Genomic DNA, 144179 nt, shown 5'->3' with positions numbered 1-144179 from the left:
TAATAGTTAACATTTATAAGCATCATCTCTTTAAGCATTTCACATGTGTTAATGGAATATGAATAAGCAGCCTATGAGGTCACTGGTTTTTCGTATTTGAAAGTTACTTGTCTTTATGGACACCGGTGGAAAATTGAAGCAAAGAGATTTCAGCAACTATCCCAAAAGTTAAACAACTTTGCATTGTTGAAACTAAGCTGAGAGCCTGTTCTCATTACTATCGGTTTCATCTGATGAAATGCATCTCCTACCACCATAGATACTAGTCATGTAGCCACGGGTGACTCATATAATTCATACAGGTTAAACTAGAAGACGGAAAACTAGGGCTCTGCTTGAAAAAAGGATAGGATTATCTGTTTATTTGCATTCAGATCTGCCTCTGTGGTTTTCCAATCCAGAATATAATGCCTGCTCCAAGTTTCCACAATTCAAGTACAATAATGTTTTTAGGCTTTCTTAATGAGCCCTGGTAACACAATATTGCATTGAACATCAGGAAACCTGGGTTCTAGTCTGACTGTATTATCACATAAAAATATTTTCTCCATCTCAGGTTTGAGATTTCTTATATGTGATACAAATGGTGATCTCTAAAATCATTCTAAGTCTATATTCAAAGAGATTGTGTATCTCTCCTGATTCTAATATTTAAAATAATTCTGTCACTATGACAATGTTAGATGCTTAGTAGGCTATCTGAAATATTAACTATATTAAGGAACAAAGCCTTTTGAGCACAAGAAAGAGAATTCCTGTTGTCATGCTAACTGACCAGAAGGCTCCCGAACTGAGCTTGGGTATAGCTTCAGAATTCCTTCAGAAGTTCAGGCAGCTACTGGATACTGATTAGAATTGTTCTGTAAGATAAAAGTACTTTCTGCCCCTTTTGGAAGATATTCTAGATCAACCCTCTTGAATTACTAAACTTAATAGAACGGTTCTGAACAAATGGAATGTTTTTCTGTTCACTTATTTTTTTTTTTAATGGGGAAGTTCTGGGATGAAGATGACTGTGGCTCCCTTGAAGGAACTTAGAGTCAACTGTGAAAGAAGACATGAGTCAAATCATGTGATATAGTGAGTTAAATGCTATAACATGGATATTTATAATTAGCAGAGATGATCAAAAGAAGGGAGACATCAAATGTGCTTAGCAGAAGACTTCAGAGAAGAAAAATTAGATAGGAGAGTTTATTAATTGGCTTAAGAGAGTACTTCAACCACAGAAAATATATCAGAGGAAAACAGCAAGTTGGATAATTTCATATGCCTGGTATGGAGGTGACAAAGCCAGCAAGGAACAAAGATGAGGCCTGGTCCATGGTGAGGACTTGCATGCCATCAATACTATAGGAAATGGCAAATAAGTGGTATTTTTAGAAGCAAAGAATGACATAACCACATTTTGATTTTGTAACACTTATTCTGCCTGGAAACATGATGAAAGATATTTTAAAAAGGATAGAAACAGACCCTGGGATCTAGTTAAGAGATTATTGTGAGGCCAGGTGTGGTGATTCACATCTGTAATCCCAGCACATTGGGAGGCCAAGACAGGAGGATCACTTAAGGCTGGGAGTTCAAGACCACCCTGGGCAAAAAGCATGGCCACATCTCTACAAAAAATAAAAAAACAGCAACAATATTTAGTTGAGTGTGGTGGCACATGCCTTGTAGTCTTAACTACTCGGGAGACTGAGGAGGCAAAATTGCTTGAGCCCAAGAGGTCAAGACTGCAGCAACCTATGATCATGCCACTACACTCCAGTCTGGGTGACAGAGTGGGACCCTGCCTCAAAAAAAAAAAAAAAAAAAAAAAAAAAGGTTATTGTAACCATCTAGGAGAGAGATGCATGAAGTTTGACCTTGGGCAGAAGTAATAGGAATGAAGAGTGCATGGCTTGAGAATCACTTAAGTACCCTAGGTTCCTAGCGGACACTGGGAAAGGAGGGAGAGAGGAATTGCGGATGACAAATTTCTGTCACTAGTAACAGAGTGTTTGGTAGAATTACCAACCAGGAAAGAGCATAAAGCGAAAGGATAAAATCTGAGAAGTTAAGGAGAAACATGACAAACTTGATTTTGGATATGTCCGTATTAAGATATTTAGAACCCACCAAGAAGACATAGCTGACAGAAACATGGATTTGCAGATCTGGGCTCTGATAGGAGTTTCATACTACAGAATTGCTTCACAAAAATAATGGTTTTAAGGTTAAAACTAGGAACTGTATTTTCTAAATTCCAAAGCAAAGCAGTATTTCAAGAAGTAAGGAGTGTTGAGAAATTAATTAATGGGAGAAAATACCCTAACCTACACTTGGGAGTTCACAAAAATTCCCTGGTGATCTTAGCCAGAACTGGTATTTTTTCTGGAGTTTTGGTGAAGAGGTGAAGTTTGGAACGGGCAGGAGATTGAATAAAAGTGAATATTGTGGTCCACTAGAGCTACATTTAAATTGGGTTGGTTTGTGATGAAACCAACAGAAATCCAACTCAAAATAGCTTTTGGATGAGAAGAGTTATGGTGTTACCTAACAGGAATTTAGAGGCAATGTAGGCTCTGGCATTACTTAATTCAGCATTTCAGTGTAACCAGGGCATTTCTCTTTGAGCTTTGCCCTCTTCACCAAGCCTCATCCTAAAACTGATACTCTGACAGCTTGAAGGCAGATTATAGGGACAAGGTTTTATTTACTTACATTTCAGAAAGAGATGGAGAGAAGCTGAGACGGAGAGAAGCTGAGACAGAGAGAGGCTGAGACGGAGAGAAGCTGACACACCAGCATGGACTATACACTGGGTTCTTCCATTTTTTAAAAAACAAACTTTAAAGACATATCTACCCTGGTCCAATAACAATAACTAGAGAAAATTCAAGTGCTGTTAGAGAGAATCCACCTCTGAGGTTGGGTCCAGTGGAGAGCTGAACAAAATTAGAGTTCCATCAGTAAAAAGGAGGGATCACAACATGTTGGGGAGGCAACAAAGAGTGTCCATCTTAAGCGATGAAGGGGAGAAGAAACCGATCCCTAGTGAAAGGGGAAAATACACAAGTCATTGCATATTGTGCTGTCTTTTGTTCTTTTCCCCATGGTTGTTTTGTGAGATTTGAGCATGTTTCTGCATGGAAGAAATGTGTCAAGGAGGGGGAGGTTGAAGGTGGAATAGAGACAGTGTGATCTCTGGAATAAAGCCTCTGGGCTGACAGGGCCTGATGAGGTGCATAGCACAGCAGAGTCACCAATGAGGAGGAGGGACTGATGGGCATGCAGATGTGTTTAAGGTTTGGGGAAAAGTTGCGAATGATGTTGTGAAATTCCTGACCCCTGATGGCCTTTATTTTTCCTGTAAAGCAGAAAGGGGCAATAGCCATTTGGGAAGAGTGATGGGCAAATGGGTACTAAGCAATTTAAAAAAAAAAAAAAAAAAAAAGTTCTCTTTGCTTCCACTTGTAATCTGTCTTCCAGCTCTAAGTCTGAGTGTCAGTGTGACACCCTTCACCTTCCCGCCATGCTCTTTGGCCCACCCTGTCTCACAGTTTTTCTCTTGGGCCACTTTGGTGAGATCAGCTTGAATCCTGTGCCCTTCCCTGCCTGCTTTAGTGCCTTCTGCCTCCTTCTATTTCCTGCTCTTTGTCCCCTTTGATTTCCCTCTGGGCTTTCTGCTCACATCCATATTTCTCCACTGTCTTCTGTCATGACCTTCAACCCCCTTGTCTGAGAGAAAGCTGAAGATTCCATTTGAAGAGGTTGAAAATAATCTTATTTTATCCAAAATAGCTTACTACAAAGAAAAAAAAAAAGGGTGGAGGGAGGCTGGCTTTAAGACAGTTAGCCAAAAATGCCATCAAAATAACTTTTCTCAATGTTTTTGTTATAGTTCTATTATTATTTAGCACTTGAGAAATAATGTCTTTATAGTAAAGAATGGTGAGATATTTACTGGCACAAATTAAAATAGATTAAAATAAAATTTCATGTCAAAATAATGTATTTAGTGATTACAGCACTAGGTAACTATCTAATGCTCTCATTTTCCCCATCAGTTCATAACTTTTGATTTACTCAAAATGAATGGCAATCCATGCTAGCAATTTCCTCATTTGCCTAAAGTATTTACTAGTACTAGAGTAAAATCTTTGACTATTTTCCATAGGTTTTTCATTTGGGCAAATACTACTTTCAATATGACATTATAGAAACAGCTGGATATTTCAGTTCATAAAGTGTTTTTGAAATAGACAAAGGACTAAATTTTGGAGTGGGCCCATTTTGCTCTCTTTTTATAGGAAATGAACACAGACTTATTCTCCTTTCACTGGTAGCATGACCTACATAAATTGTGTGTGGCTGTGACTTTCTCATTTTCCCCAGTGAGAAGGAAAAAGTTCCCCTCCCCCATTGCCCTCCTGCTGCCACAAAAGGGGAAAAAATGATCACAGGAGCTTTGAATACAATTTTTGTTGAGCTTGTTTTTTTCCTCACCTTAGGTGACCAGATCGATAGACCATCCAGCAGCTGAGGAAATATCAGATGACTGGCATACAGCCAGAGGCAGTTTCTGTTGTGCAGCAAGAGTCCATTCTGATATCACAAAATTGGAAATAGGTGGTATATAGGGAGATACTCGTATCTCAATAAATTTTAAAAGGAAATGCAGATGTTAAAATGTGTCATGGTAACACTAATGTCAGAATTCCTTTTCCACAAAAATCCAATAAAATAACACAGAGTTTCCAAGGCCATGAGAGGTTTCCCATATTTAAAAGTTATTTGTCTGTGTGAATGGTTATTAATATACAATACCTGCCATGTGATCAATGCTACTCTATTGGGCTGTGATAAAGATGGCTGCTCCCATGCCTAACCTTTTTACAAGTGGCTTATGTACACTGGGTATCAAAATGGAACATCTACCATAAAAACCAGTGTGTTGCAAAGCAGTTTTTCTTCTTCCCTTCCTGTCTGCATAAGAGATTTAGTTCATGAAACTTAACTAACTCTCAGAAAGGGGAGGGGACTGATACGTCTAACCTTCTCCATTCCAGAAACCTTATTCCCCCATTCCGGTATCCATTTATTTAAGAGCATTTGTTGAGCTTCTACATTAGGTAAGTTACCACAGAAAGAAACAAACAAACAAATGAACAACAACAACAAAAATAATCACAAAATCTCAGGGAGATAGGACTATTAAAGCCAGCTTCTGGGCCCAAAATATGCATCTGTATCTTATTCATTTGACTTTTACTAGTTTGGTTTTGTTTTTTAAAAACTAAGTTGTTACTTTTCTGGAAAGTCTTAGTCAAAACCGTTGCCATTGCCCTTCTAAAAAATTCTGTGAAAAGTGTCTTCCTTACATGTTTTTATGTTCTGATTTTACCATAATTTGTAGGGAAAATAATAACAACAGCAATCAACATGTATTGTTCAATACATCATGTGTAGCAGTAAGTACTCTATTTGAACTATTTAATGCTGGCAACAACCATATCGTTGGTGAGACTCCCACCCAGTTCTCTGTGGACATGGGAGCAATTCATGGGACTCAGAGTCTCCCCTGTGAGGTGAGACTTTCTTAGCTGCCTCAACGCTGCAAACCATTCCAGGACTGGCGGCGTTGTCAAGGAGGCCTCAGCTCATACATTTGGTCACATCAAACCCTGGAGGAAACATCAGTGGCTGAGCCCTTACACTTTCCAATGTGAGCTATCCACCTTCCTGTAAATATAAGAGTCTCTAAGGATTGTGCGATGATACCTTAAGTCCCTGTTTAGCTCAGTTACATTAAAAAGGTTTTCCAAATTTATTCAGCTACTTTGATCACTCTTTAGAATTCATCCTTCTAGCATTTGTGGGCATTAAGGAAGGGATTACTAGTTATTGAATGCCGATTACAGCTATTGTTTTATTTAATATTCATATCTATCCTGTGAAATAATGCTAGTATCCTCATTTTATATAAAAGGAAACTGAGGCACAGTGGGATAAAGCAACCTGTCCAGGATTCACAATAGAAAATGGTTGTGAGCAGAATTCACATCAGCACTATCTGACTCCACAGCCATTGCTGTCTTTACCATTACATACCCCTCAAGCTTTCCCATGCAACAAGGCTGGCAGTGCCTCCAAATGTAATCATAGAATGAATGTAAGTTGCAGGCCCTGTGCCTAGACTCACCATATAAGGAGAAGTTCCTTGAAGGCAGAGAATGTCTGGTGCTTCACTGATCTATGCCTATAGTTCTGCATGCAAAGGGTAGCCTGTACATATCCATGATCCCTGACAAACCAGCAATAGCTTTCCTGTGGTTTACACCAATTCACTTGAATTTAAAATCTCAGGGAAAGAAAATGTGGCCCTTCCCAGAAATCCTTGAAGTATGCTCACTCCAGTAACTTCCATATATCATTAAGAAAGAGTGTGTTTTATGGACTGAAATTTGAAAACAACTGAGCATCTGGTAAAAAAGTGTAGGATACCAAGTTCAAAAATTCTAGAACAAGACCTAACTTCACAAGAACGAGTAATGATATGCCTACATTTCCTAAAATGGCAAATACACTGTTTTTTTGTATGTATCATAAAGATATTGCAAATTAACATTGCATATGTAGACATACCCACTGTACCTGACTTGACTATGTCCTTGAATAGAAAAGGGACTCATTTTCTAATTTTTCTCATATTTAATACTAAAATGTTCTATATTATATATGTGAATAATGTGTATACATATATTAAAATAAATATATATACATATGTGTATATCATAATGATAAACAGGTCTATTCCAAAGGATATACCTATCTGAAATTTACATCTAATGCTTTTTTAATGATCTGAAGTAGATACAGTATTTTTCTGTTATGAAGAATGATTTTAAGAATATCTCCACCATGTGCATTCATCAGACAATTTAAAATGTTGTTAATAAGCAATTAAAGTATCTTTGGTATTCAGACGCTGAATCCATTTGTCAAAGATAAGTTCATCTTAATGTTTTAGAGTGTGCATTATATCTACCTCATTCTTATTCCAGGAACTATGCCAAAATTCTCTCTTCAAAGGAGAAAAATAAGAGGCATAAATATTGCCTTGAAATACGATAGAATGCAAGAACTTTTGCTCTTGCAGTAGAACAGTTTTATAAGAATTAAGGCTAATTTTGTAATCTTTAGCAATGCAGATACGTATCTTTAGTCTCGTGAAGATTGTAATTCCTTGCCAAGGTGAGCACTTCAGGTACATTTTAATTTTTTGACAAAATTAAAAAAAATAAATTTTTGGTTAAGAAAGCCTACAATGGACACACGGATATAAATAAGCAGTACTAGATTTTCATCACATAAATAATTTGAAAAAGAGCACGTTAGTAGAAAATTGTTATATTGAAATATTATTCCCTATTGAATATTCTAAAATTACTCCTTAAGAGGAGCATTTCATAGTGTAACCATTTTCAAGGGGAAAAACCTCCCACAAAATTCATGTTCAACTGACTCAAATAATAGTGTTAAATATTCATTCATTTTAATTCTACCGTGAAAAAAGTTGGTCCCAGTGTAATGAACCACCACTATTTATTTATTTCAAATGCAATTTATTAAAAATGCATTCATCGCCTAAAGGCCTTTGAGAACACACATAAAAACACAAAAATACATGAATTAAATTAAATACATGAACAGCTCAACTCCTCATTAAAAATAACAGGTTGAAACAGTACCACACCAAAGAGAGATATTTTGTATCTTATGTATACACAATTTAATTATAATAGCTTGCTCACTGTCTGTCTCTACTGAAATTGATATAATTATTTTGTTTGGTTTTGATGTTATTGGTTGAAGACGGCTGAGTAAGAACATTATTTAAGTAATGAAGCGACTATCAGCTAAGATCCAACAGAACAGCTATTAGGGAACTTTTCTGGTGCCCAAAAAGTGTTTCGGAGCCTTGTACAGAGCCACATCTAGATCACTTAACTATCTTCTTTGCACACGAGTATAATTCTTTCTCTTCTCTCTGCTCTCTGACTTTAGGTTTATTGTGGATTCTGTTAACAGACTGAAAATATTCAGCAGAGACAGATCTGTTAGCAGACAATGTTTCAGTGGAAGCCTCTTTCCTCTTTGCTTAGGGTTTCATAATACTCTATCTGCCCCAAATATCTCCTCTGCTGGTTTAACCTGGCACTTGAATTTTCAGATGTCATCCTAAATACACGCTCACACACACAACTCACACACACACACACAAGAAAATATTTGAAATAAGTCACTATAGACTGTGTATATCACACAGGAGGGGAGGGGTGATGGTCAGCTGCCTTTTCTGTTGGCAAAATAGTACAGATGAATGTATTTGATTGTCTAGCTTCGTAATAATCAATATCTTGAGGAAACTGAACAGGTGGGTTTGGGTTGCAATGGTGGAAATGTGAAGAAACAGCCTTCAACTCTGTGTTGGGAGACTATAACAGAAAAGGGTGGGAGAAGGGACCTAAAGTAGAAAAAAAAAATGTATCAAAAGGAAAGAAAAGTAATCATTTCCGTACTTCTCAATTTTGCTTAAGGCTAACCCTGTTCTAATACCACATTGGTTTACTCATATATTTTTTACTGCATCAAACTTTAAGCAAGAAAGATCACATTGTTGTTATTTAAACACCCTAATATCAATAGAACTTTTAAAAATTTTGATGGTCACCTGGGAACCTGACAATAAACCATCTAGTTATTAGAGGTCTTTTCCTGCCCCAGATGACTGGGTCTAATAGAGAAAGTTGCTCCCACTTGGAGGCGGTAAAGAAAGTCTAATATCACCTCACATGTACCCAGGAACACAGGGGATAATGAAGCCTCGGCTTGATTTAAGACAATGGAATCAGGATCTCAGAGTTCTAAGAGTGCCTAGAAGGGCCTTAATGTCATTGATTTTAGGAATCTGTACTATGTTCGAATGAATTCTGTAGCATCTGTAACCAAGTTGTCCTTGAGCATACACCTGAATGCCTTGATGGTTGGCGACCTTCAGCATATACCTGAATGCCTTGATAGTTGGCGACCTTCAGCATATACCTGAATGCTTTGATGGTTGGTGAAATCGTAGGTGGTCAAGCAGCTAGCTCATCATGCTGAGATCCCCAGCTCATCTCTATGTTTCTTTTACTGCTTATCCTCCTGGTTTACTGTCCTATGCCAGGCCAACCTTTTTGCTGTTCCTCAAACATAACAAGCCGGAGGGCCTTTGCACTTGCTCAGCCTTCTGCATGTGCCCCCATCTTTCTGTGTGTCTCCCTCTTTTCTTCATGTCTCTGTTCAAATGACAATTTATTAGCAGTGTCCTCCTTGACTGCTGCAGCACTCTCACCCCACTTATCTTCTGTTACTTTCTTCCAGAAGACATACTGTTACTGGGCATGTTACATATTTAATTTTTTATTCCATTAATTTAGGACTTAATGTGTTGTTGGACAGCCACATCCCCAGTGCCTATATGGTTGCTAATTCATAGTCAGTGTTTAGTAAATATTTTTTGAACCAAAGATTGGAAAGTACCACCACCCAATTGTAGAAGCCAGAAACCTGGGTGTATTTATGTTTTGCCCTCTTTTTAAGGGCCTATATCGAATGAATTTTTAAAGCCCTACTGGTTATACCTCTAAGAGAGAAAGATATGTCCCCTTACTTCCACTTCTGTGATCAAAGCCCCATCATCTCCTGTCTAGATTAACACAACAGCTTCTAACTGACAGCAATGGCTTCCAACTCCCCGCTGCAGGTCTATCTCCTGTACATTTGTTTCTATAATGCAGCCAAAGAATGTCTCTAAAATAAGAAAAGCACCATCCCCTTCCTTGCTTAAAATTTTGCAACGCTTCTCATTCTGCTTAGATAAAATCCAAACACTTCAGTGTTTATTTTTAAAAAAATCAGCAGCCTCATCTTTCTCTGAGATTTTCCATTCAAAGTACAGTCATATGCCACATACTGACTTTTCAGGCTATGTATACAATGGTGGCCTCATATGATTATAATACTATATTTTTACTGTTCCTTTTCTGTGTTTAGATATCTTTAAATGCACAAATACCATTGTGTTACAATTTCCCCAATTTTTCGTTAGAGTCACATGCTATGCAGGTTTGTAACCTAGTAGCAACAGGCTCTGCCATAGAGTATAGCTGTGTAATAGCCATACCATCTAGGTTTATAGAAGTACAGTCTATGATGTTCACATTATGATAAAACCACCTAACCATGCATTTCTCAGAACATATCCCAATCTTTAGGCAACATGTGGCTTTCTGATTAGACCCACTTTCTCTCAGCAGTCTTCACCAATCTCCCTGAACTATGTCAGCTAGTGCTACATTGTGTTTTCCTTCTTGTTGAACTTATCATATTACCTCATATTTTACTATGGATTGGATATGGTCTGTTTGGCACCACTGAGACTCATGCTGAAATTTGATCCCCAGTGTTGAGAGTGGAGCCTGGTGGAAGATGTGTCGGTCTTGGTTGGTGCCATTCTCGCTGGAGTGAGTGGGTTCTTTTTTAGTTCTCATGAGAATGGGTTGACAAAAAGAGCCTGGAACCTTCCACTTCTCTAATAGTTGCTACACATGCAGGCTGCCCTTCACTTTCCCACCAGGAGTGAAAGCTTCCTGAGGCCTCACCAGAAGCAGATGCTGGTGCCATGCTTCTTGAGAGCCTGCAGAACCATAAGCCAAATAAACCTCCTTTCTTTATAAATTACCCAGCCTCAGATATTTCTTTATAGCAACGTAAAACCGACTGAGATGTATTTGCTTTGTTAATTATTTCTTTGCTGCTGGTTCAAGACTATACACACTCTACCATCAAAAAGCATGTCTGTCTGTTCATCATTGGACCACCAGAGCCCAGCATACAGTAAATACTCAATTCAATGCAAATGTTTGAAAGAAGAAAGAAATTCAACGCTGAATCTCATAATGTCACCTTAATCTTGGATTGGACATTTTGATGTAGTTACAGAAATAGGATTTATTTGTCTGGGATTTCTTGAGTTTGTCACTAGCAGTCTTGAAATGGTTGATGATGTCTGGGTAATAAAATGGTGTGGTTAAATCGATTGTATAAGCATTTGTTCACTTGGCATCTCTGTATTGAGAACCAACTATACATTGAGCACTTTTCTAAGTGCTAGAAGGGACTTCTAGAGTGAAGTGGTGGGAACCAGACAGATAAGGTTCCGGCTTTCCAAGATTACACGGGGTAGGTAGAAAGACAGACAATGAACAGGTACATATATAAATGGACAAGATCATTTCTGATAGCAACAGCGGCCTTAAAGAAATTAAAACAGGATTTTGTGATGGAGAGTAACTGGGAGGGAATATTTGCAGGTAGAATCGCCAGGGAAAGCTCTTTCTCCCTAACCAAGGAGTAACTTTTTAAAAGAGTTTTAAATTTTTGTGGGTACACAATAGGTGTACAAAAGACTAACTTTAGATCTGGGTGATAATATGGATCCAGACATGCACATTTCTAGGAGGAAGAGTTTTCTTAGAAGAGGCCCTCAGTGGGCATAAGGTTTGTGTATTTCATGGACAGAAAAGGTGGTACAATTGGAATCTGAGAGAAGAGGTGAGGGGCCAGATTATATATGGCTCTGTGGCTACTGTGAGTGAGAGTAATTTTATTTTAAGTTGAATGGGAAACCATTGGTGCATAGCCACCACTTATAAGACCAAAGTTCATCTACACAGAGTCCAATATATCTCAGAACTAATATAGTGATTCATGCAGCACACATACCTAATACTACTTCTGTGTAGTGACTCACAAATCATTATAATTAGGAGGCTAGTGAAAATATTGCACTCTCTCCCTCCCTTTTATTTCTTTCTTTTCTTTTATTTAGTAAGCTCTGAAGTAAGTAGCCCTGGGGGGAGATCAAGTGATGAATAACCTCATTCAGCTCAAAGAAACAACAACAAAAAATCCCCAGTCGAATGGTTCATTGCAAACGGCAAAATAGTCATTGTTTAGTGGATAAGGTTTCCTGTCTTTAGTATCCAGGCAATGACTAATGATTTTCCTCCAAAGCTCCCACTTTTAAGAGAATGAATAAGCCCCAAAGGCCTCAGAGAGATAAGTATTACATTCCTCCTGGTAGCTCAGTTAGTGACTGAGATGGAAAAAGAAACTGGACACTATTTCAAAGCCGAGATCTATAAACGTGATGGTAGATACTGTACTTCTGTACTCCTAAATCATTTGGTACCCAAATGGTTTTTATGCCCTTCTATGTATTTTTCTGCCTTATCCATAAACTCACTCCTCTGAAGGGAGTTTGCTGAATATATGTTTCTGGGCGCCCTCCCATCAGTATAACTGCATTTCCTATGCTTCCCAGAGGAAAACCACTCCTGTGGCCTGATCCACTGCTCAAAAAGTAATACGAAATTGGATGATGGGTGGCCATGTTGCATAAGTCACAACTGGGCCACACAGTTATTTATTTACATTGTTTTGTTTTCAAGACACAACTTTCAATAAATAACAAATTAATACAAAAAGTTACTTTAATTTCTAAAACACAAGAGCACATTGAATGCTAATATAAAGTTCAATGCATTAATTTCATTCTCTAATCTCTATTAGGAAAAATATCATGGGTTAATATATTTGTGCCCTACTGAGAATTAAAGAGGAAACAAAATGGTTAGCATTTGTAATAAGGCCATGCATTATTATAGGAAGGTCATGCCAGATCATGTATAATAGATAGGGCTACATTATTTTACATGGTAGCCAAAGGGGACTCAATTCAATGATGGGCAATGCTTGGAGAAATATTTGTTTTTGATGTGAAAAGGAAATAGAACTAGAGCATTCTGGTTGATGGGAACCATAAATAAGATTTTCCCACAAAGGATTAGAAAGCAAAAATACTCTTCTCACAAGTTCTATCACCTCAAAGTTCAAGGACCGGGTGAAGAGATTGCAATATTTCGTGATGGCAGTGGAATACATTGCACAGATTTCATATGTTGACTTTGGCTTTAGTGCTTGGGAGAAATAATCAGATAAAATGAATTACACATTGGTACTGAAGGTTTCACAGAAAGCTATAGAGAGGCTAAAATGCTAAACGGAGCAAACCTCTGTATATTTTAATTCATCAGCTAAAAACTAAGATGGGCAATTCTTAAAATTAATCTTATTGACAAGTTCAGTGTGTGATGGCTTCCAAATCTATTTTGGGAAAACCAACGTGGTTTGAGATTTTTTAGAGGGGACAATTATAAACAAGCACCTTCAGCACAAAGATAAAAATTGAACATACTGTAATTACAACAACAAATATGTATTATCATTGGAATCTTTAAATAGTGCTTGACATGTTATGAAATCCTTTACCACACATTATATAATAAAAGTCCTAGCAAATAAATGTAGCAAATTAACTAAAGAAAAACAGAAATAATCTAAAAACAGAAATAATCTAAAAAAATTAATTCATAAAATGGCCATTAACTATATAAAACATGTTAAATATCACCAGCGATCAAATAAATGATGCCAAGTCTTTTTAAGAAAATAAACTGATAAAGATTAAGAAGAGGGACTAAATGTAGTACTGAGGTTGATAAGAATATAAACATTTCTTATGGGGATGATAATTCTAAACGCCACTTACAGGCATTCAAATGTTGACTGCCTTTCTGGAGGAAAATTTGCCAATATGTAGCCAGCAATTTAACATCTAATAATTAATCTTAAGGAGTTAATGATAAAGAAATGCAAAGACACAGACACAAAGATCAGAATATTGCTTACAGTAATGAACATCTGTAAACAACTGAAGTGTCCAACAAGAAAGGATTTATTTAGACACTGATGTTATATTCGTAACACAAAATACCACACAGCCATTGAAAATAATGCTGTATTTCGGTGGAAGTGAGTGGAGGTATGTCACCATCAGTTCTTATGTTTCCCTCCAGGTAATTTAATTAGTAGGCACTCCTGGCTTCTCTCCATCTTGTCATATCTCCTTATCACGGAGAAATGACCGGCTTTGATTAGTAATTTTGGAAACAGGAAAAGAGTCTAAGAGCCCTGTCTTTTCCTCTTGGGTGTCAGTTTTCCTACAGATAGCATTAGCTCTCTTTCGCTCCTCCAATATTTGAAAATGTCCAAGTAAGACTCTTGTAGAGCAAAACTTACACCAGGCTAGGACCATCTATTGCCCGGTGGATATGCTGTTTAATTTAGGGTTCAGTATCAATAAGCCCCACTGCCTGCATTGAAAAGACACCTCTTCCAACCTAGTCTTTTTCAGCATTAACATTTCAACCCCAATCTGCCAACACTTTCATCATATATAACAATCGTTTATAACTTGGGTAAGAAAAACAGTTCTTTTCAGCGGCTCCCTTAACACATCAACATAATATAATAGTATTTAAAATGACAGAAGTGCTCACAACGTATTGCTAATTAGAAAGAAATAGATATGAAGATCACGGAGTACAAGGGTTTATGTAAAATATTTTAACAATATTTATATCTGCTTATAGATGGATAAATGCTTCTCATTTAATTTCTTGTATTTTAGTTTGTGTGTGTTTTTAATGTTTCCTGCAATTAGATTTTGTTACTTTTCTAATTAGATTTAGAATGTTACTTTGATAAGTTATTGCAGAATTCTATAATCTTCTTCCTAAGAGATTATTAATACACAGAAGAGAAATTTGCCTGTGTGAGATGATAGCCTTGACTCTACATGAAGACAAGGTAACAAGTTAGCAGGAGTCTCAAGTCTATCCCAGAATTATGATGAGTTGCCATGTATTTGATGAATCCTTGGTGTAAAGGACATCATTACTACCTTGTCAAATTGCTTTCTCTGAGTTTCAGCATAGGAAAACTGAGTATGTATGCAAACTTAACTGCCTGAAATATTCATTACTCAACCAGAGCTGTGAGATGTTGTGGCTTCATACTCAGATTTATCCAAGGCCTCTTGTCTTTGCATATGTGGCTATTGAGAGGTTCAAATGAATGCTTTAGATTTCATAAAGCCATTATTTAGAAATACAATTTGTTCATTAGCTACTTGGAAATCCTTTAAATGTTTGCAGTTTTATTTCATAAATGTATGCATTAAATTTTGTAGTGTGTCCATAACTTCAGACTAAAAAACCCTTAGTAGCACCCCATGAAGACCTTTTCCCAACTCAGTCCGATGTAACCCAGCTCTGTTGGCTAATAAGCTCTCAGAAACATATATTTGTAAATATGCACAGAACAAATTAAAATTTCAACAACTCTGGGTATGCACATGTCAAAAACAAATCATGGGAATATAAAAGCATAATTAGCAAAGTTTTAAAACAGCACATTTAAAAATCTGTAAGCTTCCATACAACTGCCATATTTTATGATACAGTCAATCCAATTTCCCAACTTGAAAAAGGTTTCCAGTTGCCCCTGTATGAGTTCAGAAATTGCATTCATAATCCTAGTCCTGTGCTTTTCCAACATGTTTAGCTATGAAGAACAAAGAGCAATTTAAATGCTTGTTTCCATAATATTCTTGCTCATAGAAATTGGAAATTTTACAATTTAAGAGACATAAACATATTGCATAACATTTGCAACTTTCTTAAAAATATGAAGGGACTCTCCTGAGGCTTCTTATTAGAATAATGGACTTGTGTATCAGTAGCCAATATCTAGTGCCTTTATCTGCTCCAGAAGGAGATATGATGCCTTTTGTTGTTTACATTATATATGAGCTTTACCAATGCACAATTGCTCAAAGACAACTTTCATAAGAAATTTCAGCAAACACAGTGGGTCCCTCTCCCCTTTGACAAAGAAGGTTTCTGGGCTAAAACATACAGCTGTGCAGTTTGTACATAGCACAACCCCAGGGGCGACACTCCTAGATTAGAAGGTGAATGGAATCCCCAGACTTGTTGACTACAGTGCTCCAGGCAGGGCCTTTGTGAGATATAAAAAGCTTGGCAACCCCTCAACTAGTCTTTCATGTCTTTCCCTGGGCCCATCCCTCAGGCTTCTTTTCTGCTTCTAGGGTTCTACGACTTTTCTTTTTATCATTTCCAAGGCCAGGAGATGGAGAGGTATGAAAACATCAAACTACCTGTGTTCAGGTATCCAAATCTCCTTCTAACTTCATACAAGTTTTAAAAAATATAATGTGCTACTAGAAAATTTGAGGTACGGTAAGGCCAACAGATCAGGAAATAGCTGCTATTGAAAAGACAGTTTGTTACCCACAGGTCCCTGGAAGAAGGGGCATGCCACACCATGGTGGGGGGCATGTGAGAAGGTACTGGGGTCCCTCAAGAGGCAGAAGGGAGACAGGAAACTGTAGGCAAGAGCCTTTGTTGTGGTTTCCATGGGAAGGAAGAGGAAGGACAGGGTATACAGGCCCCCTTTTGGTGAGTTTGCTTAATTGCAGCAAGCTCTGGGGCATATGTCCCTAGCTGTCTGGTATTGGCTCTTGGGTGATGAGGGCAGGTGCATGGTGGCCCAGGGTGTGAGAGCCCAGTAAAGAAGGTGGCTGGTGGTGTGGACTCTGAATGCATTTATTTGTATTTGAAATTTGAAAGGCATGCCACAAGGAGGAACTGTTCTTTCAAGGATGGGGAGTGGCCAGGCGTGGTGGCTCACGCTTGTAATCCCAGCACTTTGGGAGGCCGAGGCGGGCGGATCACGTGGTGAAACCTGTCTCTACTAAAAAACAAAAAAATTGGCCGGGGGTGGCACCTGTATCCCATTCGGGAGGCTGAGGCAGGAAATGAAAAAAAAAAAAAAAAAAAAGGATGGGGAGTGATGATCAGGTAAGCAGGTGTTGGACTGTCCAGAACAAGGACAGCATATGCATGGAGGACAAATGTTAAAGCATCAAATTTACTGAAGCTAGAAGCATGGTTAATATAACATCTAGGGAAGACATTCTTGGGGACCAGAATCACTCCTATCTCTTCTATATGTATACCCAGTGCTAGACTTCCATTCAAAAGGGAAGAAAGCTTACAGCGCACAACTAGCGTAGCCCAAGGCCAGAAGAGCTAACCTGGTTGTGAGGGGAACCAGACACACCCAGAAAAGTTCTGAACAATTTAAGAGTGGCTGATATTACCCAGTTAGTAACAGCAATATCAAGCCAGATCTAAACAAGTAGACTTGTATAGTACTTAATGGTTCATACAGTCAGAGGAAGCAAAGACAAGAAGAAAAATGGAAATAGGCGTGAATTGAGTGTTGCTATTTATTGATTGCCTTTTTCAGGGTAGTACATATTGTTCTTACAACTTTATCACATTTTACCAAGAATTTAAATAAACCAGCTTTGTGAATTAAATAATAATGGAGTCAATAAAAGTTATAGAATAACGAAAAGAATAACATGTAAAGAAAAGGAAGGGGCAACACGTGGGGAGAAATGTTCCATAAGTCAACAAGCAGTTGTAAAGTCTTCCTGGCATTAATCTAAGTCCCAGATGGTCAAAGGAAATGTGCTCCCTCATATTTTTATTATGTTAAATTCCAGTGACCCGAAAAAAAATCCAGGCCGGGCGCGGTGGCTCATGCCTGTAATCCCAGCACTTTGGGAGGCCAAGGTGGGCGGATCATGAGGTCAGGAGATTGAGACCATCCTGGCTAACACGGGTGAAACCCCATCTCTACTAAAAATACAAAAAAATTAGCCAGGCATGGTGGCAGGCGCCTGTAGTCCCAGCTACCCGGGAGACTGAGGCAAGAGAATGGGTGAACACGTGGAGTTTGCAGTGAGCTGAGATCACACCACTGCACTCCAGCCTGGGCAACAGAGCAAGACTCTGTCTCAAAAAAAAAAAAAAAAAAAAAAAAAAAAAAAAAAAAAAAAAAAAAAAAAAAATCCAGACCTCCCTAGAATGATTGCCTTCCCACTAATGGGAATATGCCTATTTGTTCAATTTTTCTTTGTTGAAATATTCTTAGATTTTATGTCAATATACAATTAAGAGCAGATAGCAACTCTCATTTTATTTCTGGATTACATTTCAGCATGTGGATTGATGTTTGAGGTGAAAAGAGTAATAAAACACAGGGACTATCATTCATTCTTGCTAAAAACAAGGCTAATCAGGGACCAATGTACGGAAAATGAAAAAGACTGCCTGATTAATTTACATAGTCTCAGTATGTTCTAAAGGACATTAAAATACCCAACACCTTCATAGTATCTCCCATTTTTATATTGAAATCCATTTAGGTAGATTATTCTTAAGAAAATTTAGTTAGCCAAGAAATGGATGGGGCTGGTGTAATTCCCCCTATCTGCACTCTCCCTCGGGTTATTGATGACAAATGCGTTATAGTTATTTATTACAGGTAGATTAAAGGTGTCAGTATGGTTCCATTCATAGTGATCTTATACTTTTAAAATTCATGGGGAATTGGGCTTCTTCCCAATGCTGACAATGCACATGACTGCTTTCTGGGGAACCAGATTCCTCAGGAGTACTTTTCTTTATGTTTATTACTTAAAAAAAAAGAAAGTACCATCTGCTCTTGCCTCATAGTTGTTTAAATTGTTTAGAACCTCAGGTCATAATGAGAATAATGATGGTGCACTTCCCTACAGTTAATTTCATCTGCAAATAATTAGCTACACAGACTTTTCTTTTAGCCCTGCAATGGGTGACAATGAACACAAAATGACCTGTGGAAGCTACTTGTTTCTCAGGACTGATGAACACTTTAGACCCCTCTTAGTGATCTGATGTCGTACCAGAATGTGGTTATTATAATGTACCTCCATGTCATAAATATGCATATGCTACACAAGTAAAATTCTTTATGATTAATTTATGCTACATTATGTTATACTTGCATATATACATATTCTACTTAATCTTTCTTGGGGAACAGTTTAAAACAAGGGACAGACATAAGTCAGATTCATTTTGTAAGAAATAATAGTCTTTAAAATATAATTTCATAGGAGCTATACAGACTATATAACATAGTCCTAAATAGCTAAATAATGCAAATAGTCAATAACAGAAATATGTAAAATGTTACGTCAAACATTAAATGTATTGTAACTGGTTTTTAGTCTGGAATCTATAAATATCCTGAAATTACAAAAATTTGGGGTAGTTATATGTTTGTATATTTCTCTGAGAAGACTCCATCCATAGAATTTATCAAAGTTTTTAAACTGTTACTTAATGTCGAATAAAATAAATACAATAAATTTTAATAAAATATTGTTATTTAATTATTCAACTATGCTAAAGTTTGTTTAAAATAAAGCACTGTTTAAATATAGCAGGTACATGAGAATAGATTCCTAGGACATCTGTCTTTTATAAAAGAATGGTAAACTGCAGGGGAACACAGGGAATTTAATAAAGGAAAATAGTTATAAGTGTTCAAACTGTTAGAAAAATAGACTAAATGAAGCAAAAGCTAAACATTTGTTATGTGAATACCTCTCAGCAAGAAATCTGCATTGAGTTTGTAGCTGTGGTGCAGTTACGTTTGATTCATATATTTCAAATAACAACAGGTTTAAGTATATCATGTTGTTTTTGAAGCGTTTCTGCACAGATATTAGGCTGATAACTCTATCTGGCATCATTGCATATATACAAATGACTGCATATATTAAGAGACTCAACAGAAGCGGCTTATTTCCCCTTATTTAGAACACTTTGTTTCTGTGGCTGTTAAGTTTACTTTGGGCCCATCAGTTAAATGTTTATGTTGCCACATTCATATTCTTAACGTTTTCACATTTGACAGGTTCTTTATATATTAATGAGAAAATTATACTATATCTCAGTACTCCACGTGAAGATATATTTTACAGCATCATAAGTTATTTTTTTAGAGGAACAGATTTAAGCATCTGCAAGCAATAAGCTTACCTGAGGGCTGATTGGGGGACTAGGGTGAGGGGTGGAGTATTGTACAGTTATCATGGCTTCTCCTTTCCTGATAACTATAAAACCAAATACCTTCAAGATAACCATATCAGATGCTTCAGGGAGAAAAATTGTAAATGAGAGAGGGCAGCTTAAGTCCCCATCTTAGTTAACCATGTTCTTGTCCGGCTCTGAGCCATGTATCATTTCCTGCTGTTCACCAATACGAGCACAGAGAGGTCTTTCTTCTTTATTAAAACAGCTAAAGCATTTTATTGTTATTAATATTGTTGTTATTATTATTTATATTTTTTGTCCTCTAATACTCTCATCCAGTAAATGTAATTAAGAGAAGAAATTTGAACCCCTTAACCAGCAGTGGGCCTCTACCTACGGTCTAATGCTACCTGGTGGCATTGAACTTGGACGCAGTAACCTCAGTAAGACTTCTAAGAAAAAGTACAGTTGACACTTGAACAACACAGATTTGAACCGCGCGGATCCATTTAGAGATCCATTTCCTCCCAAGTCAGCAACCCCTCATAAAGCAAGACCAGCCTCTCCTTTTCCTCCTCTTCCTCAGCTTACTCAACGTGAGGACAAAGATGATGAAGACCTTTATGATGATCCACTTTCACTTAATAAATAGTAAATATATTTTCTCTTCCTCAACATTTTCTTAGTAACATTTTCTTTTTTCCAGCTTATTTTAAGAATGCAGTATATAATACATGTAACATACAAAATATGTGCTAATTGCCTGTTTATGTTGTAAGTAAGGCTTCTGGTCAGCAGTGGGCTATTAATGGTCAAGTTTTGGAGGAGTCAAAACTTATTAAGATACCTGGATTTTCAATTGTAGGGGGATCAATCCCCCTAAACCTCCATGTTGTTCAAGGGCCAACTGTAGTTTGAACTTCACATTTGAGAGAGGGTGTTTTCAGATAGAGATTTAAATAGACACTTGAGTCACAAAATATGTTTCAAAATGTTATTTCAAACTACTTATAACTTTTGGCAGCCAACAATTACATTTTGTTGAATCTTAAAGCCTAATGGTTCATTGATTTTTTTTTTTTTTTTTTAGTCCAGAGCATTTTCAAAACATGCTTCATTAAAAAAAATAATAAATGTCCCTAGGGCCGGTAGTAGGTATAAAAAAAAAAAAAAGAAGAAGAAAGTAGGTCACAAGCAGAAAGGATATAGTTCTATCTGTTTTATGTATCTGCATTCCATATAAACTTTCTCTTGATTAAAGGGTTTTGCGACCAACATTTTTAAGAACGCTGTTTCCAATCCCACACGTGAGGCCAAAAAAGGGCAAACAATATGCCCCAAGCCACGCACCTAGGCAGTTATCCTTTTGGCCCTAAGCTGTTTTGTTTAAATTGAAAATTTTTAGTTACTTAAATAAAAAATGTTACACAAGCAGTTAATAGTTTATAATTCTAGTAACTTGGGCCGGACACAGTGGCTCATACCTGTAAAACCCAGCTGCTGGGGAGGCTGAGGCAGGAGGATCACTTGAGGCCAGGAGTTTGAGACCAGCCTAGTCAACACAGTGAGACCCTGTCTTTACAGATATAAAAATAAAAGAAAATTAGCTGGGCATTGTGTTGCAGGCTGAAGTGGGAAGACTGCTTGAGCCCGGGAGGTCAACGCTGCAGTGAGCCATGATAGCACCACTGTACTCCAGCCTGGGTGACAGAGTGACATCTTGTCTCAAAAAAAAAAAAAAAAAAATTCTAATAACTTGTACCTATTACCTTACTGAAGTGCAAACTATTACATGCACAGAGTCCACCAGGAGAAGAATGAAGAGAAAATGAGACTTTCAAACTCAGTGAATTTCACTCAACACAGACTACGGATAGGCAGCTCTGGGTTTAGACTCTCCAGCTTTTTGCTATCTCCCAGAGCTAGCCAGAAGGTCATTCGTATAAGCTAGTCAAATATTTGTTAGGTTCTCACTGAATTTACAGAGCTTGATACTATCAAAATGGAAGTAGCAGTGTGCTATATCTTAAGGAGAAAGAGGATGTTTAGAAAATAGAAAGAATTTAAAATACAGTTTATTGCCTGCTTTTAAATAATTTTATTGTTGTTCAACTCATATTCCTTTTAAGGTCTTTCACTACTTTAAGAATCTCATGAATACTTAAGAACCTGGAGAACATAATGTTAAGTAAAATAAGTCAGTCACAACGAGACAAATATCTCATGATCGCACGCAGGAAATCTGACAAAGTTGAATTCATAGAAGTAGAAACCAAAATGGTGATTATTAGGGGAGCCGTTGGGGAGATGTTGGTGAAAGAATACACAATTTCAATTAGAAAGAAGGAATAAGTTAAGCGATCTGTTGCACAACATGTATTCTTTAGAATTACTAAGAGCAAATTTTAAGTATACTCAGCACAAAAAGTTGATAAATATGTGAGGTAATGCAGGTAAATTAGCTTGATTTAGCCTTTCCACAATGGATGCATTTTTCAAAACAGCATGTTGTACATGATAAATATATAACATTTTTATTTGTCAATTAAAAAATAGGGAACCAACTATTTATGAAAATGTACTCTGCTTCCTGGTTGAGTTCTATGCCTTGCCCTCAGCACGGCACCACTGTAATACAACATAAATAAAAATTTTAAAAAAGAATCTCATAAATTCTGGACCTTCTTTCCAGAAAAATGCCTGACTGCACAGGTGCACAAGTTGTTTCCCTTAGTTGCAGTGGAGGTTCTCAGGTTAAGAACCACTGCAGTGTGGTTTTAATAGTCACCACCTCTGAAGAGACAGAACTCAAATCTTTGCTAGGCAATGACAACAAACAGTAAACATTATCTGAGTGCTATCTAGATGTTAAGTACAATGTTAAATGCTTTGCACACATTCTCGTTTAATATTTACAATAACCTTAAGGAAGTTGTATCATCGTCCCTATTATACAGAGGAGGGAGCTTGGGTTAGAACATTTAAATAACTTGCCCAAGGTCAAAAAGCCAGTGCGTAGCAGAACAAGAACTTGAACCCAGGTCTGGTACCATCTAGTACCAACATGATCTTGAATCTGATGTATTTAAATATAATACAACTACTATTTAAATAATTCTATTTTTGTTAATTCATGAAAACACCCAAAAATCATCATTTGAGGAGGGGTGGAGCAAGATGCTGAAACAGAAGCCTGTACCCTTTGTCCTCCCTGCTGGAACACCAAATTTTAACAACTATCTAGACACAGAAAAGCATTATCATGAACCAAAAATCAGGTGAGCAATTACAGTACCTAGTTTTAACTTCATATCACTAAAAGAGGCATTGAGGAGGGCAGGAGAGACAGTCTTGAATCTCCGACACCACGCCTGCCCCAGCGAATCTGTACACTTTGGGAAGGGAGAGTGCAGTGACTAGGGCACTTTATAATGAACTCAGCGCTGCCCTGTCACAGCCCAATAACAACGCCTTTCTGGGCTCAGCCAGTGCCCACGCATGGAGAGAGCATTTGGACCAACGCTAGCCAGAGGAGAGTTGCCCATCCCAGCAGTTGGAACTTGAGTTTCTCGGCAAGTCTTGTCTGCTTTAGGGTCCTAGGTAAACTTGAAAGGCAGCCTAGGACACAAAAACTTCCATTCCTTGGCAACTGCTAGTGCTGGACTAGGCTTAAAGCCAGTGGACTACGGTGGCACATGACCTAGGGAGACACTAGCTGGTATGGCTAAGGGGGGGCTTGTCCCTTCCCTCTCCCAGGCAGTGCAGCTCGCAGCAACAAAAGTTACTCTTCTGCATGTTTAAGGAGAGGGGAGTGAAGAGTAAAGAGTGCTTGGTCTTGCATCTTGGATACCACCTCGGCCACAGTAGGATTGGGCAGTGGACAGTCAGGAGGACTCAGTTCCAGATCCTTACTCCTGGAAGACATTTCCAGACACACCTTGGGCCAAAAGGGAATGTGCTGCCTTCAAGAGAAGAACCCAGTCCCAGCAAGATGTATCACCTGCTCACTAAAGAGCCCTTAGGCCCTGAATAACCAGAAGTGATACCCAGGTAGTACGCTGTGGTCCTTGGGCTCTGAGACGTGTTGACTTCATGGGTAACCCAGCACATTCCCAGCTGTGGTGGCTATGAGAAAAGATTCCTTCTGTTTGAGGAAAGCAGAGGGAAAAGTAAAGGGGACTTTGTCTTGCACCTCAGGTACTCGCTAGGCCACAGTAGGGTAGAGAAACAAGCAGCCTCTTAGGGTCCCCAGGTCCAGGCCTAGGCTCTTAGACAGCATTTCTAGGCCTGCTGTCATGGTTTGGATCTGTGTCCTCAGAAAATCTCATGTTGAATTGCAATCCCTAGTGTTAGAGGTGGGGACTGATGAGAGGAGATTGGATCACGGGGGTGGAGTTCTCATGAATGAGTTAGCACCATCCCCTTGGTGCTGTTCTCATGATAGTGAGTGAGTTCCTGTAAGATCTGGTTGTTTAAAAGTGTGTGGCACCTCCCCATTCTCTCTCTTCCTCCTGCTCTGGTCATGAAAGATGTGCCTGCTTCCCCTTCACCTTCCGCCATGATTGTAAGTTTCCTGAGGCCTCTCCAGGAGCAGAAGCCACTATGCTTCTTATATGCCTACAGAACCCTGAGCTAATTAAATCTCTTTTCTCTATAAATTACCAAGTCTCTGGTATTTCTTTATAGCCATGTGAGGACAGACTAATACACACCTGTTCTGGGGCAGAGTGAGGGCCACTGCCCTGAAGGGTGAGTCCTAGGCCTGGCAGCATTCACCACAAGCTGACAAAAGAGACCTTGGGTTTAGGTGACCATAATCAGTGGCCTGGCAGAACCCCCATGGATTAGTGGTGGTGGTGGCCACAGAAAGAGGCTCCTCTGCCTATGGAATGGAGAGGAAGGAGTGGGAAAAGCTTTGTATTATGGTGTGAGTACCAGTTTAGCCGCAGTTGAAACGTCAGGTAAACTGCTAAGATTTTTGACTCCAATCGCTTGCTCCCAGACAGCATGTCTGAATATACCCAGAGCCTAGAGGAACTCACTGCCCTGAAGGGAAAACTCCTGGGCAAGACCCAGGGCTGTGCTGGCTTCAGGTCTGACCCACCACAGTCCCAGGGTGGGGCCACAGGGGTACTTGCATCATCACACTCCCAGCTCCAGGTGGCTCAGCACAGAGAGACACAGACTATGTATGTAGGGGAGAAAATAAGGAAAAAGAGTGAGAGTCATCGCCTGGTAATCCAGAGAATTCTCCTGGATCCTATCTAAGACCACCAAGGCAGTACCTCTATGAGTCTGCAAAAACCATAATGTTATGTGGCTTTGGGTGCAGTGCCCTTAGAATACCTGGAAAGCCTTCCCAAGGAGGACAGGCACAAACAAGCCCAGACCATAAAGACCACGTAAATATCTAACTCTTCAATGCCCAGAAACTGATGAACATCTATAAGCATCAACACCATCCAGGAAAATATGACTTCAACACACCAACTAAATAAGGCACCATGGGCCAATCATGGAGAAACAGAGATATATTATTTTTAAGACAGAGAATTCAAAATAGCTGTTTTGAGGAAACTCAAAGAAATTCAACATAACACAGAGAAAGAATTCAGCATTCTATCAGATAAATTTAACAAAGAGATTGAAGCAATTAGAAAGAATCAACCGAAATTACAGAGTTGAAAAATGCAATTGATAGCTGAAGAATGTATCAGAGTCTCTTAATAGCAGAATCGATCAAATAGTAGAATTAGCAAGCTTGAAGACAGGCTATTAAAAAATATACAGTCAGAAGAGACAAAAGAAAGAAGAATAAAAGCAGTGAAACACACCTACAAGATTTAGAAAATCATCTCAAAAGGGCAAATCTAAAAGTTACTGGCATTAAAGAAGAGGTAGCAAGAGAGATAGGGATAGACAGTTTATTCAAAGATATATCAGAGAACTTCCCAAATCTAAAGAAAGATATCAGCATTCAAGCACGATAAGGTTATAGAACACCAACCAGATTTAACCCAAAGAAGACTACCTCAAGGCATTTAATAATCAGACTCCCAAAGGAGAAGGACAAAGAAAGATTTCTAAAATCAGCAAGAGAAAAGAAACAAATAACATAAAATGGAGCTGCAACAAGTCTGGTAGCAGACTTTTCAGTGGGAACCTTACAGACCAACAGAGAGTGATATGACATATTTAAAGTGCTGAAGGGGGAAAAATCCCACAAACTTTTAACTAGAATATATATTCAGTGAAAATATCCTTCAAGCATAGAACAGAAATAAAGATCTTCTCAAACAAACAAAAGCTGAGGGATTCCATTAACACCAGACCTGTCCTACAAAAATGCTAAAGGGAGCTTTTCAATCTGAAAGAAAAGGATGTTGATGAGCAAAAAGACATGATCTGAAGGTATAATGCTCACTGGTGATAGAAAGCACACAGAAAAATACAGAATCATATAACAACGCCATAATGGTGCTGTGTAAACTACTCTTGTCATGAGTAGAAAGTCTAAATGATGAACCAATAAAAAATAATAACCACAACAGCTTTTCAAGATGTAGACAGTACAAAAAGACATAAAGAGGAAAAACAAAAACATAAAAAGCAGGGGGATGAGGTATAGAGTTTTTTTGTGTGTGTGTTCTTTTTGCATGTTTGGTTGTTTGTATATCCAATTAGTGTTAAGTTGTCATCAGTTTAAATAATGGGTTATACGATAGTATTTGAAAGCCTCATGGTAACATCAAATCAAAACAACATACAATGGATACGCAAAAAGTAAAAAGCAAGAAATTAAAGGCATACCACCAGTGAAAATTACTTTCACTAAAAGGGAGACAAGAAGGAAGAGAAGAGTGCAAAAAATCAGGAAACAACAAAATGGCAGGAGTAAGTCCCTATTTATCAAGAATAACGAATAGACTAAACTCTCTAATCAAAAGACACAGAGTGGCTGGGCGAGGGGACTCACGCCTGTAATCCTAGCACTTTGAGAGTCCGAGACGGATGGAATACCTGAGGTCAGCAGTTCAAGACCAGACTAGCCAACATGGTGAAGCTCCATCTCTACTAAAAATACAAAAATTAGCTGGCTACGGTGGCACGTGCCTGTAATCCCAGCTACTCAGGAAGCTGAGACATGAGAATCGCTGGAACCTGGGAGGTGGAGGATGCTAGTGAGCCAAGATCATGCCATTGCACTCCAGCCGGGGCAACAGAGCAAGATGCTCCCTCTCAAAAAAAAAAAAAAAAAAAACACACACACACACACAGAGTAGTTGAATTGATGAAAAACAAGACACAATTATCTGTTGCCTACAAGAAACACACTTCACCTATAAAAGCACACATAGACTGAAAATAAAGGGACGGAAAAAGATATTCCATGCTAATGGAAACCAAAAAAAAAAAAAAAGCAGGAGTAGCTATATTTATATCAGACAACATAGATTTCAAAACAAAAACTGGAAGAAGAGACAAGGTCATAATATAATGATAAAGTGGTCAATACAGTAACAGAATATACCAATTGTAAATATATATGCACCCAACACTGAAGCACCCAGAAAAATAAAGCAAATTTTATTAGAGCTAAGGAGAGAGATACACTCTAATACAATAATAGCTGGAGGCTTCAACATCCCGCTTTCAGCACTGGACAGATCTCCCAGTGAGAAAATAAAGGAAAAAAAAAAAACACCAGACTTAATCTGCAGTATGGAACAAATGGATTTAATTGATAATTACAGAACATTTCATCTAAGCATCCAACTGCTACAGAATATACATTCTTTTCCTCAGCACATAGATCATTCTCAAAAATAGATCAGGTCACAAAATGAGTCTTAAAATATTCAAAAATATTTGATATGATATCAAGGATCTTCTTTAACCACAGTGGAATAAAACTACAAGTCAATAACAAGAGGAATTTTGGAAGATATAGAAACTAAACAATATGCTCCTGAATGACAAGTGGGCCAATGAAGAAATTAAGAAGGAAACCGAAAATTTTCTTGAAACAAATTATAATGAAAATATAACATAACGAAACCTGTGAGATAAAACAAAAGCAGTACTAAGAGAAAAATTTATAGCTGTAAGTGTCAAAATAAAAAAAGATGAAGAACTTTAAATAAACTAATAATGCATCTTAAAGAACTACAAAAGTAAGAGCAAACTGAAACCAAAAGTACACGAAAATAAATACATTTGAAATGAAGAAAACAATACAAAAGGTCAATGAAAAGTTGGTGTTCTGAAACGATAAACAGAATTGACACACTTTTAGCTAGACTAAGAAAAAGGCCGGGCGCGGTGGCTCACGCTTGTAATCCCAGCACTTTGGGAGGCCGAGGTGGGCGGATCACGAGGTCAGGAGATCGAGACCACGGTGAAACCCCGTCTCTACTAAAAAAAAAAATACAAAAAAATTAGCCGGGCGTAGTGGCGGGCGCCTGTAGTCCCAGCTACTCGGAGAGGCTGAGGCAGGAGAATGGCGTGAACCCGGGAGGTGGAGCTTGCAGTGAGCCGAGATCGCGCCACTGCCCTCAAGCCGGGGGGAAGGAAGAGAGACACCCCCTCTAAAAAAAAAAAAAAAAAAAAAAGAAAAAAAGTCAGAAGACCCAAATAAAATCAGGAATAAAACAGGAGACATGACAACTGACATCACAGAGATTCAAAGGACCATAAGTGGCTATTATGGACAGCTATATGCCAATAAATTGGAAAATATAGAAAAAAATGGATAAATTCCTTGACAAATATAACCTACCAAGATTTAACCATGAAGAAATCAAAAACTTAATTGACCAATAACAAGTAACAAGATTGAAGCCATAGTAAAAAATTGTCCCAGTAAAGAAAAGCCTGGGATATAATGGTTTCCATGCTGAATTCTAACAAATATTTAAAGAACTAATACCAATTCTACTCAAACTTTTCTGAAAAATAGACGAGGAGGCAACGTCAGGCCTCTGAGCCCAAGCCAAGCCATCGCATCCCCTGTGACTTGCACGTATACACCCAGATGGCCTGAAGTAACTGAAGAATCACAAAAGAAGTGAAAATGCCCTGCCCCACTTTAACTGATGACATTCCACCACAAAAGAAGTGAAAATGGCCGGTCCTTGCCTTAAATGATGACATCATCTTGTGAAAGTCCTTTTCCTGGCTCATCCTGGCTCAAAAACTCCCCCACTGAGCACCTTGTGACCTCCACTCCTGCCCGCCAGAGAACAACCCCTTTGACTGTAATTTTCCACTACCTACCCAAATCTTATAAAACTGCCCAACCCCTATCTCCCTTCGCTGACTCTCTTTTCCGACTCAGCCTGCCTGCGCCCAGGTGATTAAAAGCTTTATTGCTCACACAAAGCCTGTTTGGTGGTCTCTTCACATGGACACGCAGGAAAGGCAATACTTCCAAACTCATTCTATGAGATTAGTATTACCCTGAGACCAAAAGCAAAGGCACATCAAAAAAACGAAAACTACAGGCCAATATCCCTGATAAATATTGATGCAAAAATCCTCAACAAAATACCAGAATACCAAACTCAACAATACATTAAAAGGATCGTTCATCATGACTAAGTAAAATTTATTCCAGGCATGCAAGAATGATTCAACATATGCGAATCAATCAATGTGATAACATCATATCAACAGACTGAAAACTAAAAACTATATTATTAATCCGATTGCTGTTGAAAAAGCATTTTATGAAGTTCAATATAACTTCATGATTTAAAAAACTCAAAAAACTGGGTATAGAAGGAACATACCTCAACATAATAAAAGCCATATGTCATAGACCCACAGCTAGTACCATACAGAATGTGGAAAAACTGAAAGTGTTTCCTCTGAGATCTGGAACACAGCAAGGATGCCTGCTTTCACCAATGTTATTCAACATAGTACTGAAAGTTCTAGCTAGAACAATCAGACAAAGGAAAAAAAACAAAGTGCATCCAAATCAGAAAAGAATAAGTCTATTTATCCTTTTTTTTCAGATGGTATAAGTTTATATTTCAAAAATTCTGAAGACTTCACAAAAATAATATTAGAACTAATAAACAAATGCAGTAAATTTGCAGGATACAAAATCAACATACAAAAATCAATAGCATTTCCACATGCCAACAGTTAACAATCTAAAAGAGAAACAAAAAAAAATCCCATTTAAACAGCCAAACTTAAATACTGGGGAATTAACTAAAGAAGTGAAAGATCTCTATAATGAAAACTATAAAATGCTGATGAAAGAAATTGAAGATACCAAAAAATGGAAAGATATTCCATGTTAATGATTGGAAGAATCAATACTGTTAAAATGTCCATACTACTCAAAGCAATCTATAGATTCAATGTGATCCCAATCCCTATCAAAATACCAGTGACCTTCTTCACAGAAAAAAAAAAAAATCCTAAAATTTCTATAGAACCACAAAAGACAGAATAGCCAAAGCTTTCCTGAACAAAAAGAACAAAACTGGAGGAATCACATTATCTGACTTCAAAGTGTACTACAGAGCTGTAGTAACCAAAATGGCATGGTACTGGCATAAAAAAGACAGACACATAGGTCAATGGAATAAGATAGAGAACCCACCTACAGCAAACTCATTTTGGACAAAGGTGCTAAGAACATACACTGGGGAAAAGACAGCCTCTTCAATAAATGGTGCTGGGAAAATTGGATATCCGTATCAGGAAGAATAAAACTAGACCCCTTTCTCTTGCCATATATAAAATTCACATCAAAATGGATTAAATTTAAGACCTCAAACTACGAAATTACTACAAGAAAACATTAGGGAACCTCTCCAGGACATTGGTCTGGGCAAAAATTTTTTGAGTAGTAACCTGTTGCGGGACGTCAGGGACCCTGAACAGACAGACCGGCTGAAGCCATGGCAGAAGAACATAAATTGTGAAGATTTCATTGACATTTATTAGTTTTCTAAATTTTATAATTTCTTACTCCTGTCTTTACTGCAATCTCTGAACATAAGTTGTGAAGATTTCATGGACATTTATCACTTCCCCAATCAATACTCTTGTGATTTCCTATGCCTCTCTTTACTTTAATCTCTTAATCCTGTCATCTTCGTAAGCTGAGGATCAATGTCACCTCAGGACCCTGTGATGATTGTGTTAACTGCACAAATTGTTTAAACAATATGAAATCTGGGCACCTTCAAAAAAGAACAGGATAACAGCGATGTTCAGAGAACAAGGGAGATAACCATTAGGTCTGGCTGCCTGAGAGCCAGGCGGAACAGATCTATATTTCTCCTTTCAAAAGCAAATAGGAGAAATATCGCTGAATTATTTTTCTCAGCAAGGAACAGCCCTGAGAAAGAGAATGTGTGCCTAGGGGTAGGTCTCTGAAATGGCTTCTCTGGGGACGTCTGTCTTTTACAGTTATAGATAAGGGATGAAATAAGCCCTGGTCTCCCGTAGCACTCCCAGGCTTATTAGGACGAGGAAATTCCCACCTAATAAGTTTTGGTCAGACCAGTTGTCTGCTTTCAAACCCTGTCTCCTGATAAGATGTTATCATGACAATGTGTACCTGAAACTTCATTAGCAATTTTAATTTCACCCTGGCCCTGTGATCTCGCCCCGCCTCCATTTACCTTGTGATATTTTATTACCTTATGAAGCATGTGATCTCTGTGACCCACAACCTATTCGTACACTCTCTCCCCTTTGGAAAATCACTAAAAAGAACTTGCTGGTTTTGCGGCTTGGGGGGCATCACGGAACCTGATGACATGTGTTGTCTCCCCCAGACACCCAGCTTTAAAAATTTCTCTCTTTGTACTCTTTCCCTTTATTTCTCACACTGACTGACACTTAGGGAAAATAGAAAAGGACTCATATTGAAATATAGGGGGCTGAATTTTCCCCGATAGTAACCCACAAGCACAGGCAACCAAAGCAAACATGGATAAATGGGATCACATCAAGTTAAAAAGCTTCTGCACGGCAAAGGAAACAACCAACAAAGTGAAGAGACAACTCACAGAATGGGGGAAATATTTGCAAACTACCTATCTGACAGAGGATGAATAATCAGAATACAGAAAGAGCTCAAACTACACAGGAAAAATCTTATAATCTGATTTAAAATGGGCAAAATGGGTAAAATATTTGAATAGATGTCTCTCAAAAGATACATACAAATAGCAAACAGTGATATGAAAAGGTGCTCAACATCATTGGTCATCAGAGTAATATGAATCAAGTCTACAATCAGATATCATCTCACCCCAGTAAAAATGGCTTTTATCCAAAAGTCAAGCAATAACAAATGCTGGTGAGGACATGGAGAAAAGAGAACTCTCATATACTGTTGGTGGAAATGTAAATTACTACAGCCACTATGGAGAACAGTTTGGAAGTTCTCAAAAAACTGAAAATACAGCTACCAAATGATCCAGCAATCCCACCACTGGTTATATACCCAAAAGAAAGGAAATCAGTATATCAAAGAGGTATCTGCACCCTGATGTTTGTTGCAGCACTCTTCATAATAGCCAAGATTTGGAAGCAACTTAAGCATCCATCAGCAGACAAATGAATAAAGAAAATAAGATACTTATACACAATGGAGTAGTGTTCGGCCATAAGAAAGAATGGGATTCTGTCATTTGCAACAACATGGATGGAAACAGAGGTCATTTTGTTAAGTGAAATAAGCAAGGCACATAAAGACAAACTTCACATGTTCTCACTTATTTGTGAGATCTAAAAATCAACACAATTTAACTCATGGATGTAGAGAATAGAAGGATGGTTACCAGAGGCTAGGAAGGGTAGTTGGGGGCTTGGGGGAAAGTGGGGATGGTTAATGGGAACAAGAAATAGTTAGAAATAATTAATAAGACCTAGTATTTGATAACTCAACAGAGTGACTATACTCAATAAGAAATTCATTGTACATTTTAAAATAAAGAGTATAACTGGATTGTTTGTAACACAAAGGATAAATGCTTCAGGGAACAGCTACCCAAATTTCCATGATGTAATTATTATGCATTGCATACTTGGACCAAAATATCTCTTGTATTCCATAAATATCTATACCTGCTATGTACCCACAAAAATTTAAAATTAGAAAACTAAATAAAAAAGAACAGCATTTGACACCCTCCCACGCCTTGTGCCCCCATTTCCCAATGTCTTAAGTCATACATGAGACACAACATTGATGTTGAAAATTATCAGGCAAATTTAAATACTTAATGTGCCTTATTCTTCATCCTTGTTCTTTTAACCAATAATTTTTAAGTGCACAATTTAATGATATTAATTGCATTCATAATTGTGCAGCCATCACTATTCTCTATTTCCAAAACTTTTAATTATCCCAAACAAAATTTCTGTTTCCATTAAATGATAACTCCCTACTCTCCCCTCCCTTTAGTCCCTGTAACCTGTATTCTGTTTTCTATCTCTGTGAATTTTCCTATTCCAGGTACCTCATATAAATGGAATATTATATTTGTCCTTTTGTGTCTGTCTTATCTCAGTTAGCATAGTATTTTCTGGTTCACCCATGTTGTAGCATCTATCAGCATCTCATCTATTTTTAAGGCTGAATAATTTACCATTATATGTACACACCACATTTTGTTTATCCAGCTATCTGTTGCTAGTAATTTGGGTTGTTTCCACATTTTCACTATTGTGTACAGAACTGCTATGAACATTGATGTCCAAGCATCTGTTGTGTCTTTAATTTTGGGGGATACATATCTAACAGTGGAACTGCTGGATCATATGGTTATTCAATGTTCAAGTTTTAGAACTTCCTTATTTTTTATTCCTCATTCTTCTCTGGATAATCTACTTACTATCTCTCACCTGCTTCATCCATAAAGCTTCTGCACTCCTTCTTAGAATGTTCTTCAACTTTTTGTAATAAAAATGATTATATCTTTGGGCTGGGTGTGGTGGCTCATGCCTGTAATCCCAGCACTTTGGGAGGCTGAAGTGGGCAAATCACTTTGAGGTCAGGAGTTCAAGACCAGCCAACATAGTGAAATCCCATCTCTACTAAAAATACAAAAAAATAAATAAATAATTGCTTGGCGTGATGACACAAGCCTGTAGTCCCGGCTACTCAGGAGGCTGAGGCAAAAGAATAGCTTGAACCTGGGAGGCCAAGATTGCAGTGAGCTGAGATCGAACCACTGCATTCTAACCTGGGCAACAGAGTGATACTCTGTCTCAAAGAAAAAATGATTATAGGCCAGGCGTGGTGGCTCAAGCCTGTAATCCTAGCACTTTGGGAGGCCGAGGTGGGCGGATCACAAGATCAGGAGTTCGAGACCATCCTGGCCAACATAGTGAAACCTTGTCTCTACTAAAAATACAAAATACGCGTGGTGACGGGCCTGTATCCCACTACCGGAGGCTGAGGCAGGAGAAGGCTGAACCGGAGGCGGACTTGCATGACCGAAAAAGAAAAAATGATTATATCTTTTTAATGCTTGCTTTGTGTCAAGCTCCATGGTGATATTTTTAGTGCTACTACCAAATCCACTAAAGTAATTTGTCATGACATACCTATATAACATATGATTATACAATATTTAGTCCATCTGTGTCTTCTTGTGTTTCCTTCAGAGTACTATTTATCTTGATCATTATTTTGGACTGAAGAAATGAAGAACTAATCCCAACAGCACTAATACACTGGTTCATTGGCTCCCTTACCATCGACACAGACACATTAGAAACTAGTGGATTGAAAGCAGAGAAACATTTCATTCAGCTGATACGCAACAAATATTGTAGTATGCAAACGCTTTTTTCCCCAGACTATATTGATGTTACCATAATTTTATATTTTTAATGCAAGTCACATGGATGATAGGGTACATTCTTCCCAAATGCTATGGTTTGGATGTGTCCCCTCCAAAATTAATTACCAATGTGATAGTATTAAGAGGTTGGAACTTTAGGAGGTAAGGCCATGAGGGCTCTCTCCCCTCATCAATAAGGCCGTCATAAAAAAGGCTTCACACAGCATTCAGCTTGCTTTTCCTTCTGGCTTCTGCCAGGTGAGAACACAGCAATCCAAGACACCAAACCTGTATGTGACTTGATCTTGAACTTCCCACCCCTGAGAACTGTGAGAAGATAACTTTCTGCTCTTATTAATTACACAATCTCAGATATTTGATTATAGCAGCATAAAAGGACTAAGACACTATTTCTATTAACTTCATAAGATCAAAACTACAGCAATAGAATATCGAAGGGAAAGCTATGGTAAGCATTTCTTCAGTTACAGAATGGGAAGGAGGAAAGGAGAAGTGAAATAATGCCTATGGAACACCCACCACCTGTGAGCCATTGGAATAAACGAGCTGATTTACACATATCTTCTCATTGACTCTTACAACCAGTAAGACAGGGACAGTGTCTATACAGCAGATGTGAAAATAGGGCTTGAAGAGGTGAGTGGTTGGCCCCCCTGTTCATGGGATAAACAGCAGAGCTTGCCGCTGATCAAGTACTGCATTTACAAGATGCAGGAAGACAGCATGGTAAGGATAAGACAGGGGCATCCAAATGTTGAGTGGCATCTCTCTCCTTAGTCATCTTTCTATCCACTTATACAATGGTGTCCTTGAAAAAAACTACTGTAAAATACCATACAAAGTGTTTATTTTTCTAAGCACTATGTATTTATTTTTCTTATACATTTTAAGTCAGATATTGGGTTTAAAAGTGTATATTTTAGGAGTTTTATGTGGAATCTCAGGTGACCAGCCAGATGAGGAGGGCTCAGATCTGTAATTACACTTAACTAATTAACTAATTAGAAGTTAATAGGGCAAGAAAGTGCTGGTCTTTTTTTACAAATCATTAACAGTGTGTTGGTAACAGATCAATTAATTATCTTTTAAAACATGTGCATTCAAGTTTACAACAACTTTAATAAAGTTATTTGCATTATAGAAACAATTTGAACCTGGATGATATTTATAGATTACTATTTGGTAATTAATAATGTCTTTAAGATAAAATTATACAATATAAGACTGTGAGAATTTAGTCTTAGATACAATTTAAAGCCCATTCCCTAACCATGTTGTAGATATGGTCTATTCTCAATTACAGGTAAATTACCAAAAATTGTTTTTAATGATTCTGACTGTGGAAACTTGTACTTTACACAATGACAAATCCTATATTCCTGATATTCTGAGTAAAGAGGAAAAGGTTGACTGAGAGCGATTAATTCAGAGTTCACTGTCTAACCATGAACATTTTACCTCAATGGCAACTACAGGTAATTAATTCCACATCTGAGTGGAAAATTATAAAACAAAGAAAACTCTATCAAAGTGAAGATATGATAAATTACAAAGAACAAAAACTGGGGTAATGCTTTGATTTTCATACTTCATTTTGTAAAAGTGTAGAGAAGGAATTTCTTTCATATAATGTTTGTTCTTATTAAATTGAAGCTCTTAAAATGATTAACAATTTAGATTGCATATAATTAATGATATAGATTTATTGTGGCAGTAAACACTTTCGGGAGCACGTCTTTGATAATTTAAGCTGAGAAGTTCATAAAAATGTGTATAAAAGAAATAGTATATACATATATAAACATGTTGGTGCACTCATATATATATATATGTGTGTAGATGTAATGTATGTATACTTCTAAATATATGTAAGTTGTGTCTTATTTCCAAGAGCTTCCTTCTCCTGGTAAGGCTCTTTCTTGATGGACTCCATCAGCCCTCCTTCACCTAAGTCCTCTTTACCCATCCTTCAGATTTCAGTCCAAATAACATTTTTATTAAAAGAGAACTTGCATTTTACAAAACACCTCAAACATTCACTAAATAATTCAATAGACACTTACTCCTGAGCTTTAACAGATTTAGCAAAGCTCAACAATTTGTGATATCTGCTTGTCTTTTTAATATAAATTTTCAAATACAGATATGTTCAAACTATGTCTTCCTTTCTCTTTCCTTCTTCCCCAGAAGCAGACCTACCCAAGCATTGTGCACCATCATTACCAGGCATATTTTTTTTTGTCTTGTCCATGTAGGCTCTATGAAGAATAGGTATTATCTTTGTGGGTTGCTTTTGAAATTTTTACATAAGCATTACCAGGACATATGTATGGTTATACCCTTATACATAACTTATTTCCCTTTAAAGAACTTACAATATTTTGTAATTCTATACTTGTTTGAGTACTTATTTATGTGACCAGACTATGTTTTCTGAAGGCAGTGACCATATTCCTTTTGCTTATCAATTATTAATTGTTGAAAGTATTTTAACTAAAAGAAACGTTATTGGGGAAGAAAGGGGTCCTTACATTAATGACGCATGACCATTTGAAGTCACACTCAAACAGAATAAGCTAAATACTAGTGTTTGGGAATACAATGCTGCTTGTTTAAGTCTTTGGCATTTTTCTTTCAATAGCATTTATTGACATCCTATGCCTTGACATTTTTGTTAATATTGAGGCCAAAGTAAAAGGCATATTTTCTCTCTCAAGTAAACGACATTTTCCAAGAGCAATTAGGTGTTCGTCTTTGAAATCAACATATTTGGTAGACTTTACTTAAAATATAACATCTTCCTTATTACCTATTAAATTGGGTGTAGGCCAGGTCTATGTATAAGCCCACAGTAGGTATTTAAAAAGTGATGCATGATGATAAACTACAAATCTTAATCAGTAATTTCAAAAGCATTCCTATATAGTTGCTCACTTCATTACCTGACTTTGTTTTGAAATATTTGGGTGACTAACCATCAGTGTTACTTTTAGGGATATTTGCCTGTAAGTGACTGAAAGCCTTCCAAATATAATGGTGATCCATAGCCCCTAAAGCAGAAAGTTGGTTCAAGATCATGTCCTGCATAGATGTGCAACTGGATGTATATGCAGAATGGCAAGAAATCAAACAAGAAAATGAGAATGCTTATAATTACATGTATGTGTTTTCCCTATAATAAGCTTTTGAAATGAAAATGTACATCAGATTTGTCCATCTGCTTAATGAAGGGGAAAATTTAATCTAATTACATTGTAGCTAAATATTTACACCTAATGCAATATTCTTTTAGTTTTTCAATATTTTACTTTAAAAGATAGTTTCCATAAACATAATATATTAAACCAGAAAAAAGCAATTCTCTCCAAAAATAATTTAGCATTTTTTATTCCATCATATATTACAATTCACTAAACATAAATGCATTTCAAATCTATGGTTCAATTAGGTAATGCTACAAAAATACACTCTGAACTTCTTATAGATTCTTTTATAGAGATCACTCACAAAAATACTATTTAGAAATAATAATCTTTCTATTTAAAATGAAATAATATACATATTTTAATGTTAAAATTATCATATTAATAAAGTGTATCACCTATTTGAAATTGGTCTTTGTATTCTATAATGATATTACTTAAAGCAATTATTAAAGGGTGACAAGTATTTTTGTTTTGGTATGAATTTATTTAATATATAAATTACATTTTGTTAGAGCCTTCAATGTGAGTAACCTAATAATCTTAACAAATTTTTATTTTCAATTTAAAGTCATTCCTCCTACCTCATTATTAACTTAGTCTTCAAATTCTTTTCCTACCAAGAAAAACATATATGTACATGTTCAAAAAATAGACATTGTATGCATCTAGGACACAGGTATATTTTTCTATAAAGTTTAAATTTGATCAGGAATTTATTTTTAATCCCATATGAAGACAAATCACATACACACAGCTGGGCTGCACATGAATTGTGAGTCATTTCCCTCTCTGCCATATGCTGTCTTTTTAAGGCAATATTGATGTGCTAATACAAAGGAAGGCTATGGAGGACCAGCTCCAGTTCTAATGTACAACTACTGCTCCCACTTTTTGTTTTGTTTTGTTTTTTTGAGACGAAGTCTCATTGTCTTGCCAGGCTGGAGTGCAGTGGTGCAATCTCGGCTCACTGCAACTTCCACCTCCCGGTTCAAGCGATTCTCCTGCCTCAGCCTCTTGAGTAGCTGAGACTACAGGCATGCGCTACCAGTCCTGGCTAATTTTTGTATTTTAGTAGAGATGGGATTTCACCATGTTGGCCAGGATGGTCTCAATCTCCTTACCTCGTGATCCACCTGCCTCTGCCTCCCAAAGTGCTGGGATTACAGGCACGAGTCACTGTGCCCGGCCCTCAATCACTTTTTAAGGATCATTCTTCCTTGACACCTTTAGTTTTGAAAAGAAAATAAATGAGGGTAGTGGGAGGCAGGTAGAAAAAGAAGCAAAACACTTGAGGCTAAGGCTTATGAGGAAACAAGTCACAGGTTTTATGAAAGGCAAGGGGCTCTTTGATATCCTGTGTTCTCTTGGAGAATTATGTTCACAGTCAAATGCTGCATGGACAGGCATGTTCAGTATGAATATACTCAGCCAAGATGATACTGGTTTGTGTTAAGGAATGAATGATTATGCCCCCACCCCCTAAGTTTAGATCTTGAAGCCTTAACCCCCAAAGTGAAGGTATTCAGAGGTGAAGGCTTTGGAAGGTAATTAGGTTTAGAAGACGTCATGAGGGTGGAGCTCCTATGATGGAATTAGTGCCATTATAAGAAAAGGAAGACAGCAGAGCTTCCTCTCTCTTCCATGTGAGAATATAGCAATTAACTGGCTGCTGGAAGCCAGGAAGAAGGTCGTCACTAAGAACAGAATCTGCAGACACCTTGATCTTGGACTTCCCAGCCTCCAGAACTGTAGGAAATGAATATCCCTGTTGTGTAAGCCACCCAGTCTATGATGCCTTGTTACAGCAGCCTGAGATGACTAAGACAGTTTGCTCTTTGTATTTCAAGTGTATCAGAAATAGAAGTTACCACTAGTAGCTAAAGACTTCTTTGTGGAACTTGCTAAGATTCCTTTAAAGGAGACTTTCGAAATCACAGTTGTTATTCTCAGCACTCTCTCTGGGGCTCTGCTTTCCCATCACCTCAACTTCTCCCTGGGTTTGTTTCCAGAAAGATCAAGCAGCAACTTTTGGTATTTTAGTATCTTCTTAAATTTGGCAATCTGTAGCTAAATTGGTCAAGAAACAAAAATAAAAACCATAAACAAGCATAAAATTATATTTTCGGCCAGGCACAGTGGCTCAAGCCTATAATCCCAGCACTTTGGGAGGCGGATCACCTGAGGTCAGGAGTTCAAGACCAGCCTGGACAACACAGTGAAATGCCATCTCTACTAGAAATATAAAAATTAGCCGGGCATGGTGGCCCATGCCTGTAATCTCAGCTACTACTCAGGAGGCGAGGCAGGAGAATTGCTTGAACCCGGGAGGTGGAGGTTGCAGTGAGCCGAGATTGTGCCACTGCACTCCAGAGTATCAATAATTTATACCAGTAATAATAACTACCATTAACACTTACATGGCACTTACTATGAGTCAGGCATTTTATACTAACTCGTTTAATGCTCGAAACAACCCTTTGGGTTAGATAGTATTACTATCCCAACTTTAAAGAAACTGATGAATAAAAAAGATGAGCGTCTTGGCCAATGTCACACAATTAGGACACACATTTAACTTCCTTTTTTTTTTTGGTCAGACAGGGTCTGGCTCTGCTGCCCAAGCTGGGGCACAGTGGTGTGATCATGGCTCACCGCAGCTTTGACCATCTGGGCTCAAGTGATCCTCCAGCCTCAGCCTCTTGAGTAGCTAGGAGCACACGTGTGCACCACCACTCCAGCTAAGTTTTTAAATTTTTGTAGAGACAGGGTCTCCCTCTGTTATCCAGGCTTGTCTGTAACTCCTTAGTTCAAGGGATCCTCCCACCTCAGCCACCCAAAATGCTAGGATTACAGGCGTGGGCCACCATGCCTGGCCACATTTAGTTTTTAAAGGAGTTAAAGGATAGAAATAGTTCACTCAACTTTTCATTGCTACTAGAACCATATATACATACATACACACACACACACGTAACTCTTGGCATGAAACTTCATTTTTATTTTTTTTCATTAGATTTTTAAATTTCTTAAGTACTTAGAGGTTTTTTGTTTGTTTCAGACAAGCTCTCACACTGTCACCCAGGCTGGAGTGCAGTGGCACGATCATAGCTCAATGCAGCCTGAAACTCCTGGGCCCAACCGATCCTCCCACTTTGTCTCTAGAGTAGCTGGACTACAGGCATGTGCCACCATGCCTAGCTAATTTATTTTATTTTTTTAACATTTTTCTTTTGTAGAGACAGCGTCTCACTATGTTGACTAAGTACTTAGATTTTAAGGTACTTTCAAAAGTAGAGAAATTAGAAAATGAAGGATGAAAGAAAAAAATTAAAATTTGCTATACTTCTCTCCTCAGCCTACCATTCCAGTTTATTCTCTAACAGCTATTTGTCTAATAACGGGATGAAAGTTTTCAAAATTTGGGCCAAATATTATTTACTTAAAACATGGCAGGTGATATGATTTTTTCTATGGAAAGCTTCCTGGGAATAAGCCCTGGCCTCATTTCTGTTATTGGAAGAAATTTAAGGTTGTTAACTTCATGCTATAATTCAATATACAAAAATAAAGTCATATATTGAATTACTAACTTCCCTTTTGGTAGTTGTGTGTTTGGTCAGGAGAATTAATGCATGGCCTAGTTATCATAATGTTCTACTTCATTTACATCTATGCTTAGGATTGCCAGATAAAGTACTGGCTGCTCAGTTAAGTTTGAACTAGATATAATTACTAAATTTTTAGTATATGCTCCATGTAGTGTGTGTGTGTGCGTGTGTGTATTTTTTTTCCGATACCTAGCAACCCTATGTATACTGTGTTGTTTTATAATTGTGCATGTGAAGTCTGTTCTTCCTGCCTTTCTGGTTTTGATGCCAGAACTTTTATTCTAAAGAGTTTTCTAATTTTATAAGATGAGCACTGAAAAACAAAGTGCCAAAATGCCAAGGTGCCTAAGAATTGAACTTCAAATTAAGATCCGAATTAAAATCCAGGTAATACCTGTGGGTCTAAAGCCAGAAGCGAAAAGGCAGAGCAAAATGAAACGATCAAAGTCATGGAGATTGATATTTTTTGTATGCGTCCTATAGCCAGTATTAGAAATAAGTTTAATCACATGTGCAAAAAGCACGAAGGTGGGCTAATTACAAGCAGTTCAATTATAACAAGTCTCTGGGAAGCTGCCCTGCATGCTGACCTCCCCATACATACACACACTCCTTGGTTGGTTCCTCACTCTCTACCTGTGGGGATGGCTAAAAAGCCTGCTAAAGCTTTCTTAAAACAGCTCCTTGACTCAGTGAGTGAGTGTTGCAAAAACGCAAGAACTCACATGTAAAAAATTTGTGTTAAAGACCACCAACACAACAATATTTAACTGAAGGTTTCTGCCAGGAGGAATCAGAAAGAGCATTGGAAAAAATATCTTTTTACATAAAATGCTATATTTGTAAAATAATTTTCTATTCACAAGTACTGTATTTCCAGAAACTTGTGAATAGAGAGAGGTTAGCCAATAATTGAGGGTAGAACCATATTGTTCAGTTAGAACATATATAGTAATATTTTCACACTTATTATTTGACACATAAAATTTCACAGAATAGCACTTGCGGATACTACTGATAACCTATTTTACACCTCAAATATCTTCCAGGGATGCCAAATTTAAGAATGATGAAAATTTCTCAAGTCAATTTTGTTTCTAACTTATTTTGTTAGTCCTAGCTTTTTGCACCTTGACCAGAAAAAAGTAGGTGCCAAAAATGGTGGTTAAACAAATGCTAATTTGCTATTTTCCCAAATGCCTCTGCCTCTTATCAGCCTGAAACTGACATGTATGTTGCTCCATGCTCAATGAGGTTTAATCTAAAGTTTAAAATGTTTGCTTAATTTAAAATATTTTATTTATACCTCAAAAGAAGTTGATTATCTTTGAAAGTGATCTGTGGTTTATTCAATTTTTTTAATTGCCAGCAAATGGTAGCATGTCTAGCACACAGTTAACCATTAATACATCCTATGTTCATTTGGGTTTTGCTGCCCCGTGCATAAGTTGGATTTTTTTTTATTAAATAACAAAAGTTAGAGGGCTATTTTCAAAAGAAAATCAAGGATGTCATAGGAAAAAAGAATAACAGAATGCTTCTAAATAACAAGACAATCCTTATATACAGGGTCTTTTCTGTTCTGGCTGTGGGGTCTCAGAAAGGTATGTTTTCTGGGCAATGGAAGTAATAAAAATGCCTACCTCATATTAGACGTTGAAGTATAAACTAAAAACAAGGTTTATTGGAAACCTGTAGCCATGAACACATATAATTGAATGAATCATATGGTTTCTGATTCTGTCTTTCACTCTCATAGAGATGTTTTGTGCTGAACCAATGCATACAACTATTGATAAGAGAGGAATAATAGCCCTGTAAGAAAGGTTAGGCTTGGTATATCTGAAGTTACATTTAACAAGATGCAATCCTCAAATGTTGAGCTTGGGTTATATACAGATATCCAGGCTCATCCATTGTCAATCAAAACTGGACATCTTAATCATTCAACTCCACTCCCACTGCAGACTTCATCTATGTTAATTTATACTCTTTGCCCAAGTTACAGTGAAGCTCACTTTCACCAAGACTGCATTTTGATTCTGGACCACACAAACCTGTGAATATGCAAGACCATTCAAGAATTAACCCTTGGAACCTGCATCATTACTACCTGCACAAGCCACAAAGTCAGATACTCATTCAAATCCAAGATGGTATGTTATAGCATAATAATAAGGAACTGATTATCTAAGTAGGCAAAAGTATAGTGACAGTTCTTTAACAATTTGTTCTTGATATTTAAAAAGGCTATCAAGCTGAGTGACTTTAATGACTATAAATTGCAGTGATCCACAATAGAGCCCATACTCACTTTCTCATTTTTATTGTACTGCCAGTTCCATTTTTGTTCTCAATTAGGCTTCTCTTTGCCTGGGGGAGGGATAGCATCAGGAGAAATACCTAATGTAAATGATGAGTTGATGGGTGCAGCAAACCAATATGGCACATGTATACCTATGTATCAAACCTGCACGTTGTGCACATGTACCCTAGAACTTAAAGTATAATTTAAAAAAAAGAAATATTGACAAGAAATCTGTATATTCCTTGCTTACACTATGAATTGAGGGTAAAATTCCCTAGAGATAAGTTTAAGTCATTGTCTTGTTATTCTGTATTTGAAAATCACAAGTTCTAGTTCTTTTTTTCAAATGTCTTCTGAAAGCTCATCAACTCAAGTAAAAGTATACATGTCTTATAAGTGATTTGGTAACAAAAATCAGATGTCTTATTTGGTGGATTTGTTTTGTGCTTATTAAGATTTTTCCAGCAAGCTGTAGCCCCCCACTTCAGACTTGTTTCAACCCTTCATTTCTATCAGATAATAACACCAGGTAATATTTTCAAATAAGCAAATGCTGCTCCAGGGACAGAAAGCAAAGATGGGCAGCAGTGAGTGAGTCCTGGTACTTGGACTTGAGTAACTGCAAAATGGATTTTGTGGTTTTTTTGTAGTTGAGTTACCTGCCTACCTGATAATACTTGGAAAAGAGAGTTGTTAGTGTAACAGCAGCAAAAGTTATTACTTGTCTCAATTTCTGCCACATTGCTTTGCCATTAGAAACTATGGTGCTGAGAAATCATTAAAGGACATGTGTAGTTCTAAATTTTAAAAGTTCAACGAAGTTCATAGATTCAGAGAAATACAGAGGAACAGATTTTTTCCACTCAAGGGTCAAGAGGTTCTTGACTACCTGAAACTCTTTCTGCCTGAACATTACTTTTCCTTAGATTTCCTCTCCTCAAGCATCATGTAAATCACTAGCAATAGATGCTGATCCTCCTTTCTTATTAGCAGTTTTATATTAGATTCCCCAATATAATCTCTGCTTTGTCTCTTTGATTGCAAATCCCCACCTGGGCACAGAGTGAGAAATGTCTCCAACAGAACACGCATGAACTTGGCCGAACAAGGTGGCTCATGCCCATTATCCCAGCACTTTGGGAGGCTGAGATGGTTAGATCACCTGAGGTCAGGAGTTCAAGACCAGCCTGGCCAACACGGCAAAACCTCGTCTCTGCTAAAAGTACAAAAAATAGCTGGGCATGGTGGCACATGCCTGTAATCCCAGCTAATCTGGAGGCTGAGGCAGGAGAATCTCTTGAACCCAGGAGGTGGAGGTTGCAGTGAGCCAAGATGGCGCCACTGCACTCCAGCCTGGGTGACAGAGTGAAACTCTGTCAAAAAAAAAAAAAAAAAAACCAAATAAACCAACATGAATTTATTTGAACTGAATGAGAACCTGAACTGGTTCTGACCTTCTTTAAGCATGGTAACTTCACAAAACAGATTCTTTTCTCTTTACTTATTCACTCATCTCTGCCTCAGATCTACAGAATACTCGTGTTCTCTTTACTCCTTCAATTCCAAATTGTATGTTAAACTTAATCTCAGGCCAACACTTTCAATATACTATGTGCTTAGGAAATAACTCATTCCCTCTTTTGTATTTTTATGAGTTGTTTCTCCATAGACATATCTTTAAAATGTTTTATTTAATCAAAATCTTCACACAAAATTACAGATACAATGGATTAATTAAAAACTGTAAGATTTGGAACTCTTTCAAAGTATTTTTTAAGAAATAAAATACACTTTATTTTTCACCTCTATCTTATCAATGGCACAGAAAAGAAAATATAAGAAAGAGGGAGCCAGTGTGTAAAAATATTGTTTTCATTTGGGATCAAGTAAGAGTGTGGATAAGCACATTACTGGCATACTGTTACATAAATCTCCTGATCGCAACACTATAAATATATCAAATATCTGCTTGCTTATATATTTATACACTGCCTAGTTAAAAAATGATTAGCAGCATTTATGTGACAATATAATGGTAGTGCTTAAACATAAATGCCTTTTATATTAAAATAGGAAAATATTAAAAATATATTCCTAGTCAGATGCACATTCTGAAACCCCATTTGCATATTTAATATATTATCCATGTGGTACTTTCTCTGTATCTTCAAGACATGACATCACTATGACTTTTATAATTTTTTAATGCATTTTTAATTAATTGTTTTCATGATCATTATTTTACAACAAGCAATATCAGGATTTTGTCTCCTCACCTTTCATGGTCTCCTTCCTAATATTTGGGGGAAGGGCACTGAACCGTCCAATAAAACTCCACATTTCCCTTATCAGGACAGCTTTTACACTTTATAGATTACCAATATCTTGTGGACTTATCAGAGGCACTAATCACCACTTACTGCTGTTCAATATTATTTGGCTTTTCAACTACTGATATGGGGGAAGACTTCCCATTATTTGTTCTTCTTAGTTACTTTTCTATTCAGTTCTCAAAGTAGAGAATTTATAATCCATAATTGTTTTGCCAATTTGCTTTTCATTTCTTCCTTTGTCTACATGACTAATTAGACAGAAACTCTGCAAATTACTGTAAATTCCACTATTAGAGCCCTAGTCAAAATTAGAAACATGTTAGTAGTCAGTCTCTCAATAGTTTGGTAAAAACAATTCAGTGGTTTCTACTAAAGGAAATACAATGAGATCTACCCTGTTACTTTGCAAGCCCTTATTTTTTTAAATATATTTCAATATGTAATGTTTGGTTAACATTCAATATGCTTTCAGGACAATTAATTTCTGAAAAGCATTGCTGGTAATCTCGTTAGCTATTCAAGTCTGTCTCCTGCATTAGCTATCATGCCATAGTGACTAAGGACCATCAAGCTTCAGGGATCTGATTCAGTGACATCCCCTCCGGTGCTCCCTAACTCTCACCATGGAAAGTTTCCTTTGGTAAACTTCCTCATCCTAAATTGCTGTTTGCATTATCACCTGACAAGACACTTGAAGAGAGTCTCTCATTTTGGTGTTTGTACCTGAACAAAACATTTTAAAATGATATGGTGAGTCTATTTGACTCTGCATAGGACTGCCCGTATGTTGGCTGTGGAGAAATCATCATGCTTATGTACTCACGTTGGTGTTAGAGAAGCATAAGGGCTGAAGTAGAGTGTTGGCAAGTAGTGCTAGTCTAACCACACCTTGTGTTCTCTGCTGCTCCTGTGGGGTGTGTGTGGGGGGGTGGGTAGGGGGGAGAGAGTTTGTGAAGTGCCAAAGAAAACGTCAGTTAATGTGTCTGATCTTCTCTCATAAATGGCAGAATCCTCCTAAGTGGAAGAGTAGAAGAGTAGAGATAGCATTTATTTTTTAAGACAATTTTCTCAATTCAAGTAATGCATTACAAAAGAATATACTAAATTTTTCCCTTATCATAATTCTTACTTGAGTGGTAGGTTGTGACAGCATGATTTCAGCACTTGGTAATCAGATTAGATGTAAACATTTAAGTGCAACTCTGTATCTCCCACTTCTGTCAAGGCTGCATTTCTACTCAATTCTTAAATGTTCTTAGTCATAAGAAAGATAATTCATGGTTACTACACATGATAATGCAGCTGCCTGGCCTGGTTTAGCTATAGCCCTGCTCAGCTAGGATGAATACACTACACCACGTTTGAAAATCACATCCATTCTATGAATCGAGAGTTGTCATGATTATCTTTAGTAATTTCCTGCTTCTGATATATGACCAATAAGACATTCAACTCAATGACCTTGTATTTAAACACTCTTTTTCTATGATTTTAATTATGTACACTTGGAGAAGGTACTCCCCCTTCTTTTATAAGTAGAGACAGTAGGCACTTCGATTCTAGGCATTTAAAGCTTTTGCTAACCTCCTGCATAGGCTGGAGATAATAGGGATCTTAGGAGTCCTGTAACTTCACAGCAAGGTGGCCTCTGCAGAGGCCTCTATCTCTCCAGCAACAATCAAGTTGGACCCCCAGAATGCCATCTGCTTTTTGTAAGTCCTGTAACTCTCCTCCCTCAGTATCACTCACAGCCTTGGCATCATAAACTACCTTAGAAGCAAACAAGTAATCGCCTCACACCTCCTACTGCTCATTAGATCTGTCAGCACCCAAAGCCGGGGTCATCTACTGTGATTCTCTTTGGTAGACCTCATCTCCCACCTCTCTGCAACTCTAGAAGCTCCCCCAGTGAGCCCCCTGGAATTCACAGTTACCTGCAAAATACCCTGAACTTCACCCTTTTCTCTGATCCTTCACTTCATTGTCTTGCTCTCCCCTGTGCTATGAGCTCCCCCGGCCCCCATATTCCTTGTATTACTTGGATTCTAAGTGACCCAGGCATGCATCTTCCTTGCTTATTTGATATTTACAAATCATTCTGAAAAAAAGCCAGCTCTGAATCTTAAGTCACTAGAAAATCGCACCTCTACTTTCTTGGTTGGTATTACCCATCTATGTTTGGGTCATTCTACCTTATTCCTTAAGCTTCCAGGATCACCGTAACTCCCTCTGACACCACTCCTTCCATAACTCTTGGTGACTGTAATATCCAAAGAGTCCCTGCACTCTCCGCCTCTGGTCAGCTCCCCACAGCTGTGCTCCTGATCCCATCCCTTTTCTCTTTCTCAGTGACTTGCTCCAGCAATTCTTTCTTCACCATCTCTTCAGTGTCTATAGTTATTTTTTTCTTTTTACCAGATGATTCTCATTACCATATAAACTTATTATTACTCCCATGTATTTTAAAATATTTTTTTCTTGATCCAACTTTGTCTCCCAGCCACTGCCTCATTTCTCCTTTTCCCTTTATGAGAATGCTCCTTAGAAAAGTTGTTTAGTCTGATTGTCTGTTATTTTCCTCCCTCTAACTCTTCTGTTGACTTAGGAGCAAAAGTTCCTTGGGAAAGAGATGTATCTGCAACTTAAGACAATCATGAAATTCCATCAAATTTCATAGAGTACCTATTGAACTCATAGAACTAGTTCCAACAAATACCCTGGAAAAGATTTATTTCATTATAATGTAATGCACCAGATAACTCTGCTGAAATTGCTTCCTATGAGGATTACCAGGGGCCTCCACTCTAACAAAAGCAAAAGTTTGTTTTCAGTCTTCATCTTACTTGACCTATCAACTTTGGATAGTTGATGTCTCTTTCCTCCTTGAAACATTGTTTTGACTGGACATCCAGGAAACCACACTTTGCTAGTTTTCTTCCTGCTTCTCTGGTCCTCATCACTCCATTCCCAAAAGTTAGGGCTCCTCAGGGCTCAGTCTGTGGCTCTCCTCTCTTTTCTAGCCAGACTCAGAAATCTCCTACATTTTCAGGCTATAACTAACATCAGCATCTAGGGCATATGGACAGGGAGAGTGATAGGGCATGTTTTCAAAATATTGTGAAATTATATTGTGGCCACCTTTCTATGCTATCTCATCCTTATCCTCCAGAATTACTGCTCTAAACTTTCCTCTTCCAGATGCCCAGGGTATCACATCATTCATTATCCTCACCAAGAGATGCTACCAGACTTATCCCTCCTTCACACTACCTACATTTTGATGTTTCCATTTCCCTTCTTCTTTAGAATAAATATCCCGGATCACTGGAAGAGATTTGTGACATAGCACTTCTGCCTTCCTTTAAACACTTGGAAAAATAAAATGCATGGAGGTAAAATCTATCAGCCAGCCAGGATGCATTTCCAGGCTCTTCATTTCCTCAATTCAGTTCTCATTCCTCTGTACTATGAGGAGTGAGGCTCAGGCCACTGTACTATGAGGTAATGGACAGCATATCCAATACCTTAATACACATTAGGATGAGCTGAAATGTTTGAGTTTTAATTGATGTGTTTGCACTATTACTGGGGATTAAACAGGATGTACCAACCATAAAAGTGCCTAATTTTGTGATTTTCATTAACTGAAATGTCAGAAGATGAACTATTGTGAAGTAAGCTAGGTTTAAGGTGCCAACACCACATTTATGTGCTATAATTTCCACTATGGTGAGACTTGTGCTTCTACCTATAAAACCCCCCTTTATGTAATTATAGGAAATACTGATCAGCAAAAATGTGCCAAGCACTCTGCTCTTTTCCCAAGAAATGTCCCCTTCATTTGTTTTCTATGGCTGCTGTAACAAATTGCCATAAACTTGGTGACTTAAAATAATGTATATTTATTCTCTTCTGGTTCTGGAGGCCAGAAATCGGAAATTTACTTTTATTGGGGCAATATCTGCATGGTGTCAGGGCCATGCTCCTTCCAGAGGATGTAGAAAGATTCCATTTCTTGCTCCTTCCAGCTTCTGGTGGTTGCTGGCATTCCCTGGCTTATGGCCACATCATTCCGATGTCTGCTTCCATGACCACATTGCCTTCTCCTCTGTATGTTTATTTGCAAAATCTCCATTTTTCTTTTATTAGGATAATATGATTGCACTTAGCGGCCACGTGGGAAATCAAGAACGCTCTCCATATCTCACGTTCTTCAACTGAATCATGTCTGAGAAGTCTTTTTTTTTTTTTTTGGGTCATATAACGTATCAATCAGAGAATCAAGGTATTGAGATGCGTGCAAAATATCTATAAATATTATAACAAATAGAAGGAAAAATTAACTTATTACCTTAACAATTTTTGCCATAGTTTAGTTTCTTTCAAACTTTGGATTTCCTGGTCTCTATGATTTACCTCACATATACTTTATTTTTTTCTATATAATTCAAATTATAAATTCAATGATGAATAAAAAGAAAATGTATAAAAATAGGGAACTTTCAAATACATATTTGTTTTCTATTTTGTACATATGGCATATTTTTCATAAGCATTAGAATGTAATTCAAAAAGTTTAATGAAAATGGACAAATACTATTACTTCATTTCAACTCGACAGTCCTGTATGAAAAATAATTTGCATAGTATTTTCAATTCCTTTATTACAATTTTTGCCACAAGAATGAGGTGTAAGATTTTTATTGTCTAATATATATTGGGAATTAGAATTGCACGCCCTACCACCTTGACCTTTATCCATATTCTGCATTTTGATCGGATAACCTTTCTGCTTCTTCTTCCTATCTACAGCTTTACTACACCAAGAGGAACAGGTGAATGTCCAGCCAGTAAACACACAGAATAGCAGAAGGTCACGCTGATAGAGGAGATGGCTAAATCTAACATAGGATATATGACTTTCCAATGCTAGGAGGACCTCATTCTCATGTACAAATTTAAATACAAATGCAAATAGCATAACTGAATTCATTCTCTAAAACTGAATAAAAGACACCTGGCAAATTTAACCCATTCTACATAAGGTTGCAATTTCCTAGCCTTCCATGGAACTATCCTTGAAAGATTACTCAAGGTCACAAAGTCAGCTTTTATTATCACTAAAGAGATGCATTCATATATTTGTATCTTAAGGCCTGTATAAGGAAAGCTATTTCAGATCTGTGATCTTTTTTTGGTTGACACAAAATCAGATTGATTATTACTTTCTCCAGCTCTTCTCCAACACTGCGTGCTGATGGACTCTTGGCAAAACTACAGTTCATGACTAGTGAAAGACTTTATAATTTTACTCCAAAGCTGTGAATCACTGTCAAACTTTTTTCATGCTTCCTTTTAAACTCAACATTTCTGTTACAAGCACATATTTATCTATGGTAACCCTGATCTGTTACTCTTTGTTACATTATCATTCTTAGTATACTTAGACACTAGTGAAATGCCTAATTTAAAAATAAATTCCAATTTTTCCAATTTTGAAATACAACAACTAAGGTTATCAACTTGATATGTATACGTTGAAATATTATATTCAACAAAGTTGTGCATAAAATGCTGCTTCAAATGCAATTTTTAAAAACGGCATTATACAGCCCAATAACCAAATAATAAACCCAGATTGCTTCTATACTTTAATTCACTAAGCCTGACTCTTTTGTTTGTGAGAAAATAGTTGAGGGTGAATTAATTATAATTTAACTTTTTCAGTGCCTTCCAGAAACATACATCATTGAAGAGAGCTCCTATCATCTTTGAAAAATATGCACATAGTAAAGTATCAAAACATAAATGTATTTTGCCTGATCTAGGAAAACTTATGATTTAAATTTTACCATCTTTGTATAATAGAACTTGCATGTACCAAAGGCAAACTCTTATTTTTACTGGTGAAGAAACAGCCTCAGAGATTAGTCACACAACTAGATACATTTCTTTCATCAATTCAAAAGACAACTAATATATGTAAGCAAAACAAGGTTAAATAGAGAAAAATAACTATTTATAAAAATATTTATGACACTACAGTGCTTCTATTATTTCTATTTCATGTAATTTTATATTTTTTATTACATCATGCTGAATTTTATCAACCTTTAGGGTCAAAACAGAATCTACTCTTTAGCAGAAGAAAGCAACATGAACATAGTTGGAAGTAACTGGAACATGAGTAGTTGAACAAAGATTTATGTTGCTATTCTTTACTGTGTTGAACTGTTTTAAAACTGTTTGTTTTAAAATCTAGTGGGAAGAACCGACTAGAGAAGGATAAGCTGAACATCAAGAGAAAGAGGATAATTAGACTAGCAGTCTCTTGTGAGTATGAAGAGTATTTAATTAACACATATTTGCAGGATCTGGCCATGACCTGAAGGGAATTAAAAAAGCAGGGGGTGTGTGTGTGTGGGTGTGTGTGTGGGTGTATTAGGCTGTTCTTGCATTGCTATAAAGAAATACCTAAGACTGGGTAATTTATAAAGAATAGAGGTTTTATTGGCTCACAGTTCTGCAGGCCATGCAAACATGGCCCCTGCAGCTGCTTGGCTGCTGCTAAGGCCTCGGGGAGCTTTTACTCGTGATGGAACGTGAAGAGGGAGCAGTTGCATTGCATGGCAAGAGCAGGAGCAAGGGAGAAGGGGGAAAGGTGACACACACTTTCAAACAATCAGATCTCACGAGAAGTCATTCACTGTTGCAAAGCCAGCACCAAGGGGATAGTACTAAACCATTCATGAGAAAACCACCCCCATGATCCAGTCACCTCCCACCAGACTCCACCTCCAACACTGGGGATTACATTTCAATATGAGACTTGAAGGGGACAGCCAAACCATATTAGTGTGTGTGCAAGTTTAGGAATTAGGAGTTTCCTTTGAAATCCTGGGAAGTTAAATCTAATTTCTCAAAGAAGGGATATAAGGAAAGGACAGAGCTGATGAAATGGAAGAAAATATTAAGAGAAGAATCCACCAAATGAATGTCTAATGAGGTTAAAAATAAAACAGTAGCAACAAAAACCAGACATACTTAAATGGTTGACAAGTTGAAATTGTTGACAACAAGGAAATCATGATGTAGTCAAGAAGCATGACTGGGGAGCGGGCTATTTTGGGTGATGGGGCAATTTCAGATAATGACAGGATTCTATGTGGGCTGAGAAGTTGGTACCTACTTTGTGGCTAGGCATTGTTCTGCCAGTACAACATCCTGCCTTAGACGTAGTGATTCTTGGGGAATTGGGATCATCACGGTGGATGGGAGGCAGGACTAGATTGTAGCTCTAGACAGAACAGTGTGCAGAGGCTCACATCATGAATTTTAGCTCCAGATCAACTACAAGATCAAACTAGCAATTCTGTGAGGACCCACAGACCCTCTGAAAGAAGGGAACTGCTCCTGCAGGACCTGGGAGATCCCCCAAATGCTGTAAGTGCCCCAACTGTGGAAGTGGGAATCGTAGACCTTCCTTTCCCAAACACAGACCCCCACTGAGGAAACTGACGGTCTGTTTGCGGAAGAAGTTTCCGACTTTACCTGGAGCTGAGTCAACTTGGAGAGCTGAGCGAAATACAGGGGTAGAGAAAGCAGCAGAAAGGCCCTGAGAGCTTGCTTGGTCCCCAAGCAGCCCATTCCTGCCTGGCACCCCAGGGATCCAATGGGAGAGGAGCAAGGGGTAAAACTCCACAGGGAGAAGGAAATCTCCAGCTGAACTTTGTAACAATTTGAATGGGGTGAGAAGCCTCCTGGCCAGAACTCAGGGGAGGGCACAAATCTGGTGTGCAGGCTCCACAGGCCAGGGAAGAACCAAGTTCTTTTCTTCTGCAGCTGGGAGGTGGGTAGTCTGGGGCAGGTTTTCAAGCCCGTTTTGCCTTCTGCCTGGAAACAGACTCAGGGCTGCTGAAGGGGGCACAGTGGGCGTGAGCAGGCCCTTCAGTTTGCATAGGAGCTGGGTGAGGCTTATGACTGCCAGCTTTCCCTCACTTTCCTGACAACCCGCATGACTTAGCAGAGGCAGCCAGGGACCTGGGAATCTCACCCCCATTCCCCACAGCAACCCCAGCAAGACCTGCCCAAGGAGAGTCTGAGCTCAGACATGCTTATCCCTGCTCCAACCTCATGGACCTTCCCTACCCACCCTGGTAGTGGAAGACAAAGGGCATATAATCTTGGAAGTTCTGGGGGCCCCGCCCACTTCCGGTTCCTCCCCACACTACCACAGCTGATGCTTTCTGGAAAGTGCCACCTCCTGACAGAATGCCAACCAGCACAAAAATGGGGCATTAAACCACCAAAGCTAAGAACCCTTGCGGAGCCCATTGCACTCATCTGCCATTTCCACTGAACAGGCCTCCATCCATGGCTGAGAAACCCACAGACGGTTCACATCACAGGACTCTGCAGACAACCCCTAGTACCAGACCATAGACTTACAAAAATGTAAGTCTACTAGGTGGCTAGACAAAGAAGACAGACAACAATCACTGCAGTTTGGCTCACAGGAAGCCACATCCATAGAAAAATGGGGAGATACTACTCCTACATCAAGGGAACACCCATGGGACAAAAGAATCTGAACAACAGCCTTCAGCCCCAGACCTTCCCTCTGACAGAGCCTACCTAAATGAGAAGAAACCAGGAAACCAACCATGGTAATATGACAAAACAAGGCTCTTCGACACCCCTCAAAAAAATCACACTAGTTCATGAGCAATAGACCCAAACCAAGAAGAAATCCCTGATTTACCGGAAAAAGAATTCAGGAGATTAGTTATTAAGCTAATCTGGGAGCAGAAAGCCCAATACAACAAAATCCAAAAAACTTATACAAGAAGTGAAGGGAGAAATATTCAAGGAATTAGATAGTTTAAAGAAAAAAAATAAAAAATTCAGGAAACTTTGGACACACTTTTAGAAATTCAAAATTCTCTGGAAAGTCTCAGCAATAGAATTTAACAAGTAGAAGAAAGAAATTCAGAGCTTGAAGACAAGGTCTTTGAATTAGTCCAATTCAACAAAGACAAAGAAAAAATTAAGGAAACATGAACAAGGCTAGCAAGAAGTCTGGGATTATGTTAAACAACCAAACTTAAGAATAATTGGTGTTCCTGAGGAAGAAGATAATTCTAAAAGCTTGGAAAACATATTTGGGGAAATAATCGAGGAGAACTTCCCTAGCCTTGCTAGAGACCTGGGCATCCAAATACAAGAAGCACAAAGGACACCTGGGTAATTCATCACAAGAATATCTTTGCCTAGGCACACTGTCATCAGGTTATCCAAAGTTAAGATGAAGGAAAGAATATTAAGAATTGTGAGGCAGAAGCACCAGGCAACCTATAAAGAAAACCCTACCAGGTTAACAGCAGATTTCTCAGCAGAAGCCTTGTAATCTAGAAGGGATTGGGACCCTATCTTCAGCCTCCTCAAATAAAACAATTACCAGTCAAGAATTTTGTATCCAGTGAAACTAAGAATGATGTGTGAAGGAAATGCAGTCTTTTACAGATGAACAAATACTGAGAGAATTTGCCATTACCAAGTCACCACTACAAGAACTGCTAAAAGGAGTTCTTGTGTTCTAAATCTTGAAACAAATCCTGGACACACATCAAAACTGAACCTCTTAAAAGCATAAATCACACAGGACCTATAAAACAAAAATGTAAGTTAAAAGGCAAAAACAAAAAAACTAAATACATAGGCAACAAAGAGCATGATGAATGCAATAGTACCTCACATTTCAATACTAACATTGAATGCAAATGGCCCAAATGCTCCACTTAAAAGATACAGAACCGCAGTATGGATAAGAACTCGCTAACCAACTATCTGCTGCCTTAAGGAGACTCACCTAACACATAAGGACTCACACGAACTTAAAGTAAAGGGGTAGAAAAAGGCATTTCATGCAACTAGACACCAAAAGTATGCAGGAATAGCTATTCTTATATCAGACAAAACAAACTTTAAAGCAATAGCAGTTAAAAGAGACAAAGAGGGACATTACATAATTAAAAAAGGCCTTGTCCAACAGGAAACTATCACAATCCTAAACATATATGCACCTAACACTGGCACTCTCAAATTTGTAAAACAATTACTAATAGACTTAAGAAATGAGATAGACAGCAACACAATAATAGTGGGGGACTTCAATACTGCACTGACAGCACTAGACAGGTCAAGACAGAAAGTCAACAAAGAATGCATTTAAACTATATCTTGAAACAAATAGACTTAACAAATATATACAAAACATTTCATCTGACAACTGCAGAATACACATTCTATTCAACAGTGCATGGAACTTTCTCCAAGATAGACCATCTGATAGGCCACAAAATGAGCCTCAATACATTTAAGAAAATTGAAGTTATATCAAGCACTCTCTCAAACCACAGTGGAATAAAACTGGAAATCGACTCCAAAAGGAATCTTCAAAACCATGCAAATACATGGAAATTAAATAACCTGCTTCCAAATGAGCAATGAGTCAAAAACAAAATCAAGAGGGAAACTAAAAAATTCTTCGAACTTTACAATAATGACACAACCTATCAAAACCTCTGGGAAACAGCAAAGGTGGTGCTAAGAGGAGAGTTCATAGCCCTAAAGGCCTACATCAAAAACTGAAAGAGCACAAACTGACACTCTAAGGTCACAATCTCAAGGAAGTAGAGAAACAAGGACAAACCAAACCCAAATCCAGCAGAAGAAAGGCAATAACTAAGATCAGAGCAGAATTAAATGAAAATGAAACAACAGCAAAAGTACAAAAGATAAATTAAACAAAAAGCTGGTTCTCTGCAAAGATACATAAAATTGATAGACCATTACAAGATTAACCAAGAGAGAAAATCCAAATAATCTCATTAAGAAACAAAACAGCAGATATTACAACTGACACCACCGAAATACAAAAGATCATTTAAGGCTACTTTGAACACCTTTATACACATAAACTAGAAACCTAGAAGAGATGGATCCATTCCTGAAAAAATACAACCCTTGTAGCTTAAATAGGGAAGAATTAGATACCCTGAACAGAGCAATAACAAGCAGTGAGATTGAAATGGTAATTTAAAAATTACCAACAAAAAAAAGTCCAAGACCAGACAGATTCACAGCAGAATTCCAGACATTCAAAGAATTGGTACCAATCCTTTTGACACTATTCCACAAAGACAGAGAAGGAAGGAGCCCTCCCTAATTCATTCTATGAAGCCAGCATCACCCTAATACCAAACCCAGGAAAGGACATAACCAAAATAAAACCACAGACTGATATCCTTGGTGAACATAGATGCTAAAATCCTTAACAAAATACTAGCTAACTGAATCCAATAACATATCAAAAAGATAATCCACCATGATTAATTGGGTTTTACACCAGGGATGCAGGGATGGTTTAACATACACAAGTCAATAAATGTGGTACACCACATAAACAGAATTAAAAACAAAAATCACATGATCATCTCAATACATGCAGAAAAAGTATTCAACAAAATCCAGCTTCCCTTTATGAGTAAAACTCTCAGCAAAATTGGCATACAAGGGACATACCTTAATGTAGTAAAAGCCACCTATGACAAACCCACAGCCAACATAATACTGAATGGGGAAAAGTTGAAAGCATTCCCTCTGAAAACTGGAACAACACAAGGATGTCCACTCTCACCACTCCTCTTCAACATAGTACTGGAAGCCCTAGTCAGAGCAATCAGACAAGAGAAAGAAATAAAGGGCATGCAAATCAGTAAAGAGGAAGTCAAACTGTCACTGTTCGCTGATGATATGATTGTTTACCTTGAAAACCCTAAGGACTCCTCCATAAAGCTCCTAGAACTGATAAAAGAATTCAACAAAGTTTCCAGATACAAGATTAACGTACACGAATCAGTAGCTCTTCTATACACCAACAGCAATCCAGCAGAGAATCAAATTAACAACTCCACCCCTTTCACAATGGCTGCAAAAAATAAAATAAAATACTTGGGAATATACCTAACCAAGGAGTCGAAAGACCTCTAGAAGGAAAACTAAAAACCATTGCTGAAAGAAATCATGGATGATACAAACAAATGGAAACCCATCCCATGCTCATGGATGGGTAGAATCAATATTTTGAAAATGACCATACTGCCAAAAGTGGTCTACAAATTCAATGCAATCCCCATCAAAATACCACCATCATTCCTCACAAGTTTAGAAAAAACAATTCTAAAATTCATACAGAATCAAAAAAGAGCCTGCATATCCAAAGCAAGACTAAGCAAAAATGACAAAACTGGAGACATCACACTATTCTGTAAGACCATAATCACCAAAACAGCATGGTACAGGTATAAAAATAGACACATAGGCCAATGGAAAAGAATAGAGAACCCAGAAATAAACCCAAATACTTAAATAGCCAACTGATCTTCAACAATGCAAACAAAAACATAAAGTGGGGAAAGGGCACCCTTTTCAACAAATGGTGCTGGGATAATTGGCTAGCCACATGTAGGGGAATGAAACTGGATCCTCATCTCTCACCTTATACAAAAAAATAAACTCAAGCTGGATCAAGGCCTTAAACCTAAGATCTGAAACTACAAAAGTTCTTCTAGACAATGGCTTAGGCAAGGATTTCATGACCAAGAACCCAAAGGCAAATCCAATAAAAACAAAGATAAATAGCTGGGACCTAATGAAACTAAAGAGCTTTTGCACGGAAAAAGGAAAAGTCAGCAGAGTAAACAGACAACCCACAGAGTGGGAGAAAATCTCCACCATATATACATTTGACAAAGGACTAATATCCAGAATCTACAACGAACTCAAACAAATCAGCAAGAAAGAAAACAACCTCATCAGAAAGTGTGCTAAGGACATGAATAGACAATTCTCAAAAGAAGATAGACAAATGGCTAATAAACATGTGAAAAAATGCTCAATATCACTAACAATCAGGGAAATGTGAATCGAAACCACAGTGCAATACCACCATAATCCTGCAAGAATGGCCATAATAAAAAAATCAAAAAAACAGTAGATGTTGGTGTGGATGCAGCAAACAGGGAACTGTTCTTCACTGCTGGTGGGGATGTAAACTAGCACAGCCACTATGGAAAACAGTGTGGAGATTCTTTAAAGAACTAAAAGTAGAACTACCATTTGATCCATCAATCCCACTACTGGGTATCTACCCAGAGGAAAAGAAGTCATTATTTGAAAAAGATACTTGCACACACATGTCTGTGGAAGCACAATTCATAATTGCAAAATCACGGAACCAACCCTAATTTAGCCCATCAATCAATGAGTGGATAAAAAACTGGTATATGATGGAATACTACACAGCCATAAAAAGGAATGAACTAACAGCATTTGCAGTGACCTGGATGAGACTGGAGACTATTATTCTAAGTGAAGTAACTCAGGAATGGAAAGCCAAACATCGTATGTTCTTACGGACATGTGGGAGCTAAGCTAGGTGGATGCAAAGGCATAAGAATGATACAATGGACTTTGAAGACTTGGGGGGAAGACTGGGAGGAGGGTGAGGGATAAAAGACTACAAATACGGTGCAGTGTATACTGCTCGGGTGATGGGTGCACCAAAATCATCACTAAAGAACTTACTCATGTAACCAAATACCACCTGTATCCCAATAACTTATGGGAAAAAAGTAATTCTTGCCTAAAATCTAATACTTGAAATATGCTTATTTGAATTTTTTTTACATACTGTTACTCAATGTACAATGACTTATGGGTTTTAATGTAAGAGCTAGTGAAAACAGAAAGATAATGCTATAGCTTTTATTTTAAAAACAGCAACAGGAAAGACTGAGACAAGTTCTCTAGTATTCCTTCCCCAAAAAGGAGTCAAATTGTTATTTGCTTACTGGAAAGAAAAGATACTGGTCATAAAAACTTTGATTTTGCGACCTTAAATAAATTAGACTTTCTCAGCAACAATAACAAGATTATTCTTGGCCAAAAGCCTTTATGTGTTTTTCTTTTTAAACTAAATTTATAATTTAAATTATAATATCCCAATAATTTATTTAACGTAAGAATGCCTTGTGCAGAATTCTAACAGGGCAAACAAAATTAATAAAGCAAGACTTTAAAATGATGTTTGGAATTCTTAGGTATTTCATAAATCATACTTAAGTTTTCTAAATATACTGAAAATATATTAAAATTATGAATCCTTAATTTTCATGCAGTATGTTAGGAACATTCTAATGCAAACTAGGAAAACATACTACAATTGCATCAATATTATTGACTTATTCTCATATCTAGAAATATGGTCAATATAAAGTATACACATTTTCTTCTTAGATCTAGAAATTAAAGTTTTACAAAGCTTTAGGTTATTGATGGCTATATTAATATATTACAAAATGATTATTACAATAAGTTGGCATCACTTATCAGCTGACTGGCATAAAATTATATCATTATCATCTGTGCTTATAATACTCCCAGCCAGTACCCTAGCAACTAGAAGGACAGCATTTTCCCTGTTACAGCTTTAATTATGCTTAGACTATATTATTCACAATAGAAATTTCACAGTCAGCTAGGCATTATCAATAAATTCATCATTTACTTTATAAAAGAATACAAAACAGACAAAAGATGTGGAAATTTTAATGAAGAATATGTTTCTTGAATTGAGTGAATAAAATACTTCAGAAGGTTTATACATATCTATTTGCAGATTTTGAATTCTATAGGTTCTTAGCATACAAGGACATATCAAGACAGCTAATCTAAGAATAAATATGAGCCCTCAGTGGACCATTGCATTGAAGAAGGTATTTTATAATCCACATTTCCAACTATGGTTGACCCTTGAATAATTCAGCTGTTAGGGGCTCTGACCTCTTTGCACAGTTGGAAATTTGCATTCAACTTTTGACTCTTAAAAAAACTTACCTACTAATAGCCTACCACTGACTGAAGCCATACATTGACCGCAATGACAGCATGTATGGCCTATGTTTGTGTGCATAAGTTTTGATGAATTTTAGCTTTCTATAATTGATATGTGTATATTTTATGTAGCAAATGATAAAACAGACTAGTGTCTACATATATTTTATGGATTCATAACACACAGATATTTCTTAATTTTTGATATTTTTCTGATATTTCTGTTATTTGCCTGTGAGTTTTCTTACATTGTCACAAACCTGTTTTTATATATATACATATATATATATAACTTACAAAGAATAATGCCTAGTTTTAAAATCAATATTCTATACACCTAAGAGATAAACTATTTATACCCAAAACTTAGACACTTATAAAACAGCAAAAATTTTCAGCAAAATAAAGTATAAAATTAGAAAATGTACAATATAAATATATGACATATAAGTAAACAATATATAAAATAAGATTTTAAAATAAGAAAAAGGTTTAGTACCTAAAAGTATATGCCCCAAAGCTTTCTACCATTGCTTTGAGGGAGTTTAAATTTGGCTCAATGTTTTCATAGAAGCCAAGAGAAAACAAAATTATAGAAAGCTGCTGGAGACAGGGTATTAACAAAATTAACATTAGACTAGCTGGTCAGGACTTGAACCCCTATCCTGGGAATGAGACTCAAGAGTAGTTCCTTCCATAGCTTTTCCTAGGTGAACAATGTCCTCAACGACTGCAGTTATGTCTGCATGGACATTTTGTTTAGGACATGCTGTACACTAACCTGTTCCTAAGTAATTGGTTCATACAACCTTATTTTGATCTTTATAATCCCGTGTAAGAGAAGTGATTACTGTTACTAAGAAAGTGATACGAGGCTCAAAGTCCTTACCTAACTTTTCCAAGTTTGCATGACTAGAAATTAGCAGAGACCAAATTTAAAGCCTGGTATGTCTGACTCCAATCCTGTTTCATAACTAGTATCTGCATAATAAATACTGAATTCCATGTTATTGAGCTAATGGCAGTGACAGCTTGTCTGGAGCAACCGCTGCAAGGACGGCAGCTACAGTGGGAGAGGCGCGGCTGGGGTGGCGCGCTCCATGGAGGTGGTGTGGGCTGGGATCCCAGTGGGAGACCTGTGTCCTACCGAGTTGGTGGGGTTGGAACCCATGCTCCTAAGCAGCCCAGTTGCAGCTTCAGATACCTGGGCACCCCTGTGCCCTGTGCATACTTAACTGGGGGGCCAGGGAAGTCCCCTGTTTCAGCAGGTTCGGAAGTGCCTGCTCCCACTCCCTGGCCTCTCCCCACTCTTGGCACCTGCTCCAGCGTGGAGCAAAGTTGTGGCCGAACCTGGGCACTGTTGCGACCCAGTGTGCACACCCAAGTGTGCACGCTTGCAGTGGTGCGGACATACCAGCCTCCCGCCACCTCAGCCCCCTCTAGGCTGTGGGCACCAATGAGCATTGGAGGGAGGCCAGGAGACTGAGGCCAGCTCTGCGTGGGCCTGTGGGTGCTCCTCGGCAAGGACAGCTTGGGTGGGTGCCATGGACGGCATCTTGATAGTGGTGGGAGGTAGACTGGCTCCTAGGCAGGAAGGAGCGGGTTCCCAGTGAAACCCCACCTTCTAGCCAGGCATGGCCTGAAGCCTGAGGGCCAAGCTGCCAGTACACAGTAGAGTCATACCGGAAGTGAGAACCTTATTGATGCCTTTCGGCCAATGAGATGGTGCTTTTCCAGGTCCACCCAATGGCCACCCATGGACCAATCAGGATGCACTTCCTCCATTCTAAGCCTATAAAACCCCCTGACTCAGCCAGGCTCAAGAAACTCCTTGGGATAACCTGCCTGCAAATAGGAGCTCCCTACTTAGGGTCTCCTGAGAGCTGTTCTGTCACTCAATAAAGCTCCTCTCTGCCTTGCTCACCCTCCAGTTGTCCATGTAACCTCATTCTTCCTGGAAGTGGGACAAGAACTCAGGACCCACTGAACAGCAGGGGTGAAAAGAGCTGTAATGTGTTCCTGGCTGCTTGCCAAGCTGTGGGTGGTAACACGCTCCTGGACTGTGGGAGTGAAGAGTGGTGACCCTTGTGGGGGCCCAGACGGCAGGATTTCCTGAGCCAGAGATGCTCTAACACTATAGCCCTCCCACCTTCCACTGGTGCTAGGCAGCTGCCCCATATAACGGGAAGCAATGGTGGGGCTGGCCAGCCCAGGAGCCCCAGGCTGGAGCAGGGTGTTGGGAGTGAAAGAGCTGTAACAAAAATGGGCTGAACCACACCCCCTCGAAACACCCCCACCCCTGCCACCCCCTTGCCACTCTGCAGGTGATGAAAAGGAGAGAAGAACTGTGTCCCTTCTGAGAGCCCAGACCTTAGGGCTCCCTGAGCCAAGGCTGTGACATGCTGTAACACTCTCTTTGGGGCTCTGCAATTCCTGGTGTCTCTGACATTTGGGTGCCACTGTGTTCTTCTTGTCCAGATGCTGGTGCCCACAGCAGAAGCCACTTGTAGTACATCTGGTACAGCCGCAGCTTCACACAGAGCTGGCACCTCTGTCGGTGCCTGGCTGTGGGCAGTGGCTAGACCCCATGTTTGCTCACTCACACACTCCTTTGCCACTCTGCACCTTGCTCGTCCTTGGCAGTTGTAGGATCTAGGCTGGTAGCACAAGCCAAGCGCAGCCTCTCAAGCCAAGTAGGTAAAAAGAGCCCAGTGGGTGTGAGCAAAACTCAAGCTGAGGGGCTGCTGGTCACAGAGGTTTCAAGCTGGCAAAGTGATACCTTTAGGATCCTGTGACATAACTATTTCTTACAAATACATATAGAACAATGATTTTGCACCAAAGCATAATTCAGGAGTGTTGGGATAGAGCAGGAAAGGAGAAAGAAGGGTGATATCTATCTTTTTGATTATCTAGATTCATCTATCTCTTTGTATTGTTTTGCTTGTTTTAATCCAAAGGAATGGATCCCTATAAATACCAATATTTTGCCTTGTGGTGGTGATTTTTCAATGCAAAAGTTTATCTTCTGAAGGTACCACCATTAGCTTTGAAGTCACTGAAGTGAAGTCTCCATTGGATGCAAAATCTCATTTTTTATTGAAAAACGGGATTAAAACAATAAAATATGTTGTTTTTATTCTCTCAGAATAAAATTTTCATTTTAAATTAATACAGAACTAGTTACTTCAGATGATTTAATATTTATAGCCAGGTAAATAAAAATCCACATTCTTTTCAAAGGTAACTGCATGAACATATAAATGTTAGTTTAGAAACAGACTGGTCTTTCGACAGAGTATGAATATTTATGGACCTTACAGCTCTTTAGAGATTCAAAGACAAAAATCCCTTGTCCCTGCATTCTTAAGCACAATAAAAAGGACAACAATATTTCATCAATTCTGTCTATTTTGCATCTAAGGTCAGTATGGATCAGTGAACTGGCCAGGCACACAAGTTAGATTATCTGTTCTTTGAATTCTCAATCAACAAATACTTACAGGGCACCCTTGCCAATACAATCTCACAAGTTTATTACGTGACAACTGCCCTCAAGCAAGCTAAGGGGGACATGACGAATAGACTTACATTAGTCTTTATCATTAATTAAATTTAATTTCAAGAATGGTCACAAGGGAGTATTTAGATGTATCAAATTAATAAACTCCATGAAAAGTGAGGAATATTGGCTGAAACTGGACCACTGGAGACTAGGGCTACCTGAAAACGTGATTTGTAGGCTGAAGGGCTTGGAATAGAGAAAAAGAGAAAGGCTGAGAGGAGGCAGTTGTAGGAGAGAGTGTCCTTACCAAGTTGAAGATAACTAGAACAACAGTAGTAAAGCATCTATGAAGTGATGGGGTGTACACTGCTGTAGACTGGGACAGGGCAGAAGGGCTTTGCATGCTAGGCTAAGGGCAAAACTTTATTCTGCAAGTTGAATGTGCCATCTGAAGGATTTTGAGGAAAAAAATGATAAGACGAAAATAATTTGCATAGGAAGAAGAGGAGTATATCAACAAGGACACCAATCATGAAGCTATTTCTGACACAGGAGAATTAAAATTCAAAATTTTGGGATTGAATTAGACAAAAGCACTAGTAAACTTCTCTTCAGTTACAAGAGAGATTACAATGTTTGGGAGGCCGAGGCAGGTGGATCATTTGAGGTCAGTTCAAGACCGGCCTGGTCAACATGGTAAAGCCCTGTCTCTACTAAAACTACAAAAATTAGCCAGGCTCAGTGACACATGCCTGTAATCCCAGGTACTCGGGAGGCTGAGGCATGAGAATCACTTGAACCCAGGAGGCGGAGGTTGCAGTCAGCCAAGATCCCACCACTGCACTCTGGCCTGGGCAACACAGTGAGACGCTGTCTCAAAAAATATATATAAAAATGAGAAAAGATAGTACAATGTACACTTGTTTGGTCTGAAAGATGATGTGATATATATAAAATGTATAGTGTTAGACAAATACACAAATGCAAAAAGCTTATAGCCAGTAAATGATAGCATGGAGAGGGTTCCGTGAAGAATAGGCTAGGAATGGAGTTATCAATTAACCCTAGCTATCACTGCTTCCTTCACTACATTATTTCCAGCTGATCTTCCCCCTAAATATCTCATTTTCAAATAAGGGTAAAGGAACATCAAATAATGTTTATAATGAGCATGCTACCAGGTGCAAAACATCCCTTAACCTACAGACAACATTTAATGAACTCGGGTTGTGTGCAATTAAAATAGCAAGCTGCTTTATTTTTCCCTATAAGATCAATGTATATTTGCCTTAGAAATAAAAGATTCCATCATTTGGCAATTCTGTTATTAAAGATTGACATTTTAGATTTTCGTGGCCTCATCTATTTTAAGAGGTCAGGGGTAGTGAACAATATTTTACACACTGAGTGATAGAAATTGCACTGTAATAAGATTCTGTCATTTCAAATGTTATCATTTGCTGAGAGCTGGCATCAATGAGGTTTTTTTTTTTTTTTTTTTGAGACAGAGTCTCACTCTGTCACCCAGGCTGGAGTGCAGTGGTGTGATCTCGGCTCACTGCAAGCTCCGCCTCCCGGGTTCACGCCATTCTCCTGCCTCAGCCTCCCGAGTAGCTGGGACTACAGGCACCTGCCACCACGCATGGCTAATTCTTTTTTTGTATTTTTAGTAGAGACAGGGTTTCACCGTGTTAGCCAGGATGGTCTAGATCTCCTGACCTCGTGATCCGCCCGCCTCGGCCTCCCAAAGTGCTGGGATTACAGGTGTGAGCCACCGCGCCCAGAGAGCATCAATGAATTTTAATAGTGAATTTAAAAACAGAAATTGTGATTCTGAAAAAACATTAAGAAAATAAGATACTTTGAAAAAAACTGTCTTGTCCTACAGAGGCCCCTTTGATTTGTTACATGGGATTTTTGTCAATTATAGGATCCAGGGTAGCTTTTAGTTATGCCTCATACTGAGGAAAAAGAAAAATATTTGAATTATGAACTCAAGGAGTTAAATTTTTCTCATTTAAGATTCAGATGTTATTTACCAGACCCGACTCTGGAATGAGAATATGATCATTAAGTTTCTCTACTTCTGAAAGTGTTAGACAGATATATATATAAATTACACTTAGCTGTGTCTTTAATTTTGTGATTCAAAACTGTATTATTTTATGAGTGCTCTAACAATCTAGAATTGTGTTGTCCAGTATGATCTGTCGTGACATCCGTGCCAACCGATCAGGTAGCCTATTGAGAATTTGAGATGTGACATTTGAGAATTTGAAATGTGACAAGTGCAAGTAAAGACTTTGCAAATTTAATTTAAATTAATTTTAATAGTCACATGAGGCCAGTGATGACCGTGTGGGACAGTATATGGGAGATGGGACAAATGGTCATAGTCATGATAGCCAGCTGATTCTGCCTGGGTTCTAAACTGGGTTTCACGATCACTCCTAGTACCTCTAGGGAACAAAAGAAAGCGTTCAGGACCCTAAATTCAATTATTAATATCTCTTTCTGCTCTTGCAATTATTAATTTTAAAATTAGCCCCTCTTCTCCCTCAACCCATTCCCATTTTCAGTGGATTCCCAATCAGTAATTGAACTGTAGGTTTGCTACTTCAAACAGGACAGATAAATGAAATAAATATCCCAGTCTACACAGTTCAAAGCTAGAGTTTTTCTCATCTTTCTACTCTACCCCCACATCACTCCCTTTGATCAGACCCTCATCACTTATTTCTTGGAACAACTACTAGTTTCCTAACTGGCTTCCCTATGTCCATTTCTGCTGCTTCCTCGCCACCTTCCTTGATCCTTCTTCAAAACTGCTGCTCAGTTGGTATTTCCCGAATGCAATTCCAATGTTCTTAACTGTTGTAAAATCCACTAGAACTGCCTTTTGTTTTCTAGGGAAAAAGTTAAATAAAATGCAAACTCTTCAGCACAGGTAATTTTCTGCTCTAATTCTCTCACTTCCTGCCACGCTGCAACATTTATTCCATGCTCCTTGAGCATGTAATGCTTTCCTGGAATCTTGATCTTGCTACGTTCTAGATACATAGCCTTCCTTTTCTATATAGCCATATTGCCACAGACTCTTCCTCCTAATCCTCACCCTTCACTCCTTGCCTCCACGTTGACACAAACACAAACAGCACTACCACTACCACCGCCGCCACCGCCACCACCATTGTTTCAGTTATATACATCTACTGTGGTTCAAGAAATGCCTTCTCCAGAAAATGTTGCTTTAGCCCTCAAGGATGACATGGTTTCCCACCTCTCTACTTCCTACTTACTATATTCAGACTTCTACCACAATGAACTGAAATTGTTAAATGTTTATGTTCCCACTAGCAGCCTGAGGGCAACTAGGAAACAGGAACTTAATATTTCCTCCTACATTTCTGGTGCATGAGACCACGTACCTATCTACCCAAGAGTTGTTAAATCCATGAATAAATGACATAATTAAAACAAACTGAGACAGAGGATTTAGACATAAAATTAGAATAATACAAAGACAAATAAAATTCTTTGTGTATTCAAAGCGTCCTATTTGGGGGTCCTAAAACAACATGATTTTGCTTATATATATGTGTATGTGCACATGTGTATATGTAAATACACACATGTATTTATATTCGATTGTTCCTGGAAAGCATGTAAACATGATTTGAAGATATAAACATGCCAGAAACATTTTCTTGGAAGAATAAACTAAACCAGTTACAATGTTATAAAATACGCATCCTTGCTGGTGATCTGCACTTGGTTCTACAGCAGTGAATTTCTGGGAATGAGGAGAGGGTTCCCAGGCAAGATGGCCAAATAGGAACAGCTCTGGTCTGCAGCTCCCAGCAAGACCAAAGCAGAAGGTGGGTGATTTCTGCATTTCCAACTGAGTTACCTGACTCATCTCACTGGGACTGGTTAGACAGCGGGTGCAGCTCACTCACGGAGGGCGAGCAGAAGCAGGGTGGAGTGTTACCTCTTCTGGGAAGTGCAGGGGTCGGGGAACTGCCTCCCCTAGGCAAGGGAAGCCGTGAGGGACTGTGCCATGAGGAACAGTGCACTCTGGCCCAGATACTACACTTTTCCCATGGTCTTCACAGCTTGCATCCCAGGAGATTCCCTCTGGTGCCTAGGCCACCGGGGTCCTGGGTTTCGAGCACAAAGCTGGGCAGACGTTTGCGCACACACCAAGCTAGCTGTAGGAGTGTTTTTTCATACCCCAGTGGCACCTGGGACTCTAGTGAGACAGAACCATTCACTCCCCTGGAAAGGGGGCTGAAGCCAGGGAGCCAAGGGGTCTAGCTCAGCAGATCCCACCCTCATGGAGCCCTGCAAGCTAAGATCCACTGGCTTGAAATTCTCGTTGGCAGCACAGCAGTCTGAAGTTGACCTGGGACGCTCGGGTTTGGTGGTGGGGAGGGGCGTCCTCATTACTGAGGCTTGAGTAGGTGGTTTTTAACCCTCACAGTGTAAACAAAGCCCCTGGAAGTTCGGACTGGGCGGAGCCACCACAGTACTCCAAAGCCGCTGTAGCCAGCCTGCCTCTCTAGATTCCTCTTCTCTGGGCAGGGAATCTCAGAAAGAAAGGCAGCAACCCCAGTCAATGGCTTACAGATAAAACTCCCATCTCCCTGGGACAGAGTACCTGGGGGAAGGGTCGGCTGTGGGCCCAGATTCAGCAGACTTAAACATTCCTGCCTGCTGTCTATGAAGAGCACAGCAGATCTCCAGCACAGTGCTTGAGCTCTGCTAAGAGACAGACAGCCTCCTCAAGTGGGTCCCTGACCCCTGCACCTCCTGATGGGGAGACAACTCCCAGCAGGGGTAGACAGACACCTGTTACAGGAGAGCTCAAGCTGGCATCTGGTGGGTGCCCCTCTGGGATGAAGCTTCCAGAAGAAGGAGCAGGCAGCAATCTTTGCTGTTCTGCAGCCTCTGCTGGCAATACCCAGGCAAAGAGGGTCTGGAGTGGTCCCCCAGCAAACTCCAGCAGACCTGCAGAAGAGGGGCCTCACTGTTAGAAGGAAAACTAACAAACAGAAAGCAACAGCATCAACATCAACAAAAAGGATGACCATGCAAAAACTCCATCCAGAGGTCACCAGTAGCAAAGACCAAAAGTAGATAAATCCACGAAGATGAGGAAAAATAAGCACAAAAAGGCTGAAAATTCCAATAACCAGAATGCCTCTTCTCCTCCAAAGGATCACAACCCATCGGTGTGCTCTATTCAGGAGACCCATCTCACATGCAAAGACACACATAGGCTCAAAATAAAGGCACAGAGGAATATTTAACAAGCAAATGGAAAGCAAAAAAAAAAAAGAAAAAAAAAAAAAAAAAAGCAACAGAAGTTGCAATCCTAGTCTGTGATAAAACAGACTTTAAACCAACAAAGATCAAAAAAGACAAAGAAGGGTACTACATAATAATAAAGGGATCAATGCAACAAGAAGAGCTAACTATCCTATATATATGCACCCAATACAGGAGCACCCAGATTCATAAAGCAAGTTCTTAGAGACCTACAAAGAGACTTAGACTCCCACACAATAATAGTGAGAGACTTTAACACCCCACTGTCAATATTAGACAGATCAACAAGACAGAAAATTAACACGGATATTCAAGACTTGAACTGAGCTCTGACCAAGCAGACCTAATAGACAGCTACAGAACTTTGCACCCCAAATCAACATAATATACATTCTTTTCAGCATCTCATCACACTTATTCTAAAATTGACCCAAATAATTGGAAGTAAAACACTGCTCAGCAAATCCATAAGAATGGAAATCATAACAAACAGTCTCTCAGACCACAGTGCAATCAAATTAGAACTCAGGATTAAGAAACTCTCTCAAAACTGCACAATTATATGGAAACTGAACAACCTGCTCCTGAATGACTACTGGGTAAGTAATGAAATTAAGGCAGAAATGACAAAGTTCTTTGAAACCAATGAGAACAGAGACACAACATACCAGAATCTCTGGGACACAGCTAAAGCAGTGTTTAGAGGGAAATTTATAGCACTAAATGCCCACAGGAGAAAGCAGGAAGGATAAAAAATCAACACCATAACATCACAATTAAAAGAACTAGAGAAGCAAGAGCAAACAAATTCAAAAAGTAGCAGAAGACAAATAATTAAGATCAGAGCGGAACTGAAGGAGATAGAGACACGAAAAACCTTTCAAATAATCAATGAATCCAGGGGGTGGTTTTTTGAAAAGGTTAACAAAATAGATAGACTGCTAGCCAGACTAATAAGAGAGAAGAATCAAATATACACAATAAAATATGATAAAGGGGAGATCACCACTGTTCCCACAGAAATACAAACTAACATCAGAGAATACTATAAACCCCTCTACACAAATAAACTAGAAAATCTAGAAGAAATGGATAAATTCCTGGACACATACACCCTCCTAAGACTAAACCAGGAAGAAGCCAAATCCCTCAATAGACCAGTAAAAAGTTCTGAAATTGAGGCAGTAATCAATAGTCTACCAGCCAAAAATGCCCAGGACCAGATGGATTCACAGCCGAATTCTACCAGAGGTACAAAGAGGAGCTGGCACCATTCCTTCTAAAACTATTCCAAACAATAGAAATACAGTGACTCCTCTCTAACTAATTTTTGAGGCCAGCATCATCCTGATTCCAAAACCTGGCAGAGACACATCAAAAAAGAAAACTTCAGGCCAATATCCCTGATGAACATCGATGCAAAAATCCTCAATAAAATACTGGCAAACCGAATCCAGCAGCACATCAAAAAGTTTATCCACCACGACCAAGTTGGCTTCATCCCTGGGATGCAAGGCTGGTTAAACATATGCAAATCAATAAACATAATCCATCACATAAACAGAACCAATGACAAAAACCAGATGATTATCTCAATAGATGCAGAAAAGGCCTTCAATAAAATTCAACACCCCTTCATGCTAAAAACACTCAATAAACTAGGTATTGATGGAACATATCTCAAAATAATAAGAGCCATTTATGACAAACCCACAGCCAATATCATACTGAATGGGCAAACGCTGGAAGCATTTCCTTTAAAATCTGGCACAAGACAAGGATGTTCACTCTCACCACTCCTATCCAACATTGTATTTGAAGTTCTGGCCAGGGGAATCAGGCAAGAGAAAGAAATAAAGGATATTCAAAGAGGCAAAGAGGAAGTCAAGTTATCTCTTCAGATGACATGATTGTATATTTAGAAAACACCATCGTCTCAGCCCAGTCACTCCTTGAGCTGATAAGCAACTTCAGCAAAGTCTCAGGATACAAAATCAATATGCAAAAATCACAAGCATTCCTATACACCAGTAATAGAGAGCCAAATCATGAGCAAACTCCCATTCACAATTGCTACAAAGAGAATAAAATACCTAGGAATACAAGTTACAAGCAATGTGAAGTAACTCTTCAAAGAGAACTACAAACCATGGCTCAAGGAAATAAAACAGAACACAAATAAATAGAAAAACATTTCAAGGAAGAATCAATATTGTGAAAATGACCATACTGCCCAAAGTAATTTATAGACTCAATGCTATTCCCATCAAGCTACCATTAACTTTCTTCACAGAATTAGAAAAAACTACTTTAAATTTCATGTGGAACCAAAAAACAGCTTGTATAGCCAAGGCAATCCTAAGCAAAAAGAACAAAGCTGGAGGCTTCACACTACCTGACTTCAAACTATACTATAAGGCTACAGTAAACAAAACAGCATGGTACTGGTAAAACAGATTGACCAATGGAAGAAAACAAAGACCTCAGAAATAACACCACACATCTACAACCATCTGATCCTTGACAAACCTGACAAAAACAAGCAATGGGGAAAGGATTCCCTATTTAATAAATGATGTTGGGAAAACTGGCTAGATATATGCAGGAAACTGAAACTAGACCCCTTCCTTACACTTTATGCAAAAATTAACTCAAGATGGATTAAAGATTTAAATCTAAGACCTAAAATCATAAAAACCCTGGAAGAAAGCCTAGGCAATACCATTCAGGACATAAGCATGGGCAAAGATTCATGACTAGAACACAAATGCAATTGCAACAAAAGCCAAAATTGACAAATGGGATCTAATTAAACTAAGGAGCTTCTGCACAGCAAAAGAAACTATCATCACAGTGAACAGGCAATGTACAGAATGGAAGATAATTTTTGCAATCTATCCATCTGAACAAAGGGCTAATATCCAGAATCTACAAGGAACTTAAACAAATTTACAAGAATACAACAACCCCATCAAAAAGTAGGTGAAGGATATGAACAGACACTTTTCAAAAGAAGACATTCATGTGGCCAACAAAATTATTAAAAAAAGCTCATCATCACTGATCATTAGAGAAATGCAAATCAAAACCACAATGAGATATCATCTCACTCCACTTAGAATGGCGATCATTAAAAAGTCAGGAAACAACAGATGCTGGAGAGGATGTGGAGAAATAGGAATGCTTTTACACTGTTGGTGGTAGTGTAAATTAGTTCAACCATTGTGGAAGACAGTATGGCGATTCCTCAAGGATCTCGAACTAGCAATACCATTTGACCCAGCAATCCCATTACTGGCTATATACCGAAAGGATTATAAATCATTCTACTATGAAGACACATGCACACGTATGTTTATTGTGGCACTGTTCACAATAGCAAAGACTTGAAACCAACTCAAATGTCCATCAATGTCAGACTGAATAAAGAAAATGTGACACATATACACCATGGAATACTGCGCACTCATAAAACAAAATGAGTTTATGTCCTTTGTAGCGACGTGGATGAAGCTGGAAACCATCATTCTCAGCAAACTAACACAGGAACATAAAACCAAACGCCACATGTTCTCACTCATAAGTGGGAGTTGAACAATGAGAACATATGGGCACAGGGAGGGAAACATCACACACTGGGCCTGTTGGGGGTTGGGAGGCAATGGGAGGGATAGCATTAGGAGAAATACCTAGTGTAGATGATGGGTTGATGAGTGCAGCAAACCACCATGGCACATGTATACCTGTGTAACAAACCTGCACGTTCTGTACGTGTATCCCAGGGCTTAAGGTATAATAATAATAATAATAAAAGAAATGGAATGAGGAGATAAGACAATTAAAAGGCAGTTAAACCTTAAACAAAAGAGATGAATTTCTTCATACTTCTTGTTTATGAGGGTATTTTCTCTGCCCTTTCTTATCTTCCCTACCCACAGTAAGACAGAGAAGTAGTTTGAGTTATTTATTTTGCCAATAATTTTATATTCTGTTTAGGCTCTCATAAAGCTAACGCCAGCTAATACTCTCTAAAAATTAAAATACTTTATTACCAAAACCCTTATTTCCAGCTATATTAATCAAATAGCAAAGTTATAATCCCCAAAATAGAAAGTCCTTTCTTTTATAATACAGCACATCTCTGAATGAGCCATGTAGGTATTTTGTAAGCATAATCATCATTATCTATTCTACAAAAACAAAATTTAATTTATTGTAATCATGAAAGATATTGTAATGGCCCAGGATGCCATGTAAAGGTACAGATCACTGGGCAGGAATATTACCAGAGTTTAATTGTTGAATTAAGAAGCCACTCAGGAAATGGTATTAGTAGGGAACAGAAGCCAGGGCAGAGCCCAGATTGAACACTCAGCAGCAATCCAAGTAGATAATAGAAATCTGAACTATTTTAAAGATCAAGAATTCAGTATGTTGAACACATTTTTTTCTCTCTAAAAATTTCAGAAACAGATACCTGTGCAAACGAATTACATCTTCTCCTTTCAAAGAGATTTTCCATTTTAAACCTCGTATCTTAAATTGCTTTAATTCCTAAATGAGCAAAGAGCCTGCGCATGATATTTCCCTGTTCAATTTGGAGTAGAGATAATTCCCAAGTAATTAATGAAAAGGAAGTGACAAAGATAACCTCAGATGGCAGGTAAAACAAAAGTTACCCATGTTTTACATTTGAAATAAACATAAATTTAAATGATTATGAAAATCACATTTTAGAGAAACCGAGAAACTGTTCCACCTCACTTTATCACATCAGTTTAATTAGGAGACAGATGCCCCTTTCTCACTTTTCATGAAACTAATATGAGTTATTGACTTGTATTTGCATGAAAACTATTTAACATGCAGAAATATTAAAGATTCGAGTGGCTCAAATTAAAGAAGCTGTTATGCAAAATAAGTGTTTCCAATCCAAAATTTGAAAATCAGTTGTCAAATAGTTCCCCACAGAAAACTGGGAATCTGTGTAAGTCAGCTCTTCAAAGAGAAAATCGATGTAAATGTACAAGTGAAATTTACGTAGCAAAACTCACATAAAATGAACAAAATGGAAAGTATTGGCCACGGGTTTCTATTTCTTCATTATTAAAATGACCTTCTTTTAATCTATTAGAATTCTATGAGAAATATCACTACAGTAAATAAATTGTATCAAAATTATAAAATTTAAGTAATCATATTAAGTTTTTTCATGCATTTAAGCAATAGTGAATTTCCAAATATTGAGAGGTTGTAGTTTTTAAAAAGTTATTGCATATATATAAACACTTACTGTTATTTCCTTGCAGCAAAAATCTACATCCACCCCAACACCTTGAAGTTACTTCCTGTTAAAAAGTCACAAAAACATGAATAGGTTAATTTAAAATACAATAAAGTCTAAATTATAATAGCTAATAAGATTCTTTTATGTTCATAAATAAATATTATAACTGTATTATCGTGGTTTTAGTTTATTTTCATAAATTAAAAAACTACAAAAGGCAGTGAGAATTATTTCTCAATGTACATCAGAAATTAAAAATACTAAATACTACTGAGAAAAAAAGGAAAATTTAAATTACAGAAAAACAAAAATACCTTATTTGGAAAAAAGAATGCATTCATTTTTTCCCCATAATGTTTATAAATAACCTGATCATTGGTTTATATTGAGGGCATAAAGAAGTTTTAGTTTCATTCTCATTAGAGATTTATGTTTTAATGTTTATCCAAAACTGTCTTTGCTTCAACGAATCTTTCTTAATTCATCAAACTTGAAAATAAGCAAGAGAAAAAAATAATCAAAATCTAATTAGATCTAATCAAATTAGAGACACTATTTTTACTATTTTTGAAGAATTAGAAAATATATGCTGCAATATACAGGTCAAGTACATTATTTCACTCAATATTTGATCAATTTTCTGAAGAAAAAATAAATGATTTATCATGTATTTGATGTTGAGTAGTATCTGAATATTCAACCTGAAATAGAGAACTTAAGTAATTATCTAAATTACTCAGGCCAAAAGACCAATTTACAAGAATTACCCAGCTCAATGGGGCAAATATTATTGGAGGAATCTTTTTCTTGAATTATTTCCTAAATGCTAATTTTACTTTTTACGGTTGTAATGTACCAAATGCAGAAAGCAACAACATGGCTTGCATTAGACATCTAAAATCACAAATAAAATCACCTGAAACTATGCTTTAATAAAACAAATGTTTACTCTTAATAGATGTTTTTATTTCTATGAAAATATCTAAAATATGCTCTAATTATATTAAGACTTGATTTGGACAGTAATATTATTTCATCGTAATTGTGCATTTTCATTTTGTCTCTATTCTTTTTAATTTCTGTTCCTCTCCCAGCTGATGTTAAGAGCACAAGGCAGCTATTGAAATCTTTTTCCAGTAATCTGTTTCAAACAGTTTTAAAAGGTACATCAGGCCAAAATATATTCTACTTTATACAATAGAAAAGGAAGTATTTAATTCAGAATTGGAACCATGTTATTTTAACAATCTTCTTTTTTTTTGGCGGGAGTCGGGGGCGGTAATCAAAATCTGACAGCATTGGCAGGGCACAGTGGCTAACGCCTGTTAACTCCAACACTTTGGGGGGCACAAAGATCACTTGAGGCCAGGAGGCGAAATCCTGTCTCTACTAAAAACACAAGAATTAGCCGGACATGGTGGTGTGCACTTGTAATCCCAGCTACTGTGGAGGCTGAGGAATGATAATCGTTTGAACCTGGATGGTGGAGGTTGCAGTGAGCCAAGATCGCACCACTGCACTCCCAGCCTAAGCAACGAAGTGAGACTCTGTCTCAATAACAGCAAAAAATCTGCTGATACAGTGTAACCTAAAATATTTTATACATTTATCTACTATGCTAATTGTTAAATCATGCAACTTGGATTTGAAGACATCAATATTTTTAAAAGAAAATAAAATGTTTTAAAATTTCTATAATAAATTTAAGAAGCAGTCTTTCATGATACAGGCAAAACAATACCAGATTTTAGAGTTTAAGAGTTATTTGCTCAAGAAAGAGATATCAAGGTAAATAATAACTTAGTTGGTTTATCATGAAGCCTCTTATTCAAAAAGCTATTAAATGGTCATTATTTTGAGACTAAATTTAGAGAACTTGAATAAAAATTAATAATCATTGACTTCTGCTCTTTACCAAAATGTTAGCATTTTGACAACATTTCCTACGAATCTCAAACTTCATTTTTATTAATGTAGGGCAACTCTTTAAAATCTATTGTTATAATATTTTTTAATTTTATAATTAAATTTTTAATAAATAAAAAGTATAACTTTTAAGTGAAAATGAAGCGATATCAAGTATAAAATATCTTAAAAGATACCTTATTTCTCTCCATAAAAAAATTTTCTAGCTATACAGATTCCTGAGATATATAGTCTTTCTTTGGGACAATAGAGATATCATTTCAGATAAATTTTAGTTTCTTAGTTTCACTATATAATTACATCTTTAGTATTTTTGTAATTAAAAATATCTTCCTACTCCGTGGAAATACTCTAGTACCACCCATGCTTTGCTGCTGTTAAGGCAATATAAGGTGTTCCATCTTGCTAGAGGTATTCAGAGAGTAGAAGCTACTATTAAATGGGAGGAAATAGGTAGTTCCTGATTTTTAGATTTAGATTGTACTCAGGGTGGTTAAAGGAAGAGTAATCATGAAATAAAACACCCCTTACAGTGAAGTTCTTCAACATACTCTATACTTCTATTTTTCACTAAAGGACTGCTTTTCCTTTGGTCAAATACCCTACAGAGGCACACTCTACTTGATAACACTGTGTTGACCTATTATTGTTGAGCTATTTCAAGTTATAAAAATATTTCATTAAATGATGTATTATTTGAAAATGGCTGTCACAGAAGTTGGAATGGAGGCCCTAGGGCCCTGCCCTTTCCTGTCTTCATATTCCCTCCCAACCTGTGGTTTCAGAAGCCACCTTGATGAGACCTTGAGGTTTTCAGGGAGCAAAGTCTGAAATCCACTTCTGCGTTTCCACACTCTTTCATTTCAAAACACGGGGAGAAGAAATATGAGAAGCTGTAAGTTTGCTGGGGAAAAAAAGGGGGAAATACAAGAGAAGAAACAACGTAGAGAACTTGAGGAAAAAGAAAGGAAAGAGATGGGTTTTAGGCAAAGTTTGCAAAGTATATTCCAAAACTTTAGGAAACCAGTTGGGAAACACAACCCTGAAACTGATGCTTAAGAGAAAAATACTGTAGATAAATGAAACCTTACAGACAACTTGTATATCTTCATTCTTCCAGATGCTTTATGTGTGTGTGTGGGGGGGGTGTTGTGTGTGTGTAGATATTATTTAAACCTGATTTTCTGATATGTTAGGTGATTTACAACATGATTCAGTTTGAGAATGATTTTAATACAGTTATATTCCAATGGCAAAAATTTTAAAATACAGGCTCGTTCTTAAAAAATCGAGGACATCTGGTCACCCTTCCTATATGTGAATTGCCTTAAAATTCTTCCACATCCTGGAATAATTTTCATAAACTACAGAGGTTAATATAGCATGGGAATTGATGCTTAAAGTAGAACTCTGTTCCTTAAAATGTGACTCTGGTCCCAAGGACAGTCATTATCCTTTTGGCATGTCTTTTATTGTCAAATTCACTAACATCTAATTACATTTGGAAGAAAAAAAGAAAGGAAAAAAAAATCATTCAAGTAGCTACTCTAGGATTCACACCCAAATACCTGGAGAGTATGCACAAGATTTTGGCTTTCTCTGATATTAATTCTCTTCTTTAGAATGTTTGGAAGTTCAGCACCAGATTCTGATTTCTGGCTTGCCACAAGGCATGCTGGTTTCTTGGTGTGGTTTTCTAGCTCTTTTGCTATTAGTGCATAATTTGACAGTATGCTGCCACGGTAACAATTCATTAAGGGCTTTCAGTTTTGTTCTGCCAATGAGGATTTTTGGCTGCATGTAGCGCTAGCCTCTGAAGATTGGTCCATAATATTTGTCTTATAAAGCCTTGTCATCTCATAGCATGACTGATGCTACAAAATAATCCATAATGAGCCAGGTTCTCCCAGCGTGAGCTACTCCCTGAGGGTATGTTAGGCACTACTGGAAACCACATTAACTTCTTTATCATCAAACTTGGGTGCTTAAAATAGGCTGCATGAAAGTGGGTACATTACGCAGCCCCATATGGCACCATTGACTTGGGGAGTGGATTAGGAATGTAATCCCTAATGTTCATTTTCTACAATATCCCATTATGGGAAACAGAAAAAAAACTTCCAGATTTTGACAATTGTTCTTCGTATAGTCATTTTCAAAGGCAAGGTTTGCTGGAAATAACTATGTGGTTGATAGAATAAAGCCAAAAAAAATTCTTCATGTATTTAACCAATAGTTTCCCATATGATTTCAGTGAAAAACAACATATCTTCTATAATTTTCAGCTATATATTTACTACAGCATTACATTTTGACCACATGTTCTAACTATTGGATTATTAATCCTTTTCTGTGGTATGCAATGACAGTTAAAAATCCTATGAAATATTTTTATGCTGATAAGGCAAAAGTAATTTGGTCAACCCCCTTTGGGACTGGTGGGTTCCACAATGAAGAACTAAACTACCCTGGAATTCTTTCCTGTGGTTCCAGTGAGAGAATGAATCAGGGCAAGCCCAGCAAATACACTGGAAAATAAATCAAAGCATAGTAGTCGATGAAGAGGGAAAATAAGCATAATCGTTATCTAGGACAGTGGTTCTCAACCAGGGGTAATTTTTTACCCTAGGGAAAGTTTGGCAGCGTCTGGTCACATTTTTCAGCATCAACACGGGGGTGTGTACTACTCATATTCAGTGGACAGGGGCCAGAGAGGCTGCCAAAGATTCTGTAATACACAAGACAGCCTTACCCTCCACCCCCAAAACATGATCCAGTCCAAAATGCCAATAGTGTTGTGGTTGGAATGCCATGGTTTCGGTAACTCTCAAGGAGCAGGAGAGAACACAAGCCATATTTTCCTACAGTTCAGTTAATCTGGCTCACAGGACAAAGAGGGCAAAATACATCTATAAGGAGTGGTGGCCTTAGGCTATGGGAAGGGCATGATATGAGATGCTCAGAAGAGGTAATCCATTGACTCTTCCCAGTAGATGGAGAAAAGGGAAGCCGAATGCCACCACTCTGTTTTGCAGTGGGGTGTCTAGGTGGCACTTTGAAAGGGCAAGCCACAAAGAAAGGCCTCGCCAGATGAGAAACATAGCTGCTAGCTACCGCAGAGAATCCATAGCTTCAAGTGCTCCGTGCTCCTTTAGTTCAGAATCACTTCTCAACATTTTTCCCCTTTAACGTATTACTGTTATCTTAGGCTGTCATTTATCATCCTTTTAACATTTTCCATAATCTACTAAGTTATTTTATCATCCCCTTTTGGGTTTATTTGAATTCTTACAAATCTTTCACACTAATAATCTTTCCTGCTTGTTCTGGGGACATGTAATCTATTTTTTCATGTAATCAGCTCCTTCTAATCCCAAAGTACATCGTTTTGGCCTTAGCATCATTAAGAAGAAATCTCAGAGAACAGGGCCTCTTTCCTGCTAAAAAGAGTATATGTAAAATAAAAGCATTTCGATAAGAATATGTGGTATTGGCCAGGCACGGTGGCATATGCCTGTTATCCCAGCATTGTGGGAGGCCAAGGTGGTGGATCACCTGAGGCCAGAAGTACGAGACCAGCCTGACCAACATGGAGAAACCCTGTCTCTGCTAAAAATACAAAACTTAGCCGGGCGTGGTGGCGTATGCCTGTAATCCCAGCTACTCGGGAGGCTGAGGCAGGAGAATTTCTTGAACCCGGGAGGTGGAGGTGGAGGTTGTGGTGAGCTGAGATCTCGCCATTGCACTCCAGCCTGGGTGACAGAGTGAGACTCCGTCTCAAAAAAAAAAAAAAAAAAAAAAAAAAAAAGTTGTATTTATTGTTTAGCTAACATCATGTTCTCTTTACTCCTCTTCTTGGCTCTTCCACTCTTTCTTCTTACCTTCTTTCCTAATTCCAACATTCACCAACTGCCTCCCCTGTGCTCAGCTGCTAAAACACTAAAAATAAACAGAGTGTTCTCCTTATCCAACACATGGAAAGCAGGCATGAACACAATGCGGTTACCTCAACTGAGAGAGTGTAGGGATCAAATCTATCCAATATATTTAACAATAGAATAGGTTTTTTTTCTTCTATAAGAATTGTAGGCTGTGCATGGTGGCTCATGCCTGTAATCCCAGCACTTCGGGAGGCCGAGGCTGGTAGATCACGAGGTCAGGAGATCGAGACCATCCTGGCTAACATGGTGAAACCCCGTCTCTACTAAAAATACAAAAAAAATTAGCCGGGCGCGGTGGTGGGCGCCTGTAATCCCAGCTACTCAGAAGGCTGAGGCAGGAGAACCGCTTGAACCCAGGAGGCAGAGGTTGCAGTGACCCAAGACGGTGCCGTTGAGCTCCAGCCTGGGCAATAAGAGCGAAACTTCTTCTCAAAAAAAAAAAAAAAAAAAAAAAAATTATTTTTAATCTCTATAAAATAAGGGTCACTTTTCCATTAATATAATTTTATAAGTATATTTTTTAATTGACACAATTGCACATACTTATGGGGTTGTGATGTTTCTGTACATGTATACATTGTACAGTGACCAAATTAGGGTCAACACTTGTATACATGTATACTTTGTGTAATGGTCAAATCAGGATAAACATCATCTAAAACACGTATCATTTCTTTGTAGTAAGATCATTAAAAATCCTCTCCCCTGGGTATTTTAAAATATCCAGGGCTCCAGTGCGTTGTTGTTAACTATTCACCCTAGTGTTCAATAGGACATCAGAAATTGTTCCTCCCATCTAATTGTAACTTTTTACCTGTTGACCAGTCTCTCCTCATTACGCCCCCTTTTACCTTCTCCCGGGCTCTGGTAACCACTCTTCTATTCTCTACTTCCAGGAGATTAACTTTTTAGGTTCCACATATGAGTGAGATTGTGTGATATTTGAGTTTCTGCATCTGTTGTCTATCACTTAATATAATGTCTTCCAGGTTCATCCATATTGTTGAATATGACAGGATGCCAGGCTTTTTATGGCTGAATAGTATTCCACTGCGTATATACACCACATTTTCTTTATCCACTCATCTGTTGATAGACACAAGTTGATTCCATTTCTTGGCTATTGTGAATGTTGCAATAAACATGAGAATGCAGATATCTCTAAGTACTGTTACATTTCTTTTGGATATATACTCAGTAGTGAGATCTCTAGATCATAGGGTAGTTCAATTTTTTTTAGGTAGATGTTTGGTTTTTAATGTTTTTTATTTTATCTTAATAGATGTCAAAGTAGGAAATTATATAGATTTTTACAATATGAAAAAATGAGAATGTATATCTAATATTGACTATTCAAATTCAAGAAAATTATACTTCAATGGAAAGCAATACGAACTTTGGAATATATGTTTCATAGTACTATAAAAGCTGCTTTTCTCTAATGAAATAAATGTAGAGATTGGTCATTAAAAAAATAAAAGTTTAACATAATATTAAAAGAGAGGAACAAAGTTGAAGCACTAACACTACCTTCAAGACTTACTATAAAGCCACAGTAATCAAGACAGTGTGGTATTGGTGAAGTAATAGACAGATAAATGGAACAGAACAGAGATCCTAGAAATAGATCCACAGAAATATATTCAAGTGATCTTTGACAAAGAAGCAAAGGCAATACAATGGAGCAAAAAAAGTCTTTTAAATAAATGGTGCTGTAACAACTGAACATCCACATGCAAAAAAAAAAAAAAAAAGGATCTAGAAATAGACCTCACATTCTTCACAAAAACTGACTAAAAATGGAATTCAGACCTCAGTGTAAAATGAAAAACTATAGAAAATAACATAGGAAAAAATCTAGATGACCTTAGGTTTGGCGATGACTTTTTAGATAAATCACAAAGGCAAAATCTAGGATTGAAAGAATTGGTAAACTGCATTTCATTAAAGGTAAAAATGTATGCTCTCCATAAGACACTGTCAAGAGAATAAAAAGACAAGCCACAGACTGGGAGACGGTATTTGCCAAAGATATATCTAATACAGGAGTTATCCAAAATATGCAAAGAATTAGTAATATACAACAGCAAGACAAAAGAAACTTTATTAAAAAATGGGCCACAGACCTTAAAAGACACCTCACCAAAGAAGATATAGAGATGGCAAATAAGCATATGAAAAGATGCTCAACATCGTATGTTATCAGGGAAATACAAACTGAAACAACGATAACAACGAAACAATGAGATACCACCACACACCTACTAGAATGGCCAAAATCCGGAACACTGACAACACCAAATGCTGGGAAGCATGTGCAGCAACAAGAACTCTCAGTGCTGGTGGAATGCAAAATGGATCAGCCACTTTGAAAGATAGGCAACTAGTTTCTAACAAAACCAAATAAATTTTTACCATACAATCCAGCACTGATACTCCCTTTCCCAAAGGAGCTGAAAACTTATGTTCATACATGTACACTGATGTTTATAGCAGCCTTATTCATAATTGCCAAAACTTGGAGGCAATTAAGATGCCCTTCAGTAGGTAAATGCATAAATGGACATGGTACTTCCACAGCCACTGGAATACTATTAAGAACTTTTTTTTAAATGCTCTATGAAACCGTGAAAAGACATGAAGGAATTTTAAGTATTTATTAATAAGTGAAAGAAACTCATCTGGAAAGTCTACACAGTGTGTGATTCCAACCATATGACATTCTGAAAAGACAGTGAAATAATCAGTGATTGCCAAAAGTTGCAGGGCGAGAGGGATGAATAGGTGGAAGACGGGATTTTTAGGGCTGTGAATCTACTCAGTATGACACTATAATGGTGGACACATGGCATTATATCTTTGTTCAGACCCATAGAATATATAACACCAAGAGTGAAGGCTAATGAAAAGACTTTGGGTGACAATGATGTACTCTTGTAGGTGCATTGCAACAAATCTATTACTCTGGTGGGCGATGTTGATAATGGGGGAGGCTCTTCATGTGTAGAGGCAGGGCTATATGGAAAATCTCCATTTCTTCCATTCAATTTTTCTGTGAACCTAAAACTATTAAAAATATAGGACACAGTGGGCACAGTGGCTCATGCCTGAAATCCCAGCACTTTGGGAGGCTGAGGCAGGAGAATCACTTGAATCTGGAAGTTTGAGACCAGCTAGGAAACACAGACCCCATCTCTACAGAAAAATTTTAAAATTAGCTGGGCCTGGTGGCACATGCCTGTAGTCCTAACTACTTAAGAGGCTGAGGCAGGAGGATGGCTTGAGCCCAGAAGTACAAAGTTACAGTGAGCTGTGATTGCACCACTGCACTCCAACCTGGGTGACAGAGCAAGACCCTGTCTCTAACTATAGATAGACTATATATATATATAGTCTATTAAAAAAAGGAAACTTGAAGAAATGTGGTAATTTATGTTAATCAGTAGTACATTGTTAAATAATGAGATTATTTTCCATTTAAAAAAGAAATATAATTTTTAAAGTATTAAAGATTTAAAGTAATAATTTCTACTCTGATGATATCCAAACATGCACAATGATATCTATATAAGGGTATATAACTTGATGTAATAAGTAAAATATACAAATATAAATTAATTTCAAGAAATAAAACAATTGTCTTCTAAGTTATGAAAAAAAGAAAAGTGATCTGTCAGTCTTTTAATCAAAAACATCCAAAATATTCAATACTTGTCAATGACACTATATTAATGAGGTAATTTTAGAATGTCTAGAACTAAAAAAATGAAATGTCAATGACCAATGCTATCGGATGACAATCATCATTATTAATGAGGGAGGTAGGATGGTCAGACACTAATCCCATGGATTCTAGAATAAGATTCAGGTTTGGATTTACAAAGCTAGGAAAGATGCTCTCTATCACCCTGTGTCCTCATCATTATAAACAGGAATTACACTTTTCCTACTCATATGGTTGCCCTGGGGATTATACGAGGAAATAGAAAGAAATCACGTAGAACAGATACTGTCACAGAGTCTGCATTTTGACAAATACCATTAGTACTTTTACTAATACATTTTTAAAATCATGAAAATGTTCCATTAAAAACTTAACCTAAGAGCCGGCGCCAATACACAAAGTAGTACAGCCTGGATTACATGCACTGCTCTTTAGCTGAATGGCATAGAACGAGAGTCCTTTCTTGGACCATAATCATATCTAATCGCACTTCCCGGAACTCAAACACATCACTCCTAAATTGAGGAGGTTGGACTAAATGATTCTATACTTTGGAAATATCAGTGAGAGTCAAATTATAATTTGGCTATCAAGGCTTATCTCCTTTATGGGACAGTAAGCTCCTGCAGGGTCAGACACAGTTGTGTACTATTTTTTTTTTTTTTTTTGAGATGGAGCCTCGCTCTGTTGCCCAGGCTGGAGTGCAGTGGCACAGTCTTGGCTCACTGCAACCTCCAACTCCCGGGTTCAAGCGATTCTCCTGCCTCAGTCCCCCAAGTAGCTGGAATTACAGGGGCACACCACCACGCCTGGCTAATTTTTGTATTGTTAGTAGAGATGGTGTTTCACCACATTGGCCAGGCTGGTCTTGAACTCCTGGCCTCAGGTGATCCACCTGCCTCGGCCTCCCAAAGTGCTGGGATTACAGATGTGAGCCACTGCACGTGGCCTGTACTTCTGACTCTATAACTCTCAGAGATAGAGTTGCCTACAGGAAATAATATAATTTTAGAAATAATAGAATTAACTATTGGACATTCACTACATGCTAGAGGTTGGGTGTCAAATATGTGCTAGACAGAGTGCTGGGTACAAAAGTGAGTCTTAAAATGTTAAGTAGCTTGCCAACTTAAAATTGTAGTGAACCCACCAGCAACTATTAGGAACTGGAGTCAGGTCCCCCAAAATATTTTCCAGGCCTGAAATTGTGTTTTTATCAAATATCCCCAATGATGTGAAAAGTACATTCTAAGGAAATCCCTAGATTGTATAATTTTTATGAATGTTTTAAAAAAATTAATGAAGGTTAATTTTGTAATTTTGTGGCATTTAGGCCTATTTAAGAAAAAAACAATAACAAAAGTGATAGCCAAGCAATATTTACAAGTAAGAGTACTTTTCAAGAAAGCTACACTCACTCTGATTGTGATGTAACAAAATGAGTTACCATGATCATACCAAAATGAAGTGAATAATTCTCCCAATTCTAAGAAGTTTAAAATTAAAAAGTCAATGCTGTATAAAATTTAGGAAAATGTGAATTTCCCTGTTGAAGACATAGAAGTATTTGTAACCTCTCAAAAAGCCTGTGGGAAAAAAATAGAAAGAATGAATAAGACCTAGTATTTGCTAGCACAGCAGGGTGACTATAGTCAAAAATAATTTAATTTTCCATTTAAAAATAACTAAAAGGGTATAATTGGAATGCTTATAACATAAAAAACTGATAAATGTTTAGGTGATGCATACTCCATTTACCCTGATGTGATTATTACACATTGTATACCTGTATCTAAATATCTCATGTAACCCATAAAGATATTCACCTATGTACCCACAAAAAGTAAAAATTAAAAAAAATTTAAAAGAGCCTGTGAAGTTGGAAGAGAACCAATTTTAAAAAGAAAGACAAGATTCTATCAAAATGGAAAACTCTATGTGTGTCAGCATCTAACACCTCTGTATTCTACATTTCAAGTAGCTCAGCCTACAGGGCTCCAAAATTCATGGGTGGAGCTACTTATGCCTCCAATGGGATTGTTCTGACTGCAGGAAAGAAGTTCTGTGAGTTCTGTTCCCTGAGTATCACTGTCAATAGAGACTGCCATATTGTTAAGGATGCTCTAAATTTTGATCTCAAAAAGATAATATCAGTTCTCAAAATTAGTAGAACTATTAGAGAAGGATAACATTTCTAGGTCTAATTGAATATTTACTATAATAAAGAAACACTACTTGGATACAACATGGTGACATTAAACATCATTGGGACATCTGAGTGGATCATAATGTAGGAAGTACTAAAAGATTGTCTCAGAAGTAGGAGGTAGTGCCGTTAGGGCATAATAGAGGATGCCTGGTCCATTTGGCTCTAAAATGATCACTCCCTTGAATCTATAGCATATCTATTCCTAATGAAACCAAATCCAAATTCCTCAGTGAGGATCTTGATCTTCTTTAACAAGCAATTCAAATCTGAGTCTCTCCAATATCACCCCTAATCAATTCATGAAAGGCAAGACAGAAGTGACAGAGAGGGGAAAGAACATTATTGATGTATTCAATTTCCCTCTCTCTAGTCAGACTCAGTCTGAGAATTATCCAAAATAAAGCGCTCTCCGTTTTAAAAATCTCAAAGAAATATTACATAAACTATCATAATAATCTTTGATGAAGGGGCTTTTTGTGGCAAAACTTGTTCATATATCTTACTTAATGGCTTTGGCTTTGATTTAAATCCCCTCTTGTCACTGTGAAGTCATAACAGCTAACTGTAGCTGACTGCTCTACAGTGTGCAACTTAATGATGCCTTTAATTAAAGCTGTGGCATCAAGAAGATACAGATTCATGGGATCTGATCTGGTTTGGCCACTCCATAAATGTCGGGCCTTGGACAAGCCCCTTAATCCTAATGACTCTCAGGTCCCTCATCTACAACATATTTATAACTACCTTCCTGTTTTGTTTTGAGTTTTAGAGAAAAAAAATTTGAGTATAACTCATGTTTCACCGCCAACCATATAGAAGGTGTTTAGGAATTTGTTCCTATGAGTAGTAGTAGCAATAGTAATTGTACAGCGTTTTTCCTGGTAGGATACATTCCAGGACCCCCAGGGGATGCTTGAAACCATGGTTAGTACCCACCCTTATATATTCTATATCTTTTCCTATACATACACACTATGAGAAAGTTTAATTTAGAAATTAATCCCAGTAATAGATTAACAATAAAATGGAACAATTATCACATACTTCAATAATGCGGTATCTCATTTCTCCTCTCTCTCTCTCTCTCTCAAAATACCTTATTGTACCGTACTGCGGCTAACTGAAACTGAGGTTTCAGTGGATAAAGGGAAACAATTGTAATAATTATCCATAATGGTAGTGATTATTAGTAGTAATAACTTTAGTACTTCAAGGCGGGGAAGAAAACCCTGCAGACCTCTGAGAAAGCAGAAGAGGGCAGCAGTCCTGTGAGTAGAATGTATGAGTGCTACTGAAGAGACGCAGGCACAGGACAGGGCGCCATGATGTCAGCAACACAATTTTATGTGTCAATGTACCTGTGTCATGGTGCCCAGATATTTGGTCAAACACGATTTTGGGTGTTTCTGTTAAGGTGTTTCTTGATGAGATTAACCTTTAGATTGGTGGATTTTGAGTAAAGAAGATTGCTCTCCATGATGGGAGTGACCCTCACCCAATCACTTACAGGCATTCATAAAATAAAGACTGAACTTCCCTAAGCAAGAAGGAATGTTTCCAGCACACGGTCTTTGGATTTAAACTACAACTCTTCCCTGGGTCTCCAGCCTGTCAGCCTACCACATCAGATTTTGAGCTTGCCAAACTTCCACAATCCTGTGAGCCAATAATTTAAATCTCTCTCAATCTCTTCTCTGTGTATGTGTGTACAAACACACACACACACGTGTGCGTGCATACACACACATGCATACATATTCTAACATTTTGTTGATTTTGTTTCTCTAGAGAACCCTAACTAGTACCGTCACTAAGGCCAAACAACAAACTTGAACCAAGAACAGAAATAATCAGGCTCTCCAGTGTTAAAACCATGAAACTTGCTGTAAGACGACAGTACGTATTATCTGGTATGTAAGTTTCAAGATCAGCTGTGTCATTTGTCCTTCAAAGTTAGGTAAACGATGTATCATTACTGAAACCACTAACAAAAACAAGAGAAAGAGGAATTAACTGTTAAACATCTATCCTGTATGACGAAAAAAGATAAACTCTTTGCAATATGAATATTGTGGCTTTAAAGTTCTCAATAGAGAAATAAATCTAAATAATTTGTCCCTGCTAAAGAATGGGAAAAGCACATAGTGCACAGCCATTAGCATTAAAGAGTGGAAATAAATAGAAGGCAAATGTTATACTAAATCTTCCATTTTATGTTGTTCACACAAAGACATATTTTTAATTAAAAAAAATCATACCAAATACAACAATATTGCACAAAATGAATTTCCCTGCCCTTTTCTATTTGGATGTTTACATAAATTTTGTTACTTATTTTGATATTAAAGACTTAGAAATAAATACTGTGAAGCAAAATAATGATAATTCCAATTAAGTGCTTCCAAATTCATTCTCAGATACTCTAATGCATCTAACACCACATAATGAGAAAAAATGAGAAATTTAACCACACATCCTTAACCTTTTATTCCCATGAAAATTCAAATAAAGCCACTGTTGGAAGGGAAATGGCAATACTTGAATAAGCTATCCATGCGGCATAATTCTATTAAAAAACTTTTAAAATGTATACAGAACTAAAAAAGAAACCTATTTAATACCACGTTGACTACATTGCAGTTAAGGCTAGGTGTGCTTAGAAACTATGGCAATGGGTATGTTGATATACGTTAATTATTATTATAATTATATTACCTAATAAGTTCCTTAATTTTAGGCAATATTTATAGGATGAAAGAATTATTTATGCTTAGGTATATCAAATGTTGAATCTAGTTTTAGCAATTGGAAGATATTATCATTTAAATCAAAGCTTGTTTGGAGTTGAAAGTCATTTTGCAATCAATACTTTTACTCTGAACATTGAGGACTTTTCCATCTTCCATAGAAATCTGAGGTCTATGCCACAATAGAAACTTCTCTAAAATAATTGATCAATTCTTCAGCAACTAAATGCCATTGAATAGAACTGAGGGTACATCTACTTAATTTAAAATAATCATAGAGCAACATTTTAAGATGTTCTTAAAGAATTAACACATATCAGATTCAAAAACCACTCTAAATCGTAAGAAATTTAAGAGTAAATAGAAAAATAAGATCTATTGTATAAATGTATAAACATTCTACATATGGACTTAAAAATAACTGCAATTCTCTTGAAAAGATTCATTGTTTAGATTTGCATTGTTCAGATTTAACAGTCAAAAGAAAATAAAGAAGTTCATCTTCTTTGGGTAACATCAGTTTTAAAAATCAGTTTTTGGTCCCTTAGGTAATGAAACTGTCTTAAAGTCTAAAACAAATTTCTAATTTAAAAACAAGTACGTGGACGGTTTTGTACTCTGAAGTGCTTATAATGATGCTTTTGTAAACAAAGTACTATAACAAATGGAGACTGTTTTATTGCCTTAGGATTATTCTTTATCTACTACTGCACAAATATGCTGCCAAGTAGCAACTTCACAAGGGTAGAGGCAAAATTAAATGCCTACAATTGCCATTAGCAATTGTGAACAATTATTAATCTGTCTAGAGGAAACTAATGGACATGATTAGAGAAACCAAAAGTCTTCATCTTATGGAAATCAATAGCGTAGATATATTTCCAACAGATAATGAATTACAGACTCGTGAGCTGAAGATTAAGGATGCCTTAGTGTATATTCTGCCCGTACCTATCAATTGTATGTCTCTCTCTCTCAATCTGGTTTATACCAATACTATATCATAGCTAACTATCTCTTTATTTTCAAAAATTATTGAGACACTACATAAAAAGAGATGGAAAGTAAATCTCTGTTTAGTTTCCTTTGGAACTATAAAACAAATCAGCAACAAAGGAATTATTGCTAATTTATATCAAATAAGGTGATTGGCAAATGAAAACTTTTGTTTTTAAAACACCCAGGACATGGGTGCAGCAATATTAGCTCAAAGAAAAGGAGTTATCATTATTATGCACTGTAGATTATCTACATATACATATAAATAAACATAACCAGAGTGTATTTGGAGAAACTCATAATAAACAATGTTTCATAAAATCACAAAATAGATTGGTCGTGCCTGATCCCATTTTCAAATACAGATCTAACCTAAATCCCAATAAAAACATGAATACATTAAACTTTTATGCAATTGCCTTTTATTAAATGTCTACCAGAGTCTGGTTAATTCAGATTAGAACTTAATTGAAAATCTTTTATAGTATGCATATTTTATGTCAGATTAGATATATACAGAAACTCACGAGAAAACAGTTCATAGTAAGAGGAGAATTCCTGGAGAAAATGTGAGAAGGGGAGAGGGCACCTTGGTCTCCACTCAAAGAAATTCAATTACAGAAGTATGAAAGGACTTCTGTTGTAGGCAATTTACTTCTACGGTTGTATCTACAAGGAGGTTTTAAAGTGTGATTCCAGTGTACTCCTCTCTAAGAACAGTAAACTTCTACTAGCTCTCACATTCCCAGAGGAAGATGGAAACCCGAAAGACTGATTTGAACTAAAGTTGCTCATATAGATTTGGTTAAAGAAGGCTTTTCTTCATATATTGCAAAGTGTTGGGTTTAATAATGTAAAATCTCTGTATCTACAGCTCTTGGGTAATAATTTTTTGTGCTGAGTGCAGTGACAGAAAAGTAGGAGAGAGATGTGGAAGTAAGTTGATCACATCAGAATCTATTACACTGGCAGCTTGATGGTTAACAGAGTAAATTCACGTGGTCATGACACTGGTCTTCAGACCCAATGGTGGGAGATGCTCCCCACTTATCTCAAAGATAACTTAAAGAGTTACCTTTAAAGAGGCACTGTCTCATAGATGAAGGAGCCTAGGGATGGGGGCAGAGTATCTGTTCAGTTCTCAGTTAATAATGACATTTCCACAATTTTATCTCACTGGATGTCACTTGCCTCTTCCATAAAATCAGGATAATACAACTTGCCCTGTCCACATGGTACTTTCCTAAAACCAAAGATGAGGCTGCTTTTGACTGCTTTAGCAAGTATAAAGTAATAAGCAAATAGATAAGAATTATCTTGGTAGAGGCCTGAATATACAGGAATAGCAAAGATTGTTGGTTTATGCAAATCATAACTACTATTTTTAACATGTTTGAGACTTCGAGGGCCTAGTCACCTTCAGGCAATATTCTCACCCCTTTGTCACATAATCGTACTGGCTGACATACTGATGAACAGGCCTTTTCAGACTCATTATAATGATGATGTCTGTTTCTGCAATGTGGAACAATCTGCACTTCATGCCAGACTGCAGCAACTGCCACTACCTACCACTCAAAGAGCTAAATCAGCTTAAAATTCCCCCCAACACCATGGAGGGAAACTAATGATGTATGCAGGGAAACATTTTGCGTCTCTGGAGCACTGGTGATGTTCTTTTCAGTGCCATCCGCCCTGCGTGCTGATATGATGATAGCTGTCATTCAACTCCCATCATTTACAATTTTGATTCGAAACACTGTAGTAGGAAAGATAACGTCTCTCACATTTGTCCTCTGGCAAACTTTCTACAAAATTCATAGTGGAGCAAAACTTGGAGGAGGGACCATGACTATCTCAATGACCCATAGTCCCCAGGCTCTAAGAACACTTTTGTCCTTGAGAATATTTGTCAGAATATTTTAGAGGAAATGGCTAAGCAGAAAGGACTACATTCAATATATCTTATCACAGTGTTTTCTGCTCTAATATAAAACATGATCAACGCCTATACAATCAAGTCACACTGTTATCATTTTTTTGTCTCCATCTCAGATCTCTACATGTTTAATTACTTTCTTGTCTCTGCCTGAATAGATGCTCCATTCATAAGAGTCTTTCCACTCTTAGATGTCACAATCTTCTCTATTGCTGTGACTGCTAAACCAACAAATATTTGAGGCATGACTTTATACTTGCTGCTTCCACTTTTTAAGAATTTGCTCACTACCTCGAGACTGTCACTAACCCATGACAGGCCTTTATGCCAGGGACAAACAGTGCTCTGCACAAAAAGATGTGATGGAAAATTGTCCTAATTGTTATACAAGTCCACAATGCTTATGATGTAATGGTGCTCCTTAGATTTGGCAGTGCACAACCTGCACAAACATAAACAGCGATACTGGGAACAGGAAGAAAAGAGGAATCAAACATAACTCTTTGGCCTGCAGCCTGAGTGGCTAAAACAAAGGTGTTGCTGTTAACAGAGAGAGACAGTAATCAGGAAGAGCTGCTTGGAGGTTGGAAGATAATGAGTTCAATGCTGGCGAAGTTAGTTTTGTAAAGCATTAGAATATCAAAATAGGGAAGTCCAGTATGCTGAATTAAGCTCCAAAAAGGGGAAAATATTAGAAGCAGAGGTAAAGATTTTGGGTATGGCTGTATTAGGTATATTTAAGCAAAATGAGTAAAAAAAAAATAGCTCAAAAAAGAAACTAAAAGAAGAGACTTGCTAAGTCTGTCTTACTGAACTATGGAGGAAATAACAGGATTTTAAGAAGACTCCTGCATACAATTGCACTGTTGTGCACTGAGCAATGCTGAGGAGTGTCAGCCACAGCACAGTTATCAAACGACACGATGGTAAGATCTTGGATAGACCAGAAAATTATGCAGAAAATGATAAGATCTTGAGGAAAGGAGCTCTCTTTCTAATTCACAGAAAAGAGTAACAGAATGGCAATGGTGCAGCTCTGAAGAGTTGTCAAGATACATTAATTCTTTCAAAATCTTTAACTCTATTCTCAAATAATCTTAAAGTAAAACTCTGAATAGGCCACCTTCTGTGAACAACCTTTAAAAAACTCTTCAGTGGATTTCCATACACCAAATAAAGTCCAAACTCTTCAGAGTGACATTAAGGACCCTCCACAGTATTGTCCTGTAAGAATAGTACAAAACAGACTTGTCATCCTCCACCAAATATACCCTATGCTTTCCCGATTTCTAGGCTTTGTCCGTGCTTAATCAGAGTGTACTATTATAATCAGTTTACAGATAATATAATTGAAGTTTAAGCTATGTAATTTGTCTATATTATACATTTCCAAAGTCCATCTTCTTTGTCACCAGGATATGCCACTCAAATTGAGAGTCTATGTAGTACTCATATTTGTAGAACATTACCTACAATGCCTTGTATAGTTGTGAAATGAGCTGTTTTATATAAACTAATGTATTTCAGCATTTTAAATGTGTAATCATTAAATATTTTAATACTATTATTCTTATTCATTAGCTTATTCTAAAATAAGGCCTCTGGTCAAAGAAAAGTAAATAATCTGTTGTTATAATTTTTAGACATGACGTAGTGCTACCATAGTATAAAATTATGACTATTACTGAAGATATTTCTTCTCTGCCCATGCCTATAAGCAGATTAAAGCTTCCAGTATGCAAAATCAGCTCTCATTTGTCATTGTTTAAAATGATGCATGATGGAGCAACAGGAATTCTCATTCATTGCTAATGGCAATGCAAAATGATACAGGCACTTTGGAAGAAAGCCTTAGTCTACAAAGCTAAACATAATCTTATCCCATGATCCAGCAATCTTTGCTCCTAGGTGTTTACTGCACTGAGCTGAACACTTATAATCTACACAAAAACCTGCATATAAATGTTTATAGATTTATGCATAGTTGCCCCAAATGGGAAGAAATCAGGATGTCTGTCAATAGGTGAATGGATAAACAAATCATGGCACATCTAGACAATAATTCAGACATATTATTCAACAGTCAAAAGAAATGACCCATCGAGCCATAAAAAATCATGGAGGAACCATCACTGCATATTGCTAATGTGAAAGAAGTCACTCTGAAAATACTACACTCTATGATTCCAACTCTGTGACACTCTGGAAAACACAAAACTATAAAGGGTAAAAAGATCAGTGGTTGCCAGGATTGAGGGGAATATGAGGAGTGGATGAATAGGTGGAGTAGAGGGGATTTTTAGGAGATTGAAACTATTGTGTGATACGGTAACAGCAGTTGTATGACTTTATGTATTTGGCAAAACCCATGGAACTACACAACACAAAGGGTGAAGCCTAATGTACACTATAAATTTCCATTAGTAATAATTTATTACATTGGTTCATCAGTTGTAAAAAAATGTACCACGCCAATGTGTGATATTAATAACAGAAGAAACTGATGGGGAAGAGAGAGAGGGAATTATATATATTCTGTTCAATTTTTTTGTAAACCTAACATTACTCTAAGAAGTGAAGTCTATTGACTTTAAAATATGCAATATTTAAATTACTGAATATATAAAAAATCCATTAAACAGTAAAAAATTTTTTACAGGATGGACAAAGCACAGAGGACAATGATACTTGCCACAGTAATGATCTCTCTCACTACTTCCTAGACACCCTCTCCTACTGCCCCGTCAAATGAATGATGCCTCTTACTCCCCTGCTAACGGAAGCAAACACAACCTCTCTAACAGAGACCTACTTTCCCCTGAGCCTCCAGATCTCCTCAAGATACTCCTCTTGAAGTTACTTCACTTACCAAAATTCATCTTCAAAGAGCTTACTGAATTATCAAAATGTTCCCAGAGGCCATGGTATGTAGATGATGGTGGAAAGCAAGCACCAAACAGGATTGCTTTGTTAATCAGCACTTCACTGTAGCTTCTTTTTAATGTTCTCCTCCTTAACGCTTTAAGGATTTTACACCACATTTAGTTATTTTCTTTATTACTTCTTATGGCTGGTGGCAAGAAAACTTAGAAAATAAGTATATAAAGATTTCTTTACCAACTAAGACTATTATATCCTAAGTTTATTAAACCACATAACAATTAGTTCCTCTGCAATAATTTATAGTTAATTTTCTTAGATTGTTTCTAACCCATAGATGTATTTCTTTTACTTAGCTTGTCTTACACTGATATTTGTTTGTCTTCCTCACCTGGGAGATCTGGGTTGCCAGTTTCTCATGTCTAAGAATCTTACTCCTTACCTTACTCAGAATTTTCTAAATGTTTTCTTCATATCTCATATGTGGTTTTGGAATCGTTAAGAACAAAAAAATCATTCCACTACTCTTTGTCTACTACTAAAGTATGAGAAACAGTTTTCAATCACTTTAGACTATTTAATCATATCGTATGATTAAATGGGGAGGAGTATTGTATTCACAAGGACAAGATCACCAGTTTGATTACTTAATTTCACATGCACAAAAGTTATTTTCCACCATCAAGTATTAACCCTGCTCTCAGATGTCACTGACACACAGCCCACCAGGTGGCCATACAGGGCGTTTGGCTGGACTCATTTAAAAGTAATGGCAGTAGAAAAAAAGGCAAGACATTGTGTATGTCCTACGTGAGCCACACATAAACCAAGAGCCCTTTCAGGATGCCAGATATTTCTGGACAAAGCTAAATTATGGAGAGGCCCAATGACATAGGAGAAAGATTAACACTTTCGAAAAACACAAGTACCCTGCTAAGCTCAAATTCCAGCTTTGTCACTTAGTTGCTTTGAGAGCTTGAGAAAGTGACGGTTTCTTGATCTCACATTTCCTCATCTCTAAAATACGGATAGTATCATTTTTTACATCGTGGTCTAGAAATATTTTCTAACTCAGTTGACTAGGCAACATGAATATTTAATACATGATACTATTAGTAGTGGCGGCCGTCATGACCAGTGCTACAGTTTAGATGCATGTGTTCCTCCAAAATTCATATGTTGGAACATAACCCCCAAGGCGATAGTGTTAAGAAGTAAGGCCTTAGATGATTAGTTGCCATGAGCGCTCTTATATCTCCATGAGAGATTAATGTCCTTATAAAAGGGCTTGATGAAGCAATTTTGTCCCCTTTTTGCCCTTCCGTCCTTCCCCCATGTGAGGACACATCATTCACCCCCTCCACCACGTGAGGACTCAGTAGGCGGGGCCACCTGTGAAGCAGAGAGCAAGGCTTCGCCACAACCCAAATCTGCTGGCACCTTGGTCTTCAACTTCCCGGCCTCCAGAATCATGAGAAATACATTTCTGTTCTTTATACATTACCCAGACTAAGACAGTTTGTTACAGCAGCACAAATAAACTAAGACAACGAATATTCTTATTCTATCCTAAAACCTAAATTCCCAACTGGATTTCCTAAGTTCCACCCCTTTTAGGATCTTCTCACCATCATCACTTTTGAGAACCACATCATGAGTGGGAAGCTTAAATCCATTAGCACAAGTCTAAAAACTTCTTTTGGTAGGAGATTCATGGTTCTGTAGTTCATACATTTGACAGGACAGAGTTTTATCCATCAGTATGAGATGAGTTTTTTCAAAAGTTTCTTAGAAATTAACCATCTGAGGTGCTGCTTTCTTTAAAAATGGGCTCTAAGTATGACACCCCAATTTAAAATGGTACCCTTCAAACTGGTGCTTGAAGGTAGAACAAACAAATTTAAGGTCACCATATCTGCAAGTAAATGTTTTAGATTCCCTTCAGGCTTCCCCATTCCTGATAAAATCCCATCTCAATAATTATTCTACAGCTGCTTCTATCATCTTGGAATTAATCTTAATTTCCATTATATACTTTATATATAAAACATACACATATACACATTATATATAAAACTTTCTTAATTAGTGTGATAAAAATGAACATGGAATAACAGGTACATACATATAAAACATTTTACACTGTCTTTAATGAATCATTAATCATATTGATGTTGCATAACAAATTTTATTTAATCTTTCTGCTTGAAGTGTAACTTTCTTCTCAAGGACAAGACTCTCAGATCCTTTTTCCTTCATGCTGTGCTGCAAAAAGCACAGACACTGTGTTCATACGGTTCTTTCCTTGAAGTGTAGCTCCCTCATTTACTGGCTGTGTGATGTTAGCAAGTTGCAGAAAGTCTATGAAGCTCAGCTTTGTACTTGAAGTGTTGTGAGGATCAAAGGAGAAAATGTATTTAAGACACCAAGCATATTCAATGTACTTAATTCATGGTGGTTATTACTGTATTCTGGCTTAATCTCCAAGTTTATTATCCATGTCAATATTCACCTTGACATTAGGAAAAGTGTGTCCACTGACAAGGAATCATAAGATGAACAAAATAGGCCTCTTGATGGTGTAGCCGTTGATGATGTGGGTCAGAATTCCAAAGATGACTCCCCAATGTTCCTGTCTTCTGGTGACTGAAACACTAATCTATGCACTGCAGAAGTTCTGTTGTTATAATTAAAGTCCCAAATCAGGTTGCTTTAAAATACGATGATTAACTGGCATGTGCCTCACTTGAGCACACACATCCTTTAAAAGGTGATGACAGTGGCATGATGGGAAGTCAGGAAGATTCAAAGCATAGGGAGGATTTGACGTGCCATTGCTGGCTTTGAAAATGGAAGACCCACAAGCCTAAGAATATAGGTGGCCTCTAGAAGCTGACAACAGCTCCTGGTCAATAGCCAGCAAAGAAACAGGGACCTCAATCCTACAGCTGCACATAACTGAATTCTGCCGACAACAGAATTGACTGACTCCTCTCCAGATTCCCAGGTAAGAACTCAGGCTAGCCAAATCCCTGAGTGTGGCTATGTGAGAACCTAAGCAGAAGGTCCAGGACTTCTGGACTTCTGATCTCTAGAATCGTGAGCTAATAAATGGGTGCAGTTTTAAGCTGCAAAATATGGTAATATGTTAGGCAGCAATGGAAAACTAAGACAGTCATGTTCTTTTCGGTTCTCGTGCCTTCCATGGCATAATCTCTGCTTTATTTAAGTACTCAGTAAAGGTTTGCCCATGACATGTTGAACTACTTCGAAGACACTCGTACTTATCTTTTAAGAAAAGATTATTTCTCATGGATCCTACTGATGAAAATAAAGATAAGCAAATATTCAAGGAAATGTATTTCGACATCATTATCTGAGGACAATATTGGTGAAGTCCCCTGGGTATTCAGGTTTTAAATAAGCCAGTTCAACAGTATCTTGATACATTTCCTGACATGTCTCACATTCTTTTTCTTACATGCAAATTTTTTCTATCTAGATTATATGCAAGTTTAAATTCTATATTATTTCTGTGATGGAAAGTTATTGATCTTATCGCTGTCATGTTGCTATCAGACAAATGCCCAATTCTAATTTCTCTGTCAAGTTTATTTTAATTTTGTTCCGTAAGCGCCTGTGTCACATTAAAGTTGTTTAAAGGAGGGTTTATGAAGGCTGTTTTAGAGGCAATGTGGAAAGAATAGTGACCAAGACAAAAAATTCTTTTGTATTTGAAGCTCTGTCCCAGAGCTTGTAGCTGCTTGGCACTGGGTAAGTTACTGCTTCTGTTTCCCAGTAACTTCATCTAATACTTCAAAGGCTGTTGTGGGAATAATTGAGTTAATATATGCAAAGTACTTAAAGAGTGCCTAAAACCATCAGAATGACACAAGTACCTGATGTTATTATTTAATTTCGCAAGTCTACATTTGAAATCTAAATACTGTCTTTATGTAGGATCTAATTACTTACATGGGTCCCTTTGGCTCTGTCCTGTGAAATTTCATTTTAAAACCTCTGATGGTAACAAAATTGCTTTGAATAATCTCTCTTAAATATTCTGGTATCTGTAAGGATCCACATTTCCAACGACATTTTTAATTCAAAATGCTTCCCACCTTCAGAAGAATACCAGATTTTCTAGAAATTTAAAAAATAAGATTCTGAATTCAAGGTCTGTATCTGCAACATGCCAATGGGAAGCTAGAGAGTAGTTAGTGTTCCCTGCAGACTGACAGCACTTCCAATATTCACTCATGAGTCTCTTCTAAATTACCACTGAAACGGGCAGCTGAGGATCACATGCATGTTTGACCACTGAGCTGGAATATATAAGATGATTTTTGAATTTGCTTTTCTAGGATTGAAAGGATAATACACCAGTGCCACCTAGTTGTCCAAATACAATGTGCTACTTATTTATTCTTGAAAGGAATTATGCTGTTACAGGTAGAGATGTAAAATTTTAATTTTTCTACCATTGACATAGGCGCTGTATTTATTTTAACAAATTCTCATTTCTGCAAGTGATACAAGTGGTAAATTCAAGGTTCCATTTAAGGTAAATATTCCTCATGTTTATTGTATTTACACAAGAGGATTGGCAAACCTCAGGTACTAATTTTCATTAATTTGCTTTAATTTTGCTGTAAAAGTATCTGAATTATTTAACACATCTGCCACATCAGCATGTATCAGTTGTATATTACTGTATGTCCCAGTATCTTAAGCATCACATAGCAGAGCATATTCTATTAAAATTAAGATTGTATATGGGATATTCTGGAGGTGAAATACATTTTATCACACACTGCCTAAGAATTAAATGTTAATTCTGTAATAAGCAGTTAATGGTCTCTATTTTTTACTCAGTCTGAGCAATGTGTGGAGGTGGCTGGAGCCCCTTCAGTAAAATAATCGTGATGTATATTTGACATAGCTGGTTCTGGAAGGCAGGAAGTTCTGTCAGGTCTCAGCTGGAATCGAACACCTAAGGACACAGACCTGAGATTGCTCTGCAGCCAGACGGAGCTGGAGTCAGGAACTCAGAGGGAAGAGAGATGCTTCAGGCAGTGAGGCCCAAGGCAACAAATGACTCCAATGTTTAGACAAGTTCTGGGAAGAAAAGAAACTGTACACGCAAGCTACGCATCTGTCAGTAAGCCCTCGTCTATGTGTTACTACTGCAGGTTCAGACAATTTCAGGATACAGAACCTGAAAATCATATAACTGTTGAGTCATCATCCTGTCTGCTGACCATGACACAGTCCTCCCAAGTGGAAATTGGTTGCCAGCCCCCAACCCTTCCTTTTTCTAATAAAGCAGCTGAGACATTATTGTCCGCACTGGGCTCAGTCACTAGCTAAACATGCTGCTGTGGGAATAGTTTTGGGGATAAGATACACAAAACATACAACAGGATGGGGCAAAGAATTAGAGAAACATCAGCTTGGAAAGAAGGATGTGACAATTCTCTCTTCTCTTGGGAAAGTGAAAGTGAGAGCTTTTCCACATAGTAGAGAAGGAGAGTGGTTCAAACTGTGTCGTGCATCCCTGTGACCCTTTATCTCACCATTGCTTGTTACATCACCCAGATTGTCACCTCACGGGGAGATCCTTGGGACCTGCACATGCAGCCTCGTCCCTTCTGCTTCCTTCTGACCTGGGAGTCACCTCACGTGTTGAACTGAGGCTGAACTTCAGTGCCCAGTCCTCAGCAGTGGCAGATCTGAGCTCGTGCACCATTTGTTCCAAGATACAAGACACTGTGTGTGGATAATTACGTCACTTTTGAAATTCTAGCAAAAGCTAAATTCTTCAGTAAGGGAAAAATAGTTACAGAGTGCTTATAGGCAGGTGTAGGAATTTTATGTACAAATACAAAACATACTGTTTCTAAATATTACCAAGTCCTTTTGGCCCTGGCTTAAAAAAAAGATTTAACATTTCTTATTAAATATGCAATTTGATTCAAACTAAGAATATGTGTGGCCTTGAACAAGACATGCAGCATCTTTAGGCCTCTGTGAAAATGGAGAAGTTGGGTGACAAGACGGCTCAGCATCCCACATGTCTATTGCATGTCAGTTTTCTACTAACTATGGACTATGCTCACAAGAAAAGTGGTGGAGAAAGAGAAAGAACACCCAAGATGCTTCTTTTCAGCTCTTCTTTCCTTCCCTTTTATAAAGCATATTATTATTATTATATTATTTAGAGACAGCGTCTCACTCTTTCACCCAGGCTGGAGTGTAGTGGCATAATCATGGTTCACTGCATCCTCCAACTCCTGGGCTCAAGCAATTCTCAGTTCTCAGCCCCTCAAGTAGCTGGGACTACAGATGCACGCCACCATGCCTTGCTTCTTCTTCTTATTATTATTATTATATTTTTTTTATAGAAAGGGGTTTTTACTTTGTTGCCCAGGTTGGTATTGAACTACTTGCTTCAAGTTTTCCCTCCGCCTTGATTCCCAAACTGCTGGGATTATAGGCACGGGCCAAATGCTCCCACCAAATATTACTTTTAGTCCAAGGTAGTACGATTTCTCTCCTTCCATCTTTTCCTCCTTATTTTGTCTTGAACCCATCTACTTACTAAAAATAAAGACACGTTTCTAGGCCTTACAAAGCTTCCCTTCTTTACCAGAAAATTTAAATACTTAGAAAAAGTAAAAGCCACAAAGACCACTTTAAATCGAAGATAACATTTACAAATCACTGTCCTAATGAAATAGTGCATTGAAGTTATGAAAGTAATTTAAAAATAGAAGACATTTTAAACTTTTAAGATTTAAGATTACACCTGTAATCCCAGCACTTTGGGAGGCCGAGGCAGGTGGATTATGAGGTCAAGTGATCCAGACCATTCCGGCCAACGTGGTGAAACCCCGTCTCTACTAAAAAATACAAAAATTAGCCAGGCATGGTGGCAGGCGCCTGTACTCCCAGCTACTTGGGAGGCTGAGGCAGGACAACTGCTTGAACCCCAAAGGTGGAGTTTGCAGTGAGCCAAGATGGTGCCATTGCACTCCAGCCTGGTGACAGAGGAGAAAGACAGAGTGAGACTTCATCTCAAAAAAAAAAAAAAAAAAAAAAAAAAAAAATCTGAGTCTTTGTTCTAAAACAAAAACTACAAAAGCCTAGAAAGATAGATAGCAGCCTTATGTCTTCAAGGTACTAAAATGTCTCTACTTTTTAAAACATTATATTTACAAATTTTATATAAATTCATAGTACATTTTGAATCCAACTTGTCAATTCACTCAGATGTTTCCACAGCTATAGGCCTTGGAGCCTATCCCACAGATTAAAGATAGAGACCAGCACATGATTAAACCAAAATAACTTCATTTACTTTTACTGTTTCCCTTGAAAGGATGCCTTCATACTCCTTATAATCGGAGGTTAAAAATAGAGAAACTATTTAAACATATAGACCTTGCTATCACATCTACAATCAAAGCCAGCAAGTTAATATAAACTAGCCACTTGAATATATAACTGCGGCATATATCAAGTTAAATATTCACTGAGATCAATATAAATGTGAGGAAATTCAGTCAATAACATTGAAATCATACGGTCATTATTTTCCCCTAGTGCAGTGATTTCAGTACTCGGGAATACAGTGTGCTGTGGTCTGAATGCATATGGCCCTCCAAAACTCTTATGTTGGAACCTAATACTCAAGATGATAGTACTAAAAAGTGAGGCCTTTTGAGAGCTGATTAGGTCCTAAGGGCTCCACCCTCATGAATGGATTAGTACTCTTATAAAAGAGGTTGACTAGAGCATCCTAGTGCCTTTTGCTCTTTCTGCCTTTCTCCTTTATGAGGAGGAAACAAGACGACGTCATCCTGGAAGCAGAGAGCAAGCTCACCAGACACTTTCTGCCAGTATCTCGATCTTGGACTTCCCAGCCTCCAGAACCATGAGAAATAAATTATTATTTATAAATTATGCAGGTATTTTGCTATTGCAGCACACATGAACTGAGACACAGAGTCTGTGGCAGAGATTGCTAACGAATCACCAAAGCTGTTACACCTCCTTCCAGAAATGAAGCCTAAATCATATTTTCTTTTCTCCTTTGCAGTAAGGTTCAGTAATGGGTTGTGAGTAGAAGTAATATACACCATGTACATATCTGACTCATTAAAAAAAAATCTTCCAGCCAGACATAGTGGCCCATGCGAGGATTGCTTGAGGGCAGGAGTTCAACACCAGGATGGGCAACATACTGAGATTCCGTCGCTACTGAATTTTTTTTTAAAGTAGTCAGGTTTGGTGGCACATGCTTGTAGTTTGGGAGGATGAGGCAGGAGGATCATTTGAGCCCAGGAGAGACTGCAGTGAGCTGCGGTCAGGCCACTGCACTCCAGCCTGGGTGACAGAGTGAGACCCTGTCTCTTTAAAAAAAAAAAAAAAAAAAAAAAAAAAAAGAAAAAGAAAAAGAAAACAACAACAACAAAACCTTCTGTGTTCTTCCTCACTGCCTTCTTGACACAAGCATGGAGACCTTCAAAGTCAAATGCTGAATATGTCTGAGACACAAGATGGAAAGAGCCTGGATTCCCGAATCACGGAGAGTCCTTCTATGACCAGGAGCAGCTATTTTGGATTCAATGTGAAGGGGAAACATACTTGTAGTTTTGCTAAGCCACTGCGATTTTGGAAATTATCTTTTCCAGAAGCTAGTAATATCTTAAGCAACACAGAAATTGATAACTTCAAAGTACTATGGTAAAGTAAAAGCACCTGATGTCCTGGCAAGAAACAAAAACAGGAGGTTGGGAAGATGTAGAGCCATGTTACAGAGTGGTCTGTGGTAACCTGGAAGGCAGAATAACCATAGCTCTGGATGGAACTAATGGAAGAAGGCAGAGTCACGGTATGTGTTGGCATTACTTTCAGTTTTTAGCGAAGTATTATAAGAAAAGGATGAGTTAAGGCAGATTCTAAGCAGGAGGGTAAAGGACTTCAGAGAGTCAAGAAATATGGGAGCTATAAGATTTTGAAAAGCCAGTTGTTCTAGACTTCAAACAGTCAGAGGTAAGGATTAAAGAGGCTTTGAAAAACAAAGCCCATTAAGACCCTGACAGGGGCACAAATAGGATTAAATGTATGGACTCCTACCAAGTCCATTATGTCCAATGGCCTCAGGTTGGCTGCTAAATGAGGTGGTGGGGTGTGGGGCAGAGAGAGAGGGAGAGAGGAGGAGATGGGGAGAGAGAGAGAGAGAAAGAGAGAAGAGAGAGAGGTAAAAAGAGAAATCAGTCATGAGAATTATGCCTGAGAAAGAAGTTTGGGTTTGGTTGCTGGTACATAAAACTTACTGGAAGCAAATGAAGTCTATTAGGTTACTAAGGTAATTGCATGACCAAAGAAAGCACAAATCCAGGCTCAAACAGCCTTTGACTCTTTGAATTTTAATCACATCCTCAGGCCTTCTTGCATGAAGAAGAAAGATTGTGAAAACTGTAAACCTGGGAAGAGAACCCGTGCTAAACAGATTCCTGCCTTTGGAGAATACAATAAAAAACAACGAGGAAACTCTCAGTGGCAAAACAGAACAATACACAAGCAAATTGCCCCAGAATTCTGAATCAGGAACCAATCAAGGGACTTTCCCTACCACCAGGTCAAAGAACCTCTCTGTGACCACCCAGAAAGATTTCGTCATTGCCTTGCCTGGTGACTGCTGTGTCCTCCCCTTCTTTCCTTTTCTAGAAGGGAATATTTTCCCCATGGTCTTATTCTTGTCTCACCATTGTGTATTACCTGTCCAGGAGGGACTGATAGTAATTGTTTTTCCTTCTTAGATCTCCGAAACACAAGAACCAATGATAAAAAATGGCAAATTTACATGCCTAGAGAGGACAGGTTGGTAGCAGAGGTAAATATTTTAAGAATTTTGGAGATTGTATTGGATGGGAGAGTAAGAGTAGGTTGCCAATACTCAGCTTCTAAAGATTTTTTGCCATGCATCGCCATTTGCTTCCAGTTTTTAAAAAGAATACGGAAATCTGGATTGTTATGTAATGTTGGATCAAAATTTCAAAAGGAGTTTTATGGGCTAACAGAAACATTTGTGTAGTCAAACATGGCCTGTGGGCTGCCTATTTCCTATCTTTGACATGGTGTTTTTCAGACTAATCAAATAGACAATGCCAAAATAAGAGGATCATAAGTAGTTGATTATTCAAGGGTACAAGACTTGGAAGAATGCCACTGATTTTGCTAGGTGATCTAAATTATAATAGTGAGTCATTATATAAATATTTCAAACACTCAGATATCCCACCAAGAAAAGCCTTTATTTGTGATTATCATAAGTGCTATAGTGTCAAGTTTTTTATTTTTAACAATAGGGCTAGAAACCAAATATAAAAGATCAACTGAACAATGAACTTGGAAATTAGAGTTACAAATGTGAGCTTATAGGGAGACATGCTTCCTTATTTCTCATCTGCTTAGCCTGGATTAGCACAATCATTAGGCTGGAAACAAGTTTACTGAGATTATTGTTTGAGGCTCTCATTTTGAAAATGAACCTTGTTAATAAAGACTAACCTTGAAATCTATAGGCATCTGAGTTTGTAATTTTGGTGACTAAGGACATGGCTTTATTTTGAGTTTAGTCTTGCAAAAAGATTTTTTTGGGGTTTTTTTTGAAAATGAAACAATAGGCTTTGACAAAACAGAAATTTTAAGATGCCAAAATAACAACGCTGAGCAAGATCAACATTGTAATGTATGTTTCTATGAAGAATAGCACTAATGGAATACATTCAAATTGACAGTTTTGAAAACCTCTGCTGTACATTCCATCACTCTGCTGCTTTAAATACATACGAATTTTTCCATAAAATGACAATCTATTAATAAGAAAATACAGCAATTCGACAGCAGTAAGTCAATTCTCTTTACTTGCTTTGTTCCCCATTTGTGTTACTTTACTTTCAGAATCAAAGCAAAATGCTAAAATCATTTAAATTGCATCTTTATCCGTAATAGTGTAAAAATATCAGCAAATGAAATCAGCTGCAACTATGATGTTTTGTTACTGTTTTTTCTCTACTTATGGCTTTTTCTAAATTAGTTATTTTGGTCAGAATGTTTATAGACAACAGACAAAATTAAGTTCTTATTTCCCTATCACATGCTTTATCTGAAGCTATGTAGGTATTTCAACTTCATATGATTTGTGAAAGTGCAACCTAAATATTTAGAGAAACAGTCTCATAATCAGAGAAGCATAACTGGAATAAAAGAAAATTATTCTGAATCCCAGCATATATTATTATTTCACAGCTTTATGTGCCCCATCTTGCCCTCAAGTATACAACAGACCTGTTTTTAGAGAACTGGAGGCAACCTACACCCGTTATTGGTTCTTCTGTCTTAAGTACAAGAACACAACCAAAACTGCTAGACATGTGGGCAACAAGCACCAGGAAATAGACCAACATAAATAAATTGATATTAAAAAGAAAGATATCAGGAAAGATACTTCATCAACTAAGCAGGACTTTTAAAATCCTCAAAACTTCTCACTGACTGCTTCTTGGTGATATTATTGGTAGAGTCATTTTTCTCTGCTATATCTCCAAATACTGGAGCTCCCTGGGCTTGGTACTAGACACCTGTCCCTTCACTTCTTTTTCTGTACCTTTCCCCAAAATTATCACATCCAGTCCATGGCACTGAGTAACATCTACACACTGACGACTCTCAACTGTGTGTGTGCACTTTTGACCCTCTTCAAAACACAGACTTACATATCTGATTGCCTACATTGTATCTACATTTATTTCAGTTTTCAAGTTTCTCAATATTCTCCCAAACACACCCCAATCTACTTTTCCCCAAGTCTTTCTCATACCTATAAGTGTCCTGGCCCAACTACCCAAGCCAAAATATATGGCATTTTAATGTTTTTCTTTTACCTCCCATACTGGACCTATATTACTGCTTCCTCAACTTGGAAGATTCTTCCCTTTGACAAAAACTCTCCCTTGAACAGTACTTTAGAAAACCCCCGGAGTCCTTTCTGAGTAGGCCTGACCTTCAGCTTCTCTCTCAATTCTCCCTGCTCTTGTAGAATTTGGTTTGAAAAAGAATGCTTCCAAGTGAAAATTCTGTCTATTTTATACCTGACCACCCTAGATAGCTCATCACCCTGGCCTGCTTTCAGCAGTAAGCCTGTCATGTCAAGTCTCTTTAGCCAGAAACCCCTTATCTTTGATGTTTCTTCTTAGGAATTTTCCATGCACTGACCCCACCCTGCTCCTTGGTTCAAACCCTCATTTGTTCTTGTTGGATCCCCAGTTGAATCCAGGCTTTCTCCCTCGCTTCAAGACCCTGTTGCAGTGTTCCCTCTACCTATCACCATGGACACCCTTGAGTCAAGTCTGCCTTACAAACAAGTGTCATGGATAATTTATTCTTTAACACCCCAGATGTTACCATGGGTGCCTTCTTCTGACTGTCATGTCTCAACCAGTATGCCGTCTTTATAATGACACCTTCCTTGATGGCTCAATCTAAAGGAGCCCCTCCAACAGTCACTGATTTTCTTCTAGCCATGCTTTATTCTCTTTATAGCAGACATCACTATCTGAATTTAGTGTTTCTGCATATTTTCTTTACTTGCAATTAGAAAGTTTAAGGGGGAAAAATGGTACAAGGATATTATAGTCCAGATACAAAGCAAACAAAATTGTGATGCGACTTAAAGCACTGATGTATAAAAGATGACACAATGGGCCGGGCGCAGTGGCTCACGCTTGTAATCCCAGCACTTTGGGAGGCCGAGGTGGGCGGATCACGAGGTCGGGAGATCGAGACCACGGTGAAACCCTGTCTCTACTAAAAATACAAAAAATTAGCCGGGCGTGGTGGCAGGCGCCTGTAGTCCCAGCTACTCGGAGAGGCTGAGGCAGGAGAATGGCGTGAATCCAGGAGGCAGAGCTTGCAGTGAGCCGAGATTGCGCCACTGCACTCCAGCCTGGGAGACAGAGCGAGACTCCGTCTCAAAAAAAAAAAAAAAAAGACGACACAATGTATACACACCAAAATATGCATAGAGAGAATGCAAAACATACTGTGTGGCTAGGCACACATTAAATAATCCTGAGAGCATAAAAGTAACAGAAAATAAGACGTTAAAAGAAAATGATAAAGGAAAAGCAAGGGCACTAATAGGATTATCAAGAGATACTGTTAAAAGCATACGGCCAAAGAAGTTAATGTTTTCAATATCTTAGTAATAATATATCGTATTAGTCTGTTCTTACATTGCTATAAAGAAACGCGTAAGATTGGCTAATTTATAAAGAAAAGTAGTTTAATTGGTACATGATTTTGTAGGCTATCCAGAAAGTATCTGCTGGGCTTCTCGGGGACCTCAAGAAACCTACATGGTGAAACCCCATCTCTACTAAAAAAAAAAAAAAATACAAAAATTAGCCAGGTGTGGTGGTGCACATCTGTAATCCCAGCCACCAGGGAGGCTGAGGCTTGAGAATTGCTTGAACCCAGGATGGGGAGGCTGCAGTGAGCCGAGATCACGCCACTGCACTCTAGCCTGGGCCACAGAGCAAGACTCTGTCTCAAAAAAAAAAAAAAAAAAAAAGAGAAAGAAAGAAGGAGACCTACAATTATGGTGGACGGTGAAAGGAGAGGCAGAACAGAAGGAAGAGAGAGGGAGTGGGGAGGTACTGCACACTTTTAAACAACCAGATCTCAGGAGAACTATCGCCAACATAGCACCAACGGGGATGGTGTTAAACCATGAGAAACCACCCCTATGGTTCAGTCACCTCCTACTAGTGGGGACGACAATTCAATATGAGATGTGGGCAGGGACACAGATCCAAACCATATCATATTTCAAACGTTGGGAGGCAAGTAATGAGGAGGGACTGAATCCTCCTCTTTTATAAATAAGAATAGATAGTTGTCTGAAATTGAAGTCAGAAACACAGAAATATGGAAGGACAGAAAAGCTTGCTAGAATTTGCCTCTGAGAAGTGGGATGGGGACAGGAATGGAGGAACATGGTTGCATTGCTTTCCCTAAGTTTTTATGTCCTGTAGTATTTACTCATATTTGAATGTAATGCTTTGATTTTTCAAAAAAATGTGTTAAACAGAAGTTGCTGATGCTCCTTCATTTTATATACATTCCTCAACAAATCGTCTTCATAAAACATTCTTTTACTATACTATCTTGTGCTCAGTGTCCTCTTTATGTGCAGAATCTTTTGTACTTGTTATATCTGTGTTCTCACCTTGAATAGAGAAAGTTGTAGCCAGTTGAGAGAAAAAAAATCCTAAATGGGCTGAACAGAATCCCTCTTGGCCAAAAGGACCCCAGGGAAACCTCAAAAACATCCAGGCAATGATGGAATAGGTCAGACACATCTCTCCCTTGCTGTCAACAGGCTTTCTTCCCTAAGGGTCTAGCTGAAACTAGTCCTTTTGAAAGACACACTCCACTGCTGACATCAACCAACTGCCTGATGCTGCCTCTCCTTTTGGTGGTTTTCACACAGCAATTGACCAGCATTCCATCCTGATAAGAGACCACTGACCATGCAGCAGTTCTGGCCAGACTACAGAGGCTGCGCACAGAGGACGTTCGTGTCCCTGCTTCACCTTTTGATGCATAGGGCCTAACTATAATGCACTTAAATGTTAAGTCTCCACCCCAAAGTGAACATGGGATGCATGTTATATATGTTAGCCTACTCTATTATGCATGCACGAGCCTCCCCTCCATGAATATTCATAGCTCCTGCTATAACTACATATTCCTGTTGAATATGTAGACTTAGCCAACCCGTTCACCATAAATTCCTGTATCCTTTACTGCTCCCTGGAAGTGCTTGCTGTCAGCTTCTGACCAGAGGCTATACATCCCAGCCTGCAAGATGGTCACCCTATGGCCTATGACCTTTTATGACAAATAAAGCTCTCCTTTCCAAATTTACGAACCTCATGATTCTTCAGTTGACACCAAGAATATTGTTCATCCATAAATAGTTTTGGCAGATTTTATTTAGTTTCCCTCCTTCTTACAACCCTCCTGTGACTGTTAGAATCCTCTTTTCGAACATTAACCTAGAAGGCAGTCCATCCATGTGGATGACCAAATAGCCAGTTTCCATCAATCATTTATCGGGAGTGGCTCTAAACCAATCATGTATCTTGGTTTTGCCGGATTAGAGAGAAATCTTTTTCCTGCTCCCTGGTTAGACAACCAAGTGAAATTTATTGTGAATAAGCTGAAGTCAGCCATTCTTCCCTTGCTAGAGAAAGTTCCTGAAACCCAGTATTCTTCAAGGAGCCTAACACTCTTGGTTCTTCCAGTTTTTGCTTCTATGACCAAATTCCCATTTTAGGGTGAAGCAAGCCCTAGCCATTTCTGTGCCTGCTTGTTTGGCATTATTTCAATCTGTAGTTTCTGAATGGGTATCTAAAGAAATGGCCACAGGGAGGTGTCTGATGAAAAGATCTGAGCCAGAAAGCACTTGCCACACAGTGAAGGATGATTTCCTTCCTTTGTTCAATGGAATTCTCTAAGGAAGAATTTTCAGGCAAAGTATAGAGAAAAGAGTTTTATTTTTCTCCCTCCTTTGGTACTGTAGGGCATTGCCAGGCTCTGGGAATGGAAATATGCCTTAGGATCTGAGAGAACAATGACCCTAATGGGCTATGGCACACTTAGAATGGGAGAGGACAAACTTGCTTCCACTGCCACCAACAGGTCCGTTTGCTTGTGCTTCAGGGTGCTATGGGAGGGGTGTTCCGGGACGGTGGCATGCCCAGAAAGGGTATGGAAGCTCTGCATCCTTTCCCCATACTTCGTTTTATGTGCCTCTTCACTGGGCTGTTCATCTGTATCCTTTTAATCTTTTGTACTAAACTGGTCAACGTAAGTGTTTCCCCAAGTTCTCTGATCCCTTTGAGCAAACTCATGAAACTGGGGAGGGATGTGGGAATCTCGCACTTACAGCCAAGATAAACAGAAGTGTAGGTACCATAAGCGCTCCAGACTCACAACTGATGTCTAAAGCGTAGGCAGTCTTGTGGGACTGAGCCCTTCACCTGGCAGTAGGGCAGTTTCCTGCTAACTGTGGACACCAGTTGGTGTCCCACACTTTAATTGCTGGAAAATTGCTACATTTGGTGTCAGAAGTGATGTGAGTAGGAGAACAGTTTTTCCTTTTAGAGTGTCCTTTGTCCATTATATATTCTGCATGTCTGCCTTAAGCTGTGCCATTCGCTATTTTTCCTTACGCACAAGGTTTTGCAAAAACATATATGCCCTCGCCACATTTGTAAGAAGATGTGAAAAAGACTGAAATCATTTTAAAACCACAGTCCCATTGGGTAAAATCCATCCAGTCAACTGAATTGTAGCCACCTTTAAACAAAGAGTAGCATGGATACAATTATTTTCAACAATCATAAGAAATAGTCCCTCAGCTAATAAACATTATCTCCCAATGCTTCTCATGTTCTGGGTTTCCCTTCCTAAATTTCTCAAGCTATCCAGACTATTTATTTCTGTTTGAAATGTATGCCAGAAAACCATCTAACAGCTTTACATTTGATCTCAAGAAAGCTAATCCCAGGCCTATTATTAATAGCTTTCTAAAAAGAGTTTAATGCTATTTTTGTATTTTAAATATAGCAGTAGAAAATAAATATCAACTTACATTCTTGGGACTAATATAAATGAGGATTGTTGATTTTCACATAAAGAATCTAAGGATAATTGCAGTATTAAATCTCTCCTTAACTGGGTTTGGGACACATGAAATACCTCATTGTGAGGACTGTATATCTGTAGTTATTTTAAAACATACGCAAAATCACTTCCATACAAGCAAATATTATAAATAAATCTAATGCAAATTCTATTGCACATTTATATGAATATATGCAATTATAAAAATATCTTTCACATAGATTTTTCTAAATTAATTTTAAATAAAATTGCTATGTTTCCTCTACTTATTAGAAACTTTAAATACATAAGTAGCTATGTGTACCTATGTCTTCACAGGGAAAAATTTAACATCAAATTTCTAGCAAAGCATAATAGAAACTTGTTTATGTCTATTCTATTCATGTGATGAAAATCAACTCATAATCCCATAAACTATAATATGCTTGCTGTTAGACTTCATTCTATCAAAATTTCCATTGACACTGCAGACTGTATGCAATAAAATAGCTCCCTTGAATGTGCATTTTCATTTGAATGTGAAGACAGTGAGGGAGACTGTGAAATCTGAATCACAAATATCTATAACCGTATGTCTCGCTCAGATCCGTCCTGCAGGCTTCCCAATCTCCATGGAAGCACATAAGGGCAGGCACAGAATGATTTGACTTCACATGCAAGGGAGCATAGAGAAGAGATAAGAGACCAGCATGACTATCAAATCACTTATCTAAGGTTGCAACCACACGGAAGTTTTAGTCCACTCTAGCACAACTTCCCTTAAGTATTACAGTAAAAAATTTCTTTGCTTATGAACTATTATAATAAAAACTTGATACAGAAGCACAGAGTAGAACAATGGTTACCAGAGGCTGGGGGAGTTGGGATGGTGAAAGTGAAGAGTTACTGATCAAAGGGTACAAAATTTCCGACAGACAGGAGGAATAGATTTTGGAATCAATTTTGAGATTCACTGCACACCGGGGTGATTGTAGTCAATAATAATGTATTGCATATTTCAAAATAACTAAGAGTAAATTTAAAATGTCTCACCACAAAAATAGGTGAGTTGATGGATATGTTAATTTGCTTGATTTAATCATAGCATATTATACACATCATAACATTGTACCCCATAAATGTATACAGCTATGATTTTTCAATTAGAAAAAATTTAACAGCCAGGCGCAGTTGCTCACAGCTGTAATCCCAGCACTTTGGGAGGCCGAGGCGGGCCGATCACGAGGTCAGGAGATCAAGACCATTCTGGCTAACACCGTGAAACCCCGTCCATACTAAAAATACAAAAATTAGCCGGGCGTGGTGGCGGGCTCCTGTAGTCCCAGCTACTCGGGAGGCTGAGGCAGAATGATGTGAACCCAGGAGGCGGAGCTTGCAGTGAGCTGAGATCGCACCACTGCACTCCAGAGCCTGTGTGACAGAGCAAGACTCCATCTCTCAAAAAAAAAAAAAAAAAATTTTTGACTTTGTAAAATCGTTTCAAAATCTTGCCGTAGCCAATATCTAAAGTCAGTCAGAATAAAAGTGCCACTATCATCTATGAAATAGCCTAAAAAGGAAAAAAAGCTGATTTACTATCTCTGAAATAGCCTAAAAATAAATAAAATTTTTTTAAAAAGCTTAGAATTACCTAGCTCATCAAGATAGATAAATTTATGGAAATAACTAATTTTATTCTATGGTTAGGCAAAGGGACTTAAATTTCCGGGGTTTTATTTGATAAAAATAAAGTATTGTTTTTCCAGATTCCTGACACAAGTGGCTAAAATAACTAATACTGTTTTAATAGTTACTTACTTTTTTATATTTAGAAATTCCATGTGATTACTTTTCAATTCAGCTTGGTATTTTTAGTATGTTTTCAATGGCTTTTTACTTTTATATTGTGTTACTTATTTTTATATTTTATTTTTTTGAGACAGTTTCCCTCTTGTTGCCCAGGCTAGAGTGCAATGGCGCGATCTCAGCTCACTGCAACCTCTGCCTCCCGGGTTCAAGGGATTATCCTGCCTCAGCCTCCTGAGTAGGTGGGATTACAGGGGCCCGCCACTGTGCCTGGCTAATTTTTTGTATTTTTAGTAGAGATGGGGTTTCACCATGTTGGTCAGGCTGGTCTCGAACTCCTGACCTCAAGTGATCTGCCTGCCCTGGCCTCCCAGAGTGCTGGGATTATAGGCATGAGCCACCGCACCCGGCCTATATACTACCTTTTATGTAAAGGAATATAATTAATGTATGCTTTAAAGAGAAATACATGAATGAAAAATCCATGTTCACATCCAGGCATCTTAAGAAACACAAAATTATCAGTATTTTGAAGCCTTATGATTGTCCTCCCTAGCCCCCATTCTCTTTTCTCCCTTACAGAGGTAACTCTGCTATGAATTGTGTGTACAACATTCTCTTGTCTTCATTGTTTTAATATATGTGGATTTATCTCTGATTAATGTTTTAGTTTGCATTTTTGTATTTTACATAAAAGAAATAGTGTATGCATTTATTTTGAACTTGCTACTTTTACTCAACTTTTTTTTTTTTTTTTTTTTTTTTTGGACGGAGTCTCGCTCTATCGCCCAGGCTGGAGTGCAGTGGTGCAATCTCGGCTCACTGCAAGCTCCGCCTCCCGGGTTCACGCATTCTCCTGCCTCAGCCTCTCCGAGTAGCTGGGACTACAGGCGCCCGCCACCACGCCCAGCTAATTTTTTGTATTTTTAGTAGAGACAGGGTTTCACCGTGGTCTCGATCTCCCGACCTCGTGATCCGCCCGCCTCGGCCTCCCAAAGTGCTGGGATTACAAGCGTGAGCCACCGCGCCCGGCCAACATTTTTTTGAGATTGAACAGTAGGTCATTCGTCTTTCCTGGTGTATAGTGCATTACTATATAAATATTCCAAAATTTATTTTTCAATTCTGTCAAACATTTGTATTATTTCCAGTTTTTTTGTAATTATACATTATGACTTCTATGAACATTTCTGTACACATCTTCCATATGTGTATATCTAGCCCAGAGAGAGCTAGGTCACAGGATAAACACATCTGCAACTTTCCCAATAATGCCAGAATAAGTGCTGTTCTACATTCTTGTAAAAAAAAAAAAAAAAAATCAGTTTCACTTTTTGTTTATAGCCAACATCATTGGTATAAAATGTCGTGACTTTAACTTGATTACCCTGATGGCTAATGAGGATGAATACCTTTTCCTAAGCATATTGGCCACTTGAGGCTTAGTGAAATTCCCGTTTGTATGTTTTGCTATTTTAGTGTCTACTCATTGATTTTTTAGAAATATATATGGAATACTAATTTAGGTTATTATGTCTGACAGACCTCCTTTCATTTTAGCTTATTTTTAACACTCTGGTGTTTTAGAATAATGCTTTAAATTTATGTTCATTTATTTACCTAGAGACAGGATCTTGCCATTTTGCCCAGGTGTAACTCCAACTTCTTGACTCATTCCATCCTCCTGCCTCAGCCTCCCGAGTAGCTGCGATGATATGCATGTACCACCACGTGTAGCTTGGGATGATTTTTTTTTAAATTATAACTTTCCCTTTTCTCCTGTATTTAATTTCAATTTTACTTATTAAGACACATATTTTATATTTCACACAAATAAATCTATTATTGGGGGATTCCTAAGTATAATTTTGGTTGGTTGGTTGATTGGTTGTTTCTGCTGAATCTTACATGTGGTGTTTAGCTTTACTTTGTATTGGTTAATTTCATATTTGGGGCCCATCTTTACTGTGGATACCTAGTACAAGTTAAATCGAGTGCACGGGCCTCCAGCAGGATTTGCATCTGCTTCTTCCAGCACTTCTAACCTGGGACCACTTAAATTCATTTCTCAGCTTAGGCTTTCCTGGACATTGACGTGAGAAATTCAAACTCTAAACCCATTTGAAGACAGTGAATGTTCAGGAATTTTTTGTGCAAAATGGAAGAGGCATTTTCTTCCCCCTAATTAGAGTCCAGGCAGACACATTTTCTTTACCATTTCCTTTCGCAGACCGGCAGGTTATTTTCAAACAGAGTCTTTTGAGAGTATACATTTCAAGGGTCACAGCTGTACATTTGGAATTCTCAGTGCCTCCTCTATACCTGGAAATGCTCCAAAGCTTGTATGTTTTCCCTATAGTGCTGAAAACTATGCCTCTTAGTTAAGGAGACTGGAATATGCCCCTCAGGGCAGCCATAGTTCAGCATTTTCTCACTTCTGCGTTTTGGCTTCCTTGTCATTTGGGGGTCTGGGAATTTCCTTTTCTTGAAACTCAGCTATGCCATTAAAACAATCTTGTTACAGTCTATCCAACATTTCTGTGGTTTTGTAGAAGGAGGTTTCTTAATCTTTGTTTCTCGAAGCTTCAGTCTCTTAAATGAATGTTGTACTACTTATTTCTTCCTTTGCTTGAAAACAGTAATGTCAGATCAAATAAGTGATGTCAATGCTAAAAATAACAAAGGAAGGAAAGAAGGACAGATGAAAGGAATTTACAGATAGGAATAAGGGATTACGGTCTTGTTTTTCTCCACAGATGGGGTCTCATTGTCTTGCCCAGGTGAAGTACGTGGGTGTGATCATAGCTCACTGAAGCCTTACACTCATGAGCTCAAGAGATCCTCCCACCTCAGCCTCACATGTAGCTGAGATTACAGGTGTGAGTGTAATTTTAAGCCCAAGAGGTGGCTACAGGTAGGTACTGAGGTTGTCATGTACCCTGGAAAATGTCCCTACACATGAAAACACTAGGAACTTAGTCCTTTGGAGGCACCAATCTTCTCAAGGGAGTGTGAAAGGGATAAATTTAGTCTCCCTAGAACCTTCATTCTTAGCTCTATGATGCACCTTTAATTTCTGAACGGATTTCCATTTGAGCAGTCCTTTCCTTCTATTTCTGAATTGCAGAGGTGTTACTCAGGCCCTGAGTCTTTTCACTATTGTAACATTAGTCCAGACATTTCCACCAGGCACCTGCAAAGAGACTAATACAGGGACATCTTCTGTCCTCCACTTCCACCACCCTAGGGCCGTCTGTGAGAGAAGCGGAAGAATAGAGGGCTGGTTAGCTTGACAAGGAGCTGCCTCCACTGTGCATACCTACAGAAGGCATCCCCCAGCTCTCTGAAGCATGTGCACTGTGTCCAGATGCTGCCACCCAGCTTCCTTGGCTGTCCCAGGCTGATACATTCCCCAGATTTCACAGCCAGAGCTTTCTGACCAAGATGGACTTGGCCAGAAGCCAGTGTTCCTTCGCTGTAATTAGCATAACATGGACAAAACCAGGATAAACTGCTCTCCCTTGAGACAGTAGTACATTTTCAGGAATCCCTACATACATGGTGGGGTGAAACAGTCAAGTTGTGTTTGAAGGAGGAGAGTCTTGGTGTGACTGGCATGTAAATTCTCAAGTACACTGCACTCTGTATAGTAATGGGCCATAGTATTTACTCCCAGAACAATGCAAGAGAGGTAGTTGCTTGTACATAAGCATGCTTACGTATCCATCTTTATAGTTCTTACATGTTAACATCAACTTGTTACTATCCATATAAAAAGGTTTCATTGTGGATAAGCCCTACCTATATTTAATACCAGACTGCTATTATTCTGACACCTACTGCTTTCAAGTAGGCTTATTTAATGCAGTCTACAATAAAATTTATTGCAAGAGTAACATAAACATATATCATCAGTATGGCAAGTCAGCTGCCCCCCCAAAATTCTGGCAATGCATTGCAAATGTGATCGATGTTTACATTATCCATTTGTATAGACATAATATACATATATAATAACATGAGCAAATAAAATTAAATTTATATAACGGATACTATGGTCTACCTCCCATCCAATCCCTTTTTCATCCTTCCAAACAGAACCTCGTATTTCTTTCCCCACAGAGCCAAATGCATCTGAGTAAACTAACTTGAGCTCCTAACCCGGTATAGCTGATTTTTCTAAGATTAACGTAATGCTTCATGCCAAGTCACTTGTGTAAGAAGGGCATGTGATGGAATTTTAGCCAGTGGTGTAGCAAGACTTGTCTTCTGGGGTAAGGCTCTGGGAATATTGTCTTTCCCTCCAGGAGAGCTAAACAAGATATGTTTTTTCTTCTTCCTAAGTGATCAAGTGTTTGGAAGTGAGATTCGTATCTGCTCCCACCATCTTGATACTAGAATGAATTAAACCCAAACAGAGGGTATGTGTGTGGTGGGGGTGCAGCGTGAAAGAAGAAAGCAACATAGCATCCCTGGGTGGATGAATGAGAGAGCTCTAAAGCTCTATCTTTAGGTTTCCTGTTAAGTATGAGGTAAACCCCCTGTTGCTTGAGTCAGTTGACATCCGAGTTTCTGTAACTTGCAGCCACAAGCAAGTTAGCAGATAAACCAAGAGTCAAAAACGACTCAGGACAAGTCCTTGGACTGCAAATCCAAATATAAGATAAGCTATCATAAAATTTACATCTACCATCCTAAAAGATCCATTGCAGTATGATTAATAGAGCTGGAAATGTACATGATAGAACTTGAAAGAAAAGTCAGATTTTTTTATTCAGAGAAGATGACCTTGGCTGCCACTGTTAACTATATTGTAAAGAACGAATTGCCAGGTTCTTATTCTTTATGGAAACACTGATGTGGTTGTTTTCATCTTGTAATCAGATAATTGAGCTCTAGTTTTCACTCATGTATTCAGCAATAAAAGGAATTAGGTCTATCCAGAATTCTGTGCAAATACACACTAACAGGCCCCACTGCCTGCCTCTCACCAAGCCAGTCTAATTTAGATATTCTTTAAGGTTATTATCTTTCAGAGATCCATCCTCAATTTCTCTTCCTACTAACCAGACATTTTCAAACTTAATATTATGATATACAAACGGTTAAAGTCCTGTCCTCATGACATTTGGATCACATGCTGCCCAAATAATTCTGTGCTCTGGACTTGAACCAAGGCTATTTGAGAACATTCCTGAAATCACAGGGTGATTAAAACTAATAATGATCAACTGAGTCAGCCTTTCTTCTCTGGAAGGTGTTTTCTTCTCATTTATTAAGGGTGTTTTTCTCCACCACTAAAGCACTATTGTATAACAAATTACTCAGAATATGACATCCCAATATATACCTTTACACAAAGGATCAGAAAAACTGCACTATCTGGTCCTCTTGAACACACTGATTAAAAAAAAAAAATTCCTACATACGTGCTGTGGTTTATGAGTGTGACCCTTTCCAGACATGATCTGAAGTTCACTCTATTGTCTTTACATCCTCAATCTTTTCTCTGCTTATAGTTCTGGCAGCCAGTAATGAAGGAGGAAGGTCAGCTCTACAGTAACTCTGCACTTGCTGATCTCTAACATTTTCAAGAATGACAGATTCACTTCCCATTTGCTGTACCTGTGGAGATTATTTCAAAAGAACTGGAAGATTTATGCAGCTCCACAAACAACATAGCATAACTTTAAAAAACAAATGACACCTGTCTAGCGGTTCACAATGTCGGATGATTAATGTCACACTTTTTGCAAACAAGGGACTGATTCATCCTTTTCCATCTTCCCAAAGGCTATTGGGCAAAGGCAGGGTGGAACTTTCATCTGTTCCGTGTCTCATAAGTAAGCATGCTTATTATGATGGGATCCAATGTACATTCGGACCTGTCCGCTGGGCATTAACCTCAAGCGCTGCAGCCTCACCAAGTACAAATGCCAAGGAACAAAGCTATGAGTGATGCAGAGAAGGTGCTCCAGAGAGGCCTCGGCACAGGCTGCTGGGGCTTCTTGGCAAAGCTTTCATTTTCATCTCTTCCAACCACGAAATAATAACTAAGTCAACCTAAACATAAATCAACAAATAGCCATGTATAATTTTTACTACTGGACTTGACCTTGGCTAATTTATAGAAAAACAAACTGTCCCAATTCAAGGGAAAACAAACATGACAGAGCATGTCACAGGCACATCCTTGATCATAATACTTAAAATTCTTGCTCCCTGACCACTTCAATTTTAAGACATTCTATAGATACTACATTAAAAGTGTGTATTTTATTGAAAGGGAATTCAATGAATAATGAAATGACATACTTTAACCAAAGTACATTAGATGTTTTACAAGACCACAGTATCATAAAATCAAATAGTATATATATATATATTTTTAAATGTAACTTGTCTTATTAGGTCAGTAGCCTTTCAGGTAGGATAATTAGTAAATAAGAACACAGGCTCTGAAGCCTCTACCTGGGTTTCAGTACTGGGTCTGCCAATTTCTGGCAGGATCAACGTAGAAAAGTTATATAATGAACTGTGCCTTTACCCTCCTTACTCCTCATTAAAGATAATGTTGTATACTAGACAGTATTTTTTGAAGACAAAAAGTTAATATTTGCCACATAAGACACATTCAACATAAACTATCAATTGTTACTCTTCTAAAATGTGAGCTCTCAGGATTTAAAATGAGAATTTTAAGACTGTGCATCAAAAGATGAGATCTAGAAACTTGCTTTAAACAACATGCAAAAGTCATCAATATTTTTTGTAGGGAAGAAAATACATTTTACATAGGAAATCCATCACATCAGTTGAAATGCTTTACACATTAAATGAAAATTTTAAAAACATATTGAAAGCCTCTGCTGATAGTCATTCATCTAACAATATTTCTTACATACAAACTATTTGTCAAGCACAGGTGGATTCCAAGAATACCAGGATGATCAAAATGAATACGGTCCCTGACCTCATGCAGTATCCATTCTAGTGGAGAAAACAGATAGGAAACAGTTTTGGAGTGTGACCTGCATGTGATGAAATTCAAACTAAACTGTGAGAGGTTACATCATTTGTGGAGGGAAGGCTATTCTAAATAGGATTATCAGGGAATGCGTGTCTGAAAATCAAGATCTTCAGAATGAAAATCAGCTAGTCTTACAAACATGCAAAGGGAGAGTCAGGAATTCATACTGTTTACCAGACACTGTGGAGGGCACAGAGGATTCAGTGGTCAGCTTGGAGATTAAGTTTCTGCCTTTTTAGAGCTTATAATATGGAGAAGGAAGAAAAGAAACTTTACATTTTGTTTACTTTTTTTTTTTTTGGAAGGAATCAGTATGACACCAAGATTTCCGGTTTGAGAAACTACTTCCCAGATGGTCATGTTTCTTATGAGAGAGGGGAAAGAATTGAAGCAAGTTAGGTTTGAAATGTCCAAGAGACACCCAAGTAAAGCAGTCAAGTGGACAAACGTAGAAATGCTCAACTCAGTGTAGAGTTCATTAATTTTTTTCCCCAAGAACGTTTCAAAGCAACTGAAATGACTAAGACTATCCAGAGAGAGAATAAAGATAATGACAAGGGCTGGGTGCGGTGGCTCACACCTGTAATCCCAGCACTTTGGGAGGCCGAGGTGGGCGGATCGCCTGGTCAGGCATTCAAGACCAGCCTGGCCAACATGGGGAAACCCCATCTCTACTAAAAATACAAAAATTAGCCAGGCGTGGTGGCAGGTGCCTATAATCCCAGCTACTTGGGAGGCTGAGGCAGGAGAATTGCTTGAACCCGGGAGGCGGAGGTTGCAGCGAGCCAAGATTGTGCCACTGCACTCCAGCCTAGGTGACAGAGTGAGACTCCATCTCAAAAAAAAAAAAAAAAGATAATGACAAATGACTGAAATGAGTGTCCTAGTGATGGTAAAAGCCAAAGTAAACTCCCCTGTCATGTGGAACATCATTACTGAATTCTCCAATGGGAAATTTAAAAGTTTTAGTAGAAAGGATATCAGTAAAAGTCTCTTGTTCATGATCTTAATGTGACAATAAGTTTTCTTTTGTTTTACTCTAGACATATAAAGAAAAATGTAAGGATATGTATTGGTTATTCATTAATTTATTTGAGCTATGGTTAAGACTTTCTAACAATGTGTCATAACAGATTTAAAAATGATTAGTTCAACATTGAATGTTAGAAGTTAATTTTTCATTTTTCATTGCTGATATATATATATATAATGTATGATGGTAATGGGATAATAGTATTTAATACCTTGCTCCTTATTTTTAGAATTCATATTTTATATCAACATAACTTTATTATAAAAAGGAATACAGTGTAAAGGAATAAATTTAATGATAAAATGTTTCCATGCCATTCAAAAAATGTTTAATATCCCCAAGACTTCTGGAATATTATATGACATAAAATTGCTTGATATGCTTATTTTAGAAACATTAACATAATGGAATACGATCAATAGAATCTAATAATTACAGCAAAACCACATAATTCCCATAAGTAAACATGTGCTGTACATGCTATACAAATTACTATCCTGTAAAATGCTTAATTGCATTCTATGTAAGGCAATTCATCAGAAAATAAGAATATCTCATTTTACTCTTGAGAGCACTTTGGAATTTATCATGTAACAGCAGTAGCAATAAAGACTCAAATTACCAAATTCATTGAAGACCAAACACTGGCACAAGGAATACGTAATGTATGATCATCTTCCAATTCATGTATAATCAAATAGCTTCTAAGGAGGAACCTTAAGTGACAGCAAGAAAGAGGTTTCAAACTGGTTTACAGTAAAAAAAAAAAAAAATACCACTACCACCAAAAATACCAACACATGAAAATTACCATTGACTCTCATTTTAGTACGCTTAATCTGTGTTTATATAAGCACTTCTTAAACCGTGACTTTTTCATTTCTAAAATAAGTTTCTAAGTTAACAAAGGAGATTTTATTTGGTGCCAAAACACTTAACATCAGTTTACATGTATCTGCTGCCAGATCACTAGGTTGTCGGTCTGCCTCTAGTCTCATCTCTGTGGGTTATACCTGCAAGAACTAGGGGAGGAGGAGAACATTTCTAAAGGAACGAAGCCTTTCTTCCCTTTTCTCTACCTCCACCTGAAAAACTCTTTTAAATAAAATTACGCTGTCATTATTAGATTGATTCCAAACTGAATGATTAAAGTTTTATCTCATGAATAGACTCAACAGGGAATTATATTTTTCTCCTGTCTCCATTAATGTCTATTTTATCAGTATCTTGTAAGTTAATAAGATGTTTGGTGAATAGCAATCTCTATAGGTTTATTCTTCTAAGCACAGTAAAAGTTAATTTAATCACAGCTTCAAAATATCATACAATAAGACTCATTTAATTACACGTAGCAATGGCCACTAGACTCATTAAAATGTTAATGGAGCTTATAATTATTAAATTGCTTAATGATTGCTAATAAGAATAAGTGACAAAATAAAATTTAAGTACAAAACAAAAATGCCCTTAGGTAATTTTTCTCAGTTTCAATCCCATTTGACATTGTTACGTTAATATCCTAAGAAACATGGCAGAATGGAGACTCATGACAAAGGACATAACATTGAACAACTTCAAAAAGTGTCTTTCTGTCTAGAAAAGCCAATCAATTGCTCTGCAAAAAATTTTGCAAATTACTTCACTACATTAATTGGTGATTAGAAACATGGAAGTTTTAAGATAAATGAAATTCTGATATTTTAATAACTACATTTTGCTCAGCAATTTGTAAATACACATCAGTTTGTCTACACGGCAATAAAATGATTCTCAATCTATTGAGAATTCAACCTCCAATTATCATTTTTAATTTTATGGTTTGCTGCAATAAACTCTTAAATTATATTTTCTTTCAGATAGTTACGTGGGTTAAATTATTTTTATTCTGAGATAATTAGACACATTTGAGACTATTTTAAAACTTGGCTCAGGTTACTTTGGAGGAAAACTACTAAACAGCGTGTGGGCAAGAGGGAGATAAATACTAAATTAACCTTTGAAAATATAAAAATCTACAGTGTGGGGGAAAAAATTAAAAATAAATAAATATATTATCTTTTTAAAAGGTTATTGGCTACTTAGTGTTTCTTTGTGTATCAATATTAGTTCCTTTGATGAATGAAAGGCCATCACCCAGTCTAGGACTCATCCTTCCCTCTGAAAGGCCCATAAAATGAAGTTATGCCATGTCATGCAAGGGGGAATAACATTGAAAGAGCTTCTAGCCCCCAAATCTCTCCTAAAACTTTCTGATGGTCTTGGATATGCACAAAGTAGAGGGTTGGGTTTTTGTTTTGTTTTGTTTTTTTGTAATGAGCCTGAGAAAGCATTTAATTTTTTATATTATAGTTGCAAGCCCAAAATGGTCAATGATGCTTCCAGCAGTACAATGCTGTTGGCAGTAGGGCCCTGTCTCATCCCTAAAGGCTCCTCACTCCCACACTTGTGCTGTTTTACGTGGGCCAGTTGTGATAGAAGGAATAAGAGCCCACATAGTGACCACATGCACAGAATGTATTCAAACATTGCTTCTGTTGGTGCCTGAGATGGACTTGATTTCTTTGGTATCATCTTTTTCATTCCTTCCTTTGCTCAGTATTTTCCAGCCATGTTTTCTTCCTTTCTGTAAACACCTAAGCTTTTACCTGTGTCAAAGCTGTTGCACTTCTCTAATACTACCTTTCTCACCTTTTCCTCAAATCTTATCATTCAGGTCTCAGTTCAAATGGTACCTTTCAGAGATGCCTTCTCCTACCATCCACGATGAAGCAGCCAATTCCCCCTTACCCCAGCCAATCCAGTACATTGCCCAACTATACTTTATGCATGGCATTTGCCACTATCTGCAGTTGTTTTACATATTTGCGTACAAGTTTAGTATCTGTCTCCGCCTATTAGGATGCGAGATCTTTGAGGGCAGGATCTTTGACTCCTGTGCTGTGGCAGTCTCAAGGCCAAGAGTGCTTAGTAAGGTAGCGGAGGAGAAATCTGACTGCTGTCTACTGAAAATGTAGGTGAGAGCGAGGAAATTTAGGACAGAATTTAGTCACTTCATAATCCTGTACTGTTGCAGTTATTTTTTAAAAAGCTGGCTGTGGGGCTTTATATGCAGCACCATCGCTTTTATCCACTCTAAAATTTACCTTGTTAGATTCAACTTACTGGTACAGACCTGATGAGATTTTCATTGATTCTAGTGGTCATGGTTTTCTCCTATATATTTATAATACCCACCATATAAAATTGTGAGATACTTAAACTATATTAAATAGTTAAAACTATACATAAAAGGCACTTACAAAGTAAACAGTATCAAGTGCATGTTAAGTAGCCTATGAATAATACGCATTGTAACTATTTGTAACGAAGAGATTAGCTGTATCTTTCAGCCACCTCTCCATTTATAGATATAATAGATGAAGTGCAAGCACATTATCACTTAATGTAAATAAATTGTGTTAGTCACTATTTTATAAACACATTTTCACAAAATTGAGAAAAGAAAAATAAAAACACTGTAAACCATGAAGCTGGGATTTATAAAAAGCATCTACTTCTACAATAGGCAGAGGGGCAACGGTGACAAAAGTTCCTAGTGTTTTCCACAATTACATTTCATATTTGCCCTACAAGGAGTACCTTTGGGTATATAGGTAGTTAAATCTCCGCAGGCAATTAACTGCTGACCTCCTATCTGCCACTTCCAGCAAGGATACTATGTGTAGTCACTCACATCATGGATTATACACACAACTCCTCTGAACAGAAATGATGTATTCCACAACTCGTTTCATTGGGTCACTGAACAACCATCATGTGTGAGTTTCAGACACAGCCCTGTTTGGATCTGGAGCCGAGGAATGAGATGCAAACTCCAGACCTAGTTACCGATCATTCCCCTAGTGTACTGGATGTCATATAACATACGGTTATTCACAGCTTAATGAACTATACCCAATTTGAAAAGTAAAATCAACATAAAAGATAAAAATTTCAGCCTATATATGATACCTTAATCAAAAACCAATAAATGCTTTTAAACTTAGTAGAAATGATAGCAATATCAATGCATGTATCCCTTTGTGCCATTCTTAGAAAATGAAGATTTGAGATATTTGAAACCAAAATCTATGATCACTTATACCTTATATTCCCACCTCCTGAACAATATTACTGTTTTTAAAATTGCATCCCTAAGAGCTACAGATGGAATGGGGGAACAAAGTTGTCCTGAGAACTACAGAAATGAGTTAAAGGGTTCATGGGAAGCCCACAACCTTCAGCAAATTATCAACACTGGCAAGATTCCTGAAATATAAGGGCTCAGTATCTGTGTCTATGAATCAGTTAAAGCACCTACTGTGTGCTTGTCATATGCATCATGTAGGAGAGGAAAAATTTTACCTCTACTCTCTTAAAGACTCCACATACACACACACAAACTGGGTCTGAAAATTAAATTGACATAAGACAGTAACAGGGGAATAACTTACAAATTTATTTAACACAACTTTTACCTGGTGTGGGAGCCTTCATAAGAAAATCACCCAAAGACGTCCTTTGAGTTGAACATTTCTATACTGCATTAGACAAAATATGGTAAATTATGAAAATGTGATTAAAGCTAAGCAGCTTGGGCTAGGGTAGCTAACTGGGTGAGAAGTGGCTAGGGAGGTAAGGGTTTGTCTTACAAATGTTTGTTTGTGCAGACTTTTCTTGGTCTCATCTCATTCTTGATGAGAATGACTCTCTCCTCCTGCAGGAAGGACATCTTTCATGTGGGAATTTCATCTCTTTTAAGAAATCGAAGGAAAGTCAGAGTGCTCTTCTTCCAGCTGTTTCTCAAGAGTCTTTAACTCAAAATATTTAATATACCAGACTCGCATAATTTAGGGTTGAATGCTCTCAACATTCAACATCCACACATACAGTAAGAAACAGCTGAGAATGATAAACCAGGTTGACTCTCAGCATTCAAGTCCAAGTCCATGAGGGACGTATGTATGTATGGAGGTGGCAGCCAGAGGGGCAGGGAACTATAACAGATGCCTCGACATGTGTCTAACCTCTTCAGCAGGTTCACTTTTAATGTTAATTTTACTGAGGGAAAGGAAAGAGGCAAATTCCTTTCGCGATAGTTTCTGCATTCTCTTACGCAAGCCTTTTTTTTTTTTTTTTGGAAGAGCAAAAATTAAAACCATTAGCAAAAGGGGCAAATGTATGATAGATCTAAAGGACTTATGAAGTTTATTGTGTATGTTTTGTGTTGCCAAATGCCAATAAAAATGTTTAAGCCAATATAAAAAAACAAAGGCAATATTGCTTTTACCTTGGGGCTGATTTTAGAGTTTCATTCTAATTTAAAGAGGGAAGAAGACCCCAGAAATATGCATCAGATGGAAAGGCCTTTAGTTCTCTTGGGACTAAGAAGTGTTTGTCTTCCATGATTGTATTTCAAGCATATGTGGTAAAAGAATCAAAGATAATTTTCAAAGTCAGAAATTTGACATACAAGAGAAAAGCAAAAGTGTTTGAGAAAAGAAATGCATACAGAGGCATGCAAAAAGAGACTAAGTTAAACTTAAAACTTTTTAAATAAAGGATAATAAGGATTAAATTAAACGGATTATCGTTACGATTTTTAAATGCTCCTGTAACTTGAAAGACTGAAGCATGAACTGCCAGTTGGTGTATACATATAACCACCCAAAAACATCATTTTGGCCAAGCTTGCATAATACAAGAACTCGCTTTGTTATTAACATTTAAATGCAAACCAATCTAATTTAGCAAATAAAGACACATACTCCTAGAAGGGAAAACATCCTGAATAATTTGAATAGGATCTTTACTTGGAAACCACTTTCATTGTGTTATCAGAAAAACTACTTTAATTTGTTTCCAGCTGTGAGTTGGTGCAGCAACCCATAATGGAATCAAGGAGCAGCAGCATTCACTTTTTGCTCTATATTTCTACAGCGTCAGAGTACAGCTGATGAATCACATATCCATCCACACTTGCTTACAGCAGGGAAGCAGCAGTATTCTTTGTTAAAAGGTATTTTGTAGCAGCATTGGGAGCAGCTGCAACCACTCTGGAAACGACAACTATCAGAGGAACAGTGCACATGTATATCAAGTTAAGATCTGTTTACCTGAACCACAACCGGAAGAGCAATGCTAATATAGCCAATCTGGCTCCACACTCTTGGAAGAAACCCGAAGGAGAGGAGAAGACCTTTTAATGAGACACCATGGTGCTTCCACTACTCAAGACCAGATGAGGCAGATGTCTCTTATTCCTAGAATCCCCGTTACCTCCCACTGCTGACTGCACATCCTGTGTGTGCTTGGCTGACAGGAGAAAATGAAAGGTTGAAAATCTATCCCTATTGCTAGAAATGAGAAATGCCTCATCTTCCTTAACCCAAACCTAGGGAAGAAAATAATCAACCCCCTCCAGTTTTCATCTTCTCCAGAGAAAGGAGCAGAAAAGTTGAGCAAGTTCCTTTGTATTAGAGCAACATATAAATAGAAGAGCTGTACTAAATCTTCCAATTCCTGCTTGGTACTTGATGCATGTCTGCAAAGCAACTCAACCCACCGTGGACCTCAGGTAATTATGACCGAGAGTAAAAGAGGTGAAAAGGGATAATTCCCAAGGTACTCCTCACTCCTTTGCAGATAATTCAGGAGCTAGAAGTCAATCATTAAAATTAGAAAGTCTCAGAAAGGGCTGGTAAAACAGATGGAGTCATTTTATCCCCACGACAAGGAGTAGTAATGGTAGGGGACAGATTTCAAGAAACAAGAAGCTAATGTTGCATTGTGTTGGAGTGATCCCTCAGAAAAGAGGGCAATACTCAGACTACTTAGGGGGAAAGAGGGCTGATTTTTAAGAAGTTTCATTAAGTTTGTAACACGTAATAGCAACACAATTCAAAGACAGCAGAATAAGGACCACCCATGGCATTCTGAAGCACACTATTCTTTCACCTCCTTGCTCAAAACTAAACTACCCAAGAGATTTTCAGAAGGTTGGTTGCAGTAGAAATCCCCGAGTTATCCTATGAAAAACATGGCAAAAAGGCCAGGACGTGGCTACGTTGTTAGTGGATTGCCTGAATTCAGATTTTTAAAATCTTGACACAGCTTCTTATAGAAGTAATTTAACTCAAGTGCTCAACATGAAATTAGTGAAAAAGAGACAAAATGCTGAGACTTTTAAACAGGTGAAAGCTTTAGATGCAAATGTGGATGACTCCTATTACCATACCTGCAGCCCGAAGTACAATATGCTAAAATGCCTTGAAGGGAAAAAAAATCACTGAAGTCTTTTATCATCACACAAACTAGTTAACCGTGTGACAAATTTTATGTCAATAACGAAAATGTCCTGCTCCCTTACTCTTCATTTTATAAAGGTGTATTTCCTTTACCAGGAAGGGAACCAGTGCATGAGCTTTCTACAGCTCAGCGAGGGCACACAAAAAGCAAGCAACGGAAATCTGCTAACTTACCCTGTCTTAGAAGCATTTTCCAGGGAGAATGCTAACCAAATTGTATAAATAGCATAAAGAAATTAGAGAAAGCAACAGCTTGTTTTTCCCTGTCTGCCCAAATCTATTGAGACTGCAACTGTTACTTTCGCAGGTGAAACACATTAGCTAACAAAGGTGTCATTAGTTTCTCTTAATGTACTTGGAATAATTCACAAGCTAACAGCATTCACCAGAGGCAGTTCTCAGACATCATTGTGCCCTCCCCTGCAGCAGTGAATCTGCTGAGACAGTCCATGAATACCGGCTTATTCTGCTGCCCAGAAGTTATCAGCCTGGTAAAGACATTAGGGGTCAGGATCCTGCAGGCAAATGTTAAGGAACAATTTTCCTGGCACATCTCTGGCAGTCTGTTCCATTAAAATTGAATTGAAAAGAGAATTTTTAAAACAGCTTCAGCAATGCTCACACCTGGACAACTGCCCAGCCGCGGGGGACTGAATCATGCCATCCTTTTTGGCCCCAAATATTATAGAGAATGAATATGATTTTTTGCCCCATGTAAAATTGGATGTTTTAATAAGTTTAGTAAATTCATTACATCTGACATTATTTCTTAAGTTCTTTGGCACAAGAAGATATAGATGGTTTAGCTTCATGAGAAGGCAGAAAATAGTGTAGTGTTCGAATTTAACTGATCAGAAGTAAGAAAAGACTTAAGTGAGCATTACTTCAAGGGGTTTCAAGAGGTTTCTGTTAGAAGGGCAATTTGGTTATGCAATGAGTCTCCTAGGGAGGGGAAAAGGATGCCGTAACGGGTTCCGAAGTAGGGATTACAGGCGTGAGCCACTGCGCCCGGCTTTTTCTATTTCCAAAAGAACCTCCCACTGTTGGTATCTGACACACAGATATATAGCAAGAATAGGTTGTTATAGTCTCATATCCATAAAGGGATAGAGTATCTCCTTGGCCAAGCCGAAGGATGTATCATCCCTTTCTAAAAACCAGGAACTGGGGTTTTAATCATGTTATTTTTAAAACAAAAAGATGCCTGGTGCAAGGATTCCTGGAGACTTTGGCCACTATTGACTTTGGCAGTACCTTCATAAGAAGTGAGTGAAAATCTGTTACGCTAGTCCGAGTGTGAATTTTTGGCAGGGTAGGGGTGGGGATTGGTAACAGTGAAATGAGGCTACTCATGCCATTTGCAGAGTATTAGTCCATTTTCATACTGCTATAAAGAGCTGCCCGGGACTAGGTAATTTATAAAGGAAAGAGGTTTAATTAACTCACAGTTCAGCATGGATAGAGAAGCCTTAGGAAACTTACAATCATGGTGGAAGACGAAGGGGAAGCAAGCACTTTCCTCAGAAGATGGCAGGAAGGAGAAGGGTGGTGCAAAGTGGGAAGAGCCCCTTATAAAACCATCAGATCTCATGAGAACTCACTCACTATCACGAGAACAGCATGGGGGGACTGCAGCCACGATTCAATTATCTCCACCTGGTATCTACCTTTGCTACAGACAGGAGATAGGGAAATACTGGGTAGAAGAGGTTGGTTCCCCGGCAAAGGCTTCACCCTCAAGTCTGGATACCCACAGCCCTAAATGAGGATAGGATTTCCTGTTTTCTCACCCAAAAAGCTGTCTTATGGCCTGCCACACGCCTATCGTGTACCTATATAAACCCTGAACCCCAGGCTTTAGAAGCAGATGAGGAGACAAGGAGACAAGCAGACGAATGACAGAATGGTGTGGCAGAGAAAGAAAGAAGACAAAGAGTGTCTGAATGCCAAGAAGAATTTGACTATGGGAGGTCAGAGAGGAGTTCAGCCGCTGGATGACCAAACTCCAGGGGAAGATCATCTTCCCACTCCATCCCCCTTTTAGATACCCATTCATCCTGCTGAGAGCCACCTCCACCACTCAGTAAAACCCGCATTCATCCTTCAAGTCTGTGTGTGACCTGATTATTCCAGGACACTGGGCAAGAGCTCAGGACAGAAGGTTCTCACACTGGCCCTCTGGCCTTGAGAAAAGGCAGATTGTCCATTGAGTTGGTTAACACTTAAGCTGTCTGTGGATGGCAAAGCTGAAAGAGCGCAAAGTATCACTCCCACTTAGGCTTTGGGAATTGGAGACACCCACCCTAGATACTACTGAGTGGGGGGCCAGATCCCAAAGCATTCGCCCTGGCTCCTACGCCTGACAATTTCTGTGCTCCCCATCCTGTCAGCTCACAGCGGCTGAACAGAGAGCCACACCCGTCTCACGTCCCGTGATGGCGGTTTGGGCAGGGAACTCTGGTTTCACCTCGACATGTGAGGATTATGGGGATTACAATTCAAGATGAGACTGGGGTGGGGACACAAAGCTAACCATATCAAGCAGAACACTCTTCTATGAAAACCAAAGTAATATATGTGACTGGCCCTTGAATCTCTTCATATATGGAGGCTATCAATTGCTAACTGAGATGACCCAAAAGATGATTTAAGGGACTAAAAAGTAATTTCTAATGTGTTATATATTTTACCCATGCACAGATTTAAGAACCGCTATATAAGCAGTTCTCTACTTTCCTAATGCCCTCCGGACAGTGCTCTGAAAATCCAATATATACATGTCTAATATATAAAAGTTAATATCCTTATAAAATTTAAGGGGCAGAAACTATTACAGTCACCAACTTTCACAGGTGAAGGTTAACACCCTCTTCAGGAGGGCACAGACAAGAACTTTCACCTGTCTTCATTGGAGATAGGAAATAGAGAACAGGATTGAAGCACCTGTTCTATGGCAGGCACACCTGACAGTCATAACTAAGCATACCCTGCGAGTGACCTTATGTGGCAGACACACCTGAATGTGTGTTCAGAGTTCTGCGCTAAGGGATCCCAGAGAATCAGTGAAACAGCCCTCCTTCTCTATGAGGAACATCTGAGCCCTGGCCCATCCTGTGGAACGTGGGCTGCATAGAGACAGAGGCCTTTTGTCTGGGGTTAAAGGAAGGTTGTCAGGTGGAGGTTGTTAGGGGGAGGGTGCTAAGTGAAAATACTATATAACTGGATTTTTTTTTCTTTTCTTTTAAAACAAGTGGGCAGTTCTCCTGCTTCGTGTGCTGCCACTGGACTGCCTTGTTTATGAGTTTCCTCCTAACCCCTTTCTTCTTTGTTGGCTGTGGGTCTCTTTTTCTGCCCCCTGAACCTGATGCCATTCCTACTGAAGTGAATAGGGGTTGGGCCAGACATCTCCTCTCTCCCAACTCTGCGTGGTTTTTAGGCAGCCTGCAATCATTTAATCCGGCTGTTGGATTGGCTAGGTACCTGGAACAGAGCTTCCAGAAAAGAGAAAGGTCTCTCTCTTTCCCCACCCAAATCTCTTGCCCTACAGGTCAGGGATTTGTGACTGTCAAGTTCCCCAAGGACGTGAAAGCCGCACAACATTACGCATTAAATGGCAAAGACCCAAAGAAGTTTGAATGTGTCAATGTGAAACACTCAAAAGCATCTATTGTGTGGCGTTAAAATGTAGACGTTTGAAATAGTTCATATATGAAATTTGGGTCACCATGGAAGAAACTGTAATCAAGTAAGACTGTTTCATACATGCACAAGTACACACACACTCCCCTATGACAAAAGAAGGAAAAACAGTTGAGAAACTCAAGACACGTTGAATAGATGAGAGAAGGCCCCATAAAGGAAACAGGAAATAGAACCACAGATTAGTCCCATTATGCCACGAAAATGATGTAATTTTAATAGGCACAAGAGACCCTATGACTTAAAAAATTTTTCTCTAAGCCTTAGTTTATCTATAAGAGAGATCATATAATCAACATGTTTTTCTGTAAAATTTTTATTTCTATTCTCTATGTTATTCTTGAGACAATGCTGATGCCTTGAAAAGATTAATATTCACACTACCTAGTTCAAGGAATACATCTTAACCTGCACAAATCATCATCTTAGCTATACTGGCCATTGAAAGGAAAATTCTTACTAATTTAAAATATATTTGAAAATAATGTGTTTAGTGACTACCTACTATTGAATCAGTGACTCTGATATACAATCACAAGCAATAGCTTTTTCTATGGTATTATCCTTTGAAAACACTTTTCCTCTTTCAAATTTCCTAGGACTTGAGAAATAAAGTAATTGAGAATAACTTCTTTACAGTTTAAACCAGGTATGAAGTCTGAAACATTTATATACAGATAGTTAGGTTTTATATAGGAGATATAATACATACATAATGCAAACACATAAATATTAGGATCACTAGGAAATTTTTCTTCAAAAAAAGGAGAATGTGAAATATCTATATGACATTTGAGCTTAGAGTCTGACCTGAGTATTCTTACCATGAAATTTTGGAATATGAAAAGTTCACAGTTTAGAGATTTTTAAGAGGTTACATATAATAAGGAAAAACATTTCTCAAAATATTTCCCTGATACAAAAAGATCTAGATTTCATGTTTGTATTCCTAAATGTGCTAAAAATTAAGATCAATTTTTAATGTTGACTCTGAAAAGATTCCCCATTAATCATCCATAGCAATTAGTGGCCTAATGCCTCAAAGTATCATGTTTTATTTAACATTTGCTTTGCTGTGGGTTCTGAGGACTATGCCCAGCTGCATTTATCCCTCGTACCATTCAATGTTTATTTTGTCCCTGTAATTACCTCGAGACTTCATAGATTCATTTGCTTTCTCTAATTCATTTTGAGTCCAAGGAGCAATCCCTTTGAGAAACAGCCAACATTGCTCCTACATCAGGATTGGGTGCTGCTGTCGGAACGTCTATTGGGGGTGGTTATAGGATAATACCACCATGTTTTTATCAGTCAGACCAGACATTTAAGAAATACCCTGACTTGACATGTAAGCCTTCAATATCCAAATCCTGTACTTTTTCCATGTGCTCCTACTCATTCTTTCACCCAATTCTTTGTTCACTCATCTCTTCCCTCATAGAACTTACAGTTTAGAAGAGAACACATTTAGTTTGATAGGGTGGAGCCAAGATGGCCGAATAGGAACAGCTCCGGTCTCCAGCTCCCAGCCCCAGCGACACAGAAGACTGGTGATTTCTGCATTTCTGCTTGAGGTACCGGTTTCATCTCACTAGGGAGTGCCTAACAGTGGGTGCAGGACAGACGGTGAAGCGCACTGTGCGCGAGCCGAAGCAGGGCGAGGCATTGCCTCACTCGGGAAGTGCAAGGGGTCAGGGAGTTCCCCTTCCTAGTCAAAGAAAGGGGAAACAGACGGCACCTGGAATATCGGGTCAGTCCCATCCTAATATTGCGCTTCTCCAACGGGCCTGGAAAACGGCACACTAGGAGATTGTGTCCCGCACCTGGCTCAGAGGGTCCTATACCCACGGAGTCTCGCTGATTGCTAGCACAGCAGTCTGAGATCAAGCTGCAAGGCGGCAGTGAGGCTGGGGGAGGGGCGCCCGCCATTGCCCAGGCTTGCTTAGGTAAACAAAGCAGCCAGGAAGCTCGAACTGGGTGGAGCCCACCATAGCTCAAGGAGGCCTGCCTGCCTCTGTAGGCTCCACCTCTGGGGGCAGGGCACAGACAAACAAAAACTCAGCAAAGAACCTCCACAGACTTAAATGCCCCTGTCTGACTGACAGCTTTGAAGAGAGTAGTGGTTCTCCCAGCACGCAGCTGGAGATCTGAGAACAGACAGACTGCCTCCTAAAGTGGGTCCCTCACCCCTGAGCAGCCTAACTGGGAGGCACCTCCCCAGTAGGGTCAGACTGACACCTCATTCAACCGGGTACTCCTCTGAGACAAAACTTGCAGAGGAACTATCAGACAGCTGAATTTGTGGTCTCACGAAAATCCACTGTTCTGCAGCCACCGCTGCTGACACCCAGCCAAACAGGGTCTGGAGTGGACCTCTAGTAAACTCCAACAGACCTGCAGCTGAGGGTCCTGTCTGGTAGAAGGAAAACTAACAAACAGAAAGGACTTCAACACCAAAAACCCATCTGTACATCACCATCACCAAAGACAAAAAGTAGATAAAACCACAAAGATGGGGAAAAAACAGAGCAGAAAAACTGGAAACTCTAAAAAACAGAGCACCTCTCCTCCTCCAAAGGAACGCAGTTCCTCACCAGCAACGGAACAAAGCTGGATGGAGGATGACTTTGATGAGTTGAGAGAAGAAGGCTTCAGACGATCAAACTACTCTGAGCTACGAGAGGAAATTCAAAACAATAGCAAAGAAGTTAAAAACTTTGAAAAAAAATTAGAAGGATGGATAACTAGAATAACCAATGGAGAGAAGGGCTTAAAGGAGCTGATGGAGCTGAAAGCCAAGTTTCGAGAACTACGCGAAGATTGCAGAAGCCTCAGTAGCAGATGCGATCAACTGGAAGAAAGGGTATCGCTGATGGAAGATGAAATGAATGAAATGAAGAGAGAAGGGAAGTTTAGAGAAAAAAGAATAAAAAGAAATGAACAAAGCCTCCAAGAAATTTGGGACTATGTGAAAAGACCAAACCTACGTCTGATTGGTGTACCTGAAAATGATGGGGAGAATAGAACCAAGTTGGAAAACACTCTGCAAGATATTATCCAGGAGAACTTCCCTAATCTAGCAAGGCAGGCCAGCATTCAGATTCAGGAAATACAGAGAACGCCACAAAGATACTCCTCGAGAAGGGCAACTCCAAGACACATAATTGTCAGATTCACCAAAGTTGAAATGAAGGAAAAAATGTTAAGGGCAGCCAGAGAGAAAGGTCGGGTTACCCACAAAGGGAAGCCCATCAGACTAACAGCTGATCTCTCAGCAGAAACTCTACAAGCCAGAAGAGAGTGGGGGCCGATATTCAACATTCTTAAAGAAAAGAATTTTCAACCCAGAATTTGCTATCCCGCCAAACTAAGCTTCATAAGTGAAGGAGAAATAAAATACTTTACAGACAAGCAAACGCTGAGTGATTTTGTCACCACCAGGCCTGCCCTAAAAGAGCTCCTGAAGGAAGCACTAAACATGGAAAGGAACAACCGGTTCCAGCCACTGCAAAAACATGCCAAATTGTAAAGACCATCGAGGCTAGGAAGAAACTATAGCAACTAACGAGCAAAATAACCAACTAACATCATAATGACAGGATCAGATTCACACATAACAATATTAACGTTAAATGTAAATGGGCTAAATGCTCCAATCAAAAGACACAGACTGGCAAACTGGATAAGGAGTCAGGACCCATCAGTGTGCTGTATTCAGGAAACCCATCTCACGTGCAGAGACACACATAGACTCAAAATAAAGGGATGGAGGAAGATCTATCAAGCAACTGGAAAACAAAAAAAGGCAGGGGTTGCAATCCTAGTCTCTGATAAAATAGACTTTAAACCAACAAAGATCATAAGAGACAAAGAAGGCCATTACATAATGGTAAAGGGATCAATTCAACAAGAAGAGCTAACTATCCTAAATATATATGCACCCAACACAGGAGCACCCAGATTCATAAAGCAAGTCCTCAGTGACCTACAAAGGGACTTAAACTCCCACACAATAATAATGGGAGATTTTAACACCCCACTGTCAGCAGTAGACAGATCAACGAGACAGAAAGTTAACAAGGATATCCAGGAATTGAACTCAGCTCTACATAAAGTGGACCTAATAGACATCTACAGAACTCTCCACCCCAAGTCAACAGAATATACATTTTTTTCAGCACCACACCACACCTATTCCAAAATTGACCACATAGTTGGAAGTAAAGCTCTCCTCAGCAAATGTAAAAGAACAGAAATTATAACAAACTGTCTCTCAGACCACAGTGCAATCAAACTAGAACTCAGGATTAAGAAACTCACTCAAAACCGCTCAACTACATGGAAACTGAACAACCTGCTCCTGAATGACTATTGGGTACATAATGAAATGAAGGCAGAAATAAAGATGTTCTTTGAAACCAACGAGAACAAAGACACAACATACCAGAATCTCTGGGACACATTCAAAGCAGTGTGTAGAGGGAAATTTATAGCACTAAATGCCCACAAGAGAAAGCAGGAAAAATCCAAAATTGACACCCTAACATCACAATTAAAAGAACTAGAAAAGCAAGAGCAAACACATTCAAAAGCTAGCAGAAGGCTACAAATAACTAAAATCAGAGCAGAACTGAAGGAAATAGAGACACAAAAAACCCTTCAAAAAATTAATGAATCCAGGAGCTGGTTTTTTGAAAAGATCAACAAAATTGATGGACCGCTAGCAAGACTAATAAAGAAGAAAAGAGAGAAGAATCAAATAGATGCAATAAAAAACGAAAAAGGGGATATCACCACCGATCCCACAGAAATACAATCTACCATCAGAGAATACTACAAACACCTCTATGCAAATAAGCTAGAAAATCTAGAAGAAATGGATAAATTCCTCAACAAATACACCCTCCCAAGACTAAACCAGGAAGAAGTTGAATCTCTGAATAGACCAATAACAGCTTCTGAAATTGTGGCAATAATCAATAGCTTACCAACCAAAAAGAGTCCAGGACCTGATGGATTCACAGCTGAATTCTACCAGAGGTACAAGGAGGAACTGGTACCATTCCTTCTGAAACTATTCCAATCGATAGAAAAAGAGGGAATCCTCCCTAACACATTTTATGAAGCCAGCATCGTCCTGATACCAAAACCTGGCAGAGACATAACCAAAAAAGAGAATTTCAGACCAATATCCTTGATGAACATTGATGCAAAAATCCTCAATAAAATACTGGCAAACCGAATCCAGCAGCACATCAAAAAGCTTATCCACCATGATCAAGTGGGCTTCATCCCTGGGATGCAAGGCTGGTTCAACATACGCAAATCAATAAATGTAATCCAGCATATAAACAGAACCAAAGACAAAAACCACATGATTATCTCAATAGATGCAGAAAAGGCCTTTGACAAAATTCAACATCTCTTCATGCTAAAAACTCTCAATAAATTAGGTATTGATGGGACATATCTCAAAATAATAAGAGCTATCTATGACAAACCCACAGCCAATATCATACTGAATGGGCAAAAACTGGAAGCATTCCCTCTGAAAACTGGCACAAGACAGGGATGCCCTCTCTCACCGCTCCTATTCAACATAGTGCTGGAAGTTCTGGCCAGAGCAATCAGGCAGGAGAAGGAAATAAAGGGTATTCAATTAGGAAAAGAGGAAGTCAAATTGTCCCTGTTTGCAGATGACATGATTGTATATCTAGAAAACCCCATTGTCTCAGCCCGAAATCTCCTTAAGCTGATTAGCAACTTCAGCAAAGTCTCAGGATACAAAATTAATGTACAAAAATCACAAGCATTCTTGTACACCAATAACAGACAAACAGAGAGCCAAATCATGAGCGAACTCCCATTCACAATTGCTTCAAAGAGAATAAAATACCTAGGAATCCAACTTACAAGGGATGTGAAGGACCTCTTCAAGGAGAACTACAAACCACTGCTCAATGAAATAAAAGAGGATACAAACAAATGGAAGAACATTCCATGCTCATGGGTTGGAAGAATCAATATTGTGAAAATGGCCATACTGCCCAAGGTAATTTATAGATTCAATGCCATCCCCATCAAGCTACCAATGACTTTCTTCACAGAATTGGAAAAAACTACTTTAAAGTTCATATGGAACCAAAAAAGAGCCCGCATCGCCAAGTCAATCCTAAGCCAAAAGAACAAAGCTGGAGGCATCACGCTACCTGACTTTAAACTATACTACAAGGCTACAGTATCCAAAACAGCATGGTACTGGTACCACAACAGAGACATAGATCAATGGAACAGAACAGAGCCCTCAGAAATGATGCCGCATAGCTACAACTATCTGATCTTTGACAAACCTGACAAAAACAAGAAATGGGGAAAGGATTCCCTATTTAATAAATGGTGCTGGGAAAACTGGCTAGCCATATGTAGAAAGCTGAAACTGGATCCCTTCCTTACACCTTATACAAAAATTAATTCAAGATGGATTAAAGACTTATATGTTAGACCTAAAACCATTAAAATCCTACAAGAAAACCTAGGCAATACCATTCAGGACATAGGCGTGGGCAAGGACTTCATGTCTAAAACACCAAAAGCAATGGCAACAAAAGCCAAAATCGACAAATGGGATCTCATTAAACTAAAGAGCTTCTGCACAGCAAAAGAAACTATCATCAGAGTGAACAGGCAACCTACAGAATGGGAGAAAATTTTTGCAACCTACTCATCTGACAAAGGGCTAATATCCAGAATCTACAATGAACTCAAACAAATTTACAAGAAAAAAACAAACAACCCCATCAAAAAGTGGGCAGAGGACATGAACAGACACTTCTCAAAAGAAGACATTTATGCAGCCGAAAAACACATGAAGAAATGCTCATCATCACTGGCCATCAGAGAAATGCAAATCAAAACCACAGTGAGATACCATCTTACACCAGTTAGAATGGCCATCATTAAAAAATCAGGAAACAACAGGTGCTGGAGAGGATGTGGAGAAATAGGAACACTTTTACACTGTTGGTGGGACTGTAAACTAGTTCAACCATTGTGGAAGTCAGTGTGGCGATTCCTCAGGGATCTCGAACTAGAAATACCATTTGACCCAGCCATCCCATTACTAGGTATATACCCAAAGGACTGTAAATCATGCTGCTATAAAGACACATGCACACGTATGTTTATTGCGGCACTATTCACAATAGCAAAGAGTTGGAACCAACCCAAATGTCCAACAACGATAGACTGGATTAAGAAAATGTGGCACATATACACCATGGAATACTATGCAGCCATAAAAAATGATGAGTTCGTGTCCTTTGTAGGGACATGGATGAAACTGGAAAACATCATTCTCAGTAAACTATCGCAAGGACAAAAAACCAAACACCGCATGTTCTCACTCATAGGTGGGAATTGAACAATGAGAACTCATGGACACAGGAAGGGGAACATCAGACTCTGGGGACTGTTGTGGGGTGGGGGGAGGGGGGAGGGACAGCATTAGGAGATACACCTAATGCTAAAGGACGAGTTAATGGGTGCAGGAAATCAACATGGCACATGGATACATATGTAACAAACCTGCACATTGTCACATTGTGCACATGTACCCTAAAACCTTAAAGTATAATAAAAAAAAAAAAAAAAAAAGAAATACCCTGACTTGATGTTGTCTCCCAACGTGCTCTGTCAAAACTCCCGCATCATATATTCACAGATAGGACCAAGGGAGAAAGGGTGTGCAAGAAATATCCACAGAGACAGACAGAGACTACTGTAGAGATCAGGGAAAGACACTCAAGTCCTTACTTGCCCTTCCTCAGCAAAGGGCTTCTTTGCATGAGGTTCATGGCAGCTCAGTAGAAAAAGGTCAGTAATTTCCTCACCCCTGATTCTATTTGACTGGACTCTAGGGAAAGCTGCTTGAGGTATAATCCCTTTGCCAAGATGCAGCGAATGCAAAAGCTTTACTGTCTACTCCTGCGGTTACGACTCATAAAGCCAATTTTGGAGACAAGCTGTAGCCTGTTGTCTGTAGTAAGAATTGTAAATGAGCTGCTGAGACATCCTGCTTAGGGAATTCCTTTAAAAAAGGTTAAGTGTAAATTGCCCTTTGGATTAGTCTGAACATCTCCAATATAAAAGTTGCTGGAACTAGTAGGCAGAAATAAAAGTTTCCAAAAAAAAAAAAATACATTCTTGGAAAGAAATGCAGAAGTATAAAATCATACTTTATTTTCCTCAGTGAACACCTATAACATTATGTCTGCTATTAGATTATGTAATAATATCTTACTACTTACTGTTAGAGAAAAGGAAGTGAACCAAAAGTTCATTTTAAGAAATTAAATTCTAAATTACCATTACTATCTAAAAAAGTGTATTTGACTACTGAGGGCATACAGATCTCATATTACAAAGTATACCTATAGTCTTTGAAATACGTCAAATGATTCCCCCAAAAAAATAAGTAAAATAATATTCAAATTAAAATACAGAGTTAAAAAAATTCTAAGCTTTTATGAATCTGATTTTTAAGGCATGACCTCATTCCAATACCATAAGGGAAATGCTATAATTAAGACTCCCTGTCTCTTAAAAAAATTTAAACAGAAAGAATAATTGTACCCTGTTAATATATTGTTACACATAGGCATTTTAATAATAGCAGTACAGAAGTATAATGAGAAAGAGTGGTCCCTGCTGCTTCCTTACCTATCCCCAGTGCTGCTTCCCAGAGACAACCACTTTTAACTATTTTTCCTTTTAGTTCTTCTGGTAGTTACTTCCATATCTCTAGGTACTTTCTTGATTCATTAATACTAATCATTTTGTATTGTGTTTCTGCTGTAATAGTTAAGAATTAACTGATTTCCTATTCTCCTTTCCTGCCCACTCATTTTTACCTTGCTTCAATTCCTTCAGTGTTTGTTTACTGCTGGGCTTTTAATAATATACTTGAAAGTTTGTCTTACATAGTCAAGACTAGACTTTGAAGATGAAGAAATGATTGCTCCTCTGTTTTCCTTCCACTGCTCCTTCCTACTTGTGTGAGCCACTGTCACAGTTGATAACACCAGCACTATTTTGTACCATTATGGTCTCATTATTTGTTTATAAATTGATTTAAAATATTAAAAATAATAAAGCAGGATCTATGTCATTTTGATTATGTGAATATTGTTCACTATAAAGGCAAATCAGTGGCTGAGGGAACATGTCCTTCTCTGCAGTAAGACAGTCATAAACTCTCTGCCATTTCAAGGAGAAGGTTCTAATGGATTCCCCTCACTTCTCTGTATCTATTAGTTTTCAAAAGTATAAAATTCTTCTTTCTTGTTGGAATAAGAAATATCATCTTACTATTACCTTTCAGATTACCATTCATTCTGTTTGATATTCATTCCATTAAATTTCTTGAAGCACAGTTACTTCCTGTTTTAATTTGATCTGATATATTTCAAATTTGGCCCATGACTGTTTGAATAGATTTCTTCTTCCCAAAATTTTTGGACATTCTTACTTCTGCACACCTCTTAATAATCTGAAATTGCACTATTATGCATTTCAGCTGGGAAGTTTTATTCTCTCTTTTTGGCAGGAGAATTGGTAGACATACATCTTTCGTAAACTCTGGAGATGTTTTCTTGTTTTTTTTTTTGATAACTTTTGTACTTCTGTTATCTCTGTAGTTTCACGAATTTGTACTAGTTGAATGTTTGATTTATGATTTGATTCTCAATATTTCTTGTAGTTTCATATTTACCTCATCTTTCTTTTTTAAAAAATTACTCTGTTTTTGAAAGTCCCCTAAATTTTATTTTCCACCATTTCTAGAATTTTTTAAAGTCAATAGATTGCATTTTTAAGTTCTAATTTTTTCTTTTCTGATTGTCTACCTTACATAGCACGCATTTTTAGTCTTTTCCATATAATAACTTTTCACATTTCTCTTAGGTTACATATACTTAGAGACACGTTACATATATTTAGAGACAATTTTCAAAGGGCTCCATTTCTGCCTCTTGTGAGTAGAGGCATGGACTTCCTTTAGTCTACATTACCTTTTCAAAGAATTTTATATAGAAAAATACTTTGGAAGATAAAGCTCCTCCCTCTAGGAAGAAGGACAATTTTTTTCACTGTTCAGTGTAACAAAGAAAGTGTTGACTCACTCAGATGTAACTATCAGGCGGGATTTCCTTCCATTCTAAAGATTTCTGAAGATTAAAGCTTTTCCTTTAATATCACTCACTCTACGTGCACGTGTCACTTAGCTCTCTTTGCCTCAACCTCTGGAGACTGGTGCTTAAGGAACTGGTAAAATAGTGCTAATACTCTGTCCAGAACTATTGTTGTGAGTAGTAAACAGTACTCTGTCTCTGACCCAGAGGTCTCATATCTCTGCCCAGCACTCACAAAAATATGGCAGACTGTCAAAACAAGCAGGGTAAAATCCCAGACCTTTCATTCATATATATACCAAACCTGCATTCTCCTCCACTTCTCTTTACAGAAATATATATATAACGTTTAAAGGTCTCTTCTGCTCTTTTTGTTATTACTTTTTCCTCTGGAGTCATTTTTTTTGTGGTTAATCATTTTCTTTATTCTTTCTTTCATTCCCCATGCTCTCCTCAAATGTCTGGTTTTATTGATCTATTCATATTAAGAATGGGATAAATAAAAGAAATTGACATCTCTGTTACATACATGAGGTGCTTGTAACTGGCAAGTATTTGGGGAGTTAGAACAGAAAACTCAGAAATTTTACTGTGGTTGGAGTGAAGAGGCCAGAAGCCCAGTTGCCACATGTGTAGAGC

This window comes from Hylobates moloch, unplaced genomic scaffold (assembly GCF_009828535.3).
Source record: "Hylobates moloch isolate HMO894 unplaced genomic scaffold, HMol_V3 SCAFFOLD_3, whole genome shotgun sequence".
NCBI lineage: Eukaryota > Metazoa > Chordata > Mammalia > Primates > Hylobatidae > Hylobates > Hylobates moloch.
This window is presented reverse-complemented; position numbering follows the sequence as displayed.